Raw genomic sequence first — 144,179 nt, forward strand, 5'->3', positions numbered from 1 at the left:
GAGGGGTCCGGGAGCGGTGGTTTAGGGGTTAATATATTTATTATAGTCATACCGGGGTCCGGTATCGGCGGTTTAGGGGTTAATATATTTAATATAGTTGTGGCGGGGTCCGGGAGCGGCGGATTAGGGGTTAATATATTTAATATAGGTGCGGCGGGGTCCGGGAGCGGCGGTTTAGGGGTTAATATATTTATTATAGTTGCGGCGGGGTCCGGGAGCGGCGGTTTAGGGGTTAATAACTTAATTTAGTTGTGGGGGGCTCCGGGGGTGGAGGTATAGGGGGTATAACAGTATAGTATAGTATGGGTGCTTAGTGACAGGGTATCAATAAAGCTGTGAAAAAGCCGAAGAGCAGCAAGATCGATGACTGATAAATAACACAGTCCGCTGCTCATCGCTCGTACTTGGAGTGCGGCTTTTTGACAGCTTTATTGATAAATTTGGCAAGCGCATTCAGGTCCACGGCAGCGAGGTTAGGCGAACTTAGGCAGTCGTATTGGGGCCGGCGAATGCAGGTAAGTACGGAGCTTATTAAATAGAGGCCATAGGGCAATGGTACTTCTATAACCACTTTAAAGTTTTGTGTCCATGGCTAGTGCAATTCAAATACATAAATACCATCAAAACAATATTATTTAGTAATGTTGTCTGTAATCTTGAAAAACTAAACAGAGATAAAACCCTAGTCTAGATGTCCTTATAAGTACAGGTATTGAAAACCTCAGGCTTTTTTCATGGTACTCCGAAAACATGAGTGAACGTCAGAATAACAGAGTTTCTAAATATGAAATCACATCAGGTAATAAAAAAAGTATTCCTTTAATAAAGAAATTTAAAGGGATATGTTTTTGTATTAAAATATTTCTTTAAAAATTAGAAAACAAAATACTACAAATTTTACAAATCTTGTGCCAGCAGTTTGTCTGATAATTTAAATGGTTCCATGCATGTGTGTTACTTGCTGTTCATGTCTTCTTGAGGTAACGTTGTTTCAGATATAAGTATAACTATCAAAAATTTTTAATAAAAAAGACAGATGTGTTTTATAATTTTTGTTTTTTATTCCCCATTGTTGGTCCCATAGGAACAGAAGACTGTTGACTGTTTAATGAAGTGATTTTCATATATCTTCTAGAAGACTTTTATGATATAAAAATGGAAATAAGCCATCTTAAAAACCCGATTGTAATGGCGATTGGATTTTTACTTATATTTATTGCATTTGGAGGACTTCAAACATTGCAGGTAGGCAGCTATGTAACATATTTACTTTGAAATGTAATTATTCTTATATTAAAAAATTGCCATTATAGGTAAGTTTACATGGGGGATGCCTTAGAGTTTGAAAAGTGATCAATGACTATGGGGCTGATTTATCAAGGGCCGAATGGCCCCTAATGCCCCTGTTTCTGCGTGAGCCTTCAGATTTTCCAGAAACAGCAGTTATGAAGCAGCGATCCTAAGACCGCTGCTCCATAACTGGTCCGGTGCCTCCGAGGCTGCAGTCTGCAATCCACCGATCCTATACGATCAGGTTGATTGACACCCCCTGCTAGCGGCCGATTGGTTGCAAATCTGCAGGGGGCAGCATTGCACAAGCAGTTCACCAGAACTGCTTGTACAATATTAAATGCTGCAATGTCTGTCGGACATAATACACTACAGCGTATCATGTCGGACAGACAACGATAAATCGGCCCCCGTGAGTCATTTCTTAGAGAAACAATTTAATAATTTTGTTGTCAAACGCATTTCAATACAGTAGAAAATGTAACAAATTATTATTTCTCCAACATTGGTGTGTCCGGTCCACGGCGTCATCCATTACTTGTGGGATATTCTCCTCCCCTACAGGGAAAGGCAAGGAGAGCACACAGCAGAGCTGTCCATATAGCTCCCCCTCTAGCTCCGCCCCCCAGTCATTCTCCTTGCCGCTCTGAACAAATAGCTAATTCCTTTATATTGGATGCCGCTTTTCAAATAACGAAATTGGCGGCGAAAAACTCAGGTTTTGCTATAGTAGCGCGGAGGGCGCTTTGGCTAAAATCCTGGTCAGCAGATGTGTCGTCCAAGACTAAGTTACTTAATATTCTTTTCAAGGGTAAGACCCTTTTTGGGCCGGAATTGAAGGAGATTATTTCAGACATCACTGGGGGTAAGGGCCATGCCCTCCCACAGGATAGGCCTTTTAAGGCTAAGAACAAGTCTAATTTTCGTTCCTTTCACAATTTCAGGAACGGACCGGCTAATAACTCGACTGCCGCTAGACAAGAAGGTAACGCGGCCCAGCCCAAACCCGCTTGGAAGCCCATGCAAGGCTGGAACAAGGGTAAACAGACCAAGAAACCTGCTGCTGCTACCAAGACAGCATGAAGGGGTAGCCCCCGATCCGGGACCGGATCTGGTAGGGGGCAGACTATCTCTCTTCGCTCAGGCTTGGGCAAGAGATGTTCCGGATCCCTGGGTACTAGAGATAGTCTCCAAGGGATACCTACTAGAGTTCAAGGGACTTCCTCCAAAGGGAAGATTCCACCTGTCTCACTTATCTTCAGACCAGATAAAGAAACAGGCATTCTTACATTGTGTAAGAGACCTATCAAAGATGGGAGTGATAAACCCAGTCCCCTCCGGGGAACAAGGTCTAGGTTTTTACTCAAACCTGTTTGTGGTTCCCAAAAAAGAGGGAAGTTTCAGGCCAATCCTGGATTTAAAGATATTAAACAATTTCCTCAGAGTTCCATCCTTCACGTGGCTCTTCCATTCGGTTTAGCCACCGCTCCCAGAATTTTCTCAAAGGTGCTAGGGTCCCTTCTAGCGGTCCTAAGGCCGAGGGGCATCGCTGTAGCACCTTATCTAGACGACATCCTAATCCAAGCATCGTCTCTTTCCAAAGCGAGGGCCCACACAGACATTGTGTTGGCTTTTATCAGATCTCACGGGTGGAAGGTGAACATAGAAAAAAGTTCACTGTCACCGTCCACAAGGGTTCCGTTTCTGGGAAAAATAATAGATTCTATGGAAATGAAGATCTTCCTGACAGAAGTCAGAAAGTTAAAGCTTCTAAACGCTTGTCGAGTTCTTCATTCTATTCCTCAACCCTCCATAGCTCGGTGCATGGAAGTAATAGGACTAATGGTCGCAGCAATGGACGTGGTTCCTTTTGCTCGAATTCATCTAAGACCATTACAGCTGTGCATGCTCAATCAGTGGAATGGGGACTATACAGACTTGTCTCCCCAAATTCAAGTAGACCAGGTAACCAGGGACTCACTTCTCTGGTGGTTGACCCAGGATCACCTGTCTCAGGGAATGAGTTTCCGCAGACCGGAGTGGGTCATTGTCACGACCGACGCCAGCCTCTTGGGATGGGGCGCGGTCTGGGACTCCCTGAAAGCTCAGGGCCTATGGTCTCAGGAAGAGTCGCTTCTCCCGATAAACATTTTGGAACTAAGGGCAATATTCAATGCGCTCCTGGCTTGACCTCAGCTAGCGAAAGCCAGGTTCATAAGATTTCAGTCGGACAACATAACGACTGTTGCGTACATCAATCATCAGGGGGGAACAAAGAGTTCCCTAGCGATGAAGGAAGTAACCAAGATCATCCAATGGGCAGAGAATCACTCCTGCCATCTATCTGCTATTCACATCCCAGGAGTAGACAACTGGGAGGCGGACTATTTGAGTCGTCAGACTTTCCATCCGGGGGAGTGGGAACTCCACCCGGAGGTCTTTGCTCAGTTAACCCAATTATGGGGCATTCCAGACATGGATCTAATGGCGTCCCATCAGAACTTCAAGATTCCTTGTTACGGGTCCAGATCCAGGGATCCCAAGGCGACTAGTGGATGCATTAGTGGCGCCTTGGTCGTTCAACCTAGCATATGTGTTTCCACCGTTTCCTCTCCTTCCCAGGCTCATAGCCAGGATCAAACAGGAGAAGGCCTCGGTGATTCTGATAGCTCCTGCGTGGCCACGCAGGACTTGGTATGCAGACCTGCTGAATATGTCATCGGCTCCACCATGGAAGCTACCTTTGAGACAGGATCTTCTAGTACAAGGTCCATTCGAACATCCAAATCTAGTTTCTCTGCAGCTGACTGCTTGGAAATTGAACGCTTGATTTTATCCAAACGTGGGTTTTCGAATTCTGTGATAGATACTCTGGTCCAAGCCAGAAAACCTGTGACTAGAAAGATTTACCATAAAATATGGCGTAAATATATCTGTTGGTGTGAATCCAAGGGATTCTCCTGGAGTAAAATAAAAATTCCAAGGATTCTCTCCTTTCTCCAAGAAGGTTTGGATAAAGGGTTGTCCGCTAGTTCTCTAAAGGGACAGATTTCTGCTTTATCTGTCTTGTTACACAAACGACTGGCAGCTGTGCCAGATGTACAAGCTTTTGTTCAGGCTTTGGTTAGAATCAAGCCTGTTTACAGAACCATGACTCCTCCTTGGAGTCAAAATTTAGTTCTTTCAGTTCTTCAAGGGGTTCCGTTTGAACCTTTACATTCCATAAATATTAAGTTATTATCTTGGAAAGTACTGTGTTTGGGTGCTATTTCTTCTGCTAGAAGAGTTTCTGAATTATCTGCTTTGCAGTGTAATCCACCCTATCTGGTTTTCCATTCAGATAAGGTTGTTTTGCGTACTAAGCCTGGTTTTCTTCCAAAAGTTGTTTCCAACAAGAATATTAACCAGGAAATAGTTGTTCCTTCTCTGTGTCCGAAACCAGTTTCAAAGACGGAACGTTTATTACACAATTTAGATGTTGTTCATGCTTTAAAGTTCTATTTAGAAGCAACAAAAGATTTTAGACAAACCTCATCTTTGTTTGTCGTTTACTCTGGTAAGAGGAGAGATCAAAAAGCTACTGCTACCTCTCTCTCTTTCTGGCTAAAAAGCATTATCCGATTGGCCTATGAGACTGCCGGACGACAGCCTCCTGACCGAATCACAGCTCACTCTACTAGGGCTGTGGCTTCCACATGGGCCTACAAGAACGAGGCTTCTGTTGATCAGATATGTGAGGCAGCGACTTGGTATTCTCTGCACACTTTTGCCAAATTCTACAAATTTGATACTTATGCTTCTTCGGAGGCTATTTTTGGGAGAATGGTTTTGCAAGCCGTGGTGCCTTCCATTTAGGTAACCTGATTTGCTCCCTCCCTTCATCCGTGTCCTAAAGCTTTGGTATTGGTTCCCACAAGTAATGGATGACGCCGTGGACCGGACACACCAATGTTGGAGAAAACAGAATTTATGCTTACCTGAAAAATTACTTTCTCCAACGGTGTGTCCGGTCCACGGCCCGCCCTGGTTTTCCTAATCAGGTTGAAATTTTTTTTGTCTTTGTACACTACAGTCACCACGGCACCCTATAGTTTCTCCTTTTTTCTCCTAACCGTCGGTCGAATGACTGGGGGGCGGAGCTAGAGGGGGAGCTATATGGACAGCTCTGCTGTGTGCTCTCCTTGCCTTTCCCTGTAGGGGAGGAGAATATCCCACAATTAATGGATGACGCCGTGGACCGGACACACCGTTGGAGAAAGTAATTTATCAGGTAAGCATAAATTCTGTTTTTTAATATTTTTGAACAACAGCAAGAGAGAAAAAGATATTGTGATTACAGTTTTTGTACAAATAAGATTCTTCCTCCAGAAAATACTAGTGCTGAAAAATGTATGGAAGAAAAGGAAAAAGGAAGTTACTAAGCACTTGGCATCTAAAATGTAATTTTTTTATTTACTTTAAAGGGACATGATACCCAAATGTTGAAGCACTTGAAAGTGATGCAGCATTGTTGTAAAAAGCTGACTAGAAAATATCACCTGAATCTCTTGAACTAAAAAAGGAATTTATGGTTACCTGATAAATTGATTTCTTTTACGATATGCCGAGTCCACGGGTTTCATCCTTACTTGTGGGATTTATCCTTTTGCTAACAGGAAGTGGCAAAGAGCACCACAGCAGAGCTGTTACATAGCTCCTCCCTTAACTCCTCCCCCCAGTTATTCGACCGAAGGTATAGGAAGAGAAAGGAAAAGCTAAAAGGTGCAGAGGTGACTGAAGTTTTGAAAAATAAAATAAATCCTGTCTTAAAATGACAGGGTGGGCCGTGGACTCAGCATATCGTAAAAGAAATCAATTTGTCAGGTAAGCATAAATTTCCTTTTCTTTTCCAAGATATGCCGAGTCCACGGGTTTCATCCTTACTTGTGGGATACCAATAACAAAGCTTTAGGACACGGATAAAGGGAGGGACAAGACAGGAACCTAAACGGAAGGCACCACTGCTTGAAGAACCTTTCTCCCAAAAATAGCCTCAGAACAGAAGAAGCAAAAGTATCAAATTTGTAAAATTTGGAAAAAGTATGAAGGGAGGACCAAGTCGCAGCCTTACAAATCTGTTCAAAAGAAGCATCATTTTTGAAAGCCCATGTGGAAGCCACAGCTCTAGTAGAATTAGCCGTAATTTTTTTAGGAGGCTGCTGTCCAGCAGTCTCATATGCCAGGCGGATGATGCTTTTCAGCCAAAAAGAGAGAGAGGTAGCCATAGCTTTTTGACCCCTACGCTTTACAGAATAAACCACAAAAAGAGAGGATGTTTGTCTGAAATCCTTGGTCGCTTGTAAGTAAAACTTCAAAGCACGGACCACATCCAAGTTATGTAATAGACGTTCCTTCTTAGAAGAAGGATTAGGACACAAGGAAAGAACAACAATTTCCTGATTAATATTCTTATTTGGCGAATCACATTGTAAAGCAGAAAGCTCAGAAACCTTTTGAGCAGAAGAGATAGCAACTAAAAATAAAACCTTCAAAGATAACAGCTTAATATCTATGGAATGCATGGGTTCAAACGGAACCCCTTGAAGAACATTAAGAACTAAATTCAGACTCCATGGTGGAGCAACAGGTTTAAACACAGGCTTGATTCTGATTAAAGCCTGACAAAAAGACTGAACGTCTGGGACATCCGCCAGACGCTTGTGTAATAAAATTGACAAAGCAGAAATTTGTCCTTTTAGACAGAACTAGCAGATAATCCCTTCTCCAATCCTTCTTGGAGAAAGGACAAGATCCTAGGAATCCTAATCTTACTCCATGAGTAACCCTTGGATTCACACCAATAAACATTTACGCCATATCTTATGGTAAATCTTTCTAGTGACAGGCTTGCGAGCCTGAATCAGAGTGTCAATGACCGACTCAGAGAATCCCCGCTTTGATAAAATCAAGCGTTCAATCTCCAGGCAGTCAGATGCAGAGAAGTTAGATTTGGATGTTTGAACGGACCTTGAATGAGCAGGTCCTGTCTCAACGGTAGTTTCCACAGAGGTAGAGACGACATGTCCACTAGATCCACATACCAAGTCCTGCGTGGCCACGCAGGCGCTATTAGAATTACTGAAGCTCTCTTCTGTTTGATTCTTGAAATCACACGAGGCAGGAGAGGAAAAAGGGGAAACACATAGGCCAGGTCGAATGACCAAGGTACTGCTAGAGCATCTATCAGTACAGCCTGGGGATCCCTTGACCTGGACCCGTAACGTCTAAGTTTGGCATTCTGTCAAGATGCCATTAGATCCAATTCCGGTGAGCCCTATTGTTGAGTCAATGATGCAAACACCTCTGGATGGAGTTAGAAAATCCGCTTCCCAGTTCTCTACTCCTTGGATATAGATTGCTGATAGATGGCAAGAGTGAATCTCTGCCCATCGGATTATCTTTGATACCTCTATCATCGCAAGAGAACTTCTTGTTCCCCCCTGATGATTGATATATGCTACAGTCGTGACATTGTCTGACTGGAATCTTATGAACTTGGTCAGTGCCAACTGAGGCCACGCCTGAAGCGCATTGAATATTGCTCTCAGTTACAGAATATTGATTGGCAACTGAGACTCCGTCGGAGTCCAAGTTCCCTGAGCCTTCAGGGAATTCCAGACTGCACCCCAGCCCAAGAGGCTGGTGTCCATTGTCACTATAACCCATGATGGTCTGTGGAAGCACATTCCCAGGGACAGATGATCCTGTGACAACCACCAAAGAAGAGAGTCTCTGGTCTCTTGATCCAGATTTATCCGAGGAGATAAATTTGCATAATCCCCATTCCACTGTCTGAGCATGCACAGTTGCAGTGGCCTGAGATGAAAGCGAGCAAACGGGACGATGTCCATCGCTGCTACCATTAATCCAATGACCTCCATACACTGCACCACTGATGGCCGAGGAATAGACTGAAAAGCTCGGCAAGTATTTAGAATCTTTGATTTTCTGACCTCCGTCAGAAATATTTTCATGTCTACCAAGTCTATCAGAGTTCCCAAGAATGGAACTCTTGTTTGTGGAACAAGTGAACTCTTTTCTATATTGACTTTCCAACCGTGAGTTCTTAGAAATGACAACACGATGTATGTGTGAGATTTGGTCAGATGATAAGTTGACGCCTGAATCAAGATATCGTCCAGATAGGGCGCCACTGCTATGCCCCGCGGCCTGAGAACCGCTAGAAGGGACCCTAGCACCTTTGTGAAGATTCTGGGAGCTGTGGCCAACCCGAAGGGAAGGGTCACAAACTGATAATGCTTGTCCAGAAAGGCAAACCTTAGAAAACTGATGATGATCCTTGTGGATAGGAATGTGAAGGTACGCATCCTTTAGGTCCACGGTGGTCATGTATTGACCCTCCTGGATCATTGGTAAGATTGTTTGTATAGTCTCCATCTTGAATGATGGGACCCTAAGAAATTTGTTTAGACACTTTAAATCTAAAATAGGTCTGAAAGTTCCCTCTTTTTTGGGAACCCCAAACATTTTGAGTAAAACCCCTGTCCCTGTTCCAGTTTTGGAACTGGACAAATTACTCCCATGGAATAGAGGTCTTTTACACAGTGTAAGAACACCTCTCTTTTTGTCTGGTCTACAGACAAACGTGAAAGATGAAATCTCCCTCTTGGGGGAAAAATTTTGAATTCCAGTTGATACCCCTGGGTCACAATTTCTAATGCCCAGGGATCCTGCACATCCCTTGCCCAAGCCTGAACAAAGAGAGAAAGTCTGCTCCCTTCTAGATCCGGTACCGGTTCGGGGGCTGCCCCTTCATTCTGTCTTGGTAGCAGCAGCGGGCTTTTTGGCTTGTTTACCCTTATTCCAGTTCTGATTAGGTCTCCAGACAGACTTGGATTGAGCAAAATTTCCTTCTGCTTATTGGTGGAAGGGGAAGCAGAGGGTACTCCTCTGAAATTTGAAAGGAACGAAAATTATTTTGTTTACCCCTCATCCTAAGAGGTTTGTCTTGAGGTAGGGCGTGGCCTTTACCTCCAGTAATGTCAGCAATGATTTCCTTCAATTCAGGACCGAACAGGGTTTTACCCTTGAAAGGAATAGTTAACAGTTTAGACTTTGATGATACATCAGCAGACCACTATTTTAACCATAGCGCTCTGCGCGCCAATATGGCAAAGCCTGCATTTTTTGCTGCTAATTTAGTAATCTGAAAAACAGCATCTGTGATAAAAGAATTAGCTAGTTTGAGAGCTTTAATTCTGTCCAAAATGTCGTATAGGGGCGTCTCTACTTTCAGAGACTCCTCAAGGGCGTCAAACCAGAAAGTCGCCGCCGTAGTTACTGGAACAATGCAGGCAGCAGGTTGTAACAAGAAACCCTGGTGAATAAATAATTTCTTTAGAAGACCCTCTAATTTATTTATCCATAGGGTCTTTGAAAGCACAACTGTCCTCAATAGGTATAGTTGTACGCTTAGCTAGAGTAGATATTGCTCCCTCCACCTTAGGGACCGTTTGCCAAGAGTCCTTAATGGTGTCTGATATGGGAAACATTTCCTTAAAATTATAGTGTAAGGTTCTATCAGTACAAGAGGTACACAATGTAAGAGGGGGTTCCACAATGGCTTCTAAACACATAGAGCAATGAGTTTCCTCAATGTCAGACAAGTTAAACAAATTAGTAATAACCACAACAGTTGGTGAACACTTTATTTATTGAAAAAATTAATTTTGTAAAAAACGGGAACTGCGCCTTTAAGAAATAAAAGCACACAATTTTTTCCAACACACTTAAAAAGTCTATAAACGTTAAAAAAAACTATGAATATAAATGCAGAGTTGCCAAAAATGATTGCATGCGAAATGCAAAAGCAGAAATTTACACTTTAGAGGAACATTTAAGCAAAAAAATTACACTTTGCTAAATAAAGACTCCTGCACCTGAACACTGCCAAATGAATCAACACCAATCCAGATAGTATAGAACACAGATAGGGCCGAACCGGAGCAAATGTATGCAGTCTCCTACAGTGTAAACTGCGCATCTGAGGCGCGAAAATAGGCCCCGCCCACAATGGAGCTCGCACAGAAATTTTAAACTGCCACGTGGTCCCCAAAACACAATAAAAGCCATCCTTTTGTTTAGTTATATAATAAAAAATTTGTAATATACCCCAGTGTCTTAATTATATGCTGCCTTTGAGTTGCATAAGTATTAGAAACCAAACACCAAGGAGTACAGTAACACCCTTTTGCATATAGGACTACTGCTTACCCTGTTCCCACTATGAGGAACCCAATCAGCCAGTTCTGATATATTAAATCTCCTCAGAAGTAAAAAGGCTGAAACATACTTAAAATGCTGCTTGCTGCATGAGACTGTTCTCCACACTGAAGAATTTTCCCATATTACCCTCAGATATGTGGGAACCATAATTGATCTTAGTAACTACTGCTAAAATCATCAAATTCAGGGGGAATTCTTCTTCCATATCCCCCCTGAGCCAAATAGTACTCACCGGTACCATTTAAAATAAAAAACATCTTGATTGAAGAAATTAAAACTATAATTTTATCACCACTATCACTTTACCCTTCCTATTACTAGCATAGGCAAAGAGAATGACTGGGGGGAGGAGTTAAAGGAACATTAAACCCACATTTTTTCTTTCATGATTTAGAAATAGAATGCAATTTTAAACATCTTTCTAATTTACTTCGATTATCTAATTTGTTTTATTATCTTGATATTCTTTGCTGAAAAGCATGTCTAGATATGCTCAGTAGCTGCTGATTGGTTGCTGCACATAGAAGCCTCGTGTGATTGGCTCACCCATGTGCATTGCTTTTTCATCAACTAAGGATATCTAAAAAATGAAGCAAAATAAATAATTGAAGTAAATTGTAATGTTGTTTACATTTGTATTCTCTATCTGAATCATGAAAAAAAGATTTTGGGTTTAGTGGCCCTTTAAGGGAGGAGCTATGTAACAGATCTGCTGTGGTGCTCTTTGCCACTTCCTGTTAGCAGGAGGATTAACCCCACAAGTAAGGATGAAACCCGTGGACTTAAGCAACCAATTCAGGATACTAATACCAGGACTTGCAAGTGAGCATGAATCTGGCATGTGCAGGCAAAGTCATGTTTTTTCCCTCCTCAGTTTAAGGAAGTTTACTATGAAATCTCATGAGCAGCGAAAGCATAGCATGACCTCAGCACTGCTGATACTGATTGCCTGATTGCCGTGGACTTAAGCAACCAATTCAGGATACTAATACCAGGACTTGCAAGTGAGCATGAATCTGGCATGTGCAGGCAAAGTCATGTTTTTTCCCTCCTCAGTTTAAGGAAGTTTACTATGAAATCTCATGAGCAGCGAAAGCATAGCATGACCTCCGCACTGCTGATACTGATTGCCTATTGTTTTTTTTTTTCAACTTGCAGTTAGACAGTAGCTGAAGTATAACTGTTCACAGAGCACTTACTCTGGTGAACAAAAGAAATTTTACGGTAAAGTATCTTCCTTTTTTACATAGAGATGCTCAGGTGATATTTTCATGTCAGCTTTCTACAGTTATACTGCATCACTTTCAAGTGATTTAGCATATGAGTATTATGTCCCTTTAGTTAATTTGAAGAATTAAAAGTTTCAATTTAGATACCAAGTTCATTTGCTTTTATTTAATTTAGAATTTGTTTGCTTTCTTAGATTTGTGAGGCTTTAAAGGGACATTCCAGCTACAATTGGAATACACAAAGGTGCATTTCAATTTTGTATAGAAACATTTTTTGCAATATATCTGCTATAACTGCTTCAAGAGTGTACTTAAAGGGATAGGACAGTCAAAATTAAACTTGCCTGATTCATATAAAACATGTAATTTTAAGACACTTTTAAATTCAAATTTTCAAATGTGCTTCATTTTCTTAGTATCCCTTGTTGAAAAGGAACACACACATATCCTACACTAGTGTGAGTAACTTCTGATTGGTGCCTGCATACGTGTCTCTTGTGATTGACTAACTAGATATGTTCAGCTAGCTGCCAGTAGTGCAATGCTGTTCCTTCAGCAATGGATAACAAGAGAATGAAGCAAATTTGATCATTGGAGTAAATTGGAAAGTTATTTAAAATGGTACGTTCTATCTGAATCATAAAATAAAATGTTTGGGTTTACTATCCCTTTAACCCTTTCAGTGCTAACGATGGCTCTGAGCCATCACAGAGTTTCTCACTCAGGTGCTAACGACGGCTCAGAGCCACCAGAAGTCAACAAATATATATCTGATGACATCACAGGAAATAATTAAGTAGCAGCGGCAGCAGGAAATCTCTTGTTTTCAGATATGTGGGTTGAGGGTTTTGAAAGCCCATATCTCAGTGGCCAGAACACTTACCCCTCTTTTGAAAGAAGAAACTGTATCCTTTCAAAAAGGGAATAACCTTCAGCAGCACTTCAAAGGCTTTTTTCTCTAATGGAGGGACAAGTGACGCCTCATATGAACGGGAAGACCCCACCCCTATCTTTCAAATTAGGGGAAACTTGTCCCCTTAGGATGCAAGTATGAACTGTTAAAAATAATGGTGTACATTGAAACAGAAAATTGACAAGAGATTACCATGGTAGTGGATAATCATCTGCTTCAGTTATACACCCGTGCAGTATTTGTTGGGGGAAAGAGGCTCTTTTAGAGCCCCTGTTTCCCTATAAAACACAGGCGAGAATGACACCCCATTTCGGAAAGGGGAATCCCCTATTTCCATTTTCTGGTCTCATAAACTTGTCAGTAGGTGGCTATCACCTACCTAATCTACTTACTATGTGGGGGCATGTACTTACTCTGTAGGGCATGTTCTTACTGTGTGGATGCAGTTGCTCAAAAGGAACTCCTATCTCTTAAAAGCAGCGTGCAACACACGTACACACAATTCCTTTAACATAAAAGAGGCGATTGCTCATTTTTTATATAAGGGTCTCATGGCTCTTTAGCAGGGGCCAAGTCCTATAAAAAAGTGCGGGAACTCACCAAGACCTCCACCCTCCCTCACAATTAATAATGTTGTATGTATATATATATATATATATATATATATATATATATATATATATTCACACACACACACATACTTACACACACACACTGTATTTATATGTATATAATTTATACACTTTGGTTATGAAAACAAATTAAAACCAGTGAAGGGTTGTATGGTTGCCTTTGGGCCTGAGAATCCTCCTCTGTCACGGAGTCTCGGCCATTTAAGGTACAATAGTCCTATTTCTGCTGAGGGGAGCTAAATAACCCCAGAGCAAGCCAAACAGAAATGTAAGCACCATGTGTAATAAAAGATAATATTTATAACAGGGGTGATAACACAGCAGGATCGCTGACAGTCTTACATTTAGTGTATTGTAGGAAGTTTTACTGCTCATTACTAGGGGATCTCACTGTCCCTCTAACCAGAATATGCTCCAGCTCCTACCACCAGCAGCAGCAGTGTTACTGCTGTCCAGAGGTAATTTAGTTCCTCCTGCAAAAATAGTGCAGGAACTTCGTTCTCATGCGTTCCCGCTCGACTTTAGGTAATAGGTTAATGCTATAGAAATTGCAAAATCTCTTTTAAACTTTTAATAAACTATTATTATTATTTTTTCATACTAGTTGCTGTAGGCAAAAATAAATGCACAACAACTAAACTGAATCTAGTAGGAAATTAGCTTTGTGTAACTAACGGCTAGATTACGAGTTTTGCGTAATGAGCGGCGTGGTGCTAACTTGCAAGTTATTGTCACCGCTCACTTACCTACAACGCTGGTATTACAGTTTTACAAAAACCCGGTGTTAGCAGGCAATATTGCAGCGTAAAGCAAAATTGAGCTCCATACTGCACTCCAATACCAGCGCTGCGGTGAGCTGGTTTTACGTGCTCGTTCACGATTTCCCCATAGGCATCAATGGGGAGAGATGGCTGAAAAAAAGCCTAACACCTGCAATAAAGCAGCGTAAAGCTCCGTAACACAGCCCCATTGATTCCTATGGGGAAACTAAATTTATGTTTACACTAGGGATGGGCGAATGTGTTTATATCCGAATTCGAATGTTAGAACAAATGTTATTGTAGAAATTCGATTTACATAATAGAATGTTGATAAGAATAAATATTCTTAAAAATTCGATTTTCAAATGTTATTTACAGTTTTCGAATGTCACATTCGAATTCAAATGTCACATTCAAATTTGAATGTCACATTCGAATTCGAATGTTACATTCGAATATCACATTCGAATTCAAATATTACATTTATAAAACACAATTGTAGACTAGAAACACTATTTCGAATGTCACATTTGAATCGAATGTCACATTCGAATCGAATGTCACATTCGAATCGAATGTCACATTCGAATCGAATGTCACATTCGAATCGAATGTCACATTCGAATTCGAATATTACATTTCTAAAACACAGTATTAGACTAGAAATACTATTTTGAATTCAAATGTCACATTCAAATCGAATATCACATTTGAATCGAATATCACATTTAAAAAACAGTATTAGACTAGAAATACTATTTCAAATTCGAATGTGACATTCAAATTTGAATGTAGCATTCGAATTCGAATATTACATTTATTAAACACAGTTGTAGACTAGAAATACTATTTCAAATTTGAATGTCACATTCAAATTCATGTCACATTTGAATTTGAATGTCACATTCAAGTTCGAATATTACATTTCGAAATTTAATGAATACATAGCTAAACATTCTATTATTCGAACAAATATTTTCAAATTTTATTGAAAAATTCGAAAACGAAAATTCAAAAATAGAATGTTAGAATGTTATATAAACATTCGAAATTCCATTCTAACGAATGAATGTATCAAAATTCGTTTTAAATTTCTAATTTTTAGAAACATTCGCCCATCCCTAGTTTACACCTAACACCCTAACATAAACCCAGAGTCTAAACACCCCTAATCTGCTGCCCCCGACATGCCGACACCTACATTACACTTATAAACCCCTAATTTGCCGCCCGACATTGCTGACACCTACATTACAGTTATTAACCCCTAATCTGCTGCACAAACGTCGCGGCCACTATACTAAAGTTATTAACCCCTAAACCTAACCCTAAGTCTAACCCTAACACCCACTAACTTTAATATAATTAAAATAAATCTAATTAAAAATTCCTATCATTAACTAAATAATTCCTATTTAAAACTAAATACTTACCTATAAAATAAACCCTAAGCTAGCTTCAATATAACTAATAGTTACATTGTATCTATCTTAGGTTTTATTTTTATTTTACAGGCAAGTTTGTATTTATTTTAACTAGGTAGACTAGTTAGTAAATAGTTATTAACTATTTATTAACTACCTAGCTAAAATAAATACAAATTTACCTGTAAAATAAAACCTAACCTGTCTTACACTAACACCTAACCTTACACTACAATTAAATAAATTACATTAATTAAATACAATTAACTAAATTACAAAAACAAACACTAAATTACACAAAATAAAAAAAAACCTAGCCTAAACTAAACTACCAATAGCCCTTAAAAGAGCCTTTTGCGGGGCATTTCCCCAAAGAAATCAGCTGTAAAAAAAAAAAAATACAAACAACTCCCCAACAGTAAAACCCACCACCCACACAATCAACCCCCCAAATAAAATCCTAAACTAAAAAACCTAAGCTACCTATTGCCCTGAAAAGGACATGTGGATGGGCATTGCCCTTAAAAGGGCATTTAGCTCTTTTTCTACCCAAACCCTACTCTAAAAATAAAACCCACCCAATAAACCCTTAAAAAAAAATAACTCTAACCCCCGAAGATCCACTTACAGTTTTTGAAGACCCGACATCCATCCTCAACGAAGCAGCAGAAGTCTTCATCGAAGCCGGCAGAAGTCTTCATCCAAGCGGCCGAAGTCTTCATCCAGACGGCATCTTCTATCTTCATCCATCCGGCACGGAGCGGCTCCATCTTCAAGACATCCGGCGCGGAGCATCCTCTTCAATCGACGTCTTCATCCAAGACGTCTTGGCTGATTGGCTGATTGGAAAAGCCAATAGAATGTGAGCTCAATCCTATTGGCTGATTGGATCAGCCAATAGGATTGAAGCTCAATCCTATTGGCTGATTGCATCAGCCAATAGGATTTTTTCACCTTTAATTCCGATTGACTGATTCAATCAGAATTAATTCCGATTGACTGATTCTATCAGCCAATCGGAATTCAAGGGACACCATCTTGGATGACGTCATTTAAAGGAACCTTCATTCTGCAAGAAGACGTCGATTGAAGAGGATGCTCCGCGCCGGATGTCTTTAAGATGGAGCAGCTCCGCGCCGGATGGATGAAGATAGAAGATGCCGTCTGGATGAAGACTTCTGCTGGCTTGGATGAAGACTTCAGCCGCTTGGATGAAGACTTCTGCCGGCTTCAACGAGGACTTCTGACGCTTCATTGAGCATGGATGTCGGGTCTTCAAAAACTAAGTGAATCTTCGGGGGTTAGTGTTAGTTTTTTTTAAGGGTTTATTGGGTGGGTTTTATTTTTAGAGTAGGGTTTGGGCAGAAAAAGAGCTAAATGCCCTTTTAAGGGCAATGTCCATCCAAATGCCCTTTTCAGGGCAATGGGGAGCTTAGGTTTTTTAGTTAGGATTTTATTTGGGGGGTTGGTTGTGTGGGTGGTGGGTTTTACTGTTGGGGAGTTGTTTTTTTTTTTTTTACAGGTAAAAGATCTGATTTCTTTGGGGGCTATTGGTAGTTTAGTTTAGGCTAGGGTTTTTTTTTATTTTGGGGGGCTTTTTTTATTTTTATAGGACTATTAGATTAGGTGTAATTAGTTTAAATATCTGATAATTTATTTTTTATTTTTTGTAAAAAAAAATTTAAATTTATTTAATTGTATTTAATTAATGCAATTTATTTAATTGTAGTGTAAGGTTAGGTGTTCGTGTAAGACAGGTTAGGTTTTATTTTACAGGTAAATTTGTTTTTATTTTAGCTAGGTAGTTAGTAAATAGTTAATAACTATTTACTAACTAGTCTACCTAGTTAAAATAAATACAAACCTGTAAAATAAAAATAAAACCTAAGATAGATGCAATGCAACTATTAGTTATATTGTAGCTAGCTTAGGGTTTATTTTATAGGTAAGTATTTAGTTTTAAATAGGAATTATTTAGTTAATGATAGGAATTTTTAATTAGATTTATTTTAATTATATTAAAGTTAGTGGGTGTTAGGGTTAGGCATAGGGTTAGGTTTAGGGGTTACTAACTTTAGTATAGTGGTGACGACGTTGGGGGCGGCAGATTAGGGGTTAATAACTGTAAATTAGGTGGCGGCGATGTTAGGGACAGCAGATTAGGGGTTAATAAGTGTAGGTAGGTGGCGGCGATGTCGGGGTCAGCAGATTAGGGGATAATAACTGTAATGTAGGTAGCGGCGATGTTAGGGACAGCAGATTAGGGGTTAATAAGTGTAGGTAGGTAGCGGCGATGTATGGGGCAGCAGATTAGGGGTTAATAACTGTAATGTAGGTGGCAGTGACATTGGGGCGGCAGATTAGGGGTTAATAAATGTAGGTAAGTGACGGCGACTTTGGGGGCGGCAGATTAGGGGTTAACAACTGTAATGTAGGTTGCGGCGATGTTAGGGACAGCAGATTAGGGTTAATAATATGTAACTAGTGTTTGCAATGCAAGAGTGCGGCGGTTTAGGGGTTAATATGTTTATTATAGTGGTGCCGATGTCTGGAGCGGCAGATTAGGGGCTAATAATTTTATTTTAGTGTTTGCGAGTTTTATGGTACAGCTCTGTAGCGTAAAACCCATAACTACTGACTTTCAGTTTACGGTATGGATCTTGATGGTATTGGCTGTACCGCTCACTTTTTGGCCTCCCAGGCAGACTCGTAATACTGGCGCAAAGGAAATCCCATTGAAAAAGGACTTTGTGAAAGCTGCGGTAGTTACGCTGCGTTACGGCCAAAAAAGTGTGCGGTGCAGAAATACCTGTAAGACTCGTAATACCAGCGGTAGTGAAAAAGAGCCTTAACGCTGCTTTTTCACTGATACCGCAAAACTCCTAATCTAGCCGTAAGTATTTATTCTTATTGGCTGATAAGGTCCCACATATCTCAAAAGTAATGTAATACATTTTAAAATATCAACTATATATCAGAGAGAAAAAAAATGTGTACAGTTTGTTTTAAACAATTAGGTATCAATAATTCTATACTATATTTAAGAAAATTATGTTAAAATATGCAACTATATATGAAGTAAACATATTCTCATCTCATTATGTTTTCACAGAGCAGCCTGAATCCATACGAAGGCCTTGGTGTTGTTTCCTTAAGTGTTATATATGGTGGACAAATTGTATCGGCTATTTTACTTGCTCCATTAGCCATTAGGAAGTTTGGTTGTAAATGGACAATTGTCATCGCAATGATCTGTTACATCACATATACCTTGGCAAATTTCTACCCAAAATGGTAATTTTAGCAAGAAGAAAAGTTATAGCAAAACAACTATCTGTGAGGTCCACCGGCCAAGTCAGATATATGAACAAAGTCTAAAGCAGCACACAGCATGAATAAAGACTTCCACTGAGTACCAAGTGTTTTACTCAGAATTGAGTCCCTACTCCCAGTCTCCTACGGGACTGCGGTCTTAACCACTCCTACCTGTTTACACGATAACAAAACAAAGGAGTAGATTGAAAATTACTTAAGGTAGACAACTTGAGGGAAGGTTGAGGGAAGGTTGCACTCACCATTTGTAACCACTCTTCCACCCGTCAATATCCTCTTATCCCATTGAACTTCAGGCTGCTGGTGTAACGCCATCTCACTGCTCAGTCGTCACACCTCCAAACTGCTGTACCACTATGCTCATTGTTCATCTGACCGTTATCAATCCATGTGTGGTTAAGCACAACTAGTGCACTGTAGTAGCATAAACAGAAATAAAGTCTAAAAGTCACTGGATAAAAGCTATACCTTAATTTTAAATCCATTAAAAAGTCATGTAGACAATACAAACAAAAGGGTCAAAAAACTGAAAAAGTATTTTATGAAAAAGTAAAAAATTAAGAGAAATAGAATAATTCAAGCACTTGAGAAAAGGGTACATTTTTGCACCAATTGTAAATAATTGTAGTCTATACGGATAAACAGATTTCTGAGTAGTTGATCCAAGCTTCTAGATGATCTAAAAGTAAAAGTTTTTTTAGGGACACTAAGGTCAAAATTAAACATCCATCTTTCAGAAAAAGCAGTTTTAAGACTTTCTAATACACTTTCATTATCAAAATGTTCAGTCTTTTTTCAGTATATGCATTTTTTTCTGAGGCACCAGTTCCTTTTGAACATGTGCACAAGTTCACAGTGTATACATATAGATCATACACGCACACAGTTTCTTGGTATAAATACTAAATAGTAAATGGAGTCTACTGTGGAGTTCCCCAAATCGCTTATAGCAGCAATATAAATATACAGTCTTAATGAACTTGCTTCACTAAAATAATGTGTTGTATATGAGCAGTTGCAACAACAGGAAAGCAAAAAAAAGTGAAGTTTCAACAGTATCAAATGCAATGTCTTAAGTCCTCAGACACAGTAGGTAGAAGTAGTGGTGATTATCTTTATATCCTCTGATACTTTACCCGGGCATGAGAGTTTTACTGCGATGATTCACCGGTAAACATACCAAAGCAGAATCCGCCAAGCCTCGGTTCTCTTGTGTCAGTCCCAGCTCCTATGGGATTGTGCCACGCCAGAGTACTCCGTCAAAGGTGATGTAAAGCGGTCATGTGACCTAGGTAAATCCCCCATTGCTAATGAATGGGGTTAGTGAAAACAGTCCCAATACTCCTGTTCAGCGATCCTTCACACTGTAATAAAGATCCACAAAGCAGCAATAGAAAGAAGTTAAGGAAGAGCCGTCCAGCTTCATGTAGTTAAAAGTTCATCTTTATTAGAAACCTTTAAAAGCAGATAAAGACTCCACCAACTGTCACAGCACACAGGAGCTACACTCCAACGTGTTTCCTGCTAAACAAGCACTTCATCAGGGATGTACAGCAGCGCTCCCTTACATTGTATACATATACTAGTCTGTGATTGGCTGATGGCTGTCACATAATACAGGTGCCTGCAAACATGGGACAAATAAACATTAGAATCTACTACTTATTTGAAATTCAGGGTGTTATTGTATCTTCTTTTTATCATACACTTGTTAGTCATGCAATTCTACAGTATTTAACAGCCCTTTAAAATAACTCTTTAAATAATTATAGGTAATAAGTAGTGACATAATTCTTATAAGAAATTGCCCATATATTATGGTAACCAGGAAATTACAAAGTTATATTTCCCATAAACCCTGAACCCCGTACTCAGGGGCGTATCAGCTCACCCACTCAGGGAATCCCAGTCCAGAGTATTCTGAAATGTAAGGAAAGCATTACATGTGCAGATCAACCCGTGCAATATGGACGCCTGATGAAACAGCCAGTTTGGGGCTGAGAAACACATTGCAAACTAAGGGGATACTGTGATACCCCTTAGTCCACTAATTGTTTTTAACTATATTGTTTTTTTTATATAAATACAAAGCTTTTTTTATTTACAAGTATTGTGGAATCACCTTTATTATTGTGTCCATTCTAATGTGGTTTGGTTACAAATATACTCATTAATTGGTCCTGCCTGGAGTCCTGCCTTTCTGGGTGAGCCTGGAGTTGGTGAGCTGATACACCAATCGTAATATATCAGTTTGCTTCTACTAGCACATGAGGGTGCTTGTGATAAATGTGAGTATCCATTTGGCCTTTTTTAAATTTTACCATATTGCACGGGTTGAACTGCACATGTAATGCTTTCTTTACATTTCAGAATACTCTGGACTGGGATTCCCTGAGTGGGTGAGCTGATATGCCCCTGAGTATATCAGCCTGTCTCTACCAGCACACTAGAGTGCTCTAATTAAATGTGAGTACCCATTTAGATTACAGACTTACTGGACTCTTTATGGTTATTTGGACTACTCTCATTGGTCACTTTTTTGTCTGACCACTCAAGGCTTTCTTTCATTGGTCTATTATCTGTGTTCTTGGTTTACTGTGTTTCTCTGTTAATGTTTATATTGCTTTTATTCTCTGTCCTTGTAATAAAATTAATTGGATGTTACATTAATGTTATGTATAATGGAATATTTTGGGTGTACCAAATTCTTGTATTATTATTATTATTCATGGAATTAAACAAAGTAGTCTGGACACTGTCTCACCCTCTTAGCCTTTCAGAGTAGACTAAGATCTCTCAACTTAGTCAATAGATATAAATCAGATATTTTAAATATATGAAGGGCGCTTTTGGAGCTGAGGGTCAAAGTTTATTAATCTAAAAAATATGATTGAAATAGTCGCAGATGAAATATTATGCTACCATGTATCGGTATATAAGGTGTATAAGGACCTTATGTGTATAGAAGACAATTTGTATAATAAATCATACTACTTAGTTTAAATAATAAATAGAATTTAATCAATATAAAAATATTATAAGTTCAATAAAAAGTATGTTGTGGCCACAACTTCTAAAATATGCTATCGATATAGACACTGTACTTTACTGATGAACCTAATCCATAGAATAATATTGTAGCTCAATTCTGATTTTGCAATAATAATCACAACAATTTTGTGAGAATACAGATAGAGGCAACACTAAATAGTGAAGATATGCAGATAGGATAACACTTAATAGTGAAGATAACACTTAATAGTGAAGATAACACTAAATAGTGAAGATATGCAGATAGGATAACACTTAATAGTGAAGATAACACTTAATAGTGAAGAAATTAAAAATCTCTAAAAACAAATGTCCATATATTTTCTTTGTGATTTGTGTAAATGTATCAGTACATCTTGAGTCTCTTTAAACACTGATACAAACTAGGATGGTATCAAAATCTGGCTGTTTACCAATGCTTTAATGTGACCGAAATGTTTAAGTGCAGTATGTCTCCAAAGTTAGTTGTAACACATTCCAAGACTGTGTGAGTGGCTAAAAGAATGCTGATTTTTTTATCCGTTTTTCCGTGTGAAATAAAAAGGTTTATGCAGCTTCTCGCTACGTTATAACATATTCCAAAATTATGTGAATGGTTAGATTGATGCGGATTTTTATATATCCGTACTTGCGTGTGAAAAAAATGTCAGATATTGGTGCAACTTATCGCTGCGTTAGAAAGTGGTTGCTATATTTAGAATTAGTGCATCAAGTGTAAGTGACGGTAATCTCTGTAATTCCTTATGAGCTTGTGAGTCATATGAGGTATTTTGGCTTAATGACAGACTTACCTGGCTGCGCTCCCTGGCCGGCGTTGTCCTTGTACGGCGGAAGTGCTCGCAGCCGCTTCACTGTCTGATGTAGCCCGGTCTTTTCCCCGCCTCTTCAGTGTGGCTTGTCGATTTAGCTGAACAAGTCGCTGTTTGTATCAGATCCTCCTGTAGTCCTTCAACGTTTTTTGAGTATAGGTGATGAGTGAAATAAATCCACAGGTTACTTCTACGCGTTTCAGAACTTAGAGTGCCTTTATCAAGATGGTTTCTGTGGATTAGATTTCTCCTTTTTAAATGTTACTAATGCCCGTATGTTGGACCCGTATGTAGATGATGGGTCTTAAAGGTAGTTCGCTATCGTAATGGTTTACTCTAGATTTCTATTTTGACAGACATATTATTTGTAGCATAACCATCTCTATTGTTAGGACGAAATGTACACATATTAGAATTCACTATACAATTCATATTTAGAACTAGAAATTTATATAAATTATTTTGTTAATATTTATTATACACATTGCTAATTCTGTTATACATTGATAACTAATAATTCATCTTATGTTATTTTTTATGAGCCTACTATTACACCTTATATGGGTCGTGGATTTTATAAATAATGATTGGGATTTTATATATTATTTACTATTAATAATTAATTTCTACTATGTACATGTTTGAATCTACACTGAGTATATAAAATAATCATCCTGTAAGTCCATGTTAGTGTATATTTAACGAGGACAATTATTGGGGTATTGGATTTAAGGAAAGATCTAGATATATATGATATAAACTGTAGTAAAAAGTACTCTATAAAAATGGATTTAGATCCAATTCTGCGTTAAGCCCTCCGGGGATCAGAGAGGAAAAATTTACTATAAGTTCAGCTTCTACTTGTAATAGTTTTTGTGTTATATTACCCCCTCTTTTTGAAGATATTTTCCTAAGGCCCCAATATAATAGTCCTTTTGTGTCTTGATTATGTTCTTTCTTGAAATGGAGGGATAATTGATGGTCTTCAAAACCTCTTTCAATATTATTTAAATGTTGTCTTATTCTATCTTTGAGGGGTTGTCCCGTTTGACCTAAGTATTGTCTCTTACATGGACATTGAATCAGATAGACCACATTGGTATCAGTACATTTTATAGTCTCTTTAATTTTTAGTTTAAATTCTGAATTGGTTGATTCGACTAATTTACTTCTCTTACTGTATTTGCAAGCCTTGCATTTATAACAAGGATAATAGCCTTCAAGGGTATTCGCTAAAACATCTCTATTATGTTTTCCCTTGTTGTATTCACTTGGGGCTAATATAGATTTCAGATTTTTACATTTTCTATAAATAATTTTTGGCTTTGACTGTGTAATTTCACTTAATAGTGGATCTTTTTGGATATAGTGCCAATGTTTATACAAATTTTTTTTCACAATTTGAAAATCGGAATTGTATTGAGTTATAAATGCTGTTTCATAAGATTTATGTTGTCCTAGGGAAATGTTTTTCTCTTTTGTTAGTAGACTCTCTCTGTTTGTAGATAATGCAACATTCTGTGATTTTTTTTATTAGTTCTGTATCATAAACCCTTTCAATGAATTTATTTTCTAGTATAATTGATTGTGTTTTAAAATCTTCTAGATCTGAACAATTTTTTTTGAGCCTCATATACTGACTCTTCGGAATATTAAGTTTCCATAGATCATTGTGGCAACTATTAAAATGTACATAATTATTCAAGTCTACCGGTTTAAAGAAAGTTTTGGTTTTAATTTGGTTGTTCATGATTTCAACTGTGATATCTAGATAATTAATTGATTTAGTGTTATATTCATATGTAAAAGAAAGACCCCAAGTATTGTGGTTGAGATCTTCTCCACCTTTTTTCCATCTCTGTGGAGATAGTAAACACCGCAGGGATCTTCAACCTTAGCAAACTAAACTTAAACAAAGAACAGGAAACAGTCCTAAGCAAAGGACTTTCATTTGCACCTACTAGCAAATTAAAAAAATTCAATACACTTATCAATATACATCAATATGTAAGAAAACTTACTCTTAAAAGATACTTCATAAAAAATCCCATAGGAAATCAGAATGCCAACAGACAGAGTGGTATAGCAAGAAACTCCATAAGAGAATTTTACACACATACAGAATTGAAAGCTAAATCTAACTTTTATCCAACCCAAGAAAAAGGAAAATACATAGAATTATTTGAAAAAGCAGTTAAAGATGATATTTACAAATACAATGCGAAAACCCGAACCAAATATAATCTAACCAGAAAAGAGAATGAAGTAATTAAAGAACTAAAAAACAACCCTGACATTATAATCAAGATGGCCGACAAAGGGGGAGGAGTAGTACTTTTAGATACCTCTGATTACCTAGAGGAATCTAACAGACTTCTAGATGATAAAGAAACATATACCAAATTAGAATGTAATCCAGTCAAAGATATGATGTCAAATCTAGATGAGATATTATTTGAAGCGAAAAAAGAAAATATACTGAATGAGAAAGAATTACAATTTTTAAAACAGACCACTCCAGTTACTCCAATATTTTATTATTTACCAAAAATACACAAATCCCTCACCAAACCCCATGGCAGACCCATAATTTCAGGCATCAACTCACTTACATCTAATCTTTCCCAATACGTTGACAGATTTTTACAACCCTAAGTTAAAAAACTCTCCACCCATTTAAAAGACTCTACAGATTTTCTGAATATTCTGAAGGATATAGACTGGAATGAGAACTTACTTCTTGTAACTTGCGATGTAAGTTCTCTTTATACCAACATTCAACATAACTTAGGACTCAATGCTATCAAATACTTCCTACATAATGATGATAATATACCTATCCAACAACAGATTTTATCTTAAAATGTATAGATTTTATATTAAACAATAATTTTTTTAACTTTAATGGAAATAATTTTTACAAAAAAAGGGTACGAGGTTTGCGCCCAGTTACGCAAATTTGTTTATGGGTCTATTTGAACAAACAAATATTATAGATACCCCCTGGAGCGCAAACTTCGTACTCTTTAAGAGATACATAGATGATCTCTTTTTTATATGGACTGGCGGTATAGACTTATTAAATTTATTTATGGAAGATCTCAACCACAATACTTGGGGTCTTTCTTTTACATATGAATATAACACTAAATCAATTAATTATCTAGATATCACAGTTGAAATCATGAACAACCAAATTAAAACCAAAACTTTCTTTAAACCGGTAGACTTGAATAATTATGTACATTTTAATAGTTGCCACAATGATCTATGGAAACTTAATATTCCGAAGAGTCAGTATATGAGGCTCAAAAAAAATTGTTCAGATCTAGAAGATTTTAAAACACAATCAATTATACTAGAAAATAAATTCATTGAAAGGGTTTATGATACAGAACTAATAAAAAAATCACAGAATGTTGCATTATCTACAAACAGAGAGAGTCTACTAACAAAAGAGAAAAACATTTCCCTAGGACAACATAAATCTTATGAAACAGCATTTATAACTCAATACAATTCCGATTTTCAAATTGTGAAAAAAAATTTGTATAAACATTGGCACTATATCCAAAAAGATCCACTATTAAGTGAAATTACACAGTCAAAGCCAAAAATTATTTATAGAAAATGTAAAAATCTGAAATCTATATTAGCCCCAAGTGAATACAACAAGGGAAAACATAATAGAGATGTTTTAGCGAATACCCTTGAAGGCTATTATCCTTGTTATAAATGCAAGGCTTGCAAATACAGTAAGAGAAGTAAATTAGTCGAATCAACCAATTCAGAATTTAAACTAAAAATTAAAGAGACTATAAAATGTACTGATACCAATGTGGTCTATCTGATTCAATGTCCATGTAAGAGACAATACTTAGGTCAAACGGGACAACCCCTCAAAGATAGAATAAGACAACATTTAAATAATATTGAAAGAGGTTTTGAAGACCATCAATTATCCCTCCATTTCAAGAAAGAACATAATCAAGACACAAAAGGACTATTATATTGGGGCCTTAGGAAAATATCTTCAAAAAGAGGGGGTAATATAACACAAAAACTATTACAAGTAGAAGCTGAACTTATAGTAAATTTTTCCTCTCTGATCCCCGGAGGGCTTAACGCAGAATTGGATCTAAATCCATTTTTATAGAGTAATTTTTACTACAGTTTATATCATATATATCTAGATCTTTCCTTAAATACCCCAATAATTGTCCTCGTTAAATATACACTAACATGGACTTACAGGATGATTATTTTATATACTCTTAGTGTAGATCCAAACATGTACATAGAAGAAATTAATTATTAATAGTAAATAATATATAAAATCCCAATCATTATTTATAAAATCCACGACCCATATAAGGTATAATAGTAGGCTCATAAAAAATAACATAAGATGAATTATTAGTTACCAATGTATAACAGAATTAGCAATGTGTATAATAAATATTAACAAAATAATTTATATAAATTTCTAGTTCTAAATATGAATTGTATAGTGAATTCTAATATGTGTACATTTCGTCCTAACAATAGAGATGGTTATGCTACAAATAATATGTCTGTCAAAATAGAAATCTAGAGTAAACCATTACGATAGCGAACTACCTTTAAGACTCATCATCTACATACGGGTCCAACATACGGGCATTAGTAACATTTAAAAAGGAGAAATCTAATCCACAGAAACCATCTTGATAAAGGCACTCTAAGTGCTGAAACGCGTAGAAGTAACCTGTGGATTTATTGCACTCATCACCTATCCTCACAAACCGTTGAAGGACTACAGGAGGATCTGATACAAACAGCGACTTGTTCAGCTAAATCGACAAGCCACACTGAAGAAGCGGCGAAAAGACCGGGCTACATCATACAGTGAAGCGGCTGCGAGTACTTCCGCCGTGCAAGGACAACGCCGGCCAGGGAGCGCAGCCAGGTAAGTCTGTCATGAAGCCAAAATACCTCATATGACTCACAAGCTCATAAGGAATTACAGAGATTACCGTCACTTACACTTGATGCACTAATTCTAAATATAGCAACCACTTTCTAACGCAGCGATAAGTTGCACCAATATCTGACATTTTAGTACGGATATATAAAAATCCGCATCAATCTAACCATTCACATAATTTTGGAATATGTTATAATATAGCGAGAAGCTGCATAAACCTTTTTATTTCACACGGAAAATCGGATAAAAAAATCAGCATTCTTTTAGCCACTCACACAGTCTTGGAATGTGTTACAACTAACTTTGGAGACAGACTGCACTTAAACATTTCGGTCACAAAGCATTAGCAAACAGCCAGATTTTGATACTATCCTAGTTTGTATCAGTGTTTAAAGAGACTCAAGATGTACTGATACATTTACACAAATCACAAAGAAAATATATGGACATTTGTTTTTAGAGATTTTTAATTTCTTCACTATTAAGTGTTATCCTATCTGCATATCTTCACTATTTAGTGTTGCCTCTATCTGTATTCTCACAAAATTGTTGTGATTATTATTGCAAAATCAGAATTGAGCTACAATATTATTCTATGGATTAGGTTCATCAGTAAAGTACAGTGTCTATATCGATATATATTACTAGCATATTTTAGAAGTTGTGGCCACAACATACTTTTTATTGAACTTATAATATTTTTATATTGATTAAATTCTATTTATTATTTAAACTAAGTAGTATGATTTATTATAGAAGTTGTCTTCTATACACATAAGGTCCTTATACACCTTATATACCGATACATGGTAGCATAATATTTCATCTGCGACTATTTCAATCATATTTTTTAGATTAATAAACTTTGTCCCTCAGCTCCAAAAGCGCCCTTCATATATTTAAAATATCTGATTATTATTATTCATGATTTATACATTGCAACATTTTGTACATTGCGATGACAGATTATACAAGTGTATGCTACACAAATTTCAATAGTTACTGTAGAAGACAGAGTACATTATAAAACTTGGTGCACTTTTATATAAAGTGAGCTACTAAATAGGTTCTGAAACTTATAATCTAAAGGAAAAAGATATGACACAATTACTGTATTTAAAAAGGACTTGAAGGGTGTAATTTATCTAGATCAATGTTTTAGTTGTCTCATTAATAGAATTTGTAATTTCAGTATTTAATTATATTTATGATTTTCAGGTATACCCTTATTCCGACATCTGTTATCCTAGGTTTCGGTGGAAGTCCTTTTTGGACAGCAAAATGCACCTATCTCACTATCAGCGCAAGGCAGTATGCAGACACAGCGGGCCTTGTACAAACACATATAATAAATCAATTTTTTGGAATATTTTTCTTCATATTCCAGTCATCCAGAATTTGGGGAAATCTTATTTCATCTCTGGTATTAAACTTATCTCAAGGAAATGGTAAGTAGTATGAATTCAGTTACATTTCTGAATATTTAAGATACTGATTAATGATACAGATTTATTTATGAATGTTTCATAGCTTACAGTATAAGAGAGATTTCAGCAGCATTTAAACATTTTACAAAACAGATATTAAAAAATGGTGATTGCTCAAATCGTAACTAAGTATGCTCAAGATTGATATGTCCAAAACAAGTTTTCAAGAGAGTAGGCTGTTGAATCCAGTGTGCCCACAGGGATATGACTGCAACTAACTGAGGAGGCCGAAACATATATCTGGGGATTTCATGAATTGGTATTTCCTACAAATTGCTTGTGCCAGTAGCTGTGTTCCTTCTAAGGCGAGATTTTGTGAGCTGCCCAGAAATCAAACAGTTAGCTAACGAACCACACCCTGAAGTTAGCAAAGACTAAAATGCACACAGCAAGGTATGCTTTCCTAATTAACTGTTAATTGCTACATATGTATTTATTTGTGTCTATATGTTTTACAGACATATGTACACATATAAACACATAAATACATATGTATACATATATATATATAAGTGCGTTGGAGTCCTTTGCCATTAAGTAGATGAAAACATGTAAAAGCATATTCATGCAATATTCATATTTAAGGTTTAAACTATGTATTTACTGTAAATATTTGACATCCCAATGTTCTGCACATAGCAGTATATCTTATATGCATTTCTAAACATATATTCCTATATAAATGTGTTTATATCTATACATATATACAGTTGTGCTCATAAGTTTACATACCCTGGCAGAATTGATGATTTCTTGGCCATTTTTCAGAGAATGTGAATGATAACGCAAAAACTTTTCTTTCACTCATGCTTAGTGTTTGGCTGAAGCCATTTATTATCAATCAACTTTTTAAATCATAATTAGTGATGTCGCGAATAGTTCGCCGGCGAATAGTTCCCTGCGAACATAGCATGTTCGCGTTCGCCTTGGCGGGCGAATATATGCGATGTTCGATCCGCCCCCTATTCGTCATCATTGAGTAAACTTTGACCCTGTACCTCACAGTCAGAATACAGATTACAGCCAATCAGCAGCAGACCCTCCCTCCCAGACCCTCCCACCTCCTGGACAGCATCCATTTTAGATTCATTTGGAAGCTGCATTCTTAGTGAGAGGAGGGACAGTGTAGCTGCTGCTGATTTAATAGGGAAATTGATAGCTAGGCTAGTGTATTCAGTATCCACTACTCATCTGATCTCTGCTGTAAGGACAGCACCCCAAAAAGCCCTTTTTAGGGCTAGAACATCAGTCTGCTTTTTTTTTTTTTTTTCTGTGTAATCTAATTGCAGTTGCCTGCCTGCCAGCGTGTGTGTCAGGCTCACAGCGTATACTGTGCCCACTTGCCCAGTGCCACCACTCATATCTGGTGTAACAGTAGTGTACATTTAAAAAAACAACACTTTTTTGACTGTGAAATAATAGCAGACAGCTGCCAGTACCCAAGATGGCCGCCAATAAGGCAGATGGGAAGGGTTAGAGAGCTGTTTTGGGGGGGATCAGGGAGGTTGGGGGCTAAGGGGGGATGCTACACTACAGCATATGTAAATATGCTAAAAAAATATTATTTTTTTTAAAAAACTTTTATTTTAGTACTGGCAGACTTTCTGCCAGTACTTACGATGGCTGGGACAATTGTGGGGTGGGGGAGGGAAGGGAGCTGTTTGGGAGGGATCAGGGGGTCTGATGTGTCAGGTGGGAGGCTGATCACTACACTAAAGCTAAAATTAACCCTGCAAGCTCCCTACAAACTACCTAATTAACCCCTTCACTGCTAGCCATAATACACGTGTGATGCGCAGCAGCATTTAGCGGCCTTCTAATTACCAGAAAGCAACGCCAAAGTCATATATGTTTGCTATTTCTGAACAAAGGGGATCCCAGAAAAGCATTTACAACCATTTGTGCCAGAATTGCACAAGCTGTTTGTAAATAATTTCAGTGAGAAACCTAAAATTGCGAAAAAATTTAAGTTTTTTTTAAATTTGATCGCATTTGGCGGTGAAATGGTGGCATGAAATATACCAAAATGGGCCTAGATCAATACTTTGGGTTGTCTACTACACTACACTTAAGCTAAAATTAACTCTACAAGCTGCCTACATGCTCCCTAATTAACCCCTTCACTGCTGGGCATTAAACACGTGTGGTGCGCAGTGGCATTTAGCAGCCTTCTAATTACCAAAAAGCAACGCCAAAGCCATATAAGTCTGCTATTTCTGAACAAAGGGGATCCCAGAGAAGCATTTACAACCATGTATGCCATAATTGCATAAGTTGTTTGTAAATAATTTCTGTAAGAAACCTAAAGTTTGTGAAAAAGTGAACAATTTTTTTTTTATTTGATCGCATTTGACGGTGAAATGGTGGCATTAAATATACCAAAATGGGCCTAGATCAATACTTTGGGTTGTCTACTACACTACACTTAAGCTAAAATTAACTCTACAAGCTGCCTAGATGCTCCCTAATTAACTCCTTCACTGCTGGGCATAAAACACATGTGGTGCGCAGTGGCATTTAGCAGCCTTCTAATTACCAAAAAGCAACGCCAAAGCCATATAAGTCTGCTATTTCTGAACAAAGGGGATCCCAGAGAAGCATTTACAACCATTTATGCCATAATTGCATAAGTTGTTTGTAAATATTTTCTGTGAGAAACCTAAAGTTTGTGAAAAAGTGAATATTTTTTTTTTATTTGATCGCATTTGGCGGTGAAATGGTGGCATGAAATATACCAAAATGGGCCTAGATCAATACTTTGGGTTGTCTACTACACTACACTTAAGCTAAAATTAACTCTACAAGCTGCCTACATGCTCCCTAATTAACCCCTTCACTGCTGGGCATAAAACACGTGTGGTGCGCAGTGGCATTTAGCAGCCTTCTAATTACCAAAAAGCAACGCCAAAGCCATGTAAGTCTGCTATAATGGCATGTCTGGCACACAGTGTTGGGGCAAGGGTCCATCTGACCACTGATACCGGGTCTGCAAAGCATGGTCAGGGCAGGTATATCACCTACACTGCGCACTGTGAAGCGGGCGTAACCCTTACACTACCCGATCGATACAACATCATACCTGATGTTTTAAAGCACGTTATTCCAAACAATTTAGGAATGTTAGGTGATTTATGCCCTTTATGGATTAAAAACAGACTCTGCATCAACTATGTAATTTTCCATGGGAGTTTTGCCATGGATCCCCCTCCGGCATGCCACAGTCCAGGTGTTAGTGCCCTTGAAACAACTTTTCCATCACTATTGTGGCCAGAAAGAGTCCCTGTGAGTTTTAAAATTCGCCTGCCTATTGAAATCTATGGCAGTTCGCCCAGTTCGCCCGTTCGTAAACTTTTGTGGAAGTTCGCGTTCGCCTTTTGCAAACCCAATTTTTTAGGTTCTCGACATCACTAATCATAATGACAACATAAACTACCCAAATGACCCTGATCAAAAGTTTACATACCCTGATGATTTTGGCCTGATAACATGCACACAAGTTAACACAAAGGAGTTTGAATGGCTATTAAAGGTAACCATCCTCCCCTGTGATCTGTTTGCTTGTAATTAGTTTGTGTGTATAAAAGGTCAATGAGTTTCTGGACTCCTGACAGACCCTTGCATCTTTCATACAGTGCTGCACTGATATTTCTGGATTCTGAGTCATGGGGAAAGAAAAAGAATTGTCAAAGGATCTGTGGGAAAAAGGTAGTTGAACTGTATAAAACAGGAAAGGGATATAAAAAGATATCCAAGGAATTGAGAATGCAAATCAGCAGTATTCAAACTCTAATCAAGAATTGGAAAATGAGGCGTTCTGTTTGATAACATACTGCATTCATCTTGCCATCAATTCTGACCAAATTTCCTGTGCCTTTGTAGTTCACACATCCTTAAAACATCAGCGATCCACCTCCGTGTTTCACATTAGGAATGGTGTACCTTTCATCATAGGCCTTGTTGACTCCTCTCCAAATGTAGCGTTTACAGTTGTGGCCCAAAAGCTCAATTTTGGTCTCATCACTCCAAATGACTTTGTGCCAGAAGGTTTGAGGCTTGCCTCTGTGCTGTTTGGTGTATTGTAAGTGGGATACTTTGTGGCATTTGCGTAGTAATGGCTTTCTTCTGGCGACTTGACCATGCAGCCCATCTTTCTTCAAGTGCCTCCTTATTGTGCATCTTGAAACAGCCACACCACATGTCCTGTTTTTCACCTGAAGTTATTTGTGGGTTTGTCTTTGCATCCCGAACAATTTTCCTGGCAGTTGTGGCTGAAATTTTAGTTGGTCTACCTGACCGTGGTTTGGTTTCAACGGAACCCCTCATTTTCCACTTTTTTATTAGAGTTTGAACACTGCTGATTTGCATTCTCAATTCCTTGGATATCTTTTTATACAGTTAAACTACCTTTTCCCGCAGATCCTTTGACAATTCTTTTGCTTTTTCCCATAACTCAGAATCCAGAATCGTCAGTGCAGCACTGGATGAAAGATGCAAGGGTCTGTCAGGAGTCCAGAAACGCATTGACCTTTTATACACACACACTAATTACAAGAAAACAGATCACAGGTGAGGATGGTTACCTTTAATAGCCATTCAAACCCCTTTGTGTCAACTTGTGTGCATGTTATCAGGCCAAAATAACCAGGGTATGTAAACTTTTGATCAGGGTCATTTGATTAGTTTCTGTTGTCATTATGATTTAAAAAGAGTAAACACAGTTGACTGATAATAAATGGCTTCAGCCAAACACTAACCATGAGTGAAAGAAAAGTTTTTGTGTCATCATTCATATTCTCTGAAAAATGGCCCAAAAAATCATAAATTCTGCCAGGGTATGTAAACTTATGAGCACAACTGTATATATATATAACAATCTCGGACACCTGTGATAATTAGATTGCCAGGCGAGCCCAATTAAAGGAAAAACTACTAAAGGAGGGTGTTCCACATTATTAAGCAGAGCACCATTTTCAAGCAATATGGGGAAGAAAAAGGATCTCTCTGCTGCCGAAAAGAGGGAAATAGTTCAATGCCTTGGAGGAGGTATGAAAACATTAGATATTTCACGAAAACTTAAGCGTGATCATAGCACTATTAAGAGATTTGTGCCTGATTCAGAGCACAGACGGGTTCGTGCAGATATAGGCACATTGAAGAAGATTTCTGCCAGATCCATGCATTGGATCAAGAGAGCAGCTGCTAAAATACCATTACATAGCAGCAAACATATATTTGAAGCTGCTGGTGCCTCTGGAGTCCCACGGACATCAAGGTGTAGAGTCCTCCAGAGTCTTGCAACTGTGCATAAACCTTCCATTCGGCCACCACTAACCAATGCTCACAAGCAGAAACAGCTGCATTGGGCAGAAAAATACATGAAGACTAATTTTCAAACAGTCCTGTTCACTGATGAGTGCCGTGCAACCCTGGATGGTCCAGATGGATACAGTAGTGGATGATTGGTGGACGGTCACCCTGTTCCAACAAGGCTGCGACGTCAGCAAGGTGGTGGTGGAGTCATGTTTTGGGCCGGAATCATGGGAAGAGAGCTGGTCGGCCCCATTAGGGTCCCCGAAGGTGTAAAGATGACCTCTGCAAAGTATGTGGAGTTCCTGACTGACCACTTCCTTCCCTGGTACAGAAGGAAGAACTATGCTTTCCGTAATAAAATCATCTTCATGCATGACAATGCACCATCTCATGCTGCAAAGAATACCTCTGCATCAATGGCTGCTATGGGGATAAAAGGAGAGAAAGTCATGGTGTGGCCTCCATCCTCCCCTGACCTCAATCCTATTGAGAACCTTTGGAGCATCCTCAAGCAAATGATCTATGAGGGTGGGAGGCAGTTTACCTCCAAACAGCAGCTCTGGGAGGCTATTCTGACATCTTGCAAACAAATTCAAGCAGAAACTGTGAAAAAACTCACATGTTCAATGGATGCAAGACTTGTGAAGCTGCTATCAAATAAGGGGTCCTATGTTAAAATATAACGTGACCTGTTAAAATGTTTAAAAAGTTAAAATGTTGTTCAAAGTTTGATTGAAATAGCTTTTGATTTCAGTAAATATGCTGCAAGCACAACAAATTAAAATTTTCAGTTCTTTACAACCTATAAAGTGTTTTGAAACTTACTGTACGTAATAATTTGGAACAGTGCATTGTAAGTTTTTTATTTTGAACAAAAAATACTGTTATCATTAGGAGGTTTGTGCAATAAAATTTGAATTGTACTCTTAATAGTTGATAACATGAGAATTATGCTGACTGTTGTTTACATCAATTATTTAGGTAAATGAGAAAGATATCATTGGCATAATAATTTGGAACAGGGTGTACAGTATATATATATATATATATATATACATATTCCCTGTATCCACTCAAGGTCTGATTGTGTTATAGAAATTTTGCAACAGTGTTTTTGAATTAACTAAATTAGGATGGCTATTTAAGAGTTGATTAGCCATCAGTAAGCATCTACGATTAAGGCATACTAGCCGAAACGCGTCAGATGCTACACAGCACTGCGTCTGTGCAGTTTTTACTACTTGACATGTAGTTCCTGTGACAAAAAGGAATTAAAGTTTACTTAAAACTCCACCTGAGGCTCGCTGGTTTTCTTTTTATGTTCGGATATATATATATATATATATATATATATATATATATATATATATACTGCATATATATATATAATTGTATATATCTATACCTATATATAATTGTGTATATATATATATATATATATACACTGTACATCATAAAATATATGTAGAAATATGTATTTCTGAATGAATAGAACATATTCTATTATTTGAAGAACATTGGAATGTGATATATTTATTTTTTGATGTTGGGTTAGCGCAAATCAGAATATGCGATCAGGTTTGTGCGAGAGTGTTTTTTTCCCCCCACTTTTGTTTGTTCATTGACTTCTATGGGGGAGTACGTGAACATATGTGCAATATTCTAACCTTGGCTTTTTGCGCTTGTTGGGTTACTGCAAGAGCGAAAACAGTTTACTTTCAACTCGTAATGCGAATGCAACCTGACAAACACAAAAAACTTACTTTTAGCACAGTAACTCTCGAGTGGAAGCGTTAATTTGCGCTTCACTGATAATCTAGTGAGGCATTAGGTGGCTTAAAACTAGAGCCTTCCCACAAAGGGAGACAAAGTGGGGAGAGAGAGAGAGAGAGAGAGGGGGGGGGGGATTGAGAGAATGAGAGGGGGGAGCGAAAGATATGGGGAAGAGAAAGAGGAGAGAGAGGGGGAGAGAAGGAGGAAGCCCTACTATGCAGGTAAGAGAGCATTGTCTGTATTGTTAGGCTGGCTATTTACACCTTATTCAAAGGACTATAATTTGAGGCAACTTTATCTGATCACTATTAGGCATGCAATTCTGAAACTAATTCATGCAGGAATTAAAACAAAATTTCTTAAAGGAATATGAAACCCACTTTTTGTTTAATGATTCAGATAGAGCATGCATTTTTAAGCAACTTTCTAATTTACTTCTATTAGCAATTCTTATTCGTTCTCTTGGTATCTTTATTTGAAAAAGCAAGAATGTAAACTTAGGATCCGACCCATTTTTGGTTCAGAACCTGGGTAACTCTTATTGATTGGTGGCTAAATGTAGAGAACAGAGAAAAATTGCTAATAGGAGTAAATTAGAAAGCTAAAAATTGGGTTTCATATCCCTTTAATAACTGTTTTTGCGTAAAACTAGATGGAAGTAAATGGCAGGATAGATGCTGTAATACAGCAGTTTAGCACCAGGGACTCGTACTACAGTAATAGCACAGGCCAGCACTGCCCTAGGTAAAGCAGTTTAGCACCGGCTACCACACTAATATCACAGCTCAGCACCACTCAGCATAGGTACTGCAGCGCATGTCAGTACTACAGTAATATCACAGCTCAGCACTAGTACTGCAGTGCATGTCAGTACTACAGTAATATCACAGCTCAGCACTAGTACTGCAGTGCATGTCAGTGTTACAGTAATATCACAGCTCAGCACTAGTACTGCAGTGCATGTCAGTGTTACAGTAATATCACAGCTCAGCACTGGTACTGAAGTACATGTCAGTGTTACAGTAATATCACAGCTCAGCACTGGTACTGAAGTACATGTCAGTGTTACAGTAATATCACAGCTCAGCACTAGTACTGCAGTGCATGTCAGTGTTACAGTAATATCACAGCTCAGCACTGGTACTGAAGTACATGTCAGTGCTACAGTAATATCACAGCTCAGCACTAGTACTGAAGTGCATGTCAGTGCTACAGTAATATCACAGCTTATCACTAGTACTGAAGTACATGTCAGTGTTACAGTAATATCACAGCTCAGCACTAGTACTGCAGTGCATGTCAGTGTTACAGTAATATCACAGCTCAGCACTAGTACTGCAGTGCATGTCAGTGTTACAGTAATATCACAGCTCAGCACTAGTACTGAAGTACATGTCAGTGTTACAGTAATATCACAGCTCAGCACTGGTACTGAAGTACATGTCAGTGTTACAGTAATATCACAGCTCAGCACTGGTACTGAAGTAAATGTCAGTGCTACAGTAATATCACAGCTCAGCATAGGTACTGCAGCGCATGTCAGTGTTACAGTAATATCACAGCTCAGCACTAGTACTGCAGTGCATGTCAGTGTTACAGTAATATCACAGCTCAGCACTGGTACTGAAGTGCATGTCAGTGTTACAGTAATATCACAGCTCAGCACTAGTACTGCAGTGCATGTCAGTGTTACAGTAATATCACAGCTCAGCACTGGTACTGAAGTACATGTCAGTGTTACAGTAATATCACAGCTCAGCACTGGTACTGAAGTACATGTCAGTGTTACAGTAATATCACAGCTCAGCACTGGTACTGCAGTGCATGTCAGTGTTACAGTAATATCACAGCTCAGCACTGGTACTGAAGTGCATGTCAGTGTTACAGTAATATCACAGCTCAGCACTAGTACTGCAGTGCATGTCAGTGTTACAGTAATATCACAGCTCAGCACTGGTACTGAAGTACATGTCAGTGTTACAGTAATATCACAGCTCAGCACTGGTACTGAAGTGCATGTCAGTGCTACAGTAATATCACAGCTCAGCACTAGTACTGCAGTGCATGTCAGTGTTACAGTAATATCACAGCTCAGCACTGGTACTGCAGTGCATGTCAGTGTTACAGTAATATCACAGCTCAGCACTGGTACTGAAGTGCATGTCAGTACTACAGTAATATCACAGCTCAGCACTAGTACTGAAGTACATGTCAGTGTTACAGTAATATCACAGCTCAGCACTAGTACTGAAGTACATGTCAGTGTTACAGTAATATCACAGCTCAGCACTAGTACTGCAGTGCATGTCAGTGTTACAGTAATATCACAGCTCAGCACTAGTACTGAAGTACATGTCAGTGTTACAGTAATATCACAGCTCAGCACTAGTACTGCAGTGCATGTCAGTGTTACAGTAATATCACAGCTCAGCACTGGTACTGAAGTACATGTCAGATTTACAGTAATATCACAGCTCAGCACTGGTACTGAAGTAAATGTCAGTGCTACAGTAATATCACAGCTCAGCATAGGTACTGCAGCGCATGTCAGTGTTACAGTAATATCACAGCTCAGCACTAGTACTGCAGTGCATGTCAGTGTTACAGTAATATCACAGCTCAGCACTGGTACTGAAGTGCATGTCAGTGTTACAGTAATATCACAGCTCAGCACTAGTACTGCAGTGCATGTCAGTGTTACAGTAATATCACAGCTCAGCACTGGTACTGAAGTACATGTCAGTGTTACAGTAATATCACAGCTCAGCACTGGTACTGTAGTGCATGTCAGTGTTACAGTAATATCACAGCTCAGCACTGGTACTGAAGTGCATGTCAGTGTTACAGTAATATCACAGCTCAGCACTAGTACTGCAGTGCATGTCAGTGTTACAGTAATATCACAGCTCAGCACTGGTACTGAAGTACATGTCAGATTTACAGTAATATCACAGCTCAGCACTGGTACTGCAGTGCATGTCAGTGTTACAGTAATATCACAGCTCAGCACTAGTACTGCAGTGCATGTCAGTGTTACAGTAATATCACAGCTCAGCACTGGTACTGAAGTACATGTCAGTGTTACAGTAATATCACAGCTCAGCACTGGTACTGAAGTGCATGTCAGTGCTACAGTAATATCACAGCTCAGCACTAGTACTGCAGTGCATGTCAGTGTTACAGTAATATCACAGCTCAGCACTAGTACTGAAGTACATGTCAGTGTTACAGTAATATCACAGCTCAGCACTAGTACTGCAGTGCATGTCAGTGTTACAGTAATATCACAGCTCAGCACTGGTACTGAAGTACATGTCAGATTTACAGTAATATCACAGCTCAGCACTGGTACTGAAGTGCATGTCAGTGCTACAGTAATATCACAGCTCAGCACTAGTACTGTAGTGCATGTCAGTGTTACAGTAACATCACAGCTCAGCACTGGTACTGAAGTGCATGTCAGTGTTACAGTAATATCACAGCTCAGCACTGGTACGGCAGTGCGTGTCAGTGTTACAGTAATATCACAGCTCAGCACTAGTACTGAAGTACATGTCAGTGTTACAGTAATATCACAGCTCAGCACTAATACTGAAGTACATGTCAGTGTTACAGTAATATCACAGCTCAGCACTGGTACTGAAGTGCATGTCAGTACTACAGTAATATCTCAGCTCAGCACTAGTACTGCAGTGCATGTCAGTGCTACAGTAATATCACAGCTCAGCACTGGTACTGCAGTGCATGTCAGTTTTACAGTAATATCACAGCTCAGCACTGGTACTGAAGTGCATGTCAGTACTACAGTAATATCTCAGCTCAGCACTAGTACTGCAGTGCATGTCAGTGCTACAGTAATATCACAGCTCAGCACTAGTACTGCAGTGCATGTCAGTGCTACAGTAATATCACAGCTCAGCACTGGTACTGCAGTGCATGTCAGTGTTACAGTAATATCACAGCTCAGCACTAGTACTGAAGTGCATGTCAGTGCTACAGTAATATCACAGCTCAGCACTAGTTCTGAAGTACATGTCAGTGTTACAGTAATATCACAGCTCAGCACTAGTACTGAAGTGCATGTCAGTGTTACAGTAATATCACAGCTCAGCACTAGTACTGCAGTACATGTCAGTTTTACAGTAATATCACAGCTCAGCACTGGTACTGCAGTGCATGTCAGTGCTACAGTAATATCACAGCTCAGCACTAGTACTGCAGTGCATGTCAGTGTTACAGTAACATCACAGCTCAGCGCTGGTACTGAAGTGCATGTCAGTGTTACAGTAATATCACAGCTCAGCACTGGTACGGCAGTGCATGTCAGTGTTACAGTAATATCACAGCTCAGCACTAGTACTGAAGTGCATGTCAGTGCTACATTAATATCACAGCTCAGCACTAGTACTGCAGTGCATGTCAGTGTTATAGTAATATCACAGCTCAGCACTGGTACCGCAGTGCATGTCAGTGTTACAGTAATATCACAGCTCAGCACTGGTACTGAAGTACATGTCAGTGTTACAGTAATATCACAGCTCAGCACTGGTACTGAAGTACATATCAGTGTTACAGTAATATCACAGCTCAGCACTGGTACTGAAGTACATATCAGTGTTACAGTAATATCACAGCTCAGCACTGGTACTGAAGTACATATCAGTGTTACAGTAATATCACAGCTCAGCACTGGTACTGAAGTGCATGTCAGTGTTACAGTAATATCATAGCTCAGCACTGGTACTGAAGTGCATGTCAGTGTTACAGTAATATCACTGCTCAGCACTGGTACTCCAGTACATGTCAGTGTTATAGTAATATCACAGCTCAGCACTGGTACTCCAGTACATGTCAGTGTTACAGTAATATCACAGCTCAGCACTGGTACTGCAGTGCATGTCAGTGTTACAGTAATATCACAGCTCAGCACTAGTACTGAAGTACATGTCAGTGTTACAGTAATATCACAGCTCAGCACTAGTACTGAAGTACATGTCAGTGTTACAGTAATATCACAGCTCAGCACTGGTACTGAAGTGAATGTCAGTACTACAGTAATATCAAAGCTCAGCACTAGTACTGCAGTGCATGTCAGTGTTACAGTAATATCACAGCTCAGCACTGGTACTGCAGTGCATGTCAGTGTTACAGTAATATAACAGCTCAGCACTAGTACATAAGTGCATGTCAGTGCTACAGTAATATCACAGCTCATCACTAGTACTGAAGTACATGTCAGTGTTACAGTAATATCACAGCTCAGCACTAGTACTGAAGTGCATGTCAGTGCTACAGTAATATAACAGCTCAGCACTAGTACTGCAGTGCATGTCAGTGTTATAGTAATATCACAGCTCAGCACTGGTACTGCACTGCATGTCAGTGTTACAGTAATATCACAGCTCAGCACTAGTACTGCAGTGCATGTCAGTGCTACAGTAATATCACAGCTCAACACTAGTACTGCAGTGCATGTCAGTGTTTTAGTAATATCACAGCTCAGCACTGGTACCGTAGTGCATTTCAGTGTTACAGTAATATCACAGCTCAGCACTGGTACTGAAGTACATGTCAGTGTTACAGTAATATCACAGCTCAGCACTGGTACTGAAGTACATGTCAGTGTTACAGTAATATCACAGCTCAGCACTGGTACTGAAGTGCATGTCAGTGTTACAGTAATATCATAGCTCAGCACTGGTACTGAAGTGCATGTCAGTGGTACAGTAATATCACAGCTCAGCACTAGTACTGCAGTGCATGTCAGTGTTACAGTAATATCACTGCTCAGCACTGGTACTCCAGTACATGTCAGTGTTATAGTAATATCACAGCTCAGCACTGGTACTGCAGTGCATGTCAGTGTTACAGTAATATCACAGCTCAGCACTAGTACTGCAGTGCATGTCAGTGTTATAGTAATATCACAGCTCAGCACTGGTACTGCAGTGCATGTCAGTGTTACAATAATATCACTGCTCAGCACTGGTACTCCAGTACATGTCAGTGTCACAGTAATATCACAGCTCAGCACTAGTACTGAAGTACATGTCAGTGTTACAGTAATATCACAGCTCAGCACTGGTACTGAAGTGCATGTCAGTACTACAGTAATATCTCAGCTCAGCACTAGTACTGCAGTGCATGTCAGTGCTACAGTAATATCACACCTCAGCACTGGTACTGCAGTGCATGTCAGTGTTACAGTAATATCACAGCTCAGCACTAGTACTGAAGTGCATGTCAGTGCTACAGTAATATCACAGCTCAGCACTAGTTCTGAAGTACATGTCAGTGTTACAGTAATATCACAGCTCAGCACTAGTACTGCAGTGCATGTCAGTGTTACAGTAATATCACAGCTCAGCACTGGTACTGCAGTGCATGTCAGTGTTACAGTAATATCACAGCTCAGCACTAGTAATGAAGTACATGTCAGTGTTACAGTAATATCACAGCTCAGCACTAGTACTGAAGTACATGTCAGTGTTACAGTAATATCACAGCTCAGCACTGGTACTGAAGTGCATGTCAGTACTACAGTAATATCAAAGCTCAGCACTAGTACTGAAGTGCATGTCAGTGTTACAGTAATATCACAGCTCAGCACTGGTACTGCAGTGCATGTCAGTGTTACAGTAATATAACAGCTCAGCACTAGTACTGAAGTGCATGTTAGTGCTACAGTAATATCACTGCTCATCACTAGTACTGAAGTACATGTCAGTGTTACAGTAATATCACAGCTCAGCACTAGTACTGAAGTGCATGTCAGTGCTACAGTAATATCACAGCTCAGCACTAGTACTGCAGTGCATGTCAGAGTTATAGTAATATCACAGCTCAGCACTGGTACCGCAGTGCATGTCAGTGTTACAGTAATATCACAGCTCAGCACTGGTACTGAAGTACATGTCAGTGTTACAGTAATATCACAGCTCATCACTGGTACTGAAGTACATGTCAGTGTTACAGTAATATCACAGCTCAGCACTGGTACTGAAGTACATGTCAGTGTCACAGTAATATCACAGCTCAGCACTGGTACTGAAGTGCATGTCAGTGGTACAGTAATATCACAGCTCAGCACTAGCACTGCAGTGCATGTCAGTGTTACAGTAATATCACTGCTCAGCACTGGTACTCCAGTACATGTCAGTGTTATAGTAATATCACAGCTCAGCACTGGTACTCCAGTACATGTCAGTGTTACAGTAATATCAAAGCTCAGCACTGGTACTGCAGTGCATGTCAGTGTTACAGTAATATCACAGCTCAGCACTGGTACTGAAGTACATGTCAGTGTTACAGTAATATCACAGCTCAGCACTAGTACTGAAGTACATGTCAGTGTTACAGTAATATCACAGCTCAGCACTGTTACTGAAGTGCATGTCAGTACTACAGTAATATCAAAGCTCAGCACTAGTACTGCAGTGCATGTCAGTGTTACAGTAATATCACAGCTCAGCACTGGTACTGCAGTGCATGTCAGTGTTACAGTAATATAACAGAAAAAGAAGAAGCGGTCCCGACATCCAATAAGTTAAAACAACAGCTTTATTTAGTCCATTTAAAATTTTAACATGGGTCACACAGTAAAAAATAGGTTTTACGCGTTTCGGCTCAGTGCCGTACTCATAAACCTGATTAGACACAGGTGAGTGTCTGTTTAAAAAGGTTACAAACATCATGGCTATTGGTTGGTGTGTAACACACCCCTATTAACCATGTAAATACAGAATCTGCAGAAGTAATAGAACACTTAGTAAAGCATTGCTCTGATCAAGAACCGGTATGGAACTATAACAATATATACCTGATATTAAGCCACACATAATTCTAGACAAAAGATTCACTTGGTGCAGGTGTATAAGTAATACAAATATATTAATATATTTTGACAAACTGTTTAAATAACAGATGTAACTATATTGTACAGACAAATGCACTTAAGATCTAATGTATCCTATATTTAATGTGCCTTATTCAGGAAAATACTATTTTTGCACCATGTGCGTTTATTTTATCATATGTATTGTGTATAGTTTTTAACTACATAAAGAGATTTATTTCCCAATTTAATCTTTAATCATTACTTTTCACTCTTATTTTTCGATCATTTGATTTCTATATGGTGCCCATAATAAATGGATCATTAGTGCCAAAATAACATCAAAAATTTTCCTGATCATCATCTATTGAATAGTGAAGAATAAAAATAAAAAATCAAAAAGCATACAAAACATGTATTTTGATCACGATGTGATAGCTTTGTATTGTACATTTGGGAAAAAGATGAATGAGTGAACAAAACACCTCCTTAGCATATGTTGTTAAATGAATGTGTATTGGTGCACTGGACCATGAAACCATTTATTTCCAATGGTTGATTATATCGAACTCAGAATTGAATCCATAAGGAACCTGAGTATTTAGTTTCATGATCCAGTACACCTCCTGTTTCGCCAGGATCTCGTCCTTATTGCCACCCCTGGGAGGCAATTTGATGGTCTCAATGCCTCGCCATCTGAATGCTCCAGTATCTTTGCCGTGCACCTCAATGAAATGCCGTGATAATGCAGAACATGGTTTTTCATATTTAATATATCCTAGATGTTCTCTAATTCGGGTACGGACCTCCCTACTGGTCATTCCAACATATTGTTTGGAGTGTACCCGGCATTCAATGAGGTACACTACATAGGTGCTGGAGCATTTTATGCACCCTCTGGATGCAAATTTTTGAGTAGTAGTGCAAGAGTAAAATTCTTTACCTTCAGTGATGAAATCACATGCTTTACATCTGTGATCTCCACACTTATAAGTGCCATTAACTTGCATCCAAGAGCCCCTGTTCTTTTGTTTGCAAGGCAGAAGGCTTGGGGACAACATGTTACCCAAAGTTAGGTTTTTGGAATAAACACACTTAAATCCCTTCTCAACAGTGGACTTTAAATGTACATCACCTAGAAGTATCGGAAAATACCTCCGGATGATGTCACATACTTTTGAGTAGTCTGAAGAATATTGTGTAATGAAGGTGAGTGGTCTTTTATCACTATTACCACGGCTAGGCACTACAGAGGTATTCTTTCCCTCCATTGCTGTTTGTTTAGCTATGTTGTTTAAAAGCTTCGGTGGATATCCCCTGTCCTTTAATCTTTGCTTGAGTAATTTTGATTCTTTCAAAAAATCACAATCTTTGCTGCAAACCCTCCTGGCTCTCAGGAATTGTCCCTTTACTATTCCCTTAAATACATGGGAAGGATGCCCACTCTTATGGTGAAGGATTGTATTCCCTGAGATAGGTTTCCTATAGAGTTTTGAAACAATCTTGTTTGTTTGGCAATCTCCTGTTAAGGTGACATCTAAAAAGTTGACACTCTGGCTGTGCCATTCATAAGTAAATGAAAGGCCATGCCTAGCTTCATTTAGGTACTGAAAAAAGAGGATAGCTTGTCCCTCAGTAGACGACCAGATGAATATAAGGTCGTCGATGAAGCGACGGTAAAAAACTACTTCTGCTCTGTGGGGGTTACCATCTCCATAAATAAAGAACCGTTCAAGCCAGCCCATGAACAAATTCGCATAGGAGGGGGCAAATTTAGCCCCCATGGCTGTTCCTTGCCTCTGGAGGTAAAACACCCCCTCAAAGCAGAAGTAGTTATGTTCAAGCAAATACTCTGTAATGCGTAAAAGATACGCTATGTGTTCGGATGACAAGTCTGCGCTGGAGGTTAAAAAATACTTAACTGCTTCCAACCCCATGTCGTGGGGTATGCTGGAGTACAGCGAGACCACATCAATGGTTAACCAACTGTAATGTGAGTACCACTCTATGTCCTCCAGCATACCCAACACATGTGAGGTATCGCGGATGTAACTTGGTAATGCCAAAACATATGGCTGCAGTATCCCATCCAACCAATCACACAGGGGCTCAAGAAGAGAGCCTATTCCTGAAACAATAGGGCGACCTTTTACATTGTCAAGGCTTTTGTGAACTTTTGGCAGATGATGGAAGATGGGGGTAACCGGATGTGTCACATACAAGGAATCAGCTGTTTGTTGATCAAAGATCCCTAGTTCAACCCCATCATCCAGCATCTGTCCCAGTTCCTGTTGAGTTTCTTTCCATGAGTAGTTGGAGCAAGTTACAGCTTCATTTCCGCGAAGTGTGGATACTCGTGAAATCTACTGAGGATCCAAGCGGGTGAGTCGGCATATTCACGTATGCTTTTCATATAGGACTTATGACTAAAGTTTGATACGGACACTAATCCATTTCTAAGTGCATTGATATTGCTCAGATATATACAAGTGCTTATGCTTATGCTTATGATAATGAATTATTGAGAGCTGAGGACTGCCTTCTATCATACTATATACGGCTTCTCACGGGTTAACCACCGACATAACTTTTCTTATTTTCAGTAATATAACAGCTCAGCACTTGTACTGAAGTGCATGTCAGTGCTACAGTAATATCACAGCTTATCACTAGTACTGAAGTACATGTCAGTGTTACAGTAATATCACAGCTCAGCACTGGTACTGAAGTGCATGTCAGTGTTACAGTAATATCACAGCTCAGCACTAGTACTGAAGTACATGTCAGTGTTACAGTAATATCACAGCTCAGCACTAGTACTGCAGTGCATGTCAGTGCTACAGTAATATCACAGCTCAGCACTAGTACTGCAGTGCATGTCAGTGTTACAGTAATATCACAGCTCAGCACTAGTACTGCAGTGCATGTCAGTGTTACAGTAATATCAAAGCTCAGCACTAGTACTGAAGTACATGTCAGTGTTACAGTAATATCACAGCTCAGCACTAGTACTGCAGTGCATGTCAGTGTTACAGTAATATCAAAGCTCAGCACTAGTACTGAAGTACATGTCAGTGTTACAGTAATATCACAGCTCAGCACTAGTACTGCAGTGCATGTCAGTGCTACAGTAATATAACAGCTCAGCACTAGTACTGAAGTGCATGTCAGTGCTACAGTAATATAACAGCTCAGCACTAGTACTGAAGTACATGTCAGTGCTACAGTAATATAACAGCTCAGCACTAGTACTGAAGTGCATGTCAGTGCTACAGTAATATAACAGCTCAGCACTAGTACTGCAGTGCATGTCAGTGTTACAGTAATATCACAGCTCAGCACTGGTACTGAAGTACATGTCAGTGCTACAGTAATATCACAGCTCAGCACTAGTACTGCAGTGCATGTCAGTGTTACAGTAATATCACAGCTCAGCACTGGTACTGAAGTGCATGTCAGTGTTACAGTAATATCACAGCTCAGCACTAGTACTGAAGTACATGTCAGTGCTACAGTAATATCACAGCTCAGCACTGGTACTGAAGTGCATGTCAGTGCTACAGTAATATCACAGCTTATCACTAGTACTGAAGTACATGTCAGTGTTACAGTAATATCACAGCTCAGCACTAGTACTGCAGTGCATGTCAGTGCTACAGTAATATCACAGCTCAGCACTAGTACTGCAGTGCATGTCAGTGTTACAGTAATATCACAGCTCAGCACTGGTACTGCAGTGCATGTCAGTGTTACAGTAATATCACAGCTCAGCACTGGTACTGAAGTACATGTCAGTGTTACAGTAATATCACAGCTCAGCACTGGTACTGAAGTACATGTCAGTGTTACAGTAATATCACAGCTCAGCACTAGTACTGAAGTACATGTCAGTGTTACAGTAATATCACAGCTCAGCACTGGTACTGAAGTACATGTCAGTTTTACAGTAATATCACAGCTCAGCACTGGTACTGAAGTGCATGTCAGTGCTACAGTAATATCACAGCTCAGCACTAGTACTGCAGTGCATGTCAGTGTTACAGTAATATCACAGCTCAGCACTGGTACTGAAGTACATGTCAGTTTTACAGTAATATCACAGCTCAGCACTGGTACTGAAGTGCATGTCAGTGTTACAGTAATATCACAGCTCAGCACTAGTACATAAGTGCATGTCAGTGCTACAGTAATATCACAGCTCATCACTAGTACTGAAGTACATGTGAGTGCTACAGTAATATCACACCTCAGCACTGGTACTGCAGTGCATGTCAGTGTTAAAGTAATATCACAGCTCAGCACTAGTACTCAAGTGCATGTCAGTGCTACAGTAATATCACAGCTCAGCACTAGTTCTGAAGTACATGTCAGTGTTACAGTAATATCACAGCTCAGCACTAGTACTGCAGTGCATGTCAGTGTTTCAGTAATATCACAGCTCAGCACTGGTACTGAAGTGCATGTCAGTACTACAGTAATATCTCAGCTCAGCACTAGTACTGCAGTGCATGTCAGTGTTACAGTAATATCTCAGCTCAGCACTAGTACTGCAGTGCATGTCAGTGTTACAGTAATATCACAGCTCAGCACTGGTACTGCAGTGCATATCAGTGTTACAGTAATATCACAGCTCAGCACTGGTACTGAAGTACATGTCAGTGTTACAGTAATATCACAGCTCAGCACTGGTACTGCAGTGCATGTCAGTGTTACAGTAATATCACAGCTCAGCACTGGTACTGAAGTGCATGTCAGTACTACAGTAATATCAAAGCTCAGCACTAGTACTGCAGTGCATGTCAGTGTTACAGTAATATCAAAGCTCAGCACTAGTACTGCAGTGCATGTCAGTGCTACAGTAATATCACAGCTCAGCACTAGTACTGAAGTACATGTCAGTGTTACAGTAATATCACAGCTCAGCACTGGTACTGCAGTGCATGTCAGTGTTACAGTAATATAACAGCTCAGCACTAGTACTGAAGTGCATGTTAGTGCTACAGTAATATCACAGCTCATCACTAGTACTGAAGTACATGTCAGTGTTACATGTCAGTGGTACAGTAATATAACAGCTCAGCACTAGTACTGCAGTGCATGTCAGTGTTACAGTAATATCACTGCTCAGCACTGGTACTCCAGTACATGTCAGTGTTATAGTAATATCACAGCTCAGCACTGGTACTGCAGTGCATGTCAGTGGTACAGTAATATCACAGCTCAGCACTAGTACTGCAGTGCATGTCAGTGTTACAGTAATATCACTGCTCAGCACTGGTACTCCACTACATGTCAGTGTTACAGTAATATCACAGCTCAGCACTAGTACTGTAGTGCATGTCAGTGTTACAGTAATATCACAGCTCAGCACTGGTACTGCAGTGCATGTCAGTGTTACAGTAATATCACAGCTCAGCACTAGTAATGAAGTACATGTCAGTGTTACAGTAATATCACAGCTCAGCACTAGTACTGAAGTACATGTCAGTGTTACAGTAATATCACAGCTCAGCACTGGTACTGCAGTGCATGTCAGTACTACAGTAATATCAAAGCTCAGCACTAGTACTGCAGTGCATGTCAGTGTTACAGTAATATCACAGCTCAGCACTGGTACTGCAGTGCATGTCAGTGTTACAGTAATATAACAGCTCAGCACTAGTACTGAAGTGCATGTCAGTGCTACAGTAATATCACAGCTCATCACTAGTACTGAAGTACATGTCAGTGTTACAGTAATATCACAGCTCAGCACTAGTACTGAAGTACATGTCAGTGTTACAGTAATATCACAGCTCAGCACTAGCACTGCAGTGCATGTCAGTGCTACAGTAATATCACAGCTCAGCACTGGTACTGCAGTGCATGTCAGTGCTACAGTAATATCACAGCTCAGCAGAGTCAGCACTAGTACTGCAGTGCATGTCAGAGTTATAGTAATATCACAGCTCAGCACTGGTACCGCAGTGCATGTCAGTGTTACAGTAATATCACACCTCAGCACTGGTACTGAAGTGCATGTCAGTGTTACAGTAATATCACAGCTCAGCACTGGTACTGAAGTACATGTCAGTGTTACAGTAATATCACAGCTCAGCACTGGTACTGCAGCGCATGTCAGTACTACAGTAATATCACAGCTCAGCACTAGTACTGCAGTGCATGTCAGTGTTACAGTAATATCACAGCTCAGCACTGGTACTGAAGTACATGTCAGTGTTACAGTAATATCATAGCTCAGCACTGGTACTGAAGTGCATGTCAGTGTTACAGTAATATCACTGCTCAGCACTGGTACTCCAGTACATGTCAGTGTTATAGTAATATCACAGCTCAGCACTGGTACTGAAGTACATGTCAGTGTTACAGTAATATCATAGCTCAGCACTGGTACTGAAGTGCATGTCAGTGTTACAGTAATATCACTGCTCAGCACTGGTACTCCAGTACATGTCAGTGTTATAGTAATATAACAGCTCAGCACTAGTACTGAAGTGCATGTCAGTGCTACAGTAATATCACAGCTCATCACTAGTACTGAAGTACATGTCAGTGTTACAGTAATATCACAGCTCAGCACTAGTACTGAAGTACATGTCAGTGTTACAGTAATATCACAGCTCAGCACTGGTACGGCAGTGCATGTCAGTGTTAAGGTAATATCACAGCTCAGCACTAGTACTGAAGTACATGTCAGTGTTACAGTAATATCACAGCTCAGCACTGGTACTGCAGTGCATGTCAGTGTTACAGTAATATCACAGCTCAGCACTGGTACTGAAGTACATGTCAGTGTTACAGTAATATCACAGCTCAGCACTGGTACTGAAGTACATGTCAGTGTTACAGTAATATCACAGCTCAGCACTAGTACTGAAGTACATGTCAGTGTTACAGTAATATCACAGCTCAGCACTGGTACTGCAGTGCATGTCAGTGTTACAGTAATATCACAGCTCAGCACTGGTACCGCAGTGCATGTCAGTGTTACAGTAATATCACAGCTCAGCACTGGTACTGAAGTACATGTCAGAGTTATAGTAATATCACAGCTCAGCACTGGTACTGAAGTACATGTCAGAGTTATAGTAATATCACAGCTCAGCACTGGTACCGCAGTGCATGTCAGTGCTACAGTAATATCACAGCTCAGCACTAGTACTGCAGTGCATGTCAGTGCTACAGTAATATCACAGCTCAGCACTAGTACTGCAGTGCATGTCAGTGTTACAGTAATATCACAGCTCAGCACTGGTACTGCAGTGCATGTCAGTGTTACAGTAATATCACAGCTCAGCACTGGTACTGAAGTACATGTCAGTGTTACAGTAATATCACAGCTCAGCACTGGTACTGAAGTACATGTCAGTGTTACAGTAATATCACAGCTCAGCACTAGTACTGAAGTACATGTCAGTGTTACAGTAATATCACAGCTCAGCACTGGTACTGCAGTGCATGTCAGTGTTACAGTAATATCACAGCTCAGCACTGGTACCGCAGTGCATGTCAGTGTTACAGTAATATCACAGCTCAGCACTGGTACTGAAGTACATGTCAGAGTTATAGTAATATCACAGCTCAGCACTGGTACTGAAGTACATGTCAGAGTTATAGTAATATCACAGCTCAGCACTAGTACTGAAGTACATGTCAGTGTTACAGTAATATCACAGCTCAGCACTAGTACTGCAGTGCATGTCAGTGCTACAGTAATATAACAGCTCAGCACTAGTACTGAAGTGCATGTCAGTGCTACAGTAATATAACAGCTCAGCACTAGTACTGAAGTACATGTCAGTGCTACAGTAATATAACAGCTCAGCACTAGTACTGAAGTGCATGTCAGTGCTACAGTAATATAACAGCTCAGCACTAGTACTGCAGTGCATGTCAGTGTTACAGTAATATCACAGCTCAGCACTGGTACTGAAGTACATGTCAGTGCTACAGTAATATCACAGCTCAGCACTAGTACTGCAGTGCATGTCAGTGTTACAGTAATATCACAGCTCAGCACTGGTACTGAAGTGCATGTCAGTGTTACAGTAATATCACAGCTCAGCACTAGTACTGAAGTACATGTCAGTGCTACAGTAATATCACAGCTCAGCACTGGTACTGAAGTGCATGTCAGTGCTACAGTAATATCACAGCTTATCACTAGTACTGAAGTACATGTCAGTGTTACAGTAATATCACAGCTCAGCACTAGTACTGCAGTGCATGTCAGTGCTACAGTAATATCACAGCTCAGCACTAGTACTGCAGTGCATGTCAGTGTTACAGTAATATCACAGCTCAGCACTGGTACTGCAGTGCATGTCAGTGTTACAGTAATATCACAGCTCAGCACTGGTACTGAAGTACATGTCAGTGTTACAGTAATATCACAGCTCAGCACTGGTACTGAAGTACATGTCAGTGTTACAGTAATATCACAGCTCAGCACTAGTACTGAAGTACATGTCAGTGTTACAGTAATATCACAGCTCAGCACTGGTACTGAAGTACATGTCAGTTTTACAGTAATATCACAGCTCAGCACTGGTACTGAAGTGCATGTCAGTGCTACAGTAATATCACAGCTCAGCACTAGTACTGCAGTGCATGTCAGTGTTACAGTAATATCACAGCTCAGCACTGGTACTGAAGTACATGTCAGTTTTACAGTAATATCACAGCTCAGCACTGGTACTGAAGTGCATGTCAGTGTTACAGTAATATCACAGCTCAGCACTAGTACATAAGTGCATGTCAGTGCTACAGTAATATCACAGCTCATCACTAGTACTGAAGTACATGTGAGTGCTACAGTAATATCACACCTCAGCACTGGTACTGCAGTGCATGTCAGTGTTAAAGTAATATCACAGCTCAGCACTAGTACTCAAGTGCATGTCAGTGCTACAGTAATATCACAGCTCAGCACTAGTTCTGAAGTACATGTCAGTGTTACAGTAATATCACAGCTCAGCACTAGTACTGCAGTGCATGTCAGTGTTTCAGTAATATCACAGCTCAGCACTGGTACTGAAGTGCATGTCAGTACTACAGTAATATCTCAGCTCAGCACTAGTACTGCAGTGCATGTCAGTGTTACAGTAATATCTCAGCTCAGCACTAGTACTGCAGTGCATGTCAGTGTTACAGTAATATCACAGCTCAGCACTGGTACTGCAGTGCATATCAGTGTTACAGTAATATCACAGCTCAGCACTGGTACTGAAGTACATGTCAGTGTTACAGTAATATCACAGCTCAGCACTGGTACTGCAGTGCATGTCAGTGTTACAGTAATATCACAGCTCAGCACTGGTACTGAAGTGCATGTCAGTACTACAGTAATATCAAAGCTCAGCACTAGTACTGCAGTGCATGTCAGTGTTACAGTAATATCAAAGCTCAGCACTAGTACTGCAGTGCATGTCAGTGCTACAGTAATATCACAGCTCAGCACTAGTACTGAAGTACATGTCAGTGTTACAGTAATATCACAGCTCAGCACTGGTACTGCAGTGCATGTCAGTGTTACAGTAATATAACAGCTCAGCACTAGTACTGAAGTGCATGTTAGTGCTACAGTAATATCACAGCTCATCACTAGTACTGAAGTACATGTCAGTGTTACATGTCAGTGGTACAGTAATATAACAGCTCAGCACTAGTACTGCAGTGCATGTCAGTGTTACAGTAATATCACTGCTCAGCACTGGTACTCCAGTACATGTCAGTGTTATAGTAATATCACAGCTCAGCACTGGTACTGCAGTGCATGTCAGTGGTACAGTAATATCACAGCTCAGCACTAGTACTGCAGTGCATGTCAGTGTTACAGTAATATCACTGCTCAGCACTGGTACTCCACTACATGTCAGTGTTACAGTAATATCACAGCTCAGCACTAGTACTGTAGTGCATGTCAGTGTTACAGTAATATCACAGCTCAGCACTGGTACTGCAGTGCATGTCAGTGTTACAGTAATATCACAGCTCAGCACTAGTAATGAAGTACATGTCAGTGTTACAGTAATATCACAGCTCAGCACTAGTACTGAAGTACATGTCAGTGTTACAGTAATATCACAGCTCAGCACTGGTACTGCAGTGCATGTCAGTACTACAGTAATATCAAAGCTCAGCACTAGTACTGCAGTGCATGTCAGTGTTACAGTAATATCACAGCTCAGCACTGGTACTGCAGTGCATGTCAGTGTTACAGTAATATAACAGCTCAGCACTAGTACTGAAGTGCATGTCAGTGCTACAGTAATATCACAGCTCATCACTAGTACTGAAGTACATGTCAGTGTTACAGTAATATCACAGCTCAGCACTAGTACTGAAGTACATGTCAGTGTTACAGTAATATCACAGCTCAGCACTAGCACTGCAGTGCATGTCAGTGCTACAGTAATATCACAGCTCAGCACTGGTACTGCAGTGCATGTCAGTGCTACAGTAATATCACAGCTCAGCAGAGTCAGCACTAGTACTGCAGTGCATGTCAGAGTTATAGTAATATCACAGCTCAGCACTGGTACCGCAGTGCATGTCAGTGTTACAGTAATATCACACCTCAGCACTGGTACTGAAGTGCATGTCAGTGTTACAGTAATATCACAGCTCAGCACTGGTACTGAAGTACATGTCAGTGTTACAGTAATATCACAGCTCAGCACTGGTACTGCAGCGCATGTCAGTACTACAGTAATATCACAGCTCAGCACTAGTACTGCAGTGCATGTCAGTGTTACAGTAATATCACAGCTCAGCACTGGTACTGAAGTACATGTCAGTGTTACAGTAATATCATAGCTCAGCACTGGTACTGAAGTGCATGTCAGTGTTACAGTAATATCACTGCTCAGCACTGGTACTCCAGTACATGTCAGTGTTATAGTAATATCACAGCTCAGCACTGGTACTGCAGTGCATGTCAGTGTTACAGTAATATAACAGCTCAGCACTAGTACTGAAGTGCATGTCAGTGCTACAGTAATATCACAGCTCATCACTAGTACTGAAGTACATGTCAGTGTTACAGTAATATCACAGCTCAGCACTAGTACTGAAGTACATGTCAGTGTTACAGTAATATCACAGCTCAGCACTGGTACGGCAGTGCATGTCAGTGTTAAGGTAATATCACAGCTCAGCACTAGTACTGAAGTACATGTCAGTGTTACAGTAATATCACAGCTCAGCACTGGTACTGCAGTGCATGTCAGTGTTACAGTAATATCACAGCTCAGCACTGGTACTGAAGTACATGTCAGTGTTACAGTAATATCACAGCTCAGCACTGGTACTGAAGTACATGTCAGTGTTACAGTAATATCACAGCTCAGCACTAGTACTGAAGTGCATGTCAGTGTTACAGTAATATCACAGCTCAGCACTAGTACTGCAGTGCATGTCAGTGTTACAGTAATATCACAGCTCAGCACTGGTACCGCAGTGCATGTCAGTGTTACAGTAATATCACAGCTCAGCACTGGTACTGAAGTACATGTCAGAGTTATAGTAATATCACAGCTCAGCACTGGTACTGAAGTACATGTCAGAGTTATAGTAATATCACAGCTCAGCACTGGTACCGCAGTGCATGTCAGTGCTACAGTAATATCACAGCTCAGCACTAGTACTGAAGTGCATGTCAGTGCTACAGTAATATCACAGCTCAGCACTAGTACTGCAGTGCATGTCAGTGTTACAGTAATATCACAGCTCAGCACTGGTACTGCAGTGCATGTCAGTGTTACAGTAATATCACAGCTCAGCACTGGTACTGAAGTACATGTCAGTGTTACAGTAATATCACAGCTCAGCACTGGTACTGAAGTACATGTCAGTGTTACAGTAATATCACAGCTCAGCACTAGTACTGAAGTACATGTCAGTGTTACAGTAATATCACAGCTCAGCACTGGTACTGCAGTGCATGTCAGTGTTACAGTAATATCACAGCTCAGCACTGGTACCGCAGTGCATGTCAGTGTTACAGTAATATCACAGCTCAGCACTGGTACTGAAGTACATGTCAGAGTTATAGTAATATCACAGCTCAGCACTGGTACTGAAGTACATGTCAGAGTTATAGTAATATCACAGCTCAGCACTGCTACTGAAGTACATGAGAAAGAAGAAAAATTGATAATAGGAGTAAATTAGAGTAAATTAGAAAGTTGCTTTAAATTGCATGCTCTCTTTGAATCACGAAAGAAAAAAAATTGGGTTCAGTGTCCCTTTAATTTTACTGTATAAAATGTAAGAATTTTTTTTTTAACTAAACATGCTATTTTTCACAATTCATTTGCAGATGTTTTAAAACACTGGAACAATACAAACTGTGGAGCACGTGACTTCTCAATCATCGTAATCAGTTCGGGCAACCAGAGTCAAATATCACCTGAATCAACCCATCCATCAGCTTTATTCATTTATACAATATTAGGAGTATATGCTGGTACGTATTAACTGTGGAATTGGATGTTTTTGAAAAGCTGATCCCTGAACTGTAAGTAGAGAATGCATATATCTTATGTAGTTTATTTACTTAAAGGGATATTAAACTCAATTTTTTTCTTTCATGATTCGAATAGAGCATGTCTTTTAAATAACTTTACACTTGATTTCTATTATCTAATTTGTTTAGTTCTCTTGGGGCTCGATTTATCAGTCATTTGGGGAATTCTCCTTTCTGTTCTCCTATCAGTTCTCCGCAGCTCGCCTATGGAGAGGCGCACATGTGCGCCCGTATTTATCATAAAAAAGTATTTTTTTCTCCATAGGAGGGAGCTGAGGAGAAATAATGATACATTTCTCCAGTCAGATTAGTATCTTCTTATTTATCACTAAAAATAAGCAACTATTATTCATGTCAATCATATATAAACCAATAGAAATATTTATACAGCCTTCCTAGTAGCTTTGTTAACGTCCCCTCTTTCATATAAGAAAACACATCTACATTTTCATTGTTTTTGTGCTTCAATTTTAGGACTTTTTTTTATATCTTATTTTTATGCCCCAATAGATATCATTTTTGTGCTCTGTTATATATTATTTTGGTGCTCCATTATATATATTTTTTTCACTCCATCATAAATTATTATTGCGCTCCAATAACCATTATTATTGTGCTTTGTTATAGATAATTTTTGCGCCTTGTAGAGCCCTTTTTTGTGTGTAACTGCTTCTACAACTGGTAGAGAATAGATTTCTAATGCTGTTCTCCACTTTAGCTATGGAGAACTTTAAGGTAGGAACTTGCAGGAGAACTTTCAGTCCTCCACAGGAGAATATAAATGATACATTTGTAACTAGGAGAATTATGAGAACTATATGAAATACGACTAAAAAGATCTAATTTAACCCTTTTTTTGGAGAACACGTTCTCCAAGGAGAGTGAGAACAGAGTAGGAGAATTTTACAGTCGAACTTGCCCAATTTTAGTCGCATTTTTGAATGATAAATAGGGGAATTATTTCTCATGAGAACTTTTAGGAGAAAATCTAAAAGAATATGAATGATAAATCGAGCCCTTGGTATCCCTTGTTGAAAAATATACCTAGTTAGGCTCAGAAGCTGCTGATTGGTGGCTGCGTATATATATATCAATTGGTACTGGTTTTCAGCTACCTCCCAGTAATGCATTACTACTGCTTCAACAAAGGATACCAAGAGAATGAAACAAATTACATAATAAAAGTTAATTGGAAAGTTATTTAAAATTGTATGATCTATTTAAGTCATGAAAGAAAAATTTTGGGTTTCATGCCCCTTTAAGTATAGAGAAATGTTAGCTAACAGTGAGCATGAACCACACAATAAAATGGATGAGTTTGCAAGATTTCTTTTGCTGCAGAGGCAACCAGTATTTTCTAAAAGGTCTCCTATACTGCTCTCAAGTAAAATACATAGGGCTGATGATCTAAACTTAGCTAGATCAGACATGGTTTTTCACACCGACCCTTGAAGGGGCTGCCCTGGTGGAATTATCATAAAAAAAAGGGACAGTCCCTGTGTTTGGCGAGATGTCTCCTATTGAAAGATATGGAGCTTGCTAGAAAGAGACACCTCACCGTAGAGAAATGGTAGCAGTGAGCAGGGGGCGCACTTTAAAAATTAAATCCTGCAGCCATTATAAATCACTTTACGCTGCTTTTGCTTATAGCATCTTACAATTGCATATACAGTATTTCTGTATTCATGTTTTTTTCTTTTAGGGTTATAAGGGCCCGATCCGATATGCAGCGTCGCCCGCAAAAGCCGGCGACGAAGAAATTTGCGCTGGTTTGGTACCATATATACGGCGTAACCTAGAAGTTACGCCCGTATATTTCTGCCGTCACCCGTAGTTTTTTGGGCCATAGGCAGGTATACCAAACCAGCGCAGTTTGGTATCCAATATACAGCGTAAGGACTTACGTGGCGAAAATGGAGAAATCTTACTCCATTTTCACCTCGCCACAAAATGCAGCCGTAGTAAGCCTTACGCTGTCTATTGGAGCCCCGTAACTCCCTAAACTACCTGAAAAAATAAAACCTAACACCTAACGCATGCGCAATGTCTATCTACCTCTCAACCGCGATCCCCCGCCGCAATCCCTAATAAAGTTATTAACCCCTAAACCGCCGCTCCCGGACCTCGCCGCCACCTACATTAAAAGTATAACCCCCTAATGTGATCCCCCTACACCGTCGCCAGCTACATTACATACCCCCTAATGTGAGCCCCTACCCCGCCGCCATCTATCTTACCTGTAATATTTTTTTTATTTTTTGTAATTTAGTGGGGGTTTTTTTGTAATTTAGTTTAGTTTAGTTTAGTTTATTGTATTTTAGTTTAGATATTTGTAGTTTATTTAATTTATTGATAGTGTAGGTGTATTTGTAACTTAGGTTAGGATTTATTTTACAGGTAAATTGGTAATTATTTTAACTAGGTAGCTATTAAATAGTTATTAACTATTTAATAGCTATTCTACCTAGTTAAAATAAATGCCAAGTTACCTGTAAAATAAATATAAACCCTAAAATAGATACAATATAATTATTAATTACATTGTAGCTATCTAAGGCTTTATTTTATAGGTAAGTATTTAGATTTAAATAGAAATAATTTAATTAATAATATTAATATTAATTAGATCTATTTTAATAAGAATTTAGTTAGGGATGTTAGAGTTAGATAGGTTTATTATACTTAATATATATATATATATATATATATATATATATAATATAATAACGATATTAACTATATTAACCCTAATATAATTAGGGTTAATATAGTTAATATAGCTGGCGGCGGTGTAGGGGGATTAAATTAGGGGTTAATATTTTTAAAATAGATGGCGACGGTGTAAGGGGCTCACTTTAGGGGGTAGGTAAGATAGATGGCGGCGGGGTAGGGGCTTACTTCAGGGGGTAGGTAAGATAGATGGGGGCTGGGTAGGGGCTTACTTTAGGGGGTAGGTAAGATAGATGGCGGCGGGGTAGGGGCTTACTTTAGGGGGTAGGTAAGGTAGATGGCGGCGGGGTAGGGGCTCACTTTAAGGGGTTATAGATTTAATATAGCTGGCGGCGGGGTCCGGGAGCGGCGATTTAGGGGTTAAACATTTTTATTGTTAGGATAGTGAGGGGGGACAGCGGATAGAGGGGTATACGTGTCGGGCTATGTTAGGGAGGCGTGTTAGACAGTACGGGAGATTTAATAACTTTAGTCAGGTTTTGTAGGCGCCGGCAGTTTTTAAAGTGCCGTAAGTCACTGGCGACTCCAGAAATTTTTCAGCGGTATAGCAGTACCGCGCCATAACGGAAAACTTGTAATTTAGCAGTTTGTAAACCCTCCTGTGCCAGTAGTATGAAAACAACAGCAAGAGTTATAGGGGCAGTGTATTTCTCCTATCTATTGTGTTCCCAGTGATCTGTTTAACCAACTGGAGTGTATTACATTGTTGACAAATTTCTATTTTACTTTATTTTGTCATATGAAATAGCTGAAAAATTCAATAATGCAGTATTGGTTATTGAAAATCTATGTAAGTAAGAGGCATCAACAGAAACCATCCTCCCAATGGGGGTGGGAAAAAGCAAGGGCTGATTTCAATACAATGGGCACCATTAATCATTAAATGGGTGGACAAGGTCCCCATGATCACTGTTAGTGGACGTTCTTGTGCAGTACCTACTTCTCTAGTGTGACTATTTGTGTACCAATCAATCTGAACATGTTTTAGGTGAATTTATCTCCACCACCTTTTAGGAGACGGAGAAGTTATGCAGAGGCAACTTGCAATAAGCAGGCTCATTCTTATTCGTATCTGTCTATCCTCGACTGCCCTTTCTGTCTTCCTCTTAATTAGGTTTTTACTTCAGTTAAAGAATATATCAAATCAGTCAGATGATAATCTAAATTTAACCTAGAGGCAGAAAAATAAACTTGGTTTTCAGTATAGTAATTTATTTTGATATATTTGTTCTTGTCCTAGTAACATAACCACTAATAGGCAGGTATACGCTTTGTATATGTTGCAATGGTCAGATCATAACACAATTGTGTCCTTTCTTGTATTACTTGCTTCAAAACCCCAAAAAGTGACAAAAGAAGCTTCACATGTGAAATATAATTCTGAAATCTAATATGAATATTCCTTACACATTTGGAAACCAAGAGACCACAGATTGCTCAAGTGATCATTAGGAATGTGCCAGATCCCATTACAAGGCATAGAACCTTAAATGACATTATACTAAGGTTTCGTAAGCAGATAAAACTCTCTCTCTTAATGCACATTAATCCAAACTTCTTCATTTCATTTCAGTTAGATTACATGCAAGCAGGTGTTAATTGATCATTTCCAAATCAAAATTTGTATATGTTGTAACAAAGGTTTGCACAGCATCATATCATATATATAAAACACCTATTATAATATGACCCTAAACCTAACTGTCGGAATGTGCTACTTATGTAATATACTTTTGACATCTAGCATTTGTACCAGAAACAACTATACTTTATTAAGAAGAGATCTACTTTTTGTGAAATTTGTTAAACTAATTTGTATGCTAAGCAATAGATAAGATGAGCGCGCGCATGAATGTATGTTGATGTAACACTGAAACCAATATTCCTTAGCTAAATTACCTATTTTTAAAGAGACATTAAAGTGAAGGTAAACTTACGACTACTGTAAATGTTTTATATTTATGTATTTTCGCAAATTTTTACCTTAGTAGTGCTCCGACGATAAGCGCAGCTCTCCCGCCCGTCATATTGTCTAATTGACTGACAGATGACGATTCTTAAAAGAACTAATCCTTGTTTCAGGGCGTTCAGCCCCTTTGCATAAACGTCACGGCCCGGAAAAACAAGGGGAAACAAGGATTAGTTCTTTTAAGAATCGTCATCTGTCAATCAATTAGACAATATGGCGGGCGGGAAAGCTGCGCTTATCGCCGGAACGCTAAAAAGGTAAAAATTTGCAAAAATACATAAATATAAAAAATTTTATGAATTAAACCCGGGTTCATTTTTCAAAGTCTATCCAATGCCGTGGGGCAGTAGTCGTAAGTTTACATTCACTTTAAATACTAAGTACATTTTTATAAGCATAGTATTGCGTTTATTCCCTGCCTCCCTCTAGTTATGGGAGCCACCATGTTGAAATCTAGCTTTCTCTACATTCCAGTGCTGATGTGTTTGCACATGTGCAGAAACTCTCCTTTAGATACCGACAGTATAACATTGGTTCCATAATGACAGCACCCATGATTAGAGGGAGGTGCACAAAATGTATTTAGTGTCCCTTGATTATTTGTGAATATACTTTTTTCAAATCGCATTTTAAATGTATTTTAATTTAAACCCATATTACCAAAAATTTAAAAAATATTGTATAAAAATGTTAACCAGAGCTTTGAAGTCACGCTAACCTGACAAGCTTAAATTGAGATTGAGCTTACATTTGCATTTACTTTCAAATCGTAATACGTATACGCCTTCCATCGCACGCAAAGATCATAGATAAACCTGTAATCTAGCCCTGATAGGAAAAGTGGAGCTCACACACAAAATCTGCTTGGTGTGCATACTGTCAAAGATGATTTGGAATACTAATTTTAAAGGTTTTACTAGCACGGAACTTTACTGGACAGCTGAGAAAAAAAGTGATCACAGTGTCTTTCAGTATATACTTTTTGGGGCTGATTTAACAAGGGCCGAATGGCCCCTGATCCCCCTGTTTCCGCCGGAAACAGCAATTAAGAAGCAGCGATCTTAAGACCGGTGCTCCTTAGCTAGTCAGCCGCCTCTGAGGCTGCTGATATCAATCCGCCCGATCGTGTACGATCGGGTTGATTGACACCCCCTGCTAGCGGCTGATTGGCCACAAATCTGCAGGGGGGGTAACGTTGCACAAGCAATTCACCAGTTCAGAGATGTCGGGCGTACATTATCAGCTACAGCGGATCATGTCGTCCAACTGTTGATAAATTGGCCCCTTAATTCTTAAATAGTTTAGTGACATGTATTAATTAGTATTACCTAAATATACATCTCACTTCACAATATCTTATTTTCCTATCCTTGTATTACATTATTGGAAACTTTGGTATATTACGGGAATGTAGAAATTCAAAGCCTTATGATTTAAAGTTCTTTGCTCAGACAAGATTATCTATGGCGTCTTTTTAGAATGGCGAGGTCCCTCAAAACATTTTAGAGATGCAACGTTTTGATCATCAAGCCCATAATGTCAAATAAATTTCAGAAACATAGCAATAATGTCTCCGAGCAAAAAGGTTTCGAACTGTTGAATAGCCAAAATAATAAATATTTAATCAAAATATCCCACAGTTTAGTGTAGTTTCCATTTATACTAAAATAATGCTCAGACTCCAGAGATATGAATCGGCATAAACTAACATCTAAACTCCCTAAACCTAACACCCCTTAACTTAACCCAAATTAAAATACCTAAAAAGTTCAAAATAAATCCTAACTACCTTAAAAACAAATAAAACACTTACCTGTAAACGGAAATAAAACATAATCTTACCTTAAAAAAGAAAAAAACCCTACCATTACTTAAAAAAACAACCCTAACATTACAAAAAATAAAAAAGTAATTACCAAAAAATAAATAAGAGAATTAATCCTATTATTTTTGTTTTTTGCTTTAAACCCTTAAAGACCATAGGACTTTTCCATTTTCTGTCCGTTTGGGACCAAGACTATTTACATTTTTGCGGTGTTTGTGTTTAGCTGTAATTTTCCTCTTATTCATTTACTGTACCTATACTAGGGATGGGCGAATGTGCAAATTTTCGAATTTCGAATGTAGAACGAATGTTATTACCGAAATTCGAATTCTAAATTCGAATGTCGATAAGAACGAATATTCTTAAAAATTCGAAAATCGAATGTTATTTACAGTTTTCGAATGTCACTTTTGAATTCGAATGTTTATAATTATATCGAATGTCTACATTCGAAATTCGAATTCGAATATAAATTCGAATTTTTCGAATTCGAATATAAATTCGAATTTTTCGAATTCGAATATAAATTCGAATTTTTCGAATTCGAATATAAATTCGAATTTTTCGAATTCGAATATTGCATAATTCGAATATTATATTTAAAAGCATTAGAAATACTATTACAATCTAAATTCGAATTTTTCGAATTCGAATACACGTATTGCATAATTTGAATATTACATTTAAAGAAAAAGCATTAGAAATACTATTACAATCTAAATTCGAATTTTTCGAATTCGAATACACGTATTGCATAATTCGAATATTACATTTAAAGAAAAAGCATTAGAGATACTATTACATTCTAAATTCGATTTTTTCGAATTTGAATATTGCATAATTCGAATATTACATTTAAAGAAAAAGCATTAGAAATACTATTACAATCTAAATTCGAATTCTTCGAATTCGAATACACGTATTGCATAATTCGAATATTACATTTAAAGAAAAAGCATTAGAAATACTATTACAATCTAAATTCGAATTTTTTGAATTCGAATATTGCATAATTCGAATATTACATTTAAAGATAAAGCATTAGAAATACTATTACAATCTAAATTCGAATTTTTCTAATTCGAATATTGCATAATTCGAATATTACATTTAAAGAAAAAGCATTAGAAATACTATTACAATCTAAATTCGAATTTTTCGAATTCGAATATTGCATAATTCGAATATTACATTTAAAGAAAAAGCATCAGAAATACTATTACAACCTAAATTCGAATTTTTCGAATTCGAATATTTTCGAATGTAATCGTAAAATTCGAAACCGAACATTCGAAAATCAAATGTTAGAATGTTATGTAAACATTCGAAATTCGATTCGAACGAACGAATGTGTTGAAATTCGTGCCGTTTTTCGAATGTTGCGAAACATTCGCCCATCCCTAACCTATACATATTATCTACCGTTTTTCTCGCCATTAAATGGACTTCTAAAGATACCATAATTTTCCTCATATCTTATAATTTACTATAAAATTATTTATAAAATATGAGGAAAAAACTTTGACCCCCAAAATCTGTTACACATTTACAATCACCAAAAAAAACCATGCTAAATAGTTTCTAAATTTTGTCCTGAGTTTAGAAATACCCAATGTTTACATGTTCTTTGCTTTTTTTGTTTTTTTTGCAAGTTATAGGGCAATAAATACAAGTAGCACTTTGCTATTTCCAAACTACTTTTTTTTTCAAAATTAGCGCTAGTTACATTAGGACACTGATATCTTTCAGGAATCCCTGAATATCCCTTGACATGTATATGTATATATATATATATATATATATATATATATATATATATATATATATATATATATATATATATTATATATTTATATTTATATTTAGAAAACATCCCAAAGTATTGATCTAGGCCCATTTTGGTATATTTCATGCCACCATTTCACCGCCAAATGCGATCAAATAAAAAAAAATTGTTCACTTTTTCACAATTTTTTCACAAAATGTTTTTCTCACTGAAATTATTTACAAACAACTTGTGCAATTATGGCATAAATTATGGTAAATGCTTCTCTGGGATCCCCTTTGTTCAGAAATAGCAGACATATATGGCTTTGGTGTTGCTTTTTGGTAATTAGAAGGCCGCTAAATGCCACTGCGCACCACACGTGTATTATGCCCAGCAGTGAAGGGGTTCATTTGGGAGCATGTAGGGAGCTTGTATGGTTAAGTTTAGCTTTAGTGTAGTGTAGTAGACAACCACAAGTATTGATCTAGGCCCATTTTAGTATATTTCATGCCACCATTTCACCGCCAAATGCGATCAAATAAAAAAAAAATTGTTCACTTTTTCCCCATTTTTTTCACAATTTTTTTCCCTCACTGAAATTATTTACAAACAACTTGTGCAATTATGGCATAAATGGTTGTAAATGCTTCTCTGGGATCCCCTTTGTTCAGAAATAGCAGACATATATGGCTTTGGAATTGCTTTTTTGTAATTAGAAGGCCGCTAAATGCCCCTGCGCATCACACGTGTATTATGGCTAGCAGTGAAGGGGTTAATTAGGTAGCTTGTAGGGAGCTTGCAGGGTTAATTTCAGCTTTAGTGTAGAGATCAGCCTCCCACCTGACACATCACACCCCATGATCCCTCCCAAACAGCTCTCTTCCCTCCCACAATTGTCCCCGCCATGTTTAAGTACTGGCAGAGAGTCCTGCCAGTACTAAAATAAAAGCAATATTTAAAAAAAAAAAATTTAAAAAAAATTAAAAGCATATTTACATATACTGCTGTGTAGGATCCCCCCTTGCCCCCAACCTCCCTGATTACCCTCCCTAAACAGCCTTCTAACTTATTGGGAGCCATCTTGGGTACTGGCGGCTGTCTTTTTTTTTCTGTAGTGTAGCTTCCCCCCCCCAAACACCCTCCCAGATCCCTTAGATCATTTTTATTTTTATATCCCCCTCTCTCCCACTTTTCTTCAACATTTTTCTGCATCAAAGAAGGCATCGATGGCCGCCCACCCACCTCCCATGCCGGCTCCCACCCACCAAAGATTGCGGCCATCGATGGCCGATGCAGAGAAGGCCACAGAGTGGCTCTCTCTGCATCGGACTGCTAAAAAAAGGTTATTGCAGGATGCCTCGATATCGAGGCATCACTGCAATAACCGGAAAGCGCCTGGAAGCGATCAGGATCGCTTCCACCGCTTTTAGAGACCGACGACGTACAGGGTACGTCCTCGGACGTTAAGGGTATTTTTTTGGAGGAACGTACCCTGCACGTCGTCGGTCATTAAGGGGTTAAACAACTTTATTGATTATCCAAGATGGTAAAAATACAATACAATTACTTATGAGATGCATCTCAATAAATAATTTACATGACAGAAGTTGGTTATTTTTCACAAAAAATAATACCTGAATTAAGGTTGCATTAAGGTTAATTAAGGTTGCAACTTACATATACAAACATAAAAAACAACAAGAAAACAGAAGACAGAGCAATTACAGACAGAATGCTTCTAAACAGGGCTTTTTTTTGTAAAAAAAAAAAAGGTGCCGGTACTCATTGATTATTGATTGATAAATTCTGCTCAGTAACTTTAAAGGGACATTAAACCCAAATTTTTTCTTTCATGATTCAGATAGAGAATACCATTTTAAACAACTTTCTAATTTACTTATATAATCTAATTTGCTTCATTCTCTTGATATTCTTTCCTGAAAAGCAAATCTAGATATGCTTAGTAGCTTCTGATTGGTGGCTGCACGTATTTGCCTCATGTGATTGGCTCACCAATGTGCATTGCCATTTCTTTACCAAAAGATATCTAAAGAATAAAGCAAATTAGATAACAGAAGTAAATTAAGATGTTGTTTAAAATTGTATTCTCTGTCTGACTCACGAAAGAAAAATTTTGGGTTTAATTTCCCTTTAAGAAAAGAAAAGGTGCAAGATTATTTACAATGTTTGATGTATTTTTCACCCCCCCTCTTGTGAAATCTAGAGTATTTACATGATGATTACAAATATTGCCTGTTATGAGTTTACAGAGGTGGGGGTACTCAGTGCCGGTGAGCCCCCCCAACAAAAGCCCTGCTTCCTAAACATTTTTTTCTCTGAAAAGAGCCTGAGTCTGTTGGACTCATGATTTAGGCAGAACGATACATTTTAAACAACTCTCTTGTTTACTTCTATTATCAAATTTGTTTCATTCTCTTGGTATCATTTTTTGAAAGAGCAGCAACACACTACTGGTTGCTAAATGAACACATGGGTGAGCCAATGACAGTTGGTATATATATATATATATATATATATATATATATATATATGCAGCCACCAATCAGCAGCTAGAACCTAGGTTCTTTGCTGCTCCTGAGCTTTCCTTGATAAAACCTTTCAACAAAGGATAACAAGAGAAGGAAACAAATTAAACAGCATAAGTAATTGTATGCTCTGTCTGAATCATGAATGTCTAATTATGACTTTACTGTGCTGTTAAAGGGCCATAATACCCAAATGTTGAAACACTTGAAAGTGATGCAGCATAGCTGTAAATAGCTGACTAGAAAATATCACCTGAACATCTCTATGTAAAAAAGAAATAAAAATATTTTACCTCAAAAGTTCCTCAGTAGCCACATCCCATTGTAAAGGACTTCTAAGCAGCAAATCAGTATGTCTGTCCTGGGGAGCGAGCTTTCATGCACAATCATCTTATTTCCCTATTCAGTGTAAGGAGGTTTACAATGAAATCTCATGAGAGTTAAGTAAAATCTCATGAGATCACGGTAAAAGAGTTATCCACCGGTACTGAAACCTAAAATGGGCTGGCTGCTAAGATTTACATTCATGCTTTTAAAATAAAGATAGCAAGAGAACTAAGAAAAATTGGTAATAGGAGGTAAATTAGAAAGTTGAGTTAAATGTCATGCTCTATCTGAATCATGAAAGAAAAAATTTGGGTTCAGTGTCCCTTTAATACAAAAAGTAGTTTTAATTAGGTTGAAAACTTTTTTGTTTTTAGGGTCATAATAGTCAAAACGTATATGCTCTAATCCATTAGAGAATGTCATTTTTACGACTATCGACCATGCTCTACTGTATGTTTAACCCGCCCAGAGGAGTTAAACACACAGTAGAAGGTCCGCTTGGACCTGCAGTGCAATGCTGGTACCTTGCGGAACCTGGATGAGAAGCGGGTTCCTATTGTGAGCAGCAAAGCACTGTGGGTGGTCCCAAACAACACTTCTACTATGTGTTTAAAACATAGTATAGCAGGGTAGTAGTCATAAAATGACATGCTCTACCGGATTAGATCATGTAATTTTTTACTATTATGGCCCTTTAGTTCTGTAATATGTGTTTAACACCAACTTTTCAAAGCAACAAAGACATTACTCCTATGCATTTTTAATTATTTTTTTTGCAGATCTCTTGCATGATAAAATAACAATAATAAAAAGAAACTTTCTCCCTGCAGGGTGTTGGATTGATAGCTGTGTTTTTGGTAGCTGTATTTTTGGATCCAATTGAACTTCAAAATAAACAGCCTGATGATGGATTCCTCAGAAAAACTTTTGGACACCTTTTATGGCAACATTAAAACATCTTCAAGGCAACGACAATGCCTCCTAATTCCTATAACAATGTATACAGGTATCGAGCAGGGATTCTTTTGAGTGACTATACAAAAGTGAGTACAAAAGATAAAGTGAGTGTGTACAGCAATTATCTGCTAGAGAAAATCCTTCAGCAAACCTAAATCTGCAACACTTCTAACATATCTTTTTTTTGTAAAGGTATACCCCAATGTTCTACCACTCACAGGACTTCAAAAAATATCAGTCCAGTATATATATATATACAGTATATAATACATTATCTGAACTTTGCATTTCCTTTTGTGTTTAGAATATTGTGTTTGTGTTGATGTATACTGCAGTTAGGGTTGCCACCTTTTGCCCAGAAGATTCCTGGACACTTTCTAAATGGGGTGGAGGGGCGTGGCTTGGGGGGCGTGGCTTCTTGCGGCCTGAAATTCAATATAAAATCACATTTATATATATATATATTATATTTTATATATATATATATATATATAGAATATAATATATATATTTATTATATATTATATATATATATATATATATAAATATATATATTATATATTATATATATATTAAAATATATATATAAATAATATTTTATATATATATATATATATATATATATATATATATAAATAAGCCACAGCCAGTACATTACATGAGAACACTCTGACTTAGAGCACAATGTGACGCTGTGGTTTAAGAAGCTAGTCTCCAGGAAACATATTTGTAAATTGACTGTACCTCTGTGCTGTGCTGTTAGTTACTGGACCTTCTGCGCGGACCTCTGATGTTTGACTGTTGAGTGTCTCCTTACTAATGGCGCTAATAACTCTGCGCATCAAAGCTGCGCGGCGATGGATGGACGTAACCCTCCTCTTCCATCCCCACTCCAACATACTCCAGACAGCAGGCGCTGTCTCTCCTCCCGTCGGGCTAAATGCTCCCCTGGCCAGCTAATTTTTATTTTTAATCTGTGCTCACTGCTGCGCCAGGGGAGCTCTTAGCCCGGGGCATTTGACGGTAGTTCCGGGATACGGGACATACAGTCCCAGTGAAACTGGGGCAGGTGGCAATCCTAACTGCAGCAGCACAAAGTTGTGTGAAAAAATGTATAGAATATACATAAATGAGAGTAGCTGCGTTACAATTAGAATTTAATTAACACAGACGTTTGAATTTAATATAACTTTCATGTGTCAAAAAATATTCTTTTTATTTTTGTCAAGTGTTTAAAAATGTAAAAAACGTTCTTAGCTTTTGGATCATACAAAAAACAGGCCTGATATGGATCTTAAACACCTTTTGCCTTTGTGTAAAAAATGTGTTTTGTCCCATTACCCCTATAAAGGTAAAAACAAAAAGCAAAGTCTGTAACCTAGGTATTCATAATGCTGCAAACTGTCTAATCCAGCTATTTGATTTGTAGAACTTGCAGGTTACAGATATTGCACCTTTTTTTTTTTACACAGGTTTTACAAGTATCATAATAAGAGTGGCTAATAATGCCAATTTTTGCAACTGAAGTAGGTGTAGGTTTATACATTTCTCACATTTTTTTTAAATATTATAATTAATTTAATTGAGCTTCTTTAACTGTAGAATTAAATGTGACATTGGGAATTTCCAAGTCACTTGTCAGTGACTAACGTGACCAAAGTTATCAAATAACTATGTTCTAATTCAGAAGTTGCATTCCAAGAATCATGCCTCATTTTGTCAAACAGAACCTTAAATGTAGTTATGATTGTAAGGCCTAGATTTAGAGTTTGGCGTTAGCCGTGAAAACCAGCGTTAGAGGCTCCTAACGCTGGTTTTAGGCTACCGCCGGTATTTGGAGTCACTCAAAATAGGGTCTAACGCTCACTTTTCAGCCGCGACTTTTCCATACCGCAGATCCCCCTACGCCATTTGCGTATCCTATCTTTTCAATGGGATCTTTCTAACTCCGGTATTTAGAGTCGTTTCTGAAGTGAGCGTTAGAGCTCTAACGACAAAACTCCAGCCGCAGGAAAAAAGCAGGAGTTAAGAGCTTTCTGGGCTAACGCCGGTTCATAAAGCTCTTAACTGCTGTACCCTAAAGTACATTAACACCCATAAACTACCTATGTACCCCTAAACTGAGGTCCCCCCACATTGCCGCAACTCGATTAAATTTTTTTAACCCCTAATCTGCCGACCGCCACCTACGTTATACTTATGTACCCCTAATCTGCTGCCCCTAACCCCGCCGACCCCTGTATTATATTTATTAACCCCTAACCTGCCCCCCACAACGTCGCCGCCAGCTACCTACAATAATTAACCCCTAATCTGCCGACCGCAAAGCGCCGCCACCTACGTTATCCTTATGTACCCCTAATCTGCTGCCCCTAACACCGCCGACCCCTATATTATATTTATTAACCCCTAATCTGCCCCCCTCAACGTCGCCGACACCTGCCTACACTTATTAACCCCTAATCTGCCGAGCGGACCTGAGCGCTACTATAATAAAGTTATTAACCCCTAATCCGCCTCACTAACCCTATCATAAATAGTATTAACCCCTAATCTGCCCTCCCTAACATCGCCGACACCTAACTTCAATTATTAACCCCTAATCTGACGACCGAATCTCGCCGCTATTCTAATAAATGTATTAACCCCTAAAGCTAAGTCTAACCCTAATACTAACACCCCCCTAAGTTAAATATAATTTAAATCTAACGAAATTAATTATCTCTTATTAAATAAATTATTCCTATTTAAAGCTAAATACTTACCTGTAAAATAAATCCTAATATAGCTACAATATAAATTATAATTACATTGTAGCTATTTTAGGATTAATATTTATTTTACAGGCAACTTTGTAATTATTTAACCAGGTACAATAGCTATTAAATAGTTAAGAACTATTTAATAGTTACCTAGTTAAAATAATAACAAAATTACCTGTAAAATAAAGTCCTAACCTAAGTTATAATTAAACCTAACACTACCCTATCAATAAATTAATTAAATAAAATACCTACAATTACCTACAATTAACCTAACACTACACTATCAATAAATAAATTAAATACAATTTCTACAAATAAATACAATTACATAAACTAACTAAAGTACAAAAAATAAAAAAGAACTAAGTTACAAAAAATAAAAAAATATTTACAAACATAAGAAAAATATTACAACAATTTTAAACTAATTACACTTACTCTAAGCCCCCTAATAAAATAACAAAGACCCCCAAAATAAAAAAATTCCCTACCCTATTCTAAATTAATAAATTTAAAAGCTCTTTTACCTTACCAGCCCTGAACAGGGCCCTTTGCGGGGCATGCCCCAAGAAAATCAGCTCTTTTGCCTGTAAAAAAAAACATACAATACCCCCCCCCAACATTACAACCCACCACCCACATACCCCTAATCTAACCCAAACCCCCCTTAAATAAACCTAACACTAAGCCCCTGAAGATCTTCCTACCTTGTCTTCACCTCAACAGGTATCACCGATCCGTCCTGGCATCCGGTGCTGAAGAAGGTCCAGAAGAGGCTCCAAAGTCTTCCTCCTATCCGGCAAGAAGAGGATATCCGGACCGGCAAACATCTTCATCCAAGCTGCATCTTCGATCTTCTTCCATCCGGTGCGGAGCGGGTCCATGTTGAAGCATCCGACGCGGATCCATCCTCTTCTTCCGGCGTCTCCCGACGAATGACGGTTCCTTTAAGGGACGTCATCCAAGATGTCGTCCCTCGAATTCCGATTGGCTGATAGGATTCTATCAGCCAATCGGAATTAAGGTAGGAATATTCTGATTGGCTGATGGAATCAGCCAATCAGAATCAAGTTCAATCCGATTGGCTGATCCAATCAGCCAATCAGATTGAGCTCGCATTCTATTGGCTGTTCCGATCAGCCAATAGAATGCGAGCTCAATCTGATTGGCTGATTGGATCAGCCAATCGGATTGAACTTGATCAGAATATTCCTACCTTAATTCCGATTGGCTGATAGAATCCTATCAGCCAATCGGAATTCGAGGGACGCCATCTTGGATGACGTCCCTTAAAGGAACCGTCATTCGTCGGGAGACGCCGGAAGAAGAGGATGGATCCGCGTCGGATGCTTCAACATGGACCCGCTCCGCACCGGATGGAAGAAGATCGAAGATGCAGCTTGGATGAAGATGTTTGCCGGTCCGGATGTCCTCTTCTTGCCGGATAGGAGGAAGACTTTGGAGCCTCTTCTGGACCTCTTCAGCACCGGATGCCAGGACGGATCGGTGATACCTGTTGAGGTGAAGACAAGGTAGGAAGATCTTCAGGGGCTTAGTGTTAGGTTTATTTAAGGGGGGTTTGGGTTAGATTAGGGGTATGTGGGTGGTGGGTTGTAATGTTGGGGGGGGGTATTGTATGTTTTTTTTACAGGCAAAAGAGCTGATTTTCTTGGGGCATGCCCCGCAAAGGGCCCTGTTCAGGGCTGGTAAGGTAAAAGAGCTTTTAAATTTATTAATTTAGAATAGGGTAGGGAATTTTTTTATTTTGGGGGTCTTTGTTATTTTATTAGGGGGCTTAGAGTAGGTGTAATTAGTTTAAAATTGTTGTAATATTTTTCTTATGTTTGTAAATATTTTTTTATTTTTTGTAACTTAGTTCTTTTTTATTTTTTGTACTTTAGTTAGTTTATGTAATTGTATTTATTTGTAGAAATTGTATTTAATTTATTTATTGATGGTGTAGTGTTAGGTTAATTGTAGATAATTGTAGGTATTTTATTTAATTAATTTATTGATAGGGTAGTGTTAGGTTTAATTATAACTTAGGTTAGGACTTATTTTACAGGTCATTTTGTTATTATTTTAACTAGGTAACTATTAAATAGTTCTTAACTATTTAATAGCTATTGTACCTGGTTAAAATAATTACAAAGTTGCCTGTAAAATAAATATTAATCCTAAAATAGCTACAAAGTAATTATAATTTATATTGTAGCTATATTAGGATTTATTTTACAGGTAAGTATTTAGCTTTAAATAGGAATAATTTATTTAATAAGAGTTAATTAATTTCGTTAGATTTAAATTATATTTAACTTAGGGGGGTGTTAGTATTAGGGTTAGACTTAGCTTTAGGGGTTAATACATTTATTAGAATAGCGGCGAGATTCGGTCGTCAGATTAGGGGTTAATAATTGAAGTTAGGTGTCGGCGATGTTAGGGAGGGCAGATTAGGGGTTAATACTATTTATGATAGGGTTAGTGAGGCGGATTAGGGGTTAATAACTTTATTATAGTAGCGCTCAGGTCCGCTCGGCAGATTAGGGGTTAATAAGTGTAGGCAGGTGTCGGCGACGTTGAGGGGGGCAGATTAGGGGTTAATAAATATAATATAGGGGTCGGCGGTGTTAGGGGCAGCAGATTAGGGGTACATAAGGATAACGTAGGTGGCGGCGCTTTGCGGTCGGCAGATTAGGGGTTAATTATTGTAAGTTGCTGGCGGCGACATTGTGGGGGTCAGGTTAGGGGTTAATAAATATAATATAGGGGTCGGCGGTGTTAGGGGCAGCAGATTAGGGGTACATAGGGATAACGTAGGTTGCGGCGGTGTACGGAGCGGCAGATTAGGGGTTAATAATATAATGCAGGGGTCAGCGATAGCGGGGGCGGCAGATTAGGGGTTAATAAGTGTAAGGGTAGGGGTGTTTAGACTCGGGGTACATGTTAGAGTGTTAGGTGCAGACGTAGGAAGTGTTTCCCCATAGCAAACAATGGGGCTGCGTTAGGAGCTGAACGCTGCTTTTTTGCAGGTGTTAGGTTTTTTTTCAGCTCAAACAGCCCCATTGTTTCCTATGGGAGAATCGTGCACGAGCACGTTTTTTGAGGCTGGCCGCGTCCGTAAGCAACTCTGGTATCGAGAGTTGCATTTGCGGTAAAAATGCTCTACGCTCCTTTTTTGGAGCCTAACGCAGCATTTTTTTGGACTCTCGATACCAGAGTTAATTTTATGGTGCGGACAGAAAAAAGCCCGCGTAGCGTTAACAGCCCATCTACCGCCAAACTCCAAATCTAGGCCTAAGAGTGTTATGGAAAACGTTTGGTGCAGAAATATTATACAAAGTTATATATTCAGGTAGATACTTCACGGCATAATCTGAAAAATATCAACTATTAAAACCCTGAATATTTAGTGAACAAAGGACACATATGGACATGATTGCAACATGCTCAAACAAGACATCAGCAGTTTTCTATTGCATTAACCTTTTTTGTCAAAGTTAATTTTCGCTGAGATCAGTTGTTTATCGGAGTAATGCTAGCACAGTGACTGTGGTAAAGTCCAAAATAATAAGGTTTTACTATATATGTGCTAAAACAAAATGGCAAAGGATGCAAGAACATTAAATTAGTGAAGCTGTTCACCTAAAACGTGATTTATTAATTTTTATCACGCAGTACTTACTTTTGTCTGTAGAGGTCTCTCTAATGTTACTTTTTTATTTTATTCTGTCAGACGGAACTACCTCACTCAGATAGGGAAATATATTTCTTTGAAGAGACATTATCTAGCAGAAGTTTCCTCAGTTACAATCACTTTAAAAAAAAAAAAAAAAAATTAACTTTATTACTTTATTTGCATCAATTGCGATGGTAGTGTAGGGTTTTGGGAACAAAGAAGATTGTTATTATTGCATTTTTCAGAATCTCCTATAGTAGTAAACAAGATCAACAAATGCATTAGAAATGTGGCGCAATTTAGCTGCTGACTTTTGTCACAGTCGTTTCAGTGCGCTTTAATTTTACTTCACATTGAAATTTGTTTAGCATATTTTTTAAATGTTTATTATGGCAGTATATAGTAAGAAAAAATGCGTAGCATGTAAAATGTAATTGAATCTGCTGCACATACTAAATATATTCTATAAACTGTATATATATTTTTTTTAATGGGTCATTTTTGTTGATTGGATTCAGTGACGCACAAAAAACGAGTTTGTCAATCTAAGGCAAAACTTATTTACATGGGAGCAACAGCCAGTAACAAATTTGAAAAATCTTTGATTTATTTTTTGAATTACAAATAATAGATAAAGCAATATTTTAGTTTTAGTACCTTAATATTTTGTAGCACCTGTCCCTCTCAATATCTGCAGCATTTCCATATCAATTTATTGTTTCAATCTGAGGTAAACATGTATGGTATCAACAATATTATGAATTATGGTGCACAATACGTGACCCTCAACTTTTGCAACAATAAGGTGACTTTCAAGGAACAGCGGTGTCTTGTTCTATGGACTCGATTATCTAAGGTCTCTGGGCTGGCAAGATTATTAAAGAATGCTCGTCAGTACTGCTATTTCTATGGTGGAATTAACTAAAGCCTTTTTCTAGCTTGAAAAACAGGGTGTCTCGCTATGTGGCGTAGTCTGCATTTTCGTATGGGAAGGAGATGCATACATTACAAAAGTTCACAATGAAAATCATAATTTAATAATCATAAGAAACAAATATTTGAATCACTCACACAAAAATACACAGAAAAAAATTCTATTGTTAAGACGCATCAAAAATCTTGACAACATTGATTCACCAAAAATAGTATTTGATCAAAAACGTAAAATTTACATGTAAATTATTGAGGAATAAATCGTATTAAATATGCACAGCATAAATCATAAAGTACACTGGAAGTGCAAAAAACACTGACATTTGTTCTTGTAAGTACAAAATACAATACGTAAATGTTTTTTTATCGTAAAATGGGCTGAACATAAGCGTTCCATGGGCGTGTATAAAATTGTTTCTCAAATCCCAGTGTAATTATCTAAACATTTCTGCCCAAGACCTGCCAGTTTTTTCTTGCAAATTAAAAGTTGGCGAGCTTGTATCAAAATACTCAAAGCACTAATTACTTGGAAAACCTATGCATACGAAGATAACAGCGATTTTACTGTAGTAACTTATATACATCCAAGAATCAATTTTAAGTGCGATTAAATAATTGTATAATAATAACTGACATAAAACCTACTTTGGTTTCCTCCTGGTTTTAGAACATAAAGTTGGGGGGCTTTAAAGCGAATTCATGGTTGTTGATGCTTTAACGTATTAGAGGTGCTATAATAAGTATTTGGGGTTCTTAGCACTTTTCAGCATTACCATAATCTTATTTAAAGGGACATACATTTTCTTTTGTGATTCAGAAAGAGCATACATTAAAAAAAAAAGTTTCCAATTTACTTCTATTACCAAATTTTTTGTTTGTTGAAGAGATAACTAGGTAGGTAGAGTGCACGTCTGGAGAACTGCATGGCAGAAAAAATGCTGCCATCTAGTACTCTTGCAAATGTATAACATTCTTTCAAAACTACTGTCATATAGTGCTGCATACACATGCATGCTCCTGAGCTTAAATTCCTGCTTTTTAACAAAGGATAACAATAGAACAAAGCAAATTTGCTTTTAAAATGAAACTGGAATGTTGTTTAATCCCTTAACCCAATATGACGTATATATACATGCAGTACTTTGCAGTCTCGGCTGTAAAGTTACAGAAGAAACTGAAGTTCCTGAGCTCCAGGCATCTTCTTACATATGGAACCGTAGCATGATCATCTGGTGCCAGCAGGAGGTGGGGGAGGGAAACCGGGAGGCGGGTGGGCGGTATAGCAGCAGAGGGGGGAGGGAGAGAGTTGGATGGCCCTACACTGCAAAAAAATAAAAATAAGGGAGAAGGAGGAATGGGCTGCTACACTACATAAAAAAGGTGCGGTGGAGACCACTACACTGCAGAAAATGTAAAATAAAAGAAAAGAAAAAAGTTAGAGCTATTTGGGGGGATCAGGGAGGGAGGATTACTACACTGCAGAAAAAAATAAATATCTTAAAATAAATAAATAATAATAAAAAGACTATCTGCCAGTACCTAAGATGTGGTAACCAAGGAGGGGAGGGGGGGGTGAGGGAGGGAAGAGAACTGTTTGGCAGGGATAGGTAGGGATCAGGTGGTAGGAGGGTAATCTACACTAAAGCTAAAATTAACCTTACAAGCTACCTGATTAACCCCTTCACTGCCACAAATAATAGAAGTGTGGTGTCCAGCTGCAATTCTTATTACCAAGAAGCATGTATGTCTTTTATGTCTGAACAAAGTTGATACCAGAGAAGCTTTTACAATCACTTGTGCAATGATTGTGAAAATGTTAATACTTTTTTTTTTTTTTTTAATCTGATCGCATTTGGTGGTGAAATGGTGGCATGAAAAATTCCAAAATGGGCCTAGATCAATACCTTGGGTTGTGTACTTAAAAAAAATATACAGTATATATATATATATATATATATATATATATATATATATATTTTTGACAGGTAAATAAAAAAGGCTCTATTCTGTTTAGTGATAGCAAAAATGCTAAATATTCTCCGGTATTTTGGGCAAGTTCTTCTCACAAAGTCCTGACACCGAAAGGGTTAAAATTGCATGCTCTATCTGAATCATAAAATAATACTTTTGGGTTTCATGTCCCTTTAAAGATACATGATAGTCAAAATTTAATTTTCATGATTCAGAGGGAGTCCAATAAAAAAAATATATTCATTTTATGTCTATTTGAAAATTACCTCTTTTTTTCTTAGTTTTCTTTGTTAAAGGGACACTGAACCCAATTTTTTTCTCTCGTGATTCAGATAGAGCATGCAATTTTAAGCAACTTTCTAATTTACTCCTATTATACATTTTCTTTGTTTCTTGCTATCTTTATTTGAAAAAGAAGGCATCTAAGCTAAGGAGACAGCCAATTTTTGGTTCAGAACTCTGGACAGCACTTGTTTATTGGTCAGTGAACTTATACACCAATCAGCAAGAACAACCCAGGTTGTTCACCAAAAATGGGCCGGCATCTAAACTTACATTCTTGCTGTTCAAATAACGATACCAAGAGAATGAAGACAATTTGATAATAGGAGTAAATTAGAAAGTTGCTTAAAATTGCATGCTCTATCTGAATCACAAAAGAAAAATTTGGGTTCAGTGTCCCTTTAAGACAGAGGTCATTTCCATGACAGCAATGGTAGATATATATGAGGTTATAAGATGTAGAACTCACACATTATAATATACACTATTAGTTACTTCTTATTTCTATATAGTAATCAATTAGGAAACAAGGGGGGTGCCAGGAATATTTATATGGGTTAAATAAAACACTCAAAAAGAAAAGAATATAATTATCCGGCACACACTTATGGTAGATAGGCTGAAAAGCTTGTAAACATCTTGGACATTATGTATATAGCACTGCTGTCTTATGGTGTTTGACACATGCATGTTAAAGAGCCTACCTCATTATGCTCTCAGGGTAAGGAGCTAAGTTTTAACAAAGAACATTCATTTGATTTGATAGAAGTAAATTGAAATATTTTTTTAATTGTACACTATTTGAACCATGGAAAAGTTCACAGTTTTATAATGGACATTAGGTTAGTGGAAAAGAAATGATGTAGTAGAATCTTACAAGAAAATGTAATGTAATATATTGAAATATAATTTCTCATCCTGTTTTTCAGTCTTATGTAACCTGCACATTGGGTATACAGTATGTTGGTTATGTGATCATTGTTTTTGGAGCAACTACTTCAGTATGTTCTTTCGTGTTTGGGAAGCTTTCTCAATATGTCAATCGCATTTTCTTCTTTATTCTAGGTAAGTAGTAAAACAGTGCATTTTTTATCACTTAGTTTTTTTTAGATAGCTTTTTTATAATAGATTGCAATAAACATTTTCATCTTTATTTTTAAAATGAAAAACAAGATAGCCAACTTACAAAGTGGGTTATATTTTTAAAATAATTTAATTAACGCAAAAGCTACATTTTACTTCTAGGTTGTCCAAACCTATAATTAGGGACCTTATTGTACAGTTGTACCTTCGTTTTATTGCGCTTCACAGATGTTCTTTTTACAAATCGAAGGTTTATGGCAACCCTGTGTTGAGTAAGTTTATCAGCATCATTTCCCAACATATATACACATAAAAACAAATAAATACACATATATACACATATATACACACACCACCAGCAAAAAGCTTATGACTCAATGAAGGCTGCCCACACAGTGTTCCAATTCGTCCCTCCAGAACTCTAATACGAGTTTCTAAAGAGACAATAAGCTCACACTTGCCACAGACATATAATCCCTGAAGTGGCTGCTCCAGTAATGCAAACATATGGCAAGCTTTACACTGAGTGAAATTCTCAGACGTTCTTACTTAAAAGGTTTAACTTAAAAATATAAAATAATTATATTCCACCTTAATTACTCCAATCCCTTATTTGCCAAAACTCCCCTGTTTCATTAACTCTTTACTTAAACAGAAAAATGTACTGTAACAGAGAAAATCAATGCAGCAAACCCTCACAGAGCAAAGCTCACAGAGTTACTGAACTAAATTTATAGATTAGGCTCACACAGAGGAAAGTAAACCCTCCCCTAAAAACACACACAGGAATATTGGAGAGAAAAAAATAAGTTGAAAGCAAGTTAAATAAAAACTGTTGAAGTGATGGTAAAGTTTAACTAATCAAATGCCATAAATGTAACCGTTGCCATTAAAAAAGTATGTCTACCTTTTTTGTTTTTAATCCATCTGTGAAAGGGTGAAATTAGTTCATATAATAGTGCTTCTATTGCAATGTTATGCCGGCCCACTTGGATGAACTCTTTTTTTTCTCTAATGACAATGCCAGTGAATTATCAATCAACATGTGTGTCATTTGACAATCTTGACGTCCAGTCCCTTTAAAGCCCTTAGAAAGCCTAATAGAGAGTTGGTGGGACTGTTCTATTCATGTCAGGGTTTGACCCTGCTTAATTTGCTGCTGGCTGTCATTTTACTTACCTCTCTCACTGAATTTGATGCAGAGCGTGTAACACTGCTCACTCATCTGGGCGCCCTCTTATGGCCAAACTGTTGAACATCATCAGTGTGAGACAGGTTGCAGTCCCAGGATTAGGATGTCACACTTATTATTTAAAGGGCCTCTGTTCAGTATGCTTTTGATCTTGCGCTGTCTCAGACTTGTTTGTTAGTTCCTGTGTTTTACCTGGCTTGTCTGACGTCCTGATCCTTGGCTTGTTCCTGACTCTGCTGTTTTCCTAGTTCCCTGATCCCGGCTCGTCTGACTACCAGCTTCTGGCTTTGATTCCTGACTTGTCTTTTGGCTTGTGGACATTTTATTATTTTTAGTTATTAATAAAGGTGTGATTATTTTTGCACTTCACGTCTCAGTCTAATTCCTGGTACCCTGACATTACGCAAGGTCCATGAGTCCTGACAGTGCTAATAATCCACCTTTACCCACCATAATTTCCAGGATGGATGAACAGGATCACCGCTTGAATCAGTATGCACTAGGCCTGCAAACCCTTCTGACTCGCACTGCAAATTTATATCAGAGTGTCCCACAAGTTATGGCTGCTCCTGTTTCCGCTGCTGCACCTAGTCCTACCAGGAGCATGTCCGGTTCTGCACCTCTACCTCAGCGATATGGAGGCGATCCTAATCAGTGCAGAGGTATTTTTGATGTTACCTCAGGCGTTTCCCTCTGACAGAGCTAAGGTGGGATTTCTCATCTCTTTACTCTCTGACACGGCCCTTGCTTGGGCTAATCCCTTGTGGGAGACTAATAAACCAGTGATTTCTAATTACCCTGAATGTGTGGCCTCCTTTCGAAGGGTATTTGAAATCCGACTCGCTCCTCCTCTGCTGCCAAATGACTTGTGTCCATTCAGCAAGGTACGAGATCTATTGCTCAGTATGCCATTGAGTTCCGTACACTTGCCGCAGAGGTATGTTGGAACAATGAAGCCCTAGTAACCGCCTTCTTTCATGGGCTCTCTGATGCGAATAAAGACAAAGTTGCTGCCAGAGATTTACCAGAGGACCTTGAGGCATTGGTGTCTTTGTTAATCCTAATTGACATCAGACTCAGAGAGAGGCCCTCTTCCAAGGAGCACTTGCGGAAGCCTCCTGTTCCGTTGTCTCCTATGTTTTTGTTCCCACCCATGCCTCCTGATCCCGAGTCACCAGGTACTGCTGAGCCGATGCAGTTGGGATTCACATGTCTTTTGTGTCTTCTGCTTCTATTGTGGGTTACAGGGCCACCTTTTAAAGTCTTGTCCTACACGGCTGGGAAACGCTCGCACTTAAGTTCCTGTCGGGGGCATACCTTGGGTGGTTTATCCTCGTCGAGCAGCGGAGAATCTCGTTAGGATCAAGGAGGGCCATGAATGGAAAACAGCATTTAACACCAGGAGCGGGCATTATGAATATCTTGTAATGCCCTTTGGCCTATGTAATGCTCCTGCTGTTTTCCAGGAATTTATTAATGATGTCCTACGAGATATGTTGCAACAGTGTGTTGTGGTGTACTTAGGCGACATCCTCATACACTCACCCACACTTGAGGCTCATCGTTCTGATGTCACACAAGTACTTCAGAGACTACGTGAGAACAGCCTGTTTTGTAAACTCGAGAAATGTGAGTTCCATCAGACTCAAGTAACCTTCCTAGGTTATGTAATCTCTGTTGCAGGGTTTTCCATGGATACTGACAAGTTGTCTGCAGTTCTGCAGTAGCCTCGCCCAGTTGGTCTTCGGTCTATTCAACGTTTTTTGGGCTTCGCCAATTACTATAGAAAGTTTATTAAAAACTTTTCTTCCTTGGTCAAACCTATCACAGACATGACCCGTAAAGAGAATGATCCACTCCATTGGTCACCTACTGCCATTAAGGCCTTTGAGAGTCTTAAGCCTTTTCTGCTGGTCCAGTTCTAGCTCATCCTAAACCTGTCCTGCCTTTCATTCTTGAGGTTGATGCGTCTGAGACTGGAATAGGTGCCCTTTTGTCTCAACGTCCTACGACTGACCGTTCCTTGCATCCGTGTGGTTTCTTCTCTAAGAAATTGTCTCCAGCGGAGTGCAATTATGTAATTGGCGACAGGGAATTACTGGCCATAATTTTGGCACTCAAGGAATAGCGGCATCTTCTCGAGGGTACTAGCGTACCAGTGCTCATTCTTACTGACCACAAGAATTTAACTTATCTATCCGAAGCAAAACGTTTGTCGCCCGGACAGGCCAGATGGGCGCTATTTTTGTCTCGGTTTAATTATGTGGTCTCCTACCTGCCTGGTAGTAAAAATGTTAGGGCTGATGCCCTCTCTTGACAATATTCGCCTCTGTCCAAGAAGGAGACTATACCTACTCCAGTTATACCTCCTGACCATATTTTGGCCACCATACGTAATAATTTGAACCTGGCTGCACAAACCAATCTACCTCCTGAGAAACCTAGTGGTAAGTGAGAATCTTCTAACTAAACTATTGCACACTTACCTCTATCCTAAAGCCGCAGGTCACCCGGGCAAGAACAATTCTGGTGGCCAGGTCTTCGTTCTGATGTTGCTGCGTATGTTGTCTCCTGCTCAGTCTGTGCACAAAACAAGACTCCTCAACATCTTCCTGTGGGTCTTCTCCAACCAGTTGCTAATGGTGAGCGTCCTTGGACACATCTTTCCATGGACTTTATTGTCGAGCTCACAGTTTCCAATGGCAATACTGTTATCCTAATGGTGGTTGACCGTTTTTCTAAAATGTCACATTTCATTCCCTTGAAGAAGCTACCTAACGCTCAGGAGCTTGCTTCAATTTTTGTCCGGGAGGTCTTCCGTTTACATGGGTTACCCAAGGAGATAGTCTCGGACTGGGGTAGCCAGTTTGTCTCCAGATTTTGGCGCTCCTTTTGTGCTCAAATAGGGATCCACATTTCCTTCTCCTCGGCATATCACCCTCAATCCAATGGGGCTGCGGGATGGTCTAATCAAGCTCTGGAACAGTTCCTTCGTTGCTATGTCTCAGATCACCACAATAATTGGTCTGAACTGTTACCTTGGGCAGTGTTCACTCGTAATAGTGCTATTACTGCTTCCTCCCAGTTATCCCCATTCATGGCGAATTATGGGTTTTAACCATCCTTGTTGCCCGATTCATTCATGTCTCAGGGTAATCCGGTTTTGGAGGAGCATTTCTGACAAAGCCACGTGGGTGCAGATTCAGGTTTGCCTTCATCGGTCTATGCGGCACCAAAAATTCCAGGCTGATTGTAGGCGTCTGCCCACGCCTTCCTACCAGGTTAGTGAGAGGGTTTGGCTGTCCTCCCGCAACTTGAACCTTCATGTGCCTTCTAATAAACTGGCTCCCCATTATGTTGGTCCTTTTCGAATACTCAGACGGTTCAATCCTGTTGCCTACGCTCTTGACCTTCCTCCTGCAATGCGCATCTCCAATGTTTTTCATGTCTCCCTCTTGAAACCATTGGTTTGTAATTGGTTTACCACTGTGTTGCCTCGTCCCTGTCCTATCTCAGTTGACAACCATGAAGAATATGAGGTCAGCAGCATTATTGACTTTCGTATGTCCAGGGGTTGCGTACAGTATTTGGTTCACTGGAGGGGTTATGGTCCGGAGGAGCATTCATGGGTTCCCACCTCTGATGTTCATGCCTTCTTCAGTGCCTTCCATGCCCATTTCCCCAATAAGCCTTTTGTCCTCCCACGGGGGAGGGGTCGTTGAGGGGAGGGTACTGTCAGGGTTTCACCCTGCTTTGTTTGCTATTTGCTGCTGGCTGCAATTTTATTTACCTCTCTCACTGAATCTGATGCAGAGTGTGTAACGCTGCTCACTTATCTGAGCGCCCTCTTATGGCCGAACTGGTGAACATCATCAGTTTGAGACAGGTTGCAGTCTCAGGATTATGATGTCACACTTATTATTTAAAGGGCCTCTGTTCAGTATGTTTTTTCCTTTGCGTTGTCTCAGACTTGTTTGTTAGTTTCTGTGTTCCAGTTCCTGTGTATTACCTGGCTTGTCTGACGTCCCTTCTGGTTCCTGATCCCTGGCTTGTTCCTGACTCTGCTGTTTTCCTAGTTCCCTAATCCTGGTTTGTCTGACTACTTGCTTTGGCTCCTGACTCGGCTCGTCTGACTACCAGCTCTGGCTTTGACTCCTGGCTTGTCATTTGGCTTGTGGACTTTTTATTATTTTTTGTTATTAATAAAGGTGTGATTATTTTTGCACTTCACATCTCAGTCTGATTCCTGGTACCCTGACAATTCATCACAGCACAGCCAAAAGAGGAAATGAAGGGGGCGCAGAGGAACAGATAATACTAATTAGGATTCTTAAACTTTTATTATAAAATATATATACACTTTCAAAATAATTATTGTGGTTTTACTTGCAAACTAATATATTTTTTATTTCAACATTCTTAAAGTATGAAATTTACCATCACTTTAAATTTTTAACTTCACCCCTTAAACAGCAAACAATTTAAAAACACCCTTGTTTCACTAACTCTTTACTTAAACAGAAAAACTTACTTTTACAGAGAAAATCAATGCTGCAAACTCTCACAGAGCAAAGTGAATCTTTATGTGAATCTTTGCCATAGTTTAACTCTTAAAGAAACATAAAAGTACAAAAAGAAAATGTCCTCTAAAGGTTTATAACACCATTGCAGGAGGTGAGATAATGAGGAGTGAATCTTTAATGCTAGTGCATGATATATTTCACATTAGGAAACCCTAATAAAGCATAGTTTGCAATAGTGACTGTCACTTGAAGATGTTTATCTATTGATGCAAAAGTATATTAAACATTATACGCAAATTTCATGTGATATAGCCGGAGTAAGAACTAGAATACGAATGGCGTGCTATTTTGCAGTCTTGTATTAACTTTGCTTGTAGAAGGTTTTTTGCATGAGTTGGGTTGCGCTTGTATTACAAGTTGAAAGTAAAACATTTGCTCATGAGTGAAAATGCAACACACGCAAAGAGCTGAACTTTAAATATTGTGAACAAGTTAACATATTCCCCCATAGGCTTCAAAAGAGAGCAAAATGTGGGAAAAAAGCCAACACCAATACTCGCTCATAAACCCGATCATGTTTACTCAAATGAGCTAACCTGACATTAAATATCTCCCTCTCTGTCATTTAGAGTACATACACAAACACTTTATTAAATATGGATATTATTATTATTATCGGTTATTTGTAGAATGCCAACAGATTCTGCAGTGCTATAAACATAGGCGGTATACAAGGAAACATTTATAGGGATCAAATGGGTAGAGGGCCCTGCCAAGAGTCGCACTGTTGTAATCAGCTCGCTAAGAAGGTGATCTACAAACAGCCGGGCTCTTAGGTTTACATGCTGAGGGGGTTCAAGGGGATAGCAATGGAGGAGAGGAACTGGTATAAAGAAAGGTTAGTGTAGATTGTATGCATTCCTGAACAGTAGAGTCTTTAGGGAGTGCTTGGAGCTTTCAAAACTAGGGGAGAATCTTGTGGAGCGAGGTAGAGAGTTCCACAAGATGGGAGCCAGTCTGAAGAAGTCCTGTAAATGGGAATGTGAGGAGGTAACAAGAGAGGAGGGGAGTAGGAGGTCTTGAGCAGAGTGAAGGGGATGGGAGGGAGAGTATCTGGAAACAAGGTCTGAGATATAGGGGGAGCAGTGCAGTTGAGGGCCTTGTATGTCAAAGTCAGAATTTTGTGTTTAATCCTAGAGGCAAGAGGAAGCCAGTAAAGGGATTGGCAGAGAGGTTCAGTAGATGAAGAGCAACATGTAACGAAGATGAGCCTGGCAGAGGCATTCATTATGGATTGTAAAGGAGCTAGGCAGCAGCTAGGGAGACCAGAGAGGACAGAATTGCAGTAGTCGAGGCAGGAAAGGATGAGAGAGTGGATTCAAATCTTAGTTCTGCCTTCTGTAAGGAAATGTCTAATTTTAGAGATGTTTTTAAGGTGGAAGCGGCAGGCTTTAACCAAGGACTGAATGTGAGGAGTGAAGGAAAGATCTGAGTCAAATGTGACCCCAAGACATGCGGGATAGGGGTAATGACAGAAATTTTGGAAGAAGGGGGAAAATTAAGAGCTCAGTTTTGGAGAGATTTAGTTTAAGGTAGTGAGTGGACATCCAGGAAGAGAGGTAAGAAAGACAGTTAGTGACACGGGTTAACAAGGAAGGAGATAGGTCTAATGCAGAGAAGTAGATTTGGGTGTCGTTGGCATAGAAATGATATTGGAACCCGCGGGACTTTATTAGGGAACCTAATGATGACGTGTAGATTGAGAAGAGAAGGGGACCAAGGACAGAACCTTGTTGTACGCCAAAAGAAAGTGGTGACGGGGCAGAGGAAGCCCCAGAGAAGGCTACACTAAAGGTACGGTTAGACAGGTAGGAAGAGAACCACGAAAAGCCTGAGTCACAAATGCAGAAGGATTGGAGGGTTTTGAGCAAAAGAGGGTGGTCAACAGTATCAAAGGCTGCGTACAGATCAAGGAGGATAAGCAGAGAGAAGTGGAATTTTGATTTTGCTGTAAGTAGGTTGTTGGCAACCTTAACAATTGCTGTCTCTGTGGAGTGTGCGGAGTAGGAGGGAGAGTTGAAGGTAGGGATGTGATGTTGCAAGTGAGGAGAGAGTGGTCAGAAAGAGGAAAAGGGAGTTTGTAAAGTTTGAAATAGTGCATCGATAGCTAAAGATCAGGTCAAGGGAGTGACCATATTTGTGAGTGGGAGAGTCAGTCCATTGTGACAAACCGAAAGAGGAAGTGATTTGCAGAAGTTGTTTTGCAGAGGAGGCAGTGGGATTGTCAAGAGGGATGTTGAAGTCACTAAGAATGAGGACAGGGGTGTCTGAGGAAAGGAAATAAGGTAGCCAGGAAGTCAAGTGATCTAGAAATTGAGTTGAGGAGCCAGTGGGTCGGTATATGACTGCAACATGTATAGAAAGGGGAGAGAATAAGTGAATCATGGGTTTCAAATGAGGAAAATGTGAGGGAAGAGATGGGTTGTATTTGTTGAAAGGTGCAATGAGAAGAAAGTAAAATACCTAAACCACCCCTTGTCTATTACCAGACATAGGAGTGTGGCTGAAGTGGAGACCCACATGTACAGCAACAGTGGATGCTGTTCAAGGGAGAGAGCCAGGTTTCTGTGAGAGCCAGAAGGTTGAAGGAGTGGAAGATAAAGAGGTCATGGATAGAAGTGAGCTTGTTGCAACAGAGTGCACAAGTGAAGGGGGTTTGTGGGCTTTAGATACAAGAGGAATGTGTAGTAAGGTTACCAGAGTTTGTTTCTGAGGTCTATGGAAGGATACACATGGATGTGCATGGATAGGAAGTTGTTGGGGGACCAGGATTAGGGGAGATGTTACCAGCAGCTAGTATAAAGCAAGAGGTAAGAGTGACATGAGATGAGATGCAGATTTGCAGTAATGAACGTTTATTGGGGACGAGGTGCAGGGTGGAGAGAAAGTGTTTAGGAATAGGTAAAGTTCATGGAGTACAAAAGTAAGGTGAGTTTAAGAGAGATGGGCTAATAATAAGTGCAGGGTGGTGAAGGTGAAGAGTAATTGGAATAAGGTAGTTTGTTATAGAGTACAAGAGGGTAGCAAAAAGGAATATGAAGAGTATTGAGCAGTTTTATAAAAGTGCGAGTCAATTAAACACAGTATTACAGCAGTACTTGCATATGGAGAACAATGAGATACATAAAGCACAATATTACAAAAGTACTAGGTCTTATATTTTTGCCAATTGTCCAATCATTGTTGAATATTATATAATTCTTATCTTAGTGCCAATGCTCACTGCTCAATCAATGCACCCCCCTGTGCAATGCACATCCCAAACTAGTGTTAAATATATACAGGCAGGGCAGTCAGCTGGGTCCACTAAATTAGTTGATTGCTAAGTCAAAGACAATTTAAAAGGCCAATGGAAAGTTAGATTTTGGTCAGGTCAGGGTGAGATAAATAGAGTAAAATTTGGAGAGGGGTGAAGCTATGGCATACAACAGCTATGCATTTAAGAAAAATAGCAAGTATTGATAAGGATTGAAACATCACGTGGCAATTACAAAACATTAGAAGTAAGACATTGGAATAACATTACAATAAATGCAGGCCAACCTAAAATCATATGCTCAATATACATATAATACATACCAAAGAAAGCTACAGGAGAGGAAAGAACACCAGAGTGCAGTGAAAAGTTTGCAGATGAACAGGGACTCTGTTACGGTACCAACCGGATACCAAGGGTTAATACCAGATGGAAGATGCCCTGAATGTGAGATCAGCAACTCACAACCTATCTAATTCCCCCCCTCAAACATGAGACCAGGCTCCACATTGAAGGTAAAAACAGAATGCACTTTATTGAACGCTACATGCCCAGTATTTATGCAGGTCTGACCCCAGATGGGGGGTTGAAAGAATATTGTACATTAGATAGAGGGAAAACGCCCTTTGACATGATACAATAGAATTACATTACTTAAGCAGATAAACAATTTATCTTTCTTATCACTTAGGCGTCTGCTCTCTGGATGTGATTAAACAATGTGAATGTTTATCACTAAACTTAATTACAGTACACAATAGCTGATGCCAGCAACCCTGTCTTTAGGAAATAGCTTCTTAAAGCTGAACAAAGTTAACTCTTTCAGTACTGACAGAATGGTCTGTCACATAGCTCCCCCCTTGTGGAACACTCTGGCAGGACCCGGCTTGACCCTTTGGCGGGTCAACCTGGGGATGACCGGACTAGGAGTGTGGTAGGTATGTCAGTTTGCCGGGGGCAATCCCATCTGTATTCTGTTATGAGAGAGAATTCCTGCCCGTATAAATAAGGTTCAACTTCCTCAGTGCCCAGACTAGGGCTAAACAGTCCTTCAAAATCTCATCAGCTTCTTTACGAGTTTTTTGTACCTGCTCTTTATGGGTATCCACAATCCCTTCATACTGACATAGGGTGGCCTTGAGTTGCTGCACCTCACTATGAGCCAGCGCCAGCTTCTCCTCCAGTATCGCTAAGTTTGTCTTACTGTTTCATGTTCCACTCTCAAGCTGGGTGTTTTCTGCAGTCTGTTGGTGCAGACTTTGTCCTAGCAGAGATTCACGTTCTAAAATGCACTTTTTCCTCTGCGCTCCCTCTTCTCTCTCCTGCTAGCACTGTTACGTGATTGTTTATCGTGACCATTTCATCCTCTACTTGACTCTTCTCCTTCATCAGCGCATGGTAATGGGACTTCCACGTATCAATAGCGGATAGAGATTTACTGAGCTCAGCGTCCTGGGGCTCAGCAGCAGGTGGGTCAGTCTCTGCGGCACGGATCTGGGCACGGGTAGGCACAGGGTTAACATCGGTGGGACCCATGGGAGCATAGGCAGAAACAAGGGGGGCCAAGTTATTTCCAAGGAGAACATCAGCAGGTAAGTCCTTCTTGACCCCCACATTCACAGGTCTAGCGCCCCCTCCCCAATCCAAATGTACCTGGGCAACAGGTAGGCGGAACACAGCGCCACCTGCTACCCTCACAGCCACAGTGTCTCCAGTGTGCTGTTTCTCAGACACCAAGTTCTTTTGAAGCAAGGTCATGGTAGCACCAGTATCCCGTAGACCACTGACCTCCTTCCCATTCACTTTAACCAGTTGCTGGTTATTCCGGTGGGCAGCTTGCACGGGGTCTGCTTCATGTAGGATGCCCCAGCATTCTTGCTCTTCTACGTAGTGGGGCGCAGGCTGAGAGTTATGTGGGATTCTGCCGGCGGGTCTTCTCCAGGACTGTGCTTGGTTCGCTGCGTTAGGGGACACTCTGGTCTTTTGTGCCCTAGTTGCTTACATCCAAAGCACTGAATAGGTTGTGAGTAGCCCCGCAAATTGAACCGGGCTCTCTGAGGGTAGTTCGTGGCCAGAGGCCGTGTGGTATAGCGGTGCACCGGGGGTTGGTAACTGGCAGCTGCTGGGGTGACTGGGGGTCTGTACTCCACTCTGGCAGGGGGCTTAGTGGTAGCAGTGTCCAGTTTGCGGGCATCCGTATACTCATCTGCCAAGAGAGCAGCTTCATGCAGGGTGGAGGGTTTACGGTCCCGAACCCACTCTCTAACTCCTGCTGACAACTTGTCAAAGCAATGTTCCAACAGGAATAGCTGCAGCACCTCTTCCCCAGATACGGCTTGGCACCCCGCTATCCAATGAGCTGCTGTGCAGTGCACCTTACATGCCCACTCAACGTAGGAATCACCAGCTAATTTAACAGTGTCTCTGAACCGCCTCCGGTATGTCTCCGGTGTAACCGCATACCTGGAGAGCAGAGCCTCTTTTACAGTATTATAATCCCCGACTTCCTCATCTGGAATGGCCCGAAAAGCCTCACTGGCCCGGCCGGATAATTTTCCGGATAATATCGCGACCCAGTCCTCTGCGGGTACCTTGTGTAGTGCACATTGCCTCTCAAAATCCGCAAGGTACCCATCAATCTCTCCTTCTGTTTCCAGGAAGTTTTTAAAAGCTGCAAAATTTACTTTTCCCTTTTCCACTGGGGTTGCTGTGACTTGGGCTGCTGCAGCGCCGCTTTGGCGAAGTAGGTTGGCCTCCACAGCTGCTATGACCCGGTCGATAATTTCCGCAGATGGGTTGGGGCCATAATGTGCCAGTCTTATTTTAACCTCCCGATCAAAGCTTGCTTCTTCGGGGGTTCTGTCTGATATGCTGGGCCCATTGGTTCCTTCGGTCCCTGGTACTCTTTCCATCTTAGTCAGTATTGTAATAATCCCCCTCTTCCTGAGGTTACTGGCTTGTGTAGTTGCTCTTCTGGGCGATAAGGATCCTCCCGTCGCTTGCCACCAATTGTTACGGTACCAACAGGATACCAAGGGTTAATACCAGATGGAAGATGCCCTGAATGTGAGATCAGCAACTCACAACCCATCTAATTCCCCCCCTCAAACATGAGACCAGGCTCCACATTGAAGGTAAAAACAGAATGCACTTTATTGAAGGCTACATGCCCAGTATTTATGCAGGTCTGACCCCAGATGGGGGGTTAAAAGAATATTGTACATTAGATAGAGGGAAAACGCCCTTTGACATGATACAATAGAATTACATTACTTAAGCAGATAAGCAATTTAGTCTTTCTTATCACTTAGGCGTCTGCTCTCTGGATGTGATTAAAAAATGTGAATGTTTATCACTAAACTTAATTACAGTACACAATAGCTGATGCCAGCAACCCTGTCTTTAGAAAATAGCTTCTTAAAGATGAACAAAGTTAACTCTTTCAGTACTGACAGAAGGGTCTGTCACAGACTCTATTCACATACCAAAAGAGAGATATAGGAGAGGAAAAAACAGAGTGTATTGAAAAGTATGCAGATGAACAGGGACTCTATTCACACACCAAAAGAGAGTTACAGGTGAGGAAAACCCCCCAGAGTGCAGTGAAAAGTTTGCAGATGAACAGGGACTCTATTCACATACCAAAATAGAGTTACAGTGGAGGAAAAAACACCAGAGTGCAGTGAAAAGTTTGCAGATGAACAGGAACTCTATTCACATACCTGAAAGCAGAAGAGAGAGAATAGGGTAAGCTTGAGGTAGTGTGCATTTCTTCAGCAGATGTCAATAGGCAGTTCATTAGTATAATAGGCAGCACTGTAGCGAGTACTGAGTATAATTCTTGTATTCTTATCTTAGTGCCTCACTTATAAAATAATAATTCTTATCTTAGTGCCTCACTTATAAAATGTTTTAAAATATGATTTTTCATTTTTTAACTACTTGACTGCAAAGGGTTCCAATTTCTAAATATGTATGCATATGTAATCTGTAAAAACATATATAAATACATACAGTATGTACACACATATAAACATATATATATATATATATATATATATATATATATATATATGTATCTCTATTTTAAAGCCCTTTGCAGTCCTTTTTTTTTCTAACACCTGAGACCTTATATCTTTGAGCCCTTATAACTTTTAATGCATTTTTTTATTAATATTTTTTTATTACACAGTGTTAATATGAGTGTACTGTATTGTGCAACTTTTTAGTCTTGCGTAACAGGTAGCCAGAGCTTTGAAGTTTCGCTAACTCGATGAGCGTAAATCACAAATGTGCTCACTTGTTCGCATTTACTTTTTATTCGTAATACATGTGCATTTCCGATGTGTGCGAAAAGCCCAAAAAATCCAATATTGCTAGCGTGCAACGCATAATCTATCCCTTAATCAGATTGAAATAAAGAAAAAAAAAGTCAATGTGGTTTATGTGCAGTCTCTAAAAAGAGAAAATATTTATTTTGTAAAACATGACGGGCTTTACATATAAAAATTTCATGTAATTCCAGCACACAAATTATAAAGCAAAAACACATTCTAATAGGTCAATACAGAATTCTATTGTAGTGAAACTAGTTGAGAAATCAGTTTTTTTTACCTTTAAACACACCTTTCCAGTGCAGAAGCAAGACGAACACAGCTTTATTGGTGGTCAGGGTGAAACAGAATGTATATTTATTATAATGAGACAAAAAGTAACTAGTACACTCTATATTAAATATAGGACAATTTGTAATTGCTCAATTGTCCTCTACAATTTCTTACTAAATAAAAAATATTCCTATAGACATTTGGTTTGTCCTTTCTGATGGTAGCACTATTGCATATTATTTTTTATAGCTGCGGTCACTAACATTATCAGCATTGGGACACTATTTTGGTGGAAACCTCACCCTGATCAGTTAGGAATCTTTTTTGCCTTCTCAGGACTTTGGGGTATTGGTGATGCTGTTTGGCAGACATTAGTGAATGGTAAGTAATGTAAGCATTGATAACTGGCGTTGGTAAATGATCAGTATTAATTCCAATAACAGTGTCCATCTCTACTTTCTAAATTATCAGGGCATTTCAAAATTTAAAAATATTGGAACATTCACAACATTGTTTAGCAAATTATATTCATACAGCAGCTAATGGTAAAGAGTACACCACAAAAAAAAAAATGGTGGATAAACTACTTAAGCTGTTCATTCAGACAAGGACATATTGGTATTGAGGTTTTGGCTGTGATTTCAAGCAGGAAAACAGGATGTACCACAAGAGATTTGCCTGTGTAGCGCACATGTGAATGCCTATTAAGCTGACATAATAATCTCCTAGAGCAATTAATAAAGTTTTATAGTTTCTTTATTAAAATTGCAATGCCGCCCAATGGTCTTGCAATTTATTTGATGATCACTGATTGTTATGTAAGTCCTATTATCCCTATTTTTTCTGTTTCTTTATGAGAAATCTGGAAAAATAAAAACCCTGCCCAAAAAACTTTACCCAGCCCATACTGTTAAAAGCCTACCCATGGACTTCCCAGACATCGCTTTTTGACAGTTTATACTCCATCTCTCTTATTTGTATTTAAGCAGAATTTTACAAATGATGGGCTATATAAATTCCTTGTTATGCTGCATATTTGTGTTTGCTTAGTCATACAAATATACACTGTTAGCCAGTAATAAAGCCTGGGGAAATATCTGTAACTTTAAGGGTTTAAACACATGATAACAGTTAGAATGTATTTTCACATTTTATTTTTTTCCAATCAATGCTGTGGTTTGTTTTTTGATACATTGACCATAGTATTAAATTAGTAGCATCTAAAAATCATATATTTCATTTTTAAGTAGTGACTGTATCTTGTTTGTTATTTATTTTGTAGTCATTGAGTCAGTTTAAAACTGTATTACTATTTTATTATGTGTGGGGGATGACTTATCCAAGAGTTAATAAAGATATATTATTTATGAATAGAACAACGGGGGGTTTAGGACTAATACTTATATACAAATATAGACAAGCCGTTAGGTTACAACAGATCTTAGATTGGCATCTAAATGAGAAAGCTGAAAGTTGGGTACAACTAGAAAATCAGCTTTTAAAAACCAAAACTATTAGTAACCAATGTTGGTTAGAACTGAAAGATAGATCTAATAAGATTGAAAAATACTATATAACAAAAGAGACACTTCAGATATCGGATTAGCTGATCAGGAAAAATCATAATCTTTCTACTATCCCATCTCCATTGTTTTCCCTATTAGAAAACAATATGATTTTAAAAGGGCAAATTAGAGGGAATAAATTCCGTAATAGTGTTAAGATTTTTGACATAACTGAAAATGGAAAATTACTCTAACAAGAAAAACATAAAGACTAAGGTTATGAGTGTATTATTTATATTTTTATTTACAAATATATCATTTTATGGACACTAGTAAGACTAAAAATAATCTAGTGAGGCCCTTAACAAAATTTGAAGTATATGTACTTCTCAATTAAATAATAATAAAAAAAAACGTTTATATAGATCATATGATCTCTTGATAAATTATACGACTTACCAAAATATGTGGAAAACTGGCAAGTCTTTTGATTTAAAAACTTGGCTTAAAATATTTAAACAGACTGCAAAATCCTCAATATCAGCAAGATGTATAGAACACACATTTTAAAATATGAACTAGATGGTACCTTACTACCCTCATTTGTCAGATTTATGTTGACGAGGTTGTGGGGAAAAAATAACTTATGACATTCTCTGGACAAATAAAAAGGTTTTGTTTAAAATTTTTAGCTACCATTGATAAATGTACTGAGAGAGTCATCAAGTAAATAATTTTCTATTATTGATACTGAATGATATAAACAGTAAACACATATGAACAAATATTATGTCTAACACAAATCATGTTTAATAGCCCTAAAAATATAATTGTAAAAATTGGAAGAACACAACACCACCTACACATGAAAATTGGTTAATAAAAATAAATGAAAATCTTTTGAATGAGGAATATCAATATATTAAAAATTATTATTTTTTTTGTAACAGTTAAAGAAATATGGGAAAACATTACAAAATAAATATAAAATCCCCTGAATCATTAACAATGTAATAACTGAGAGGTAATCTTTCTTTATTTTTTTGGGGGTAAAATGACTGTTTAAATTTAATTTTTTTACTTCTTAGACGCGTTAGCTTAAATCGATTGCTAATCACATATTGAAATGTTAGTCATGTATTTATGTTGCTATTGTGATGTTTGTAAATTAAAAAAACAAATAAAACTTTAACACTGTTTTAACACATTTTCTCTGTCTACTTAGCTCTTTATGGAATACTTTTTGAAGATAATAAAGAAGCAGCGTTTGCAAACTATCTGCTATGGAAGTCATTGGGATATGTCATGTCTTTTGGATACAGTTCCTTTTTATGTGTTTATGTGAAACTGTTCATAGTATTGTCTATGTTGATAATGGGCCTGGTGCTTTATGGAGTTGTGGAATACATTGAATGGAGAAAAACAAAAATGGTGGTGTCCAGTGATCTAAAAATTGTGGAAGTAAAACTTTAAGAACACAGAACCAAGAAGTATATTTATGTATATATGAAGGATAACTTATTTTAAAAAAACAAATTTCTTGTATATTATGTTAGGGAGTGTTGTAAAGGACACACATGACTGAAAAGCTACTCCTCGATCTCACTGGATGACACTACTGATTTTTCATAAGTTCACTTTTTCTCTATCTTATGAAAAATTACCTAGACAAACCGCAGATGAAAAATAATATTAACAAAATATAGCTACAACTGTTGAACTATTATATTTAATGAAGATGATACCTTATGTGTTGAGCTAGCTGCTAAATTAATATTCTTGACCATGGAAATTTATGGGTCAACTACAGCAGATATTATTTGTTCTAAGTACAATATTATGCATATTAAGTACTATAGCTTATATAACATACACCATACATCAGTATTATGATTCCACATGTACGTATGACATTTTTGAAATATTACAGTAAAGCATGGTAAAATCAACCGGTTACATTACTTAAAGGGACATAATTCTCATATGCTAAATCACTTGAAACTGATGCAGTATAACTGTAAAAAGCTGACAGGAAAATATCACCTGAGCATCTCTATGTAAAAAAGAAAGATATTTTACCTCACAATTTCCTCAGCTCAGCAGAGTAAGTTCTGTGTAAAAAGTTATACTCAGCTGCTCCCAGCTGCAGGTAAAAAAATTTAAAAAAATGAAGAAATGAACAGCAGCCAATCAGCATCAGCAGTGCTGAGGTCATGAACTCTTACTGTGATCTCATGAGATTTCACTTAACTCTCATGAGATTTCATAGTAAGCTTCCTTTACCTGATTGGTGAAATAATATGAGAGTGCACAATGCTAGTCCCTTCAGATGTCCCAGGACAAACACACTAAAATGCTGCTTAGAAATCCTTTACAATGGGAGGTGGCTAGTGAGGAACTTTTGAGGTAAAATATCTTTCTTTTTTACATAGAGATGTTCAGGTGATATTTTATAGTCAGCTTTTTACAGCTATGCTGCATCACTTTCAAGTGTTTAAACATTTGGGTATTATGGCCCTTTAATCATCTGAGGATCTTAAGAAACATAATAATAATGTATATTTGATTTCACTGATTTTAAGAATGCCAGCCAGTCCTATTTCCCTGGTCACATTATATAAAGCCACTTTTTACCTTGAAAACAGTGTGTCTGGCTAAGGGGCGTAATTCTGCATTTTCGTATGGGAAGGAGATGCATATATTACAAAAGTACACAATTAAAATCATAATTTAAAAATCATTTGATCGTCCACAAATAAATACTCAGGATTTTTTTTCCTATTGTTAAGGAACATCAAAAATCATAACAAAATTGTTCACCAAAAATCGTATTTTATCAAAAATGTTAAATTTGTATGTAAATTACACAGGAATAAATAGTATTGAATATGCACAGCATAAATCGTAAAGTACACTGCATGTGCAAAAAAATACAGAAATAGGCTAAACAAGGGCATTCCATGGGTGTGTAGGAAATTTTCTCTTTAATCCCAGCGTCATTTTCTAACCATTCCAGTCCTATAGATCTCACTGATTTTTTTCTCAAAAATGAAAAGATGATGAGGTTGAGACAAATTACTCAAAATACTTAATACCCTAATAGAAAAGCACATGTATACTAAAATATAGGTGATTGGAAGATGCTATACGCAGAAAGCAGCATAATGTGATTTATATTGGCTGCATGAGTTAATTTTTAAAGTGCTCTCACAGCTAACTTCGCCCTACACAGCCCCATTAATTTCAATAGGAGACATTTCACCACTATCACCACTCGCAGGGACTGCTCCCTTTTTAAGATAATTCCACCAGGACAGCCCCTGCCAGGGCCAGCATGAAAAACCACGTCTGATCTGGCAACATTTAGATAATCGACTCATTTGTCATAATTAATGACAGCTGTTTTTTTTAAACCAGGCTCAACTGATTCAGGACTGTAAGCAGTCACCACCATCTTATTTAATTGTAGGGTAAATAAAAAAATAATTTATCTACAAAATGGGTATTTTCTGTAAATTTTTTTAAAATTGAATACATTTTTCTAAAGGATTGCAATAGATCTCTGGATCAGCTCAAACTTTTAACGTTAGATTTTGTTGTACAAATTGTAAACATAAAGGATTTTCATTAATGAGCCCTAAAATTATCATTTTAATACTAAATAAATTTAGGGACATACTAAACTGCATATTGGGAAGATGGGATGATTGTCTGCAATACTAAACACTATCACTAGATGTCATTATACTTTTTAAACACATTCATGGTAATGAGTCTGCTGTAACTCAAAATATGTTGTTCTTTTCTGCACTGCTTGATACTAAGTTGCAAACAGTAGTTGCAAATGTTTAACTATTCACTTGCTGACATATATACAGTTGTATAATGGAATCACATTACATAATAGAAAAATACTTTTGTAGGACCACATTACTAATTTAATATAGTACATGTATGTGCAAAGCAACACCTTTTACCGGTTTTGATAGGAACCTGTGAATAGATGTTTTAAACATGCCAAGGAAAATTTTAATTTCTGATACAAATATGGTTATAACTATTTGTCTACATGGGGATTATGGGTGAAATATCATGGTTACACATGGAGAGGAACACATTTGACCTGTTTCTGATAGGAATATGGTTATAATTATTTTTATACATGGGGATCATGGATGAAATATCATGGTTACACTTGCAGAGGAACACATTTGATCTGTTTCTGATAGAAATATGGTTCTGATTATTTTTATACATGAGGATTATGGGTAAAATATCATGGTTACACATGCAGAGGAACACATTTGACCTGTTTCTGATAGGAATATGGTTATAATTATTGTTATACATGGGGATTATGGGTGAAATATCATGGTTACACATGCAGAGGAACACATTTGACCTGTTTCTGATAGGAATATGATTATAATTATTGTTATACATGGGGATTATGGGTGAAATATCATGGTTACACATGCAGAGGAACACATTTGACCTGTTTCTGATAGGAACATGGTTATAATTATTGTTATACATGGGGATTATGGGTGAAATATCATGGTTACACATGCAGAGGAACACATTTGACCTGTTTCTGATAGGAATATGGTTCTAATTATTTTTATACATGAGGATTATGGGTGAAATATCATGGTTACACATGAAGAGGAACACATTTGACCTGTTTCTGATAGGAATATGGTTATAATTATTTTTCTACTTGGGGATTATGGGTGAAATATCATGGTTACACATGAAGAGGAACACATTTGACCTGTTTCTGATAGGAATATGGTTTTTTTTTTGTTTTTTTATACATGAGGATTATGGGTGAAATATCATGGTTACACTTGCAGAGGAACACATTTGACCTGTTTCTGATAGGAATATGGTTATATTTTTTTTTTATACATGAGGATTATGGGTGAAATATCATGGTTACACATGCAGAGGAACACATTTGATCTGTTTCTGATAGGAATATGGTTCTAATTATTTTTCTACATGGGGATTATGGGTGAAATATCATGGTTACACATGCAGAGGAACACATTTGACCTGTTTCTGATAGGAATATGGTTCTAATTATTTTTATACATGGGGATTATAAGTGAAATATCATGGTTACACATGCAGAGAAACACATTTGACCTGTTTCTGATAAAAAGGAATATGGTTATAATTATTTTTCTACATGGGGATTATGGATGAAATATCATGGTTACATATGCAGAGGAACACATTTTAACTGTTTCTGATAGCAATATGGTTATAATTATTTTTATACATGGGATTATGGGTGAAATATCATGGTTACACCTGCAGAGGAACACATTTGACCTGTTTCTGATATGAATATGGTTATAATTATTTTTATACATCAGGACTATGGGTGAAATATCATGGTCACACATGCAGAGGAACACATTTGACCTGTTTCTGATAGGAATATGGTTCTAATTATTTTTATATATGGGGATTATGGGTGAAATATCATGGTTACACATGCCGAGGAACACATTTGACCTGTTTCTAAAAGGGATATGGTTATAATTATTTTTATGCATGGGGATTATGGGTGAAATATCATGGTTACACTTGCAGAGGAACACATTTGACCTGTTTCTGATAGAAATATGATTCTGATTATTTTTATACATGGGGATTATGGGTGAAATATCATGGTTACACATGCAGTGGAACACATATGACCTGTTTCTGTTAGGAATATGGTTCTAATTATTTTTATACATGATGATTATGGGTGAAATATCATGGTTACACTTGCAGATTAACACATTTGATCTGTTTCTGATAGGAATATGGTTATAATTATTTTTATACATGGGGATTATGGGTGAAATATCATGGTTACACTTGCAGAGGAACACATTTGACCTGTTTCTGATAGGAATATGGTTATAATTATTTTTATACATGGGGATTATGGGTGAAATATCATGGTTACACATGCAGAGGAACACATTTGACCTTTTTCTGATAGGAATATGGTTATAATTATTTTTATACATGGGGATTATGGGGGAAATATCATGGTTACACATACAGAGGAACACATTTGATCTGTTTCTGATAGGAAGGAATATGCTTATAATTATTTTTTTACATGGGGATTATGGATGAAATATCATGGTTACAATTGCAGAGGAACACATTTGACCTGTTTCTGATAGGAATATGGTTATAATTTTTTTTATACATGGGGATTATGGGTGAAATATCATGGTTACACATGCAGAGGAACACATTTTAACTGTTTCTGATAGGAATATGGTTATAATTATTTTTATACATGGGTTTATGGGTGAAATATCATGGTTACACCTGCAGAAGAACACATTAGACCTGTTTCTGATATGAATATGGTTATAATTATTTTTATACATCAGGACTATGGGTGAAATATCATGGTTACACATGCAGAGGAACACATTTGACCTGTTTCTGATAGGAATATGGTTCTAATTATTTTTATATATGGGGATTATGGGTGAAATATCATGGTTACACATGCAGAGGAACACATTTGACCTGTTTCTGATAGGAATATGGTTATAATTATCTTTCTACATGGGGATTATGGGTGAAATATAATGGTTACACTTGCAGAGGAACACATTTGACCTGTTTCTGATAGGAATATGGTTATAATTATTTTTCTACATGAGGATTATGGGTGAAATATCATGGTTAAACTTGCAGAGGAACACATTTGACCTGTTTCTGATAGGAATATGGATATAATTATTTTTATACATGGGGCTTATGGGTGAAATATCATCGTTACTCATGCAGAGGAACACATTTGACCTGTTTCTGATAGGAATATGGTTCTAATTATTTTTTATACATGGGGATTATGGGTGAAATATCATTTTTACACATGCAGAGGAACACATTTGATCTGTTTCTGATAGGAATATGGTTATAATTATTTTTATGCCTGGGGATTATGGTGAAATATCATGGTTACACTTGCAGAGGAACATATTTGACCTGTTTCTGATCAAAATATGGTTATAATTATTTTTCTACATGGGATTATGGGTGAAATATCATGGTTACACTTGCAGAGGAACACATTTGACCTGTTTCTGATAGGAATATGGTTCTAAATATGCGAACCTGCCCCGCAAAGGCTCCGGAGCAGCTTTCGCTGCTTCGCACATGGAGCCCTATGGGTGAAATATCATGGTTACACATGCAGAGGAACACATTTGACCTGTTTCTGATAGGAATATGGTTCTAATTATTTTTCTACATGAGGATTATGGGTGAAATATCATGGTTAAACTTGCAGAGGAACACATTTGACCTGTTTCTGATAGGAATATGGATATAATTATTTTTATACATGGGGATTATGGGTGAAATATCATGGTTACACATGCAGAGGAACACATTTGACCTGTTTCTGATAGGAATATGGTTCTAATTATTTTTATACATGGGGATTATGGGTGAAATATAATTTTTACACATGCAGAGGAACACATTTGATCTGTTTCTGATAGGAATATGGTTATAATTATTTTTATGCCTGGGGATTATGGGTGAAATATCATGTTACACTTGCAGAGGAACATATTTGACCTGTTTCTGATCAAAATATGGTTATAAATTATTTTTATACATGGGGATTATGGGTGAAATATCATGATTACACTTGCAGAGTAATAGATTTGACCTGTTTCTGATAGGAATATGGTTCTAAATATGCGAACCTGCCCCGCAAAGGCTCCGGAGCAGCTTTCGCTGCTTCGCACATGGAGCCCTATGGGTGAAATATCATGGTTACACATGCAGAGGAACACATTTGACCTGTTTCTGATAGGAATATGGTTCTAATTATTTTTTAAAAATGGGGATTATGGGTGAACTATCATGGTTACACATGCAGAGAAACACATTTGACCTGTTTCTGATAGGATTATGGATATAATTATTTTTATACATGGGGATTATGGGTGAAATATCATGGTTACACATGCAGAGGAACACATTTGACCTGTTTCTGAGAGGCATATGGATATAATTATTTTTATACATGGGGATTATGGCTGAAATATCATGGTTACACATGCAGAGGAACACATTTGACCTGTTTCTGATAGGAATATGGATATAATTATTTTTATATATGGGGATTATGGGTGAAATTTCATGGTTACACATGCAGAGGAACACATTTGACCTGTTTTCTAATAGGAATATGGTTATATTTCTTTTTCTACATGGGGATTATGGGTGAATTATCATGGTTACACATGCAGAGGAACACATTTGAACTGTTTCTGATAGGAATATGGATATAATTATTTTTATACATGGGGATTATGGCTGAATTATCATGGTTACACATGCAGAGGAACACATTTGACCTATTTCTGATAGGAATATGGATATAATTATTTTTATACATGGGGATTATGGCTGAAATATCATGGTTACACATGCAGAGGAACACATTTGACCTGTTTCTGATAGGAATATGGATATAATTATTTTTATACATGGGGATTATGGGTGAAATATCATGGTTACACATGCAGAGGAACACATTTGACCTGTTTCTGACAGGAATTTGGTTATAATTATTTTTATACATGGGGATTATGGGTGAAATATCATGGTTACACATGCAGAGGAACACATTTGACCTGTTTCTGATAGGAATATAGTTATAAATATTTTTCTACATGGGGATTATGGGCGCCATGTACTAAGAGGCGGGCGGACAGCTTCTTAACTCGCGAAGCTGTCCGCCCGCCTCCGCTACACACAGGCAGCGGATCTATTGATCCGCTTGCCTGTATGTACCATTACACACTCATCGGAGTGTGTAATGCCCGCCCCTTCAATCGCGTGACCAATCACGGGACTGAAGGGGCTGTCAATCACCGAGAGCGAGCGTGCTCTCTGTGATTTTGCTTCGCCACCTAAGAAGTGGCGTAGGCTGTAGGAAGCAGCGGTCTAATGACCGCTGCTTCTTACATTGCGGGAAGCAGGCTCGCATATGCGAACCTGCCCTGCAAAGGCTCCGGAGCAGCTGTCGCTGCTTCGCACATGGAGCCCTATGGGTGAAATATCATGGTTACACATGCAGAGGAACACATTTGACCTGTTTCTGATAGGAATATGGTTCTAATTATTTTTCTACATGAGGATTATGGGTGAAATATCATGGTTAAACTTGCAGAGGAACACATTTGACCTGTTTCTGATAGGAATATGGATATAATTATTTTTATACATGGGGATTATGGGTGAAATATCATGGTTACACATGCAGTGGAACACATATGACCTTTTTCTGATAGGAATATGGTTCTAATTATTTTTATACATGATGATTATGGGTGAAATATCATGGTTACACTTGCAGAGTAACACATTTGATCTGTTTCTGATAGGAATATGGTTATAATTATTTTTATACATGGGGATTATGGGTGAAATGTCATGGTTACACATTCAGAGGAACACATTTGTGAGGAATCAGTACAACACCCTTATATGCATACATATATATATGAATAACCGCTCAGTCTCACACCCCACTTCGGGTTTTATTACAAGAATAAACCCTGGTTTGCTCATAGACATGAGGGTGACCAACATAGGTCAAAGGTAGTGGAACAGTACTTATTAGTACCTATACACAGGGGACATACCTACACTAACTAAATCTAAACTATAGCTATGGAATACAAAAGGGGAAATAAGTAATTCAAAGGCCCAGAATGGAATTCCTAATATTGAGCAAAATGTAGCAGTGAGTAAGCTGGTACATATATGTATAACACAATTTGTTAAATGGAATAGCAAGCAATAAGATTCCTGTAAGTTAGCAGCAGTAGATGGCAGTGGTGAGTAAGTGTGCAGCATAGGTATGAATCAGTAAAAGAGAAACAATCTCCAATTTAAAGTAACTGAATATCAGGCAAAAGTAGCAATACATCAGCAAGTAGTAAAAGTCTTATATATGCCAGTAAAATGTAAGGATGTGTTATTTGAATGAACTCTGTACCGTACATAGATTCTGTCCTCTGGTGCTGCTAGTGCTGACAGGCTGCGTGGCTACAGGAAGTCCTGAGTCTGAGTTTGAGATCACTGTGTCGCTCTGCAGAGTGACGTAACACACTCTAATGTGTACAGATGCAGTACTGTGTGAGAAAAGAACTTGCAGTTGGTGGTGAGAGAAAATCAAAAATAACACGTTACCAATTAGTGCTGGCAGAATGGTGAACTGCTGAGGGGATTAGAGAGCTGAGATCCCAGGAACAATTAATGAGGATTCAGAGTTCAGTCTGTGCTGATCCAAAGTGAGGCTAGAGTGAAGATTCTCAGTAGTATTAAATTACCTAGCAATGATTGATGGACACAGGTAAGCTTAAATAGGATGTGCTGATCACATGATGTAGAAAGTTAAAGTGACAGTATGTCAATTAGGTGGTTCCTGACAGTATACCCCCCTCAAGAGTCCCCTTCCAAATCAAGGACGGGGCCGGTCAGGATGACGTCGGTGGAAGAGGGAGACCAACCTCGGAGCTGAGATGTTGGAAACAGGTTCCCAGGAATCTTCCTCAGGTCCGTAGTCCTTCCAACGAACAAGATACTGTAGAGCACGTCTGTAGATACGGGAATCAAGAATATCGGCAACTTCATAGCTTTTAATATCCGGATCAGGCGTGGGAAGAGTAGTCAGTGTGGCAGGAGGCCTCGTAGGATTGTGAGGTTTAAGCAAGGATACATGGAAGGTGGGATGTTCCAAAGTAACGGCATTAATGTTTAGAACCCTGAGGATTTTGTAAGGTCCGATGAAAAGACTGCCCAATTTCTTGCTAGGAATTTGTAGTTTGAGGTTCTTTGTGGATAACCAAACTAGATCTCCAGGTTTATACGGTGGTGGCTGAGATCTCCGTAGATCATAGTAATGCTTCTGCTTAGCTTGGGCTAATGTCAGGGTTTCCTGTAGTAACTTAAAAGTTTGTTTAAGGCTATTGATAGAATCCGTTACCATAGGAGAAATGTTGTCATTCTGTGGAGGAGATGGTAAGTAGGGTGATAGCCATAATTTACATAAAAAGGGGTAAGCCTTGTTGAAGCATTGACAGTGTTGTTAAAAGAGAATTCAGCAGTCGGAATAAGAGCATACCAGTCATCTTGTTGGAAGTTGCAAAAACATCTAAGGTATTGTTCAAGAGTCTGGTTAGTCCATTCAGTCTGACCATTTGACTGGGGATGGTATGCCGAAGTAAGATGTCTGTCAATATGTAAACATTTACAGAGATGAATCCAAAACTTGGAAGTGAATTGGGACCCCCTGTCAGTTGTTATGGAATCAGGGAGTTCATGGAGACGTACCACATTTTTTAGGAAAGTTTCAGCTGTTTCCGATGCAGTTGGAAGACCCAGCATAGGAATAAAGTGGGCCATTTTAGAGAACTGGTCGACCACAACTAAAATTGTGTTATGGTTGGAGGAAGTAGGAAGATCAACAATAAAATCCATGGCGATATGCCGCCATGGCCTGTCTGCTATAGGTAGAGATAGAAGATGGCCATAAGGTCTGATATGAGAAGGTTTACAGGTAGCACATACAGGACAAGTTTGAACATAATGCTTCACACAGTTTGCAATGCCAGGCCACCAGAAATCCCTTTGAATAAGGTGTAGCATTTTCCGAATACCTGGGTGTCCAGACAGAGGAGTTTCATGTGCATTACGCATAACTGTATCTCTGAGAGTCTGAGGGACATATATCTTCCCCTTCGAATGGAAAAGTCCATGGGAATCTTTTTGTAGCTGTAAGTTTTGTATGCTTGGATCGGTCTTCTGGTGCTTACGGAAATAAGCAACCTGATGCATGGTGATCCCAATGAATTTATGGGGTGGAATTATAGTTTCCTGTGCATACTGCTTGAACGGTCTAGGTGAGGATCTGGAGAGAGCATCAGCCTTCTGATTTCTAGAGGCTGGACGATATGTGATAATAAAGTTAAAACGTGTGAAGAAAAGGCTCCAACGCACTTGGCGAGCCGATAACGTTTTATTAGTCTTTAAATACTGCAAGTTTCTGTGGTCTGTGTAGATAATAGTGGGATGGCTTGCGCCTTCCAAAAGATGCCTCCAATATTCAAGAGCTGCCTTGATTGCTAAGAGCTCCTTTTCGCCAATAGAATAGTTTAGTTCGGCATTATTCATAGTCCTAGAATAATACGCTACTGGATGCAGAGGTTCTTCTTCCTTTAGTCTTTGGGATAGAATTGCGCCTAGTGCATAATCCGAAGCATCCACTTCGAGAAAAAACTGCTTCTCGGGATCCGGAAACTGAAGAACAGGAGCAGTGACAAACCTTTTCTTGAGCATGTGGAAAGAACATTCAGCTTCTGGAGTCCAGAGGAATTTGGTTGATTTTCTTGTGAGTGCTGTTAAAGGCTTCACTATTGCTGAGAAATCCTTGATGAAATTTCTGTAAAAATTCGAGAAGCCTAGGAATCTCTGTACATCCTTTTTGGAAGCTGGTGGGGGCCAGTTGGTAATGGCCTCTACTTTGTTTGACTCCATCCTAATACCTCTAGGGGAAATGTGGTAGCCTAGGAATGAAATAGTCTCGGAATGGAAGATACATTTCTCCAATTTAGCAAACAGCTGGTTCTTTCTAAGTCTGAGTAGAACAGTCCTAACATGATTAATGTGGTTATCGATGGTGTCTGAATATATGAGGATATCATCCAAATAAATGACTACACAAGTGTCAAGTAGATCTTTAAAGAGATGATTAATGAAATACTGAAATGTGGCAGGTGCATTGCACAACCCGAATGGCATTACTAGATATTCATAAAGGCCATATCGGGTGCGGAACGCTGTGAGCCACTCGTCTCCCTCTCTCATCCTGACCAAGTTATATGCACCGCGTAAGTCAAGCTTAGTGTATATTTTGGCACCCTGGAGACGTTCAATCAACTCCGGGATGAGAGGGAGAGGATATCGATTTTTTATTGTGCACTTATTGAGTTCCCTGTAGTCAATGATTGGTCTAAGGGTGTCATCCTTATTACGGACGAAGAACATGCCGGCCCCTGCCGGTGAGGAAGATGGCCTTATGAAACCTTTTTCTAAATTTTCATTGAGATATTGTTTCAAATGAGTGAGTTCTGGTTGTGAGAGAGGGTAAACATGACCTACAGGAATCTTTGAACCGGGTATGAGATCAATAGGACAATCAAATGGCCTATGGGGTGGCAAAGCTTGAGCTTGTTTTTTGTCAAACACATCTTTAAAATCTGAGTACTCATCTGGGATCATTTGTGTAGAGGACTGTAACAGAATAGGTTCAGGCATGCAGTTAGTTCTACAGAAATGAGAATCAAAGGTAAGAGTGCCTTGAAGCCAGTTTATCGTGGGCTGGTGTTGTTTCAGCCAATTAAAACCCAAGATTAGAGGAAAAAGAGGTGAGTGTATAACATCAAAGGTGCGCACTTCAGTATGACCATTTGGAAAAGTTAACTGTATAGGTCGTGTGTAATGCGATATAGGACCTGAATTAATTAAAGACCCATCCACAACACGTATTGCGAGTGAAACAGTTTTCTTTATTAGTGGAATATTATACAAGTGCACAAAAGTGGAATCTATAAAGCTGTTTATGGCTCCTGAATCAATCACCGCTACCGCGGATACCACCTGATGATCCCACTGCAGAGAAACAGAATGATTAAAATGTGAAGTGTTATTTGAAACATTTTTATGCTTAAGCTCAGGATTAAACCTTTCATGCTTACCCTTTCTTGACTTTTGCAGGGTTGGGCATTCCTTTACGGTGTGGTCCTTGGAGGCACAATAAAGGCACAAGTTGTTTAACCGGCGTCTAGTCTTTTCCTCTGGCTTAAGAGGCCCACGAACAAAAGCTATATCCATAGGTTCATCCTGGTTTTTAGGAGTACTAATAGAACTAGAGCTGTATGGTTTCCTTTGGAATAGGTCTGATGTGCCCCTTTCATGCTTCCTTTCTCTGAGGCGACGGTCTATATTAATCGTGAGAGTCATTAAATTCTCAAGGTTATCAGGCATGTCTATACGGGCAAGTTCATCTTTTAATAAGTCGGATAAACCGATGCGAAATTGGTTTTTTAAGGCTGGGGTGTTCCACAAAGTATCCGGAGCCCACCTTTTAAACTCAGCTATATATTCTTCAACGGGACACCGGCCTTGTTTCAAGGACCTAATAGCTGTTTCTGCAGTTGTCTGCTTATCATGGTCCTCATATAGAAGAGACATAGCTGAGAAAAAGGACTCTAGAGAATCTAGTATTGGATCGTCAGTCTCATAATAAGTATTCGCCCAACTCTTTGGTTCACCCCTCAAATATGAGATGACTGTGAGAACTTTTATTCGATCAGTCGGGTAACTACGTGGTTTTAAGGAGAAGTAAAGTGTGCAAGAGTTTTTAAAATCATGAAATTGTGATCTTTCACCAGAGAATTTGTCAGGAGGACAAGGTATAGGCTCAGGAGGTGGGGCTTCAGCAGTAACAGGTTTTTGCTGTGCTTGATCGCGTATAAATTTACGCAGCTCCAGATTTTCTGCTTGCATTTCTCTCAACCCCTGGATCATGAGATCCATATTTTGTGCGAGAGTTCCAACACGGTTAGTCAATTCTGCTACATCCATTTTCTGTGAAAGAGAATATATATATGTAGAGAGGGTGAACAATTTAATGGCTAGGTAATATGTGAGGAATCAGTACAACACCCTTATATGCATACATATATATATGAATAACCGCTCAGTCTCACACCCCACTTCGGGTTTTATTACAAGAATAAACCCTGGTTTGCTCATAGACATGAGGGTGACCAACATAGGTCAAAGGTAGTGGAACAGTACTTATTAGTACCTATACACAGGGGACATACCTACACTAACTAAATCTAAACTATAGCTATGGAATACAAAAGGGGAAATAAGTAATTCAAAGGCCCAGAATGGAATTCCTAATATTGAGCAAAATGTAGCAGTGAGTAAGCTGGTACATATATGTATAACACAATTTGTTAAATGGAATAGCAAGCAATAAGATTCCTGTAAGTTAGCAGCAGTAGATGGCAGTGGTGAGTAAGTGTGCAGCATAGGTATGAATCAGTAAAAGAGAAACAATCTCCAATTTAAAGTAACTGAATATCAGGCAAAAGTAGCAATACATCAGCAAGTAGTAAAAGTCTTATATATGCCAGTAAAATATAAGGATGTGTTATTTGAATGAACTCTGTACCGTACATAGATTCTGTCCTCTGGTGCTGCTAGTGCTGACAGGCTGCGTGGCTACAGGAAGTCCTGAGTCTGAGTTTGAGATCACTGTGTCGCTCTGCAGAGTGACGTAACACACTCCAATGTGTACAGATGCAGTACTGTGTGAGAAAAGAACTTGCAGTTGGTGGTGAGAGAAAATAAAAAATAACACGTTACCAATTAGTGCTGGCAGAATGGTGAACCGCTGAGGGGATTAGAGAGCTGAGATCCCAGGAACAATTAATGAGGATTCAGAGTTCAGTCTGTGCTGATCCAAAGTGAGGCTAGAGTGAAGATTCTCAGTAGTATCAATTTGATAATAAAAATAATTATATCCATATTCCTATCAGAAACAGGTCAAATGTGTTCATCTGCATGTGTAACCATGATAGTTCACCCATAATCCCCATGTTTAAAAAATAATTAGAACCATATCCCTATCAGAAACAGGTCAAATGTGTTCCTCTGCATGTGTAACCATGATATTTCACCCATAGGGCTCCATGTGCGAAGCAGCGAAAGCTGCTCCGGAGCCTTTGCGGGGCAGGTTCGCATATTTAGAACCATATTCCTATCAGAAACAGGTCAAATCTATTACTCTGCAAGTGTAACCATGATATTTCACCCATAATCCCCATGTATAAAAATAATTATAACCATATTTTGATCAGAAACAGGTCAAATATGTTCCTCTGCAAGTGTAACCATGATATTTCACCCATAATCCCCAGGCATAAAAATAATTATAACCATATTCCTATCAGAAACAGATCAAATGTGTTCCTCTGCATGTGTAAAAATTATATTTCACCCATAATCCCCATGTATAAAAATAATTAGAACCATATTCCTATCAGAAACAGGTCAAATGTGTTCCTCTGCATGTGTAACGATGATATTTCACCCATAATCCCCATGTATAAAAATAATTATATCCATATTCCTATCAGAAACAGGTCAAATGTGTTCCTCTGCAAGTTTAACCATGATATTTCACCCATAATCCTCATGTAGAAAAATAATTAGAACCATATTCCTATCAGAAACAGGTCAAATGTGTTCCTCTGCATGTGTAACCATGATATTTCACCCATAGGGCTCCATGTGCGAAGCAGCGAAAGCTGCTCCGGAGCCTTTGCGGGGCAGGTTCGCATATTTAGAACCATATTCCTATCAGAAACAGGTCAAATCTATTACTCTGCAAGTGTAACCATGATATTTCACCCATAATCCCCATGTATAAAAATAATTATAACCATATTTTGATCAGAAACAGGTCAAATATGTTCCTCTGCAAGTGTAACCATGATATTTCACCCATAATCCCCAGGCATAAAAATAATTATAACCATATTCCTATCAGAAACAGATCAAATGTGTTCCTCTGCATGTGTAAAAATGATATTTCACCCATAATCCCCATGTAGAAAAATAATTAGAACCATATTCCTATCAGAAACAGGTCAAATGTGTTCCTCTGCATGTGTAACGATGATATTTCACCCATAATCCCCATGTATAAAAATAATTATATCCATATTCCTAGCAGAAACAGGTCAAATGTGTTCCTCTGCAAGTTTAACCATGATATTTCACCCATAATCCTCATGTAGAAAAATAATTATAACCATATTCCTATCAGAAACAGGTCAAATGTGTTTCTCTGCAAGTGTAACCATTATATTTCACCCATAATCCCCATGTAGAAAGATAATTATATCCATATTCCTATCAGAAACAGGTCAAATGTGTTCCTCTGCAAGTTTAACCATGATATTTCACCCATAATCCTCATGTAGAAAAATAATTAGAACCATATTCCTATCAGAAACAGGTCAAATGTGTTCCTCTGCATGTGTAACCATGATATTTCACCCATAGGGCTCCATGTGCGAAGCAGCGAAAGCTGCTCCGGAGCCTTTGCGGGGCAGGTTCGCATATTTAGAACCATATTCCTATCAGAAACAGGTCAAATCTATTACTCTGCAAGTGTAACCATGATATTTCACCCATAATCCCCATGTATAAAAATAATTATAACCATATTTTGATCAGAAACAGGTCAAATATGTTCCTCTGCAAGTGTAACCATGATATTTCACCCATAATCCCCAGGCATAAAAATAATTATAACCATATTCCTATCAGAAACAGATCAAATGTGTTCCTCTGCATGTGTAAAAATTATATTTCACCCATAATCCCCATGTATAAAAATAATTAGAACCATATTCCTATCAGAAACAGGTCAAATGTGTTCCTCTGCATGTGTAACGATGATATTTCACCCATAATCCCCATGTATAAAAATAATTATATCCATATTCCTATCAGAAACAGTTCAAATGTGTTCCTCTGCAAGTTTAACCATGATATTTCACCCATAATCCTCATGTAGAAAAATAATTAGAACCATATTCCTATCAGAAACAGGTCAAATGTGTTCCTCTGCATGTGTAACCATGATATTTCACCCATAGGGCTCCATGTGCGAAGCAGCGAAAGCTGCTCCGGAGCCTTTGCGGGGCAGGTTCGCATATTTAGAACCATATTCCTATCAGAAACAGGTCAAATCTATTACTCTGCAAGTGTAACCATGATATTTCACCCATAATCCCCATGTATAAAAATAATTATAACCATATTTTGATCAGAAACAGGTCAAATATGTTCCTCTGCAAGTGTAACCATGATATTTCACCCATAATCCCCAGGCATAAAAATAATTATAACCATATTCCTATCAGAAACAGATCAAATGTGTTCCTCTGCATGTGTAAAAATTATATTTCACCCATAATCCCCATGTAGAAAAATAATTAGAACCATATTCCTATCAGAAACAGGTCAAATGTGTTCCTCTGCATGTGTAACGATGATATTTCACCCATAATCCCCATGTATAAAAATAATTATATCCATATTCCTATCAGAAACAGGTCAAATGTGTTCCTCTGCAAGTTTAACCATGATATTTCACCCATAATCCTCATGTAGAAAAATAATTAGAACCATATTCCTATCAGAAACAGGTCAAATGTGTTCCTCTGCAAGTGTAACCATTATATTTCACCCATAATCCCCATGTAGAAAGATAATTATAACCATATTTCTATCAGAAACAGGTCAAATGTGTTCCTCTGCAAGTGTAACCATGATATTTCACCCATAATCCCCATGTATAAAAATAATTATAACCAAATTCCCATCAGAAACAGGTCAAATGTGTTCCTCTGCATGTGTAACCATGATAGTTCACCCATAATCCCCATGTTACGGTACCAACTGTGTACCAAGGGTTAACCCCAGATGAACAATGTCCTGCATAGACAATCAGCAATTCACAACCCAGCCAGTTTCAGGTTTAAAACAGAATGACAACTTTATTTGAAGGCAGCACACAGATTTATACAGGTTTTTGACCCCCCCTCAGATGGGGGTTGAAAGAATGTTGTACATTAGATAAAAGGGAGAAGCGCCCTTGACATGATACAATAGAATTATATTACTTAAATACTTTACTTAGGCAGATAACAACTTAAACACATTTGGCTTGTCTTATCACCTAGCGTCTGTTCTCTGAGGGTGATTAAACAATGGCCTGTTTATTACTTAAATGTAATTATAGCACACAATAGCTGAGGCCAGAAAACCTGTCTTTAGAAATTAGATTCTTAAAGCTAAACACAGTTAACTCTTTCAGTCCTGACAGAAGGGTCTGTCACATAGCTCCCCCCTTGTGGAACACTCCGGCAGACCCGGCTTGACCCTTTTGCGGGTCAACCTGGGGATGACCGGACTAGGAGGTGGTAGGCATGTCAGTTTGCTGGGACAATCCATCTGTATTCCCGTTATGAGAGAGAATCCCTGTCTGTATAAATAAGGGTTCAACCTCTTCAGTGCCCCGACTAGGGCTAAACAGTCCTTCAAAATATCATCGGCTTCTTTACGTGGTTTTTGTACCTGCTCTTTATAGGTATCCACAATCCCTTCATACTGACATAGGGTGCCCTTGAGTTGCTGCACCTCCCTATGAGCCAGCGTCAGCTTCTCCTCCAGTGTCACTAAGTTTGTCCTTAATGTTTCATGTTCCACTCTCAAGCTGGTGTTTTCTGCAGTCTGTCGGTGCAGCTTGTCTAGCAGAGATTCCTGTTCTAAACGTGCTTTTTCCTCTGCACTCCTCTTCTCTCCCGCTAGCACTGTTACATGATTATTTAACGTGACCATTTTATCCTCTACGTGACTCTTCTCCTTCATCAGCGCATTGTAACGTGACTCCCACATATCAATAGCGGATAGAGATTTACTGAGCTCAGCGTCCTGGGGCTTAGCAGCAGGGGGGTCAGTCTCTGCTGCACGGATCTGAGCACGGGTAGTCACAGGGTTAACATCAGCGGGACCCATGGGAGCATAGGGAGAAACAAGGGGGACCAAGGTATTTCCAAGGAGAACATCAGCTGGTAAATCCTTCATGACCCCCACATTCACAGGTCTAGCGCCCCCTCCCCAATCCAAATGCACCCTGGCAACAGGCAGGCGGAACACAGTGCCCCCTGCTACCCTCACAGCCACAGTGTCTCCTGTGTGCTGTTTCTCAGACACCAAGTTCTTTCGAAGCAAGGTCATGGTAGCACCAGTATCCCGTAGACCACTGACCTCCTTCCCATTCACTTTAACCAGTTGCCGGTTATTCCGGTGGGCAGCTTGCACAAGGTCTGCCTCATGTAGGATGCCCCAGCATTCTTGCGCCTCTACGTAGCGGGCCGCAGGCTGAGGATTACGTGGGATTCCGCTAGCGGGTCTTCTCCAGGACTGTGCTTGGTTCGCTGCGTTTAGGGGACACTCTGGTCTTTTGTGCCCTAGTTGCTTACATCCAAAGCACCGAATAGGTTGTGAGTAGCCCCGCGAATTGAACCAGGCTCTCTGAGGGTAGTTCGTGGCCCGAGACCGTGTGGTATAGCGGTGCGCTGGGGGTTGGTAACTGGCAGGTGCTGGGGTGACTGGGGGTCTGTACTCCACTCTGGCAGGGGGCTTAGTGGTAGCAGTGTCCAGTTTGCGGGCATCCGTATACTCATCTGCCAAGCGAGCCGCTTCATGCAGGGTGGAGGGTTTACGGTCCCGAACCCACTCTCGAACTCCTGCGGGTAACTTGTCGAAGCAGTGTTCCAACAGGAATAGCTGCAGCACCTCTTCCCCAGACACGGCTTGGCACCCCGCCATCCAGTGCGATGCTGTGCGGTGCACCTTACATGCCCACTCAACGTAGGAATCGCCAGCCAATTTAACAGTGTCTCTGAACCGTCTCCGGTATGCCTCCGGTGTAACCGCATACCTGGAGAGCAGAGCCTCTTTCACAGTATTATAATCCCCAACTTCCTCATCTGGAATGGCCCGAAAAGCCTCACTGGCCCGGCCGGATAATTTTCCGGATAATATCGTGACCCAGTCCTCTGCGGGTACCTTGTGTAGTGCACATTGCCTCTCAAAATCCGCAAGGTACCCATCAATCTCTCCTTCTGTTTCCAGGAAGTTTTTAAAAGCTGCAAAATTTACTTTTCCCTTTTCCACTGGGGTTGCTGTGACTTGGGCTGCTGCAGCGCCGCTTTGGCGAAGTAGGTTGGCCTCCACAGCTGCTATGACCCGGTCGATAATTTCGGCAGATGGGTTGGGGCCATAATATGCCAGTCTTATTTTAACCGCCCGATCAAAGCTTGCTTCTTCAGGGGTTCTGTCTGATATGCTGGGCCCATTGGTTCCTTCTGTCCCTGGTACTCTTTCCATCTTAGTCAGTATTGTAATAATCCCCCTCTTCCTGAGGTTACTGGCTTGTGTAGTTGCTCTTCTGGGCGATAAGGATTCTCCCGTCGCTTGCCACCAATGTTACGGTACCAACTGTGTACCAAGGGTTAACCCCAGATGAACAATGTCCTGCATAGACAATCAGCAATTCACAACCCAGCCAGTTTCAGGTTTAAAACAGAATGACAACTTTATTTGAAGGCAGCACACAGATTTATACAGGTTTTTGACCCCCCCCTCAGATGGGGGTTGAAAGAATGTTGTACATTAGATAAAAGGGAGAAGCGCCCTTGACATGATACAATAGAATTATATTACTTAAATACTTTACTTAGGCAGATAACAACTTAAACACATTTGGCTTGTCTTATCACCTAGCGTCTGTTCTCTGAGGGTGATTAAACAATGGCCTGTTTATTACTTAAATGTAATTATAGCACACAATAGCTGAGGCCAGAAAACCTGTCTTTAGAAATTAGATTCTTAAAGCTAAACACAGTTAACTCTTTCAGTCCTGACAGAAGGGTCTGTCACACCCCATGTTTAAAAAATAATTAGAACCATATTCCTATCAGAAACAGGTGAAATGTGTTCCTCTGCATGTGTAACCATGATATTTCACCCATAGGGCTCCATGTGCGAAGCAGCGACAGCTGCTCAGGAGCCTTTGCAGGGCAGGTTCGCATATGCGAGCCTGCTTCCCGCAATGTAAGAAGCAGCGGTCATTAGACCGCTGCTTCCTACAGCCTACGCCACTTCTTAGGTGGCGAAGCAAAATCACAGAGAGCACGCTCGCTCTCGGTGATTGACAGCCCCTTCAGTCCCGTGATTGGTCACGCGATTGAAGGGGCGGGCATTACACACTCCGATGAGTGTGTAATGGTACATACAGGCAAGCGGATCAATAGATCCGCTGCCTGTGTGTAGCGGAGGCGGGCGGACAGCTTCGCGAGTTAAGAAGCTGTCCGCCCGCCTCTTAGTACATGGCGCCCATAATCCCCATGTAGAAAAATATTTATAACTATATTCCTATCAGAAACAGGTCAAATGTGTTCCTCTGCATGTGTAACCATGATATTTCACCCATAATCCCCATGTATAAAAATAATTATAACCAAATTCCTGTCAGAAACAGGTCAAATGTGTTCCTCTGCATGTGTAACCATGATATTTCAGCCATAATCCCCATGTATAAAAATAATTATATCCATATTCCTCTCAGAAATAGGTCAAATGTGTTCCTCTGCATGTGTAACCATGATAATTCAGCCATAATCCCCATGTATAAAAATAATTATATCCATATTCCTATCAGAAACAGTTCAAATGTGTTCCTCTGCATGTGTAACCATGATATTTCAGCCATAATCCCCATGTATAAAAATAATTATATCCATATTCCTCTCAGAAACAGGTCAAATGTGTTCCTCTGCATGTGTAACCATGATATTTCACCCATAATCCCCATGTATAAAAATAATTATATCCATATTCCTATCAGAAACTGGTCAAATGTGTTCCTCTGCATGTGTAACCATGATAGTTCACCCATAATCCCCATGTTTAAAAAATAATTAGAACCATATTCCTATCAGAAACAGGTCAAATGTGTTCCTCTGCATGTGTAACCATGATATTTCACCCATAGGGCTCCATGTGCGAAGCAGCGAAAGCTGCTCCGGAGCCTTTGCGGGGCAGGTTCGCATATGCGAGCCTGCTTCCCGCAATGTAAGAAGCAGCGGTCATTAGACCGCTGCTTCCTACAGCCTACGCCACTTCTTAGGTGGCGAAGCAAAATCACAGAGAGCACTCTCGCTCTCGGTGATTGACAGCCCCTTCAGTCCCGTGATTGGTCGCGCGATTGAAGGGGCGGGCATTACACACTCCGATGAGTGTGTAATGGTACATACGGGCAAGCGGATCAATAGATCCGCTGCCTGTGTGTAGCGGAGGCGGGCGGACAGCTTCGCGAGTTAAGAAGCTTTCCGTCCGCCTCTTAGTACATGGCGCCCATAATCCCCATGTAGAAAAATATTTATAACTATATTCCTATCAGAAACAGGTCAAATGTGTTCCTCTGCATGTGTAACCATGATATTTCACCCATAATCCCCATGTATAAAAATAATTATAACCAAATTCCTATCAGAAACAGGTCAAATGTGTTCCTCTGCATGTGTAACCATGATATTTCACTCATAATCCCCATGTATAAAAATAATTATATCCATATTCCTATCAGAAACAGGTCAAATGTGTTCCTCTGCATGTGTAACCATGATATTTCAGCCATAATCCCCATGTATAAAAATAATTATATCCATATTCCTATCAGAAATAGGTCAAATGTGTTCCTCTGCATGTGTAACCATGATAATTCAGCCATAATCCCCATGTATAAAAATAATTATATCCATATTCCTATCAGAAACAGTTCAAATGTGTTCCTCTGCATGTGTAACCATGATAATTCACCCATAATCCCCATGTAGAAAAAGAAATATAACCATATTCCTATTAGAAACAGGTCAAATGTGTTCCTCTGCATGTGTAACCATGAAATTTCACCCATAATCCCCATATATAAAAATAATTATATCCATATTCCTATCAGAAACAGGTCAAATGTGTTCCTCTGCATGTGTAACCATGATATTTCAGCCATAATCCCCATGTATAAAAATAATTATATCCATATTCCTCTCAGAAACAGGTCAAATGTGTTCCTCTGCATGTGTAACCATGATATTTCACCCATAATCCCCATGTATAAAAATAATTATATCCATAATCCTATCAGAAACAGGTCAAATGTGTTTCTCTGCATGTGTAACCATGATAATTCAGCCATAATCCCCATGTATAAAAATAATTATATCCATATTCCTATCAGAAACAGTTCAAATGTGTTCCTCTGCATGTGTAACCATGATATTTCAGCCATAATCCCCATGTATAAAAATAATTATATCCATATTCCTATCAGAAACAGGTCAAATGTGTTCCTCTGCATGTGTAACCATGATAATTCAGCCATAATCCCCATGTATAAAAATAATTATATCCATATTTCTATCAGAAACAGTTCAAATGTGTTCCTCTGCATGTGTAACCATGATATTTCAGCCATAATCCCCATGTATAAAAATAATTATATCCATATTCCTATCAGAAACAGGTCAAATGTGTTCCTCTGCATGTGTAACCATGATAGTTCACCCATAATCCCCATGTTTAAAAAATAATTAGAACCATATTCCTATCAGAAACAGGTCAAATGTGTTCCTCTGCATGTGTAACCATGATATTTCACCCATAGGGCTCCATGTGCGAAGCAGCGAAAGCTGCTCCGGAGCCTTTGCGGGGCAGGTTCGCATATGCGAGCCTGCTTCCCGCAATGTAAGAAGCAGCGGTCATTAGACCGCTGCTTCCTACAGCCTACGCCACTTCTTAGGTGGCGAAGCAAAATCACAGAGAGCACGCTCGCTCTCGGTGATTGACAGCCCCTTCAGTCCCGTGATTGGTCGCGCGATTGAAGGGGCGGGCATTACACACTCCGATGAGTGTGTAATGGTACATACGGGCAAGCGGATCAATAGATCCGCTGCCTGTGTGTAGCGGAGGCGGGCGGACAGCTTCGCGAGTTAAGAAGCTGTCCGTCCGCCTCTTAGTACATGGCGCCCATAATCCCCATCTAGAAAAATATTTATAACTATATTCCTATCAGAAACATGTCAAATGTGTTCCTCTGCATGTGTAACCATGATATTTCACCCATAATCCCCATGTATAAAAATAATTATAACCAAATTCCTATCAGAAACAGGTCAAATGTGTTCCTCTGCATGTGTAACCATGATATTTCACCCATAATCCCCATGTATAAAAATAATTATATCCATATTCCTATCAGAAACAGGTCAAATGTGTTCCTCTGCATGTGTAACCATGATATTTCAGCCATAATCCCCATGTATAAAAATAATTATATCCATATTCCTATCAGAAATAGGTCAAATGTGTTCCTCTGCATGTGTAACCATGATAATTCAGCCATAATCCCCATGTATAAAAATAATTATATCCATATTCCTATCAGAAACAGTTCAAATGTGTTCCTCTGCATGTGTAACCATGATAATTCACCCATAATCCCCATGTAGAAAACGAAATATAACCATATTCCTATTAGAAACAGGTCAAATGTGTTCCTCTGCATGTGTAACCATGAAATTTCACCCATAATCCCCATATATAAAAATAATTATATCCATATTCCTATCAGAAACAGGTCAAATGTGTTCCTCTGCATGTGTAACCATGATATTTCAGCCATAATCCCCATGTATAAAAATAATTATATCCATATTCCTCTCAGAAACAGGTCAAATGTGTTCCTCTGCATGTGTAACCATGATATTTCACCCATAATCCCCATGTATAAAAATAATTATATCCATAATCCTATCAGAAACAGGTCAAATGTGTTTCTCTGCATGTGTAACCATGATAATTCAGCCATAATCCCCATGTATAAAAATAATTATATCCATATTCCTATCAGAAACAGTTCAAATGTGTTCCTCTGCATGTGTAACCATGATATTTCAGCCATAATCCCCATGTATAAAAATAATTATATCCATATTCCTATCAGAAACAGGTCAAATGTGTTCCTCTGCATGTGTAACCATGATAATTCAGCCATAATCCCCATGTATAAAAATAATTATATCCATATTCCTATCAGAAACAGTTCAAATGTGTTCCTCTGCATGTGTAACCATGATATTTCAGCCATAATCCCCATGTATAAAAATAATTATATCCATATTCCTATCAGAAACAGGTCAAATGTGTTCCTCTGCATGTGTAACCATGATAATTCACCCATAATCCCCATGTAGAAAAATAAATATAACCATATTCCTATTAGAAACAGGTCAAATGTGTTCCTCTGCATGTGTAACCATGATATTTCAGCCATAATCCCCATGTATAAAAATAATTATATCCATATTCCTCTCAGAAACAGGTCAAATGTGTTCCTCTGCATGTGTAACCATGATATTTCACCCATAATCCCCATGTAGAAAAATAGTTGTAACCAGATTCTTATCAGAAATTAAAATTTTCATTGGCATGTGTAACCCATAATCCCCATGTTTAAAACATCTATTCACAGGTTCCTATCAAAACAGGTAAACTGTGTTGTTTTGCACATACATGTACTATATTAAATTAGTAATGTAGTCCTACAAAAGTATTTTTCTATTATATTATGTAATGTGATTCCATTATACAACTGTATATATGTCAGCAAGTGAATAGTTAAACATTTGCAACTACTGTTTGCAACTTAGTATCAAGCAGTGCAGAAAAGAACAACATATTTTGAGTTACAGCAGAGTCATTACCATGAATGTGTTTAAAAAGTATAATGACATCTAGTGATAGTGTTTAGTATTGCAGCCAATCATCCCATCATCCCAATATGCAGTTTAGTATGTCCCTAAATTTAGCTCAGATTTTTGAAAATGCACAATACACATACTCTTATAGAGATCTTTACTCTAACTGAGCTATTTAAAGATCAGAAATAAACCTTTTCTTCTTTATTATATTAAGTTACAATTTTTCTTAGTAACATTTAATGACTAGGTTTTGTTTGCGCAATTTGGTGCTAACTTACACCAGCCAGTCCTGGTACTAAAATTACTGCTTTCATTTAGATTTAATTTTGTTTTCCCCAAAAAGGTTTTTATTGAGTAATAAAAAAATAGTCATATATGTTTTGACAATGACATAAGTGTGAAGCATTAAAAAGAAAAGACATTGGAGAAATAGAAAATATTTTAAATACTCAGTTTCCCTTAGATCCTACAATCTGGCTCCAAGGCAAACCCCCCTAACATTAAAATTAAAGGGACAGTTCACCCAAAAATGTTCTCCCCTTTAATGTATTTAAAATGACTTGTTATACCAACTGCAGAGTATAAAATATTTGAGAAATTCCATTTTCATGCTTATTTGTGTATATGAAGTAGCTGATTGTGTGCTTTGAAACCACAGCCTATTACAATGGGTTGAACTTAAGGGTTATATCAGATCTCATTATGTTCTAAGTTTGTGTAAACAGACTTGCTTCCTTATCTTTTATTTGGCTGGAACACCAAAGCTCAATACATAGAGAGAACAATGGAAAATGATCATTTTATTACTTAACTATCCTGCATTCCACTGAGAGTGTAATCTCTTCTGCTGGCTGTGTATACTTAGGCTATTCATAGCCTATACTCCAGTATTAATTTGTTCATTGTAGGTGGCGATACCACAGGCTAAATCAGCTATTTCAAATGCTGAAATAGGAGTAAAGGAGCTACTTGTAACCAATTTAATACACTGTAGCAGGTTAAAAGGATCATTGGGAATAATTTAAAGGGGAGACATTTTTTTGGGTGAACTGTCCCTTTAAACACTGCCTTAAATTATTCTACATCATGACTAACAGCACCAGATATCTTCTATCCAGAAATTGGAAAAGCAAAGAAGTCCCTTCCTTAAAGATGTGGACAAATAGAGTCTCAGAACTCCTCGACCTTGAAGAATACTATTATATTAAATACCGTATATACTCGTAAATAAGTCGCACCTGTAGATAAGTCTGCGTAGAGCTGCCTGGTTCCACCCCCACAGAACACCCTTCAACATGCCGCCTTAAGAACCCCCCAGGCCCGCAGGGGACAGCCTGGATGACCCCACAAACATCCCTTCACCATGCCGCCTTAGGGCTCATCCTGGCCCGCAGAGCCCCGTCTGGTTTCCCCCCCTTGCCAACCCTGGAAAAAATGCAGAATTAAGCCCCCTGCAGAATTAAGCCCCCTAACGAATGTGCCAGACCCTACCTTCCCCTCTGCTGGGTGAAGCCATTCAGCCTCCGGCGGCCAAATTTTTGGGCTGGCAACTTGCCCCGGGATTCACTTGATGCGGCGGCAGTGCTTCTCCCACCCTTGCAGGCTCCTCTTTTTGCGGGAAATAGTGCCTGGATGCCCGCAGACCTCGTGCACAAGCCGCCCACCTTATACCCACCCTGCAGGACATAGGCTCTGGAAGCCCGCAGAGCTCGTGCATATGCCGCCTAGCGGCTACCCACCATGCAAGTGCGGGAAAAACTGCCTGGAGGCCCGCAGAGCTCATGCGCAAGCCGCCCACCTTATACCCTCCACATGTGGGAAAAAGTGCCTGGATGCCCGAAGACCTCGTGCATACGCCACCTAGCGGCTAACCACCATACACATACTGGAAATAGTGCCTGGAGGCCCGCAGAGCTCATGCGCAATACGCCCACCATATACCCACCCTCCACATGCGGGAAATAATGCCTGGAGGCCCGTAGAGCTCATGCGCAATCCGTCCGCCTTATGCCCACCCTCCACATGCGGGAAATAATACACTGGAGGCCCACGGATATCGTGTACAATCACGTGGACGACTCCCACTAAAGATTCCTGACCATGCCGCCTTTGGTCTCCTCCCGGCCCGCAGAGCCCCGCCTGGTTTCCCCCCTTACCAGCCCTGGAAAATGCAAAATTAAGCCCCCTGCAGAATTAAGCCCCCTAATGAATGTGCCAGACCCTACCTTCTCCTCCGCGGGGGTGAAGCCATTCAGCCTCCGGCGGGCAAATTTTTTGGCTAGCAACTTGCCCTGGGATTCACTGGAAGCGGCGGCGGTGCTCCTCCCAACCTTGCAGGCTCCTCTTTTTGCGGGAAATAGTGCCTGGATGCCCACAGACCTCGTGCACAAGCCGCCCACCTTATGCCCACCCTCCACATGCAAGAAATAGTGCCTGGATGACCACAGAGCTCATGAGCAAGCTGCCCGCCTTATACCCAACCTCCACATGCAGGAAATAGTGCCTGGATGCCCGCAGAGCTCATGCGCAATCCGCCCACCTTATGCCCACCCTCCACATGTGGGAAATAGTGCCTGTGGGCCCGCAGAGCTCATGTGCAAGCCGCCCACCTTATGCCCACCCTCCACATGCGGGAAATAGTGCCTGGAGGCCCACAGAGCTCATGTGCAAGCCGCCCACCTTATGCCCACCCTCCACATGCGGGAAATAGTGCCTGGAGGCCCGCAGAGCTAATGTGCAAGCCGCCCACCTTATGTCCACCCTCCATATGCGGGAAATAGTGCCTGGAGGCCCACAGAGCTCATGTGCAAGCCGCCCACCTTATGCCCACCCTCCACATGCGGGAAATAGTGCCTGGAGGCCCGCAGAGCTCATGTGCAAGCCGCCCACCTTATGCCCACCCTCCACATGCGGGAAATAGTGCCTGGAGGCCCGCAGAGCTCATGTGCAAGCCGCCCACCTTATGTCCACCCTCCATATGCGGAAAATAGTGCCTGGAGGCCCGCAGAGCTCATGCGCAAGCCGCCCACCTTATACCCACCTTCCACATGTGGGACATAGGCACTGGAGGCCCACGGATATCGTGTACAATCACGTGGACGACTCCCACTAAAGATTCCTGACCATGCCGCCTTTGGTCTCCTCCCGGCCCGCAGAACCCCGCCTGGTTTCCCCCCTTACCAACCCTGGAAAATGCTAAATTAAGCCCCCTGCAGAATTAAGCCCCCTAATGAATGTGCCAGACCCTACCTTCTCCTCCGCGGGGGTGAAGCCATTCAGCCTCCGGCGGGCAAATTTTTTGGCTGGCAACTTGCCCTGGGATTCACTGGAAGCGGCAGCGGTGCTCCTCCCAACCTTGCAGGCTCCTCTTTTTGCGGGAAATAGTGCCTGGATGCCCGCAGACCTCGTGCACAAGCTGCCCACCTTATGCCCACCCTCCACATGCAAGAAATAGTGCCTGGATGACCACAGAGCTCATGAGCAAGCTGCCCGCCTTATATCCACCCTCCACATGCAGGAAATAGTGCCTGGATGCCCGCAGAGCTCATGCGCAATCCGCCCACCTTATGCCCACCCTCCACATGTGGCAAATAGTGCCTGTGGGCCCGCAGAGCTCATGTGCAAGCCGCCCACCTTATGCCCACCCTCCACATGCGGGAAATAGTGCCTGGAGGCCCACAGAGCTAATGTGCAAGCTGCCCACCTTATGTCCACCCTCCATATGCGGGAAATAGTGCCTGGAGGCCCAGAGAGCTCATGTGCAAGCCGCCCACCTTATGCCCACCCTCCACATGCAGGAAATAGTGCCTGGAGGCCCGCAGAGCTCATGTGCAAGCCGCCCACCTTATGCCCACCCTCCACATGCGGGAAATAGTGCCTGGAGGCCCGCAGAGCTCATGAGCAAGCCGTCCACCTTATGCCCACCCTCCACATGCGGGAAATAGTGCCTGGATGCCCGCAGAGCTCATGTGCAAGCTGCCATCTTATTCCCACCCTCCACACGCGGGAAATAGTGCCTGGAGGCCCGCAGAGCTCATGTGCAAGCCGCCCACCTTATGCCCACCCTCCACATGCGGGAAATAGTGCCTGGAGGCCCGCAGAGATTATGTGCAAGCCGCCCACCTTATGCCCACCCTCCACATGCAGGAAATAGTGCCTGGAGGCCCGCAGAGCTCATGTGCAAGCCGCCCACCTTATGCCCACCCTACACATGCGGGAAATAGTGCCTGGAGGCCCGCAGAGCTTATGTGCAAGCCGCCCACCTTATGTCCACCCTCCATATGTGGAAAATAGTGCCTGGAGGCCCGCAGAGCTCATGTGCAAGCCGCCCACCTTATGCCCACCCTCCACATGCGGGAAATAGTGCCTGGATGACCGCAGAGCTCATGTGCAAGCCGTCCACCTTATGCCCACCCTCCACATGCGGGAAATAGTGCCTGGATGACCACAGGGCTCATGCGCAATCCGTCCGCCTTATGCCCACCCTCCACATGCGGGAAATAGTGCCTGGATGAGCGCAGAGCTCTTGCCTACGCTGCGTAGCGGCTACCCACCATACACATGCTGGACATAGTGCCTGGAGGCCCGCGTATCTCGTGTACAACCACTTGGATGACTCCCACTAAAGACCCCTGACCATGCAGAGCTCATGCGCAAGCCGCCCACCTTATACCCACCCTCCACATGCGGGACATAGGCTCTGGAGGCCCACAGATATTGTGTACAGTCACGTGGATGATTCCCACTAAAGACCCCTCACCATGCCGCCTTTGGTCAACTCCTGGCCCACAGAGCCCCGCCTGGTTTCCCCCCTTACCAACCCTGGAAAAATGCAAAATTAAGCCCCCTGCAGAATTAAGCCCCCTAACGAATGTGCCAGACCCTACCTTCTCCTCTGCGGGGGTGAAGCCATTCAGCCTCCGGCGGCCACATTTTTTGGTTGGCAACTTGCCCCAGGATTCACTGGAAGCTGCTGCGCTGCTCCTCCCACCCTCACAGGCTCCTCTCTTTGCGGGAAATAGTGCCTGCATACCCGCAGACCTCATGCACAAGCCGCCCGCCTTATAGCCACCGTCCACATGCGGGAAATAGTGCCTGGATGACCGCAGAGCTCATACATACGCCGCCTAGCGGCTAACCACCATACACATACTGGAAATAGTGCCTGGAGGCCCGCAGAGCTCATGCGCAATCCGTCCGCCTTATGCCCACCCTACACATGCGGGAAATAGTGCCTGGATGAGCGCAGAGCTCTTGCCTATGCGGCCTAGCGGCTACCCACCACACACATGCTGGACATAGTTCCTGGAGGCCCGCGGATCTCGTGTACAACCACTTGGATGACTCCCACTAAAGACCCCTGACCATGCCACATTTGGTCTCCTCCTGGCCCACAGAGCCCCGCCTGGTTTCCCCCCTTACCAACCCTGGAAAAATGCAAAATTAAGCCCCCTGCAGAATTAAGCCCCCTAACGAATGTGCCAGACCCTACCTTCTCCTCTGCGGAGGTGAAGCCATTCAGCCTCCGGTGGCCAAATTTTTTGGCTGGCAACTTGCCCCGGGATTCACTGGAAGCTGCTGCGCTGCTCCTCCCACCCTCACAGGCTCCTCTCTTTGCGGGAAATAGTGCCTGCATACCCGCAGACCTCATGCACAAGCCGCCCGCCTTATAACCACCGTCCACATGCGGGAAATAGTGCCTGGATGACCGCAGAGCTCATACATACGCCGCCTAGGGGCTAACCACCATACACATACTGGAAATAGTGCCTGGAGGCCCGCAGAGCTCATGTGCAATCCGTCCGCCTTATGCCCACCCTCCACATGCGGGAAATAGTGCCTGGAGGCCCGCAGAGCTCATGAGCAATCCGCCCACCATATACCCACCCTCCACATGCGGGAAACAGTGCCTGCATGCCCGCAGACCTCGTGCACAAGCCGCCCGCCTTATACCCACCCTCCACATGCGGGAAATAGTGCCTGGATGACCGCAGAGCTCATAGATACGCCGCCTAGCAGCTAACCACCATACACATACTGGAAATAGTGCCTGGAGTCCCGCAGAGCTCATAGATACGCCGCCTAGCAGCTAACCACCATACACATACTGGAAATAGTGCCTGGAGGCCCGCAGAGCTCATGCGCAATCTGTCCGCCTTATGCCCACCCTCCACATGCGGGAAATAGTGCTTGGAGGCCCGCAGAGCTCATGCGCAATCCATCCGCCTTATGCCCACCCTCCACATGCGGGAAAAAGTGCCTGCATGCCCGCAGACCTCGTGCACAAGCCGCCCGCCTTATACCCACCCTCCACATGCGGGAAATAGTGCCTGGATGACCGCAGAGCTCATACATACGCAGCCTAGCGGCTAACCACCATACACATACTGGAAATAGTGCCTGGAGGCCCGCAGAGCTCATGCGCAATCCGTTCGCCTTATGCCCACCCTCCACATGCGGGAAATAGTGCCTGGAGGCCCGCAGAGCTCATGCGCAATCCGTTTGCCTTATGCCCACCCTCCACATGCGGGAACTAGTGCCTGCATGCCCGCAGACCTTGTGCACAAGCCGCCCGCCTTATACCCACCCTCCACATGCGGGAAATAGTGCCTGGAGGCCGGCAGAGCTCATAGATACGCCGCCTAGCAGCTAACCACCATACACATACTGGAAATAGTGCCTGGAGGCCCGCAGACCTCGTGCACAAGCCGCCCGCCTTATGTCCACCCTCCACATGCGGGAAAAAGTACCTGGATGCTCGCAGAGTTCATGCGCAAGCTGTTCGCCTTATACCCACCCTCAACATGTGGGAAATAGTGCCTGGATGACCGCAGAGCTCGTACATACGCCGCTTAGTGGCTAACCACCATACACATACTGGAAATAGTGCCTGGAGGCCCGCAGAGCTCATGCGCAATCCGTCCACCTTATGCCCATCATCCACATGCGGGAAATAGTGCCTGCATGCCGGCAGACCTCGTGCACAAGCTGCCCGCCTTATACCCATCCTCCACATGCGGGAAATAGTGCCTGGAGGCCCGCAGAGCCTGTACATACGCAGCCTAGCGGCTAACCACCAAACACATACTGGAAATAGTGCCTGGAGGCCCGCAGAGCTCATGCGCAATCCGTCCGCCTTATGCCCACCCTCCACATGCGGGAAATAGTGCCTGGATGCCCGCAGAGCTCATGCGCAAGCCGCCCACCTTATACCCACCCTCCACATGCGGGACATAGGCTCTGGAGGCCCACAGATATTGTGTACAGTCACGTGGATGATTCCCACTAAAGACCCCTCACCATGCCGCCTTTGGTCTCCTCCTGGCCCACAGAGCCCCGCCTGGTTTCCCCCCTTACCAACCCTGGAAAAATGCAAAATTAAGCCCCCTGCAGAATTAAGCCCCCTAACAAATGTGCCAGACCCTACCTTCTCCTCCGCGGAAGTGAAGCCATTCAGCCTCCGGCGGCCAAATTTGTTGTCTGGCAACTTGCCCCGGGATTCACTGGAAGCAGCGGCGCTGCTCCTCCCACTCTTACAGGCTCCTCTTTTTGCAGGAAATAGTGCCTGCATGCCCGCAGAGCTCATGCGCAATCCGTCCGCCTTATGCCCACCCTCCACATGTGGGAAATAGTGCCTGGATGTGCGCAGACCTTGTGCATACGCCGCCTAGCGGCTAACCACCATACACATACTGGAAATAGTGCCTGGAGGCCCGCAGAGCTCATGCGCAATCCGCCCACCATATACCCACCCTCCACATGCTGAAAATAGTGCCTGGATGCCCGCAGAGCTCATGCACAAGCCGCCCGCCTTATACCCACCCTCCACATGCAGGATATAGTGCATGGATGACGGCAGAGCTCATGGGCAAGCCACCCGTCTTATACCCACTCTCCACATGAGGGAAATAGTGCCTGGATGACCGCAGAGCTCATGCGCAAGTCTCCCGCCTTATACCCTCCACATGCGGGAAAAAGTGCCTGGATGCCCGAAGACCTCGTGCATACGCCACCTAGCGGCTAACCACCATACACATACTGGAAATAGTGCCTGGAGGCCCGCAGAGCTCATGCGCAATCCGCCCACCATATACCCACCCTCCACATGCCTGGAGGCCCGTAGAGCTCATGCGCAATCCGTCCGCCTTATGCCCACCCTCCACATGCGGGAAATAATACCTGGAGGCCCGCAGAGCTCATGCGCAATCCGTCCGCCTTATGCCCACCCTCCACATGCGGGAAATATTGCCTGGATGACCGCAGAGCTCATGCGCAATCCGTCCGCCTTATGCCCACCCTCCACATGCGGGAAATAGTGCCTGGAGGCCCGCAGAGCTCATGCGCAATCCGCCCACCATATGCCCACCCTCCACATGCGGGAAATAGTGCCTGGAGGCCCGCAGACTTCCTGCATACGCCGCCTAGCGGCTAACCACTATACACATACTGGAAATAGTGCCTGGAGGCCCACAGAGCTTGTGCATTCGCCGCCCACCTTATGCCGACCCTCCACATGCGGGAAATAGTGCATGGATGCCCGCAGAGCTCATGTGCAATCTGCCCGTCTTATACCAACCCTCCACATGCGGGAAATAGTGCCTAGATGCCCGCAGAGCGCTTTCCTACGCCGCCTAGCGGCTACCCACCATACACGTGCTGGACATAGTGCCTGGAGGCCCGCGGATCTCGTGTACAACCACTTGGATAACTCCCACTAACCACCCCTGACCATGCCGCATTTGGTCTCCTCCCGGCCGCAGAGCCCCGTCTGGTTTCCCCCCTTGCCAACCCTGGAAAAATGCAAAATTAAGCCCCCTAAAGAATGTGCCAGACAAACGGCGGCGCTGCTCCTCCCACCCTCACAGGCTCCTCTCTTTGCGGGAAATAGTGCCTGCATGCCCGCAGACCTTGTGCACAAGCTGCCCACCTTACGCCCACCCTCCACATGCGGGGAATAGTGCCTGGATGCCCGCAGACCTCGTGCATACGCCGCCTAACGGCTACCCACTGTACACATACTGGAAATAGGTTCTAGAGGCCTGCTGTGCTCAGGACAGGGCCACAGGCCCCTCTCAAGGCTTGCCTCCCTGGGGAGAGAACCCTGGTGTCAGGCCTACCTTCCCCAGGGGAACAAGCCCTCTCAAGGCTTGCCTCCCTGGGGAGAGACCCCTGGTGTCAGATCCTACCTTCCCTAGGGGAGCAAGCCCCTCTCAAGGCTTGCCTCCATGGGGAGAGACCCCTGGTGTCTGGCCTACCTTCCCCAGGGGAGCTAGCCCCTCTCAAGGCTTGCCTACCTGGGAAGAGACCCCTGGTGTCAGGCATACCTTCCCCAGGGTAGCAAGCCCCCCTCAAGGCTTACCTCCCTGGGGAGATACCCCTGGTATCAGGCCTACCTTCCCCAGGGGAGCAAGCCCCTCTCAAGGCTTGTCTCCCTGGGAAAAGACCCCTGGTGTCAGGCCTACCTTCCCCAGGGGAGCAAGCCCCTCTCAAGGCATACCTCCCTGGGGAGAGACCCCTGGTGTCAGGCCTACCTTCCCCAGGGGAGCAAGCCCCTCTCAAGGCTTGCCTCCCTGGGGAGAGACCCGTGGTGTTAGGCCTACCTTTCCCAGGGGAGCAAGCCCCTCTCAAGGCTTGCTTCCCTGGGGAGAGACCCCTGGGGCCAGGCCTACCTTTCCCAGGGGAGCAAGCCCATCTCAAGGCTGGCCTCCCTGGGGAGAGACCCCTGGTGTCAGGCCTACCTTCCCCAGGGGAGCAAGCCCCTCTCAAGGCTTGCCTCCCTGGGGAGAGACCCCTGGTGTCAGGCCTACCTTCCCCAGGGGAGCAAGCCCCTCTCCAAGCTTGCCTCCCTGGGGAGAAACCCCTGGTGTCTGGCCTACCTTCCCCAGGGGAGCAAGCCCCTCTCAAGGCTTGCCTCCCTGGGGAGAGACCTCTGGTGTCAGGCCTACGTTCCCCAGGGGAGCAAGCCCCTCTCAAGGCTTGCCTCCCTGGGGAGAGACCCCTGGTGTCAGGCCTACCTTCCCCAGGGGAGCAAACCCCTCTCAAGGCTTGCCTCCCTGGGGAGAGACCCCTGGTGTTAGGGCCTACCTTCCCCAGGGGAGCAAGCCCCTCTCAAGGCTTGCCTCCCTGGGGAGAGACCCCTGGTGTCAGGCCTACCTTCCCCAGGGGAGCAAGCCCCTCTCAAGGCTTGCCTCCCTGGGGAGAGACCCCTGTGTTAGGCCTACCTTCCCCAGGGGAGCAAGCCCCTCTCAAGGCTTGCCTCCCTGGGTTGAGACCTCTGGTGTCAGGCCTACCTTCCTCAGGGGGGCAAGCCGCTCTGCAGGCTTGCCTCCCTGGGGAGAGACCCCTGGTGTTAGGCCTACCTTCCCCATGGCCTCTGGCAACTTGACCCTGGAAACTTGTCCCTGGTAACTTGCACCCTCAGAGGCTCTGGCAGTACTTCCATGGGGACCCTTGTCCCTGTTTCTACCCGGGAATGGGAGGGTTTCCTGGGTAAAAGTGTCTGCAATTAAAAGATATATTTAGACATCTGATATTTAATAGCTGTAAATATGTATGGTGTTGGGAGACATTTTGTTTACTTAAGTAACAATAATATGTATTTAACAATACAAACAATTTATGCTCAGTTAACTTGAGCTCATCCTGTGTCAGATTGGATCTATCTATATGGAACTGGCTATGCCACACTTTTTAAATGACTTGATAATCACTTTTCTAGGTATACTTCCCCATGCTTCATTTACCCATTGGACTACAAGGCTATAAGATGGGCGCCTCAAAGCACCCTCTTTTGTCAGTTGCTTTTTGCCAGATACCATCCATGCGTTCCAGTATTTTTTTATATGGGTTTTAAACGGTTTGTTCATGGATACATCTAATGGTTGCAGGATTGATGTACATCCCCCAGGAATCACTATTTGCCTTGTCTTGTTTCTGTGCAGCTTTGCCTTGATGGATTTGCAAAGGTGACTACGGAACTGGTCCCAAACAAGCAACAAGGGAGGCTTAGAAATTCCTTGGGGTCTTTTGAGCCAAACCTCATCTATCCAAGCATGGGTGAGTGTCTCATTCATCCACCCTTTTGGGTGAACTTTGACAAGAACACTGGTTGGAAACTCCTCTTTTGGCATAGTCTTTCTTTTAAATATTACCATTGGTGTTAGTTTTATCCGATCCGCAAAACCTGCAAGGACAACAGTAAAGTGTTGTTTCTCGTGCCCTGTGGTTTTCACACTAATGGTGTGGTTACCAGAGAAGTCCACTATGCTATTACCTGGCATGTCAAAAAACATTGGAGTTTCATCCATATTCCCAATGCAAGACAGTTCAAATTTATTGCGTTGGTGCTCAGAGAGGACAAAATCATGAAAACTTTGCACTTTATCCTGCAAATCCCTTGGTAGCTTTTGGCCAATGTGTGTTTTCTGTCGCAAGGCAAGCCTGTGTCTGGTCATGAACCTGCTGCACCACCCCGCAGAAGCATGGAACCTAGGGAGAGTAGCACCATATTTATCTGTGTTCTTAGCAAACAGTAAAGCTTGAGTTCTGATAGACAAACATGTTACAATGTGCCCCTTTGAGCGCAAGTCACATACCAATGCATAGAGGTCTTGCTCCAGCTTCTGGTGAGGGGAGACGGCATATATCTGAGCACGTTTAGTCTTTGGCATTTTCTGGAGCACCTCTCTATTTTTTCTCCAATCCCGGACAAGTTTTTCAGAAACAGAAAACTCTCTCTCTGCCCTGCGATTACTATGTTCCTCTGCATAGTGTACAACACGCAACTTAAAGCCAACCTCGTAGCTTAATCTCTTGCATTTTGAGAGCATGCTGGAGTCTCGAACGGTGTAATTTAGACTGCGTAGCACAGAGCTCCAGGCTAGTTGCCTCATGGGAATGACCCAGGCAGCGTGCTTCCTCTGCACGGGCGCATTCGCCCTCTACGCGGGTGTGATAACGGCGGAACAATAAAGTATGAAAAAAGTTTTATTAGTTTTTATTAGGGTAGAGAAGTCGCATCCATCAAAAGTCACGACTTGTCTGTGGGTATATATGGTATGCTAAAATGGAAATATATGTTAAAATGACCACTCTTTGGGAACAATACCTCAAAACTTAAATACCCAGCTTTTGAAGTGACAAAATGGATCAACTTAATGTATGAGTGTTCTTCCACACTCTATTAGAATAATTGGGGTGTTAACAAAAACAAAATGCCTTAATTAGGACATACTGGTCGTACACCTAAACACCAAGGCGGGTCGTCAGCTTATATCCTTATTCTAGAAGTCAGACAACCTGGCTGGACTTGTGTAGTATCATCTTATCCCTCTCTCTCTGTACCCTTCCTCCTTTTCTCCCCTTCTATCTACTCTTCTCTCCACTTCCATCTCACCTATCTTTCATATCATCTAAAGTTTAAATGTAAAATTTTACAGATTGTTGTATACTGCCTATGGAAGCTGCGCCTTCCGCTTTGTAACTCAATATAAGCCAAATAATAATCGGTGTAAAAAAAAAAAAAAGAAAAGACATAATAGAGTTGTCGAGTCAAAAAGGGAGTCCAATTGTGTAACTAAAGGAAACAATTGTTAACATGAAAGTCCCACTGAAATTTGGCAAGGTCAATCTGCAACGGTTACTGTGGGATAGGTCTTGAAGGCTGGAAATGCCTTTGATTCATAAATTCAAGGCAATATTTAATATTAGCTTGATATGAATGTAAGACAAGACTACATTCCGTAACGTTACATTCTATCAACTAGAAATGTAGTTAGAGGTAAGGTTATTACAAAAGAGCACTGTCAAGTTAAATTTACTCAAGTGGTTGGTGATTGAGAAAAAAGGAGAGAAGATGGATGGAGAGAAGAAAGTAATGATAAGGAGAATGGGAAGTATAAAAAGGGAGTAGAATGGAAGGCAGAAGTAAGAGGGGGGTGGGAGTCCTGCCCATCAAAGAGTCTCTTCTCATCTAGAGAAGTTTCCATATGAGTATGGATCTAAATTAGTTTATAAGGCACTGGTGTCAGTAAAGAGGTTAAATGCTAATGTGTCTATGTAAGGATTTTTCCCAGTAAAACTTTACCTCTAGGAAAGATGTTATTTTTCTATGTTTGAAGTAGCCATACTCCTCCAAAGATAGCAGCTCTGTAACTCTTGAAGGCTGGAAATGCCTTTGATTCGGAAATTCAAGGCAATATTTAACATTAGCTTCACATGAATGTGAGACAAGAATATATATCGGAACGTAACATTCTATCAACTAGAAATGTAGGTAGAGCTAAGGTTATTACAGAAGAGCACTGTCAAGTTAAATTTACCCAAGTAGTGGTTGATTGAGAAAAAAAGGAGAGTAGATAGATGGAGAGAAGAAAGTAATGGTAGGGAGAATGAGAAGCAAGTATAAAAAGGGAGTAGAATGGAAGGCAGAAGTAAGGTCTTATCAAGAGAGGTTTCCAAATGAGCTTGGATCTAAATTAGCCCTGAGGAAGCCCCATCTTGCACTGGACGTTAGGGGTGAAACGATTGTCGGCATTGGATTCTCTTGTCACGTGACGTACCTGCATGCTGAGAAACACTTTGGCTCACACAGTACATGAGCTGGCATTGCTTTGGGCCTATATCGGCATATACGGATGCAATATTTCTCAAGGATTACTTTGCAACTGGATTTGTTGATTACAGGATCGCAGGATTGGATTACAGTTACCTTGGTGTACAGATAAGTGATATATTAACTTTGGTACTTTTGTTTGGCATATCCGCAAAGTGGAGGGTTGTACACAATTGACCTGGATGCCAGAGAACACTTTCTGTCCTTGTGTTGGAACTGCTATTTCCCAGCCTATACTTTAACAACGCTTTATATTACGCAATGTTTTCAATAACTGTTGCTGATTGAGTGGCATGCCGTATTTAATGAAATTTTGTGCATATAAGGCAACATTTAACACAATATCGCTACACTTAGATCCCTAATACTTACCTGCTCAGAATAAGCCCTTGTGTTTATCTTGGGTTCCGAATGCAGCTGGGTGTAGTGTGAGCGCTCTATGGTGTTTATCTGTTCAGAACTTTATGCTGGTTAAATGCAATAGCACTTTTATGCAGGCTATGCTCATTTAATATGTTGTATGATGTTTATTCATGCAGTGCTACAGTGTCTCAGTCACGTGACTTTATACTGATACAGTGTGTTTTAAATCAGTTTTTTATTACACTTGTTGCTGTTCAAATAAGCCTAACAAGTCGTTAGTACTCCGATATATTGGGTGTGCAATATAGCTCTATAATAAGAGAGCAATAAAAACTGGCAATATTTAACGGAAAAGAGTGCTTTATTCCTTATATTTTCTCTAGGTGCATTTTTTTAGATGTACCGTCATTCTTCTTATAGTATTTGTTTTAAATAGTTTTATAATGCATTGGTGCCAGTAAAGAGGTTAAATTTTATGTCAAGACAGGAGGCTTCATATTTTGCATTATTCTTTACTGACACCAAAAATAACAGCAAAGAAAGTGAAAGGCAGAAAAAAATAATCACACAGCAACAGTGTATAACCAATCAGGACACAGCATCACAATAAAGAGTCCTGAACAAACTAAGTCCTTCCTCTTTTCTTTGCTGCACCAAGAACAGCAGGTCACGTATTTTGCTTTCCTTTTAATTTAAACATATTTAGAATGTTTTATTTAACCGTGTTTGCTATTAGTTTTCTATTTTATAATTAGCAAAGCTTTTAGCGTTTGTTTTAATCGTCCCTCTAAATTGCTTTTAGTGTTTGTTTTAATACAGGCTTTTTCATTTCATTAACTTTGTTATAGCTAAATAGCTTGTATGTTATTTTCTAAGTATTGTATTTTTGTTGTCTATATTTGATTATCTTCCCTCTACGGATCAGCACTTCAGTGGCTGCTCCGTTTCTTACCTTCAAGCTGGGGATTTTGATTACTAGCTGTCAGGCTCAGTTCGCCTGACAATTAGGGATCTGTTTTGCGCTATTTCGGAGCAGCCGCCTTGTTGACGGGCTGCTCCGTTTTTTGCCTCCCACCTCGTTGTCCACACCCTCTAAATTGGCTGGTGCCGCTACAGGATCTCGCGGACACACATCTGACCGGGGGTTATCAGGCTGATCTGGTCGGGTGCGTGAGCCGCGGCCTGTGTCGGTCTCGGCTCGCGAGGGTGGCAGTCTAAATTTCTTTTTGTGGAGTTAGTTGTATTTCAATGTTATAGTGGTTAGTGCATTCCTTGTAACCTGCAAGAACCTAATTATTCACAAATAAAATACTATTTAAGTATTAATTTTGTCAATTTTTCTTTCTCATGTACATATGCCCCTTTGTATTTGTTAACATGCAAACAAATTAAGCAGAGCTGTTTGGCCGTTTTTCCCGCCATTTTTATTGCTTAAGAGGCTCTAAGGTTTTTCCCTATTTCTGCAGCTCTTATGGCTTATTGATTAGCCTCTCTGCCTCTCATTCATGAGGTTGTGAGTTTGAATCCAACCTCCACCTATATGTAAACAAGCTTCAGGAAAAATTTTATTCTGTTTGTAACACTCTTTATTTTATATATATAAAAAAATAATAATAAAAAAATATATATATATATTTATTTCTTTAAAAGTCGCCTTTAATTAAACTTTCTGTTTAGCCTTGGGGACTAACACTGTAAGCTGTCAGTTTGAGGTTCAGGGTTCAAATCCTGCCTATTCAACATAATTTAAATTTTATTTTTTCCTATTAATATTATGATTTTTATGTCAATTTTACTGTTTTACTTTTTATTTAGATCTTAACTCAGCGCAACGATTAAAGTAATGGAGTCTGCCGACCCTGTCATTGACCCCGCCCCTTCTTCCTCTCAATCAAAAGAGGAACTTTTAGCCTATATTAATTTGGCCATAGCTTCGGCGCTAAAACATAATACTCCCCCTTCTGAAAAAAAAAAAAGGTTTTAGAACAACCTATACCCCTTCATGTTGAGGAGTCCTCTTCCTCTGATTCAGAATCTCCAATATTGCGCAAGCGCCATTGGAAGACCCATTCTCGCTCTGCTTCACATAAAGGCAAAGCTCCGAGACATAAAGCCCCTCCCCCGGGCGTTTCACATAGGGGTGCCAGAACCTCCTCCCCAGAGGTTAAACGGGGTAAACTAACCCTTTCCCCCTTGGGTACACAAAGGGGGATTCAGAGCTCTGACTCTGAAAATTTTGACATGGAAGACTACATGGAGTCTTTTCCTGGGCTGGATTGGGAGGAGGAACCTCAGTCTGACCTAGAACTGGATCCATTTCCGACTCCTCAGGCAGAGGCTCCTCGTTCTCGCCCTTCCCAGAGAAGAAATATTGAATTTGAGGACGAATTGGTTGACCCGGCTGGGAACCCCATTTTCAGCCCCAAACACATTAAACATCCCAGGTCATCAGACTGGGCATTAGCGCCTCACCTCTCTCGCTTTTTGCAGAGATCCCTCAGAAAGCCTCTCGATCGTGAAGATCGTAATATACTATGTGCAGAATGTCGTAGACCCTCCCTCCATTGTAGGGAATCTGTAACTCCTGAATTTGACGCTAAAATCGCTACCTTCCTATCTAGAAAAGGTAGAGACCCTAGAAAGGGCTTAGACAAGGCTCTCAGAGGGGTTCAGGATAAACTTCTGGACACTTCGGGTCCTTTGGCCCAGATTTTACATCTTTCGGATGAAGCCCTTCTGTCCGGCTCTCCTTTAGATCCTTTCGCCATTCGAGAATGTGCCTTTCGAGCCTTTTGCTTCCTTGGCAACGCCAACGTAGCCATTTCTACTGAACGCAGAAGGTCGGCATTGTTGCAAATTAACCCCAGATTGGCTGTTCTCGCTGTCGAGGAAGCAGGCTCTTCTGCCAAGGGCCTTCTCTTTGGAGAACCTTTCTTAGATATCATGAGGCATTATGTTCCACCTTTACCTTTATCGACAAGATTCAAGCCTCCCTTAGGAGAGTCTTCAACTCTTCCAATCGGGTTTTTGGCAGGGCCGGCAGATTCAGGGGTCGTCTCCCGGCCGTCAACAATTCATGGTCCAGAAACGCCAAGATGTCGCTTTCCAACAGTACCCCGCCTACCCTCAGAGAGCTCTCTTCCCACCAAGATCTCGAGCTGTCAGGACCAGACCAGCCCTTCCTAGGCCCACCTTACCTCCAGGCCCTTCCAATGCCCAGAGTGAGTACTCCTCCTTTACACCTGACTTCTTTCCCCATATCTCCCTTTGCAGACAGACTGTCCCTTTTTTCCCATTCATGGGATTTAATTTCTCAGGATCCTTGGATTGCTCAAACAGTGAGAGGCTTCAAGATCAAATTCATATGCCCCCCCTTCCAGAGTGGCCCCCCAAAACCCCTGAACCTCTCAAAAATCAAATTCAGACCTTATTGGTTCAGAAGTGCTATCTCTCCATCTGAAAGGCGCAATAGAGGAAGTTTTCAACCCACAAGACGGGTTTCTAAGCAACCTTTTTCTAGTAAAGAAAAAGACAGGTGGTTTTCGTCCGGTCATCAATCTTCGGGACTTAAATTTCTTCGTGGTATACCGCCATTTCAAGATGGAGGGTATCCACATGCTCAGGGACCTTCTCCGCCTCGGGGACTGGTTCGTCCGCCTAGACTTGACAGATGCCTACCTTATGGTACCTGTATTCCCAGATCATCGGAAATTCCTCAGATTTCTCTGGGACGGAAGGATATGGCAGTTTACTTGCCTACCTTTTCGGCCTCAGTTCAGCTCCTTGGTGTTTCACCAAGCTTCTAAAACCAGTCGTGGCAATCCTCAGAGGCAAAGGCATTCGCCTTATGGCAGAAGATCAAGCTTCCCTCCTTTGTCACTTACACACAACCTCCTCCCTTCTTCAAGGGCTGGGATTTGTGATCAACTCGGAGAAGTCGGCTCTAATTCCCTCTCAGAAGGTAGAGTTTCTAGGTTTTCTCATAGACTCCACCTCAGGTCTACTCCTTCTTCCCCAAGAGAAGATCGACAAGATCAAATTAGAAATTCAAGAGGTATTAGCGTCCCCCATGATATCTATTCGTCAACTTTCCAGAATTATCGGACTCCTCGCCTCCTCCATTCAGGCAATTTTTTCTGCCCCTCTGCATTACCGAGCAATGCAGAGGCTGAAGATTCAATCTTTCAGAGAATGCCGTTCATATAATCAGATGCTTTGTTTGAACGAGGAGGTCCATGCAGAGATGTCCTGGTGGCTCCGTCACATGGAATCCTGAAATGGCAAGGGTATCTTCGGATCCTCGCCAGACTTTGTGCTTTCCTCAGATGCCAGTCTTCTTGGTTGGGGGGCGTCTTTCGAGACCTCTGCGACGGGGGGGTCTTGGTCCCCTCCGGAACAGTCGCTTCACATCAATTGTCTAGAGCTCTTTGCAGGCTCTTTTGCCATCCGCTCGTTCTCCAAACAATTTACGAATTGTTGCATCCTCCTTCGTATGGACAACATATCTGCGGTCCAATACATCAATCGCTTAGGAGGTACGAAGTCCAAGATGCTATCAGATCTTACCTCAGAATTGTTCAGATTCTGTGCCTCCCGCAACATTTCCCTCCGGGCTCAATATATTCCTGGAGTTTCCAATATTGTTGCAGACTGGTTTTCTCGTTTTTGGAGAGACTCCAGCGATTGGCGACTTCTTCGCCCCGCTTTTCTGCGAATTCAGAATATTTTCGGTCCCTTTTCTGTGGACCTTTTTGCCTCCAGGATCAATCATCAGTTGCCTCGTTATTTCAGCTGGCTTCCAGATCCGGGGAGCGAGGCTTCGGATGCTTTTCTACAGAAATGGCCCCAATTCAGAGCTTATGCCTTCCCCCCCTTCTCGCTCCTCACGAGAACCCTTTGGACGGCCAGGAGACTCAAATGCTCCCTGACAATAGTTACCCCCTTCTGGCCAATGCAACCTTGGTTCCCTCTTCTTCTGGAGATGGCTGTCTCCCCTCCTCTCCTTCTGCCCAATCGGTGCGACATTCTTTCAGACCCACTAGGGGAACCTCATCCCCTGGTTCTCCAGAATCGCCTTCCCCTGCTAGCCTGGCAGATTTCAGGGGATCCTGGTCTGCCGAAGGCCTTTCAAGAGACGCTCAGCTTCTCCTTCGAGAATCTTGGGCCCCTGGCACCAGGAAATGTTACTCTTCAGCCTGGACGTCATGGGCTTGTTGGTGTTCTCATAGGCAGGTTGATCCCTTTTCAGCCCCTGTAGTTCTTATTGTAAATTTTCTTTCAGAGCTTTTCTCCCAAGGGAAAGCTTATCGCTCCATTAATGTCGTCCGCTCTGCAATCTCAGCAGGCCACTTTCCAGTCGATGGAAACCCGGTTGGTAGACACCCCTTGGTTTGCAGGATTTTAAAGGCTATTCGGTTGAAAGTTCCCCCTTCTGCTCGATACTCTCACCTTTGGGATGTCTCCATCATGCTATCCTTTATTAGGAATTGGCCTCCCAATGTAGAACTTTCTCTTAAGCAATTGTCGGCCAAATTGGCGATGTTGCTCTGCCTGGTTTCCTTCCGCAGGATTTCAGACATCCGTGCGCTGGACGTCGAGGGCATTTCCTTTTCCCCTGAGGGCGTTTCCTTCTCCATCTCTAAACGCACAAAATCCATGTCATCTTCCATCTTTTACCCGTATTTCCCTGACGACCCTCAACTCTGTGTGGCTCTCTGCTTGAAATCTTATCTTTCTAGGACGACGTCCTTACGTCCTTCTCCCGGGGGTCAATTACTAATTTCTTTTGTTCCACCCTTTCGCCCTGTCTCTTCTCCCACTTTGGCCAGATGGGTCCGTTGGCTCATGTCCTCCGCAGGCATTGACCTTTCATTTGGAGCTCATTCTGTTCGGGGTGCGGCCGCATCCAGAGCTTTTTTATCGGGCAGTAACCTTCAGGACATCCTTAAAGCTGCGGATTGGTCTTCTGCAACTACTTTTTCTCGTTTCTATTTTAAACCCATTCTTCACGCTTCCGAGTCATTACTGTTATTGCGTAAAAATTGCAAAATATGAAGCCTCCTGTCTTGACATAAAATTCAGATTATTATAACCTTGGTGACTAAATAATCTTGATTTTATTAAAGACAGGAGGCGAGTATTTTCCCTCCCTTCCTCTCCCAGTACAGGTTTTTTTTTTTAAAAAAAAGGTTTCTGATAAGGATATTGAACTGTTATGTTTATTGTTTATATTTTATTTTTTTCGATCTGTGTTTAGAGAACAACTATTATTGTCACTTTATCTTCTTTTACAGTTTAATTCGGTGGATGGGATTTTCCTGATTTCTCTTAAGGCTTGAATAGGATCTTCAAGGTTCCGAAGTTTTTTCTTCCCAGGATGTTATTGATGTTCGTTCTGTTACAGTCTTCTTGTTATCCACCAAAGAAAAGAGGAAGGACTTAGTTTGTTCAGGACTCTTTATTGTGATGCTGTGTCCTGATTGGTTATACACTGTTGCTGTGTGATTATTTTTTTCTGCCTTTCACTTTCTTTGCTGTTATTTTTGGTGTCAGTAAAGAATAATGCAAAATACTTGCCTCCTGTCTTTAATAAAATCAAGATTATTTAGTCACCAAGGTTATAATAATCTGAATTCTAGTGCGCCTATGTAAGGATGTTTCCCAGTAAAACTTTACCTCTAGAAAAGATTCTATTTTTCTATGTTTGAAGTAGCCATACTCCAGATAGCAGATCTTTAACTCTGTCTATCTACAAGGGTTTGGTAGGCATAGCGGATGATTTCCAGTAACAAGCTATCAATGATTTGGCACCATTGAGACCAGTTTGTAGTAGGTGAAGTTTTAGTTCACAGGGAAACCTAGATAAGTTATTCATTAAAGCTATGCAGGGGTGGGGGGTGGTAACGTGAAGACTCTTATGAGGATTGACTGGAAAAAGAGTTTCGACCTCTTGTTAAAGTAATCAAATACATCTACAATGCCACCACATGTACATTAGGCTCCCAAACTCTTCACAACCTATCCAACATCCCCCAGAGGCACAAGGGTAAAGTCATAAAGGAGTAAGATACCAGCGAACTAGAACCTTAAAATTAAGCTCCAACATCTGTGGGGATATTGAGGATCGCCTTGTGTATCTAAAAAGCCTAAAAAAAAACCTGGCAATGTGTGCAAAAAACAGCTTCGCCATTTTTTTCTCAAATTGCGTGATCACAAACCCAGCGCAGCAGACAAGTTACAGGCATACATTTTTCACGGCGTGCAAATTGTTTATTCCCATAGACTAACATAGAACTGGCGTCGCCAGTCGGTATCACAAAGATAGCGCATGGACTTACTCGCGTAGAATGGATATATTTTACTCCAATTTCATCTTGCCACACAAAGGCAGATGCAGCAACCCTTGTGCACAGTAAAAAAAACAGCGTAAGTCCCTGGAAGGTTTAACAAACACCTAATGCATGCGCACTCACATACATTTCAGCCCCACATATCAAACAGTTAAACCTTTCCTGGCCTTTAATTAATCAAACCAGTATCCACTCTCTGCAAGTGTGTTAAACCAATCACAAAGAGCACAGCCTCTTACCTGCAGCCTTAAAACACATGACAGAAAATGCACAACCTGAATACCCACCTTGTTTCCCTTGCAGTTTCTGAGACATGAGAGGGAGCGTTTGGAGAGGCACCGTTGTGAGGCAAAAGGGGTTCCAGATGGACCACCAGCCCCAGGTGCTCACCCTGCTGCTCCAGCTGCTGCTGGTCATGGCATGCTGGTCCTGCACAACCAGAGGCCTGCAGGACCACTCAGACAACGGTATCAGCAGAGGGGGAGAGCAAGGGCACCCAGGATTCACAGGGTTACGGTCACCCTGTTTGGAATGACCATGGAGGAGGTCAGGGACAGGTATTGCTTGACGTCTGCAAGCCTCATTGCCCTGTATGAGGTCTTAAAGGATGATATTGACCCACAAGTGTATAGGAACCAAGCTCTGACTGTTATGCAGAAGCTGTTGTGTGTTGTACACTTTCTGGCATCTGACTCATTCCAGTCAACAGAGGGCAATGTGTCTAGGATAGCACAATCCACCTTCTCCAGGGTCCTGGGAGAGGTGTTGAGTGCTATGGACAACCAGACAAAGAACTACATTAATTTCCCCCATACCCTCCAGGAGTGGAACACACTAAAACAAGGCTTCTATCGCCTGGGGGGCATACCCAATGTCATGGGGGCAATTGACAGCACCTATATGCGTATTGTGGCCCCACATTAGGAGGCATTGCTCTATATAAACAGGAAACGTTACCACTCCCTGAATTGCCAGATGGTCCGCAAAGCCAATTTGAAATACACCGGAATGGACCGCACTCACAGACTGCCTGGGTTGCTGGTAACTGTGCAGCTGCCAGTCAGTGTTCAGGGCTGTGGAGTTGACCGGGGCTTAGGATGTGTACCCAGTCCAGTCTGTGAGTGTGGTCCATTCCTGTGTTTTGTATTTACATAGGGGAGATTACAAAAGCCTGTGTCACCCTGGGGGGTTCCCAGTTGGTTTGTTTGAAAGTATGTATTTTGTGGGTGCTGGTTTAGGGTCCCAGGAAGGGGAAAATCTTGATGTGGTCCTGGGCTTGATTCTTTGGCGCCAAATGTAACTGACTTCCCCCAGTTTTGCTTTTTTTTTATTACATTTTTTTTTATTGAGGTACAACATGAAGCATACAGACCACATGAAAAACATAGATCACATTGTACTGTGATACATACAACAAAAAATACCAACATTGAAAAGTTTCCACAGTACTCAATATAGTTATATACATAAAGTAACAATTTCCAATATCTTAAAGGAGAATATGTAATTTTGAGAGGAGCTGTATTTAAATAGTATGCCAGCAAATGTTTAACTCTCCCTCAATTTATGAAACCACTTTTGGGTTTCCTAAATCTATCAAGTATTTAGGGTAGCAGCAATAGGTCTGTTATTTAGGAGGTTATATTTAGCTATTTATGAGGACCTAATTTTATTTGTATTATAGTATACTTAATAATAAAATGATATACTTGAACACTATTGG

The 144,179-nt window shown here is 40.3% G+C and overlaps 1 pseudogene; it reads left to right on the forward strand.

Annotated features, from left to right (window-relative positions):
* Positions 1–1,155: 1,155 nt before the first annotated feature.
* Positions 1,156–96,074, forward strand: LOC128657802 (protein unc-93 homolog A-like; annotated as a pseudogene).
* The last annotated feature ends 48,105 nt before the right edge of the window (positions 96,075–144,179 follow it).

This window comes from Bombina bombina, chromosome 4 (genome assembly GCF_027579735.1).
Source record: "Bombina bombina isolate aBomBom1 chromosome 4, aBomBom1.pri, whole genome shotgun sequence".
Lineage (NCBI taxonomy): Eukaryota > Metazoa > Chordata > Amphibia > Anura > Bombinatoridae > Bombina > Bombina bombina.